Source organism: Melanotaenia boesemani, chromosome 17 (genome assembly GCF_017639745.1).
Source record: "Melanotaenia boesemani isolate fMelBoe1 chromosome 17, fMelBoe1.pri, whole genome shotgun sequence".
NCBI lineage: Eukaryota > Metazoa > Chordata > Actinopteri > Atheriniformes > Melanotaeniidae > Melanotaenia > Melanotaenia boesemani.
Genome location: NC_055698.1, coordinates 26,455,007 through 26,599,185, shown reverse-complemented (window position 1 = coordinate 26,599,185; position 144,179 = coordinate 26,455,007). Strand labels below are relative to the sequence as shown.

At 37.5% G+C, this 144,179-nt stretch overlaps 3 protein-coding genes and 1 long non-coding RNA gene across 5 annotated transcripts; 1 reads left to right on the top strand and 3 right to left on the bottom strand.

Annotated features, from left to right (window-relative positions):
* Positions 1–16,597: 16,597 nt before the first annotated feature.
* LOC121656686 (tumor necrosis factor receptor superfamily member 6B-like) lies at positions 16,598–19,226 on the bottom strand. Its single transcript, XM_042011806.1, has 4 exons — positions 19,162–19,226; positions 18,545–18,950; positions 17,815–17,991; positions 16,598–17,628 (listed from the first exon to the last, which is right to left on the bottom strand). The coding sequence occupies exons 1-4, from the start codon at positions 19,162–19,164 to the stop codon at positions 17,294–17,296; spliced, it is 921 nt and encodes a 306-aa protein (XP_041867740.1). The 5' UTR covers positions 19,165–19,226; the 3' UTR covers positions 16,598–17,293.
* A 19,846-nt stretch (positions 19,227–39,072) lies between these two features.
* LOC121656681 (venom phosphodiesterase) lies at positions 39,073–83,491 on the bottom strand. Its single transcript, XM_042011799.1, has 25 exons — positions 83,364–83,491; positions 81,226–81,313; positions 72,905–73,036; positions 72,370–72,495; positions 71,581–71,641; positions 71,142–71,239; positions 70,681–70,760; positions 69,386–69,505; positions 68,564–68,673; positions 64,423–64,488; positions 64,226–64,298; positions 59,889–59,997; positions 59,142–59,264; positions 56,645–56,676; positions 56,296–56,423; positions 55,148–55,217; positions 54,962–55,049; positions 54,372–54,544; positions 50,467–50,512; positions 49,327–49,481; positions 46,556–46,691; positions 45,762–45,839; positions 45,487–45,619; positions 41,581–41,737; positions 39,073–39,466 (listed from the first exon to the last, which is right to left on the bottom strand). Exons 1-25 carry the CDS (start codon positions 83,406–83,408, stop codon positions 39,293–39,295), a joined length of 2,601 nt encoding a protein of 866 aa, XP_041867733.1. The 5' UTR covers positions 83,409–83,491; the 3' UTR covers positions 39,073–39,292.
* Positions 69,976–71,766, top strand: LOC121656740. The gene is made up of 2 exons (XR_006013460.1): positions 69,976–70,133; positions 71,570–71,766. It is a non-coding gene; the product is annotated as an uncharacterized LOC121656740 (long non-coding RNA).
* A 12,541-nt stretch (positions 83,492–96,032) lies between the features above and the next one.
* Positions 96,033–143,630, bottom strand: LOC121656680 (ectonucleotide pyrophosphatase/phosphodiesterase family member 2). 2 transcript variants are annotated; one of them, XR_006013440.1, is made up of 26 exons: positions 143,389–143,630; positions 139,076–139,181; positions 135,300–135,449; positions 134,559–134,684; positions 134,401–134,461; positions 131,748–131,845; positions 131,487–131,566; positions 131,086–131,205; positions 129,892–129,947; positions 128,545–128,610; positions 127,645–127,717; positions 126,649–126,757; positions 126,278–126,403; positions 126,153–126,184; positions 125,877–126,004; positions 125,428–125,506; positions 125,184–125,271; positions 124,605–124,771; positions 124,447–124,507; positions 123,097–123,236; positions 119,881–120,022; positions 119,659–119,736; positions 117,806–117,938; positions 117,148–117,301; positions 98,427–99,447; positions 96,033–98,394 (listed from the first exon to the last, which is right to left on the bottom strand). XR_006013440.1 is itself a non-coding variant. In XM_042011798.1 (25 exons), exons 1-25 carry the CDS (start codon positions 143,581–143,583, stop codon positions 99,277–99,279), a joined length of 2,739 nt encoding a protein of 912 aa, XP_041867732.1. In that variant the 5' UTR covers positions 143,584–143,630; the 3' UTR covers positions 96,033–99,276. The 2 variants fall into 2 exon arrangements, 1 of the variants encoding a protein (XP_041867732.1); XM_042011798.1 differs by having other exon boundaries at positions 96,033–99,447.
* Between the last annotated feature and the right edge of the window lie 549 nt (positions 143,631–144,179).

Genomic DNA, 144,179 nt, shown 5'->3' with positions numbered 1-144,179 from the left:
TGCAGGTGGTGAGCCCAGGGGAGGGGAGGCCCATGTCACCCTTTCGGGCTGAGCCCTACTGGGCCCCATGGTTAAAGGCCAAACTCATGAGTCAGTAGCAGTTCTGGTTACAAGGTGTGTTTAAATGTAAGCCTTCCTGAAAGACTAAAACTGAAAGGATAAGAGAGCTTCATGATTTAAAGTAAACACTTCTATGTCATAATGAATGAAGTCAGCAAACTCATGTCTGCTTTCTCTAGTAAATGACTGGCAAGTAAATATTTCTTTAAATTTCCTCAATGCTTACAATGTCCCAGTACTTTGTATTTTCATTGTGTTTGAGTCACCGTGGGCATTACATGATGTATTAACAATATTCCCCTTCAGCCAGTGATGTTTCCAGGCATGAACTCCTACTTCTTTTTGTAAGGAAGAAGTGTGGTTGATGACTTTCAGTTAAAGCCACCAGCTCAGTCATTATACCACACATGAAACTGGCAAAACAACCTTTACCACAGTTTGTTTTTTGATGATCTTATCACTTTCATTTTCTAGCAGTTTGTTTTTATAGAGTCAGACAGGAAAAAAAACTAAACAAAAACAAAACAACTAGGAGCATCTTTACGGTTTCCAGGGCTGGACTGGGACAAAAAATTTGGCCCGGGTATTTTGAGCCAAGACTGGCCTACCAGGTATTGATGGAAAGATAACCACGCCTATGAAGGAAAAATAACTTTCTTATGAGACAGCCTATACACTGCCTTGTTGATTTATATCATAAACTTAAACCAACACCACCCTCCCTTCCATTTTAGGAATACAGCTTACAGTGAAACTAATAATAATAATAATAATAATCAATAATAATAATAAGTAAGGTTAAGAAACCTGTATTAATCCCTCAGTGTGGAACTTGCTTTGTTGCAACTTTACAGGTATAGTAGCAAAAGAAATGTAAAATGTCTTTAACTGGAACAAATATATAAATAAGGCAGCTTAGCCTCCTCAACTGCCCTGCTGGTGTTCTGCTGTGGGTGGTGATCTAAAATTGCCTGTAACATGGCGGCAAGCAAAGTGGTCTATGCCCCGGCTTCTCGCTCCTTTTCTTCTCTCTTGCTCTTCCATCTCTCTCTCTTGTTCTTCTATTTCTCTCATCTGCTCTTCCATGTCTCTCGCTTGCTCTTCAGTCTTTCTCTCCTGTTCTTCCATCTCCTGTCTTTCACACTCCTCCACTGTTGATGGTGGATCAACCTGGTGTACTATATTTAGATTTACACAATTCAACGTTTTTTTTTTCTAGAGCTCCCAAAAAGATATTTCTATTATATTCCTGCAGTTTAAAAGATTTCCCTATATGAAGTAGAAAATCTTTATTAGCCTGGTTGTAGTTACATGCATCCATAAGTAGATCTATTTTATCATGATTTAATTAAATAAAAATGGCACAGAATGTCCATTTTACAGTATTTTGAACGATTGTACTCTAAAAACAACCACTAATTAAAATTTTTTAAGGAATGCACCAGTGACAACCATCAACATTAAATGTTAAAGTAATCCCTGTAATGCTTTAGATGCTGTCAGATTATGTCTGAAGTGGAACGGAAGTATCTCACATGTAGCCTAATCATTGATATAGGCTTACGCCCTTGAACTTATGCCCAAGATGTTATTGTATGATGAAATTGTGATCTTGTATTTAAACAAATGACTTTTATAGAGAGGAAGGAAGAATAAAAAAGTACTGCCTCTAGCACTACATGGCAGCACCTGGGTCCAACTGGACTCACAGCAGTCTGACTACAACTTAATTATGATGTCCTCTGTTTGAATTCTTGCTTGTGTTGTTCTTACTCTCAGATGTTAGGTCCCTTAGGAGAAAAGTGTCTGCCAAATGACTGTAGAATAGAATAGAATAGAATAGAATAGAATACAATACAATACAATACAATACAATACAATACAATACAATACAATATAGGCTAGGATAACAACATTGTAGGCTCCTGTATGACTAGCAAGTACCCAAAGTTATTTATTTATAGATTATAAAACAATTGTTCATTTTTACTGTTAAAAGTAATTCCCAGGATCAATATGGCAGCGCCATTGACACACAAAGTGGGACCAATGCACCGTCTACATATGTCTATGACAGAAACCGTCCAGCAGTAGAGAAACACGTCACGCTAGCATGTATAGCTAGCTAAATTGTTAAATGGCCTACTCGTAACTCCTGACTGTTTTAAGCTGTATCAAGCAAAATGAAATTAAACTACACCCAGACTTGACTTATATCTGACCCAGTGTATCGGTCTTTGTCAGACACCTGACATAACTAGCCCACATGCCCTCCCACGCCATATTGATTGCAGCTCGGATTTAAACAAGCAACACAATGAGCAGTATTTTAGTTAGTAGTATGTTTTAAAATGTTTACACAGTTGCCAGTATGGATAAAAAAAAGAATGATGAGGATACTGTACAGGGACAAACATATCAAGGAGGCCGGTCAGCTGATCACCTTCTTCTCCAGCCATATAGCTGGTCAATAGCTGGCTGCTTTTTTCTCCAGCATCAGGTGCTCTCTTCATGGTCTGTAGCTCTTCAGAGTCTGCATCCTGGTGGGCCTCCATCTCTGCTGCTTTCAGTGTCTCTTTCCTCAGATGATCCCATCTACTTTGTCTTGCAGAGGGTGCAGCGTTTGTGGGTGTAAATGATGTGTGTCCTAGAAGTAGAGATGGTGCACAATCTGAGCCAACCTCCATCATTTCATAAGCTGGTTGACCTGCAGTCACATATTTGGTGTTATTAAAAACTAGTTAACACTGGATGCTTCCATCACATTTCACAATCTTAACCACGTAATCCAACCAGTAAACCATCCCTTCCCCCTGGTATTTACCTGTATCTTTAAAATCATTCACTCTGTGATGTTTTGATGATTAAATAAAATAAACACTGATTAAACACAAACAGATTAAGCCATTTCTATTTCCCTCCCTCTGCCTGTAGTTTACAAGTGAAGTTAGTCAATGTGAATATGTGAATATAGCAACTTTAGAAAGCTAAAAAAAAAAAAAAACTAAGAAAAAACCACGTTCATTAACATTACATTACAACAAACAATCAAAAACAATAACAACAAAAAACTCTCCTACTTGCCTTTATGAAAATGCTGAAACCAAACATGGAGGGAGATATGGTGTTAGAAGTGATGTCCTTTCATCCAACCTGCTGTCCATAGCCGCTTTTCCAAGTGGGAAACCGAAAAAAATCCAATGTTGTGGCCCACTTTTCTACCTTTTTTGTCGTGTGACTTAGTATGGCAATCTTTCACACAACACAAGACTTCCATTTTATCAAAGATTATAACGCAGGCAAAGACGATGCACAGTTGTTTACAACGAGGATGCAACTAACATGGTGATCGAGCCACAATACACTGTGGATATCTTGTGCGTTACGTCACCTGACAAAGACCGATACTACTGTTCATCACTTACCAGAAGTTCAGTTTCCCCACCACTGGCACCGGCGGCTGCCGCCAGTCTCTCCTCTTTCCTCCCCTTCCCCTCATTCACCTGCCGGCCACCTCCATCACCTGCAGGTGATTCTGATGCTGTTAAGGTAACTTTGCCACTAGCAGCAAAAATTTGTGTTATTTTAACACATTTAGAAACATCTGCCTGAAGGACTTGCCTCTTTCTGTCTCAAAGTTTTTCGGCACCTCCTTTATGTTTTCTGATCTACATCTTGTTCTGTCTCTCGTTGTATGATTCACTGACATGTCAATCATGGCCCAAGAAGGAGGGGGCATCGGCCATGACTAGTCGGTTAATCTATCAGATTTGTGTACCAATAGGCATCATACCTTTTATATTACCATTAGTAGCCTAAGAAAAGGCCCAGCCTAAAATCACTGTTGACTCGATGGCCAGTCCAGCACTGACTGGTTTCACATCACTAATTACTGCTTATGCTATGGTTAACCTCAAAGACCACAACATATTTCAAAAATAAATTGAGTGTTCAAGTGTTATTAAAAATATACATTTTCTTTTATTCTTATTTTCTTAAAATTCTACAAGATATTCACTGGAGAGAACATCAGGATTTCCTTGTTCACAAATACAAATTTGTTGAATGAATAACTGCCCCCCCCTGGAACTGAAAACTGACTGACCTTACAAACTGACACACAAGGGAAACTATATACACTTGCAGACCATTTTGACACCATTTTAAGGGGAAAAACATAACTAACTTAACAAACTTAACTAATTCACAACAGAACTCTTAACTCATTAGGGAATGAATGGGATGGCAGGGATGGATGAATCCGATTAGGCTGCAGCCTCGTCAAATGAGATCCACCTCAGCTGGGACTCTTAGCAGGCTTGGGCCTCCCACACATGCATATTAACTGAATGTAAACCAAATTAACAAGGTGACAAGAATCAGTCAACTAAAAGTGTGCACCTAATTAGTTAACCACCCCAGCCAAACCTGCTAATACAAATGTGAAATATAAAAGAAATGGTAAGTATTACAAATAAAGTGTGTACTGAATTAACTAAAATAAAGAAATTACCAGGTTACCAGACCGGGCTCAATGTCTGTCTAGGTGGCCATCACTGTGGTATATAATGTTTTTGGTATTGTATAGGGTTTAGACTCTTAGGTATTGGTGCTGCTTACTTTTCCTTTAGCTCTGAAGGTCAGGTTTGTGTGTTCATTTCTTTCGACTGGCTGTTTTTGGGTTGTTTAAGTTAATGTTTTATTTTTTTCATGCTGTTAAGCAGCATTTGTAACCCCAACTCCCCTAGTTCTGTTTTTCACTATTGTTTGTACCACATCCTCTGTTGTAATAACAAAATCAATATTGTTCCACCTTTTAAAACCCTGCCACAGTTCCCTTTTTCATTGCGGCTCATTTACACTAACAGAGTCTGATCATAACCGTAATGTATTTAACTTGTTGATTATTGCACAATGAGGCAGACATCCACGAGCCAGAAAAGAAGGTTATACACTCTGTGGTGGAAAGGCTGTGGTGAAGGCTTTGGATCACTGGGCAAATGGCAACAGTCATTCTGGCACTGGAGGAGTGCAAAGAGGCGACTTGTATTATGAAGTGCAGGTTCACCTGTAAGGCTACGTACTGTACATCATAGTGGCTCGCTGAGCACTGTCCAACTTTGAAGGTGCCTCCGAATCCACCCTACAAACCCGAACTCTGGCTACTACTGTTGGATCTTTTTTCTCTCAGAATTCATTCCGCACAAGATGACAGCAAATGAGCAACAAAGCTCCGAAGAGTATATTTTTAATTTATCTTCCTTTAGTAGAAATGTGGTAAAACCAAATACATTAAAGCATGTTTTTTAAATGGTGGCATTAAAATTGTGTAATATTTGATATTCGTGGATTTTGTCTACTGGCTGGAAAACAAACATCCTCTAGCCCCCCCCCACATTATTCAGTTAAAGTTAAATAGAGCCAACTTGGTAGGTGTTAACATTCACTAAAATCCTATGATATGCAAAACTTTTAGAGGTTTAAGTGATTCAAACCTTGTTTTTAGCAATAATTATGTTAATTTAATAAATTAATAAAATGGTATAATTATCAATTCAATTTAATATAATTATAATAAATTTATATAATTACAATAGTCTATAATATACCAATTTCATTATATAAATTTATATAGTTGTTAATAAGTGAATAATTTTACATTGTTAATAATAACATTAGCATTTATTTTTCTGTCAATGTCCTAAGTTGCTGCTATGGGAAATTCTTGGAGGCTAGGTAGGCTGTCTCATTTCACGACCGGTAAACTACATAGTCTGTGTACTCAGAAGTATGTAGACCCTGAGTTGGGTCACAGCTTTAAATACCAGGTGAAAGGCATTAGTGCAATTACCAGGCCCATGTGGACACAACCACGAGCCCGGCAAGCAGCACACCACTTAGATTTTAACAATTTTATATCACCAAAACTTTAGAATTTAAATGAAATTGGTTTGTTGTTTTAAGCTTTTAGTCAAAAGTCAAGTTGACTGTACTAAATAGGTTAGTCATACTATATCAGGATATTGACTCCATTATAAAGTCGTTGGAATAACTTGAAAACATGTATGCAAATTGTTGCCCTTATTTTTCAGTTTGAATCAATTCAATCTCTTTGTCGTCTTCTTTTTTTTTGTGGTATCTGTGACTCAGGAACATGTGCACTCATGCACTTGTGGGAGAACCTATGGTTCAGTCTGCCCACATGTCATTTTCTGTTACACTTGACATTGACGTCTGGCAGTAATTTACGCCTACTTGACAGAATTCAGAATAAATGGGTTAATGTGGTTTTGACTGGAAAGTTTGTTTGCTCTCAGACAAGTGCCACAATTGTTGCCCATGTAAAAAAAAAAAAGAGCTGGCCTCAAATCTATGAGACGGGGCGCACGCAGATCGACTTAACAAAAGAATTAATTTTACGACTAACTGAAACTGCTGCTCAGACAATCTCTCACATAACTGAGTGACTGAGGTAAGAATGATAAACAATGGTGACAAAAAATGAAAACTGATGAACAGACAGAGAAAATAGTTCAACAATGAAACAGGAATAATTTATAAATCTAACAAGAGCTCTAAGCTCAACAGAACCAAAAGTCCATTGCCCATGACAGCAACTGATCTTTAAATGTAGTTATTTCATGCACCATTGGGAATATTATTTTCATGCTATACATATGTATACTATGTACATTGTGGTATACCCACCTCTGAAAAGCTTTTGTTTCACTTAGTTGTTGCAGATGAAGTTACCATTACCATTGCAAGATTCTACTTAAATATACGCTCATGATATAATTTCACTGAAGCATCAACTTTTTACAAAATCACCCTAGTTTCAACCAAAAGTTGAATATCCCTTACTTTTTCTGAGTAGTGTAGACTAGTTGTGGTGTTTTCTAACATTCTTTCAATATTTAGTTGTAGTGTATTTATTTTAAACATTTGATATTAAGAGGAACCTAAATAATCAAATGTCACAGCACCTTCCTCCAACACTTCAACAGCTCTAAAATGTCAAATTTTAGAGAAGTGAAGGATTGCACTTTGACACATTATTACTTGTAAGTAAAAGTTCTTTGTTTGGAAAAAAATACTGTAACTGACATTTAGAGCAGCACATGACCAAATGTAGTCCCTTGAATTAGAAAAATGCAAACATAAGATTAATTTAACCTGTACTAAGCCTTTACACCACAGCCTTTAAACAGCTGACTGACCAAATAAAATATCACAGTGTGTTCTTTCCAGGAAATAAGCATTTTTGTGACTGCTTTGGTTGCTGCTGCTATGGATGTTAGTGAGCAGGGGCTGGGTTGTATTTGCAGTTCCAAGCTGCAGCACAGAGATTCCGTTGTGTTGCTGAAACTAGATAATACGCTTCCTTCCTAAACCAGCTACAGAAATGCCAGTGCTGTTACTCATCTTTCAGGAATGTATAACTGGGTTTTTCAAGCTAATATGATGAAAGAACGCCAACCGATATTTAAATGACGAAATCACCCAACTCCAGCAATTAAAATTTTTCTGGGATTGCGTAGCCCTTTTGAGGTAGTTGGAATTTGCTGAGAACAAAACTTTTTATTCCAAACTTGTCTTACTTCCTGAATCACTCATTGGCTCTATCTTTCAAGGACAAGTATTCCCACAATTTAAGTTCTCTGTCATAGTATTACAATCAATCAGAATTTATTTATATTTATTTATTTATTCATACAATTTTGTAAATCAAAATTTTTTTCAGACATAACAGAAGAACAAGAACGAACCCCAACTCTGTGTATGCTTCTCTCTCTCGCTTTCTCACACATACACAAACACACCTAAACACACACACATCATTTAAGTCCACAGTTTAAACTGAACTGATGTGCTGTCAGTAGGGAAAAACAAGAGATGAGGTACATAAAATAAAATTTAAATACATTAAAAATGACAATATAGGTTAAAAGAACATTATAACACCATAGAAAATGAAATAAAACAAATGAAAACTAAAGATTAAAAGATAAAATGTAGCTAAGTGAAACAAAGCATATAAAAATATTAATTTAAATACTTTAAATACTTTAAATTTAGCCATTAATTTGAGTCATGTGTGCTGAAGCAGGGAAACATTGTATGTCTGTAGGACAGTGGGCCTTGAGGACCAGAGTTGGGGATCCCTGATTTACTGTGTAAAAGCAAACGGACCATCCAGGAAACCAAAGAGAGAAAGTAAAGTTGACTGCATCATAGAGCAACATGACCGATAATTTGGACAGATTCTGGTAAAAATTGTATTGTATGCTTACTTGTGGTGAACTTTTTTGGTCCTGGCCAATCAATGGACTGCACTTTTTTCTTTTTTTCTTCTTGATCAGCAGTTATTTGGGGGAATATCACTCCTAGTCAGGAGTTAAACGAATGATGTTGTCCAGGTGGTTTGGCTTGCTCAACCAAAGTACAGTGTGAAAGTAAACTTAACCAAAGGAAGGTGCAAAGTTTTTCAGAATTTCCCGCCCAAACATCTCAAATTCCCTGGACTATCCTGATGTGAATGGCCCCTTAGTCATGCTTCAGGACTGATGTATGGGGAAAAAACAAAGAAACAAACAAAAACAAAAGACTTTAGGTCAGGGTTGTCGAACTCTGGTCCTTGATGGTCGCCATCCTGCAGGTTTTTGTTCTTTCCATGCTACAACACACTCAATTCAAATCAAATAGATCCAATTGTTTGTCAACTTCTTCACAATGATTCATTTGGCCATCATGTCCTCTACAATAAAAGATGTTTGATCCAAGACTTCTGTCAGTAGACATCATTTGTCTGCTGTTCCCAAGAAAATATTAAGGTACAAGTGCGGAAGACAGTATTTGTTGCCAGTCACTGTTTGTAAATTATAAACTACTTATAGCAAAGTTGTTATGATTCAGTGTTCTGCTGACTGATCCATTATACCTACCCGACTTTGCTTAAGACACAGCACATAAAATCACTAGTAGGTTTTGTCCCTGGACTGAATGACACAAATGAATTAAGGATTACCTCATCAATCCAGTTATTGCCAGATGTGAAGCATGAAATAAAAAATAGCTCTTATATTATATCATAGTTGGCCTACGTGGAGTCTCAGCATATGCACAAGCAATGCTGTAGCTCTTTGTTGGTGTATTCACAGACATGTCACATGGAGACATAAAGAACTGTACAATATATACTATAACTACATTATTATGTCCAAGACTGGCCAGCTTCTGTGGTTTATTAAACTACTGATTATATCACAGTCAGGTAAGGAAGGGAAGTCAAATTCCAACATGCACAGCAAATGCATGATCTAATCTTTATTACTTATCTTACATTCTTGTTCCTAAATGTAATATTTTTACAGGAAAATCAAAAGATTGCACTCATATCAATCAATCAATCAATCAAAACTTTATTTATAAAGCGCCTTTCGTACAAGATTGTGGCTCAAAGCGCCTTACATTTAAAAACATTCCCGTCCAATCACCCTCACCCCCCATACACGCACAAACACTCCTTCAAATTCAAAGTACATGATGCCAGGTGCAGATGGACAAATGAGGAAACCTCATCAGAAGGGGATCCATCTGCACCAAGGGTGGGACAGTATTCTGCTAAGTTTCTGCAACTGCAGGGACACAGGAGCACAGCGGCCCGGGGAGACCTGGCTGAAACACCAGCCCCCACCGCCAAGACGTACGTCCCACCGCATATGAGATCATGCTAATTGAAGAAGATCCAAAAAACTAATTTCCTGTTATACCATTCAAAATTTAGGAATTGGCTTGCCTTGAACCTTTGCAGCTAACAACATCTGATTAAAATGTGGCCTTGATGTACATGTGGAAAAAACCTTACACATCTAATTCTTCCCTTTTATTATGATGTAAGATTCCAATAAGCCAACATTTTTTATAAATTTGTCACAATCTACAACTTAGCAGGAGAGAAGGAAGGGAGAAGACACACATGCAGGACATGAGGTAGCTAATTAAAAGACAAACAAGTTTACTGTAATAAAACAGGTAACCAAAAAAAAAAAACACTGTTGAACAGGAAAACTTTTACATTAAAAAAAGGAACAAAAATTAAAAAAAGTCCAGAGCAAGGACTGGGCAGGGCAAAAAACAGATGTTTAACCATCATTTCCAGCCTTGCCCTGAAGTGTCCCTACCATTTTCCAAACCGCAGCAAGATCACTGCTCTCTGTGCTTCATCTGTAACAAGTGATAGCTGTTATATGTCCCACCTTATAACCCATTTTAACTAATATGCTTGGCTCTGCTCTTTTGGTTTTGGTAACATGATTGACTTTTCTTACTGTCACACACTCTGTTGAAAGAGCTAGAGCTACCTAGTGACAGTGTTGCTAATGCTGGTTCAGTCAGTATGTCAGGAGCAAAGAAAAAGGTGGACATGAGGAGTTATTTTGAAGTGAGTCAACATAAATGTTTGATTAATAAAAAAAACTTCTTTGCTCCTATTAGTCATTAATGACAGTGATTACAATAGTAACTAAGCAAGACAGAGAAGGAGATGCTAAGGCAGGTATAGAGGCAGCTGAGCTTGTACTTCAGAGTTGTGACTTTGGCTAAATAAACTGAAATTCAAATCAGAATGTGGTAGACTGAAGTGTTTACCTAGAATTCACATAATACTGTAAAGACTTAAAGAGACACTACTAGAATTTGGCTGATTTTCTCAATGAGGTGCCCCCATCGATGGTTAATTTGACATCCATATTTGATTCTAACTTAACTGTGAGTTCTCTCCAATCAGTAAAAGATCAATGTAGACTATTTTCCTTAGAGCTTTGTTTGTTTGCATTTCTTTGATTAATTGGCCATCATGCTTGTTAAAAATGGCCAGTGTGTTGATATCCAGTTACTAGTGTTTAAAGTGGAACTCAAGTGTAAAGTGACGCAGCGTCCTGGAAAAAAAACAAAACAAAAAAAAAAACTTGTGAAGTGTGGTTTCTCTGCCTCTGGTGGCACTTCAGGAATATTCACAATAAACATTACTTTGCCATCAAATTGAGTCAAACACATATTATGGTTAGAAATGTACAGAGCACAACCTTTAAAAAAATATATTCATTTAAAATGCTTCTGTTAAGATTTCATTAAATTATTGAATTTAGTGGATTTCTTGTACTGTGTGGTTAAGCAAGGCACGTTTATTTGTCTTTCTTTCTTGTCTGGAAATTACTGAAAAGAAACAAATATGCCAACAGTATTCAACCCACAATATTACAGAGAGAATTAATTAAAATAACCCCAAATTCAGTAAAGAAAGTTAACCTTGATGGAAATCCTTGTGTTGAATATTTTGGATTATAAACTTTTGCTTGTTTGGATGTTCTATGTTCTCTGAATCATGTCATATTGCAAATAAACATCTATCATAAATGAGGGGAAGAAAAAGTCAAGAAATATTAGAATTTTAAATTTTAAAATATGTGCTACTATTTTCATTGTCACTTTCCCCATTTAGTGCTGTGACAAAGGTTTTCCATTATGCCTCACAAGAAGAAGTGAAAACTGCTCCCAGTTCAGTCAAAATATCAATGTTGATAAAAAATCTAGTGTGGGTGAGCAGATATGCCTATCACTCAGCTATTCAACAAAAGATGCACGTAAGTACACAGAAAAATTTTCCATGACATCCGAGCTGGGTCCTCCTCAATTGTTTGAGAAGTTTTAAAGGTAACTTAACTTGATTGTGCTGCGTCATACTAAATTAAAGTTGATTTACCCGTGCTTTTGTGCTCTGACAAAGAGATGACAATAAGAGGCTTGCTCACTGGGCTACAGTTGAAGCTGCTCTCTGCCTGTGGGTGTAGGTGTAGGTTTGATTTTACATAAAAGTGATCCAGAGAGGCTCCTGGAAGACAAGTGTTTACTTGCACTTGTGATAGATGGTAAGTTGCAGTATCATGTAATTAAGTGGGTAGAACTTCTGAACAAGTAGAAGTTTAAAATTATATATATATATTATATATATATATATATATATATAATATATATATATATAGTATCTCACAAAAGTGAGTACATCCCTCACATTTCTGCAAATATTTAATTATATCTTTCCATGGGACAACACTGCAGAAATGACACTTTGATACAATGTAAAGTAGTCTGTGTACAGCTTGTTTAATGGAGTAAATCTGCTTTCCCCTCACAGCCATTAATTTCTAAACTGCTGGCAACAAAAGAGAGTACCCTCCTAAGTAAAATGTCCAAATTGGGCCCAAGTATCAATATTTTGTGGCCACCATTATTTTCCAGTTCTGATTTAACTCTCTTGGTGTGGAGTTCACCTGAGCTTCACAGACTGCCTCTGGAATCCTCTTCCACTCCTGTATGATATCACGAATATCAGCTCCTACTCAATAGGGTTTAGGTCTGGAGACATGCTTGGTCAGTCCATCGCCTTTACCCGCAGCTTCTTTAGCAAGGCAGTGGTTGTCTTGGAGGTGTGTTTGGGGTCGTCATGTTGGAATACTGCTCTGTGGCCCAGTCTCCGAAGGCAGGGAATCATGCATTGCTTCAGTATGTCATAGGACATGCTGGCATTCATGGATTCAATTATCTGTAGCTCCCCAGTGCTGATAGCACTCATGCAGCCCCAGACCATGACATTCCCACCACAATGCTTGACTGTAGGCAAGACACACTTGTCTTTGTATAGAAATAGAATAGAATAGAAATACTTTATTAATCCCTTTGGAGAGTCCTCAGGGGAATTTGGTTGCTTGGTTGCCGCCACACACGCTTGACACCATCTGAACCAAATAAGTTGATCTTTGTCTCATCAGACCATAAGACATGGTCCCAATAATCCATGTCCTTAGTCTGTTGTCTTTAGCAAAGTGTTTGTGGGCTTTCTTGTGAATCATCTTTAGAAGAGGCTTCCTTCTGAAATGACAGCCATGTAGACTAATTTGATGCAGTGTGTGGCAAATGGACTGAGTACTGACAGGCAGACCCCCCAATCCTTCAACCTCTGCAGCAATGCTGGCAGCACTTATACATCTATATTCCAAAAACAACCTCTGGATATGACGCTGAGCACTTGCATTCAATGTCTTCGGTCTACCATGGCAAGGCCGGTTCTGAGTGGAGCCTGTCCTATTAAACGCTCAGTTTCAGCGTGCTGGCAATCTTTGCCATGAGTTGCCATGTTGAACTTCCATTGACCAGTATGAAAAAGTCAGAGAGAGAAACCACCAAATTTAACACGCCTGCTTCCCATTTACACCTGAAAACTGGTAACACTAACAAGTCAGACACTGGGGAGGTAAATGGCTAATTGGGCCAAATTTGGACATTTTCACTGGGGATGTACTCACTTTTGTTGCCAGCAGTTTAGACATAAATTGATGTGTGTTGAGTTATTTTGAGGGGAAAGTAGATTTACTCTATTAAACAAGCTGTACACAGACTACTTTACATTGTATCAAAGCATCATTTCTGCAGTGTTGTCCCATGAAAAGATATAATTAAATATTTGCAGAAATGTGAGGGGTGTACTCAATTTTGTGAGATACTGTGTGTGTGCGTATATATGTATATGTGTGTATATATATATATATATATATATATATATATGTATATGTGTGTGTGTGTGTATGTGTATGTGTATATGTGTGTGTATATATATGTGTATATATATATGTATATTTATATAATATATAATGGTGAAGTTAAAAAAAAAGTTTGTGATTAAGTAAATTAATCACTTAACCTCCACAGCTGGAACATCCTCTCAGTTGCTGAATCCACACCAAACAATAAACAGTCATCAGCAATTGTGTGATTTTTCAGCTAAAAGAGCAACATGCCAAAATCCTGTACAGTCTCTTGTTGAAAGTAGTCCATTTTTGCCAGTGGGGTACCGACTTAAAACCATCATTTCCCTCCCAAAGCCACACTCGGCATAGCCAGACTGGAAGGATGACCTGGAAAGTTCTCCCTACAGCACTAACAGCCTGTGACCTGCTCAGTGTTGATTGACCAATATGCATGGATCTGCCACAAGGATATGCCTTGAAAAACTGCCCCCCTCATTTACATAAAGAGAAATGCATAGAGAAATGTAAAAAGGAGACGCAGAAATTATATGCTTGGAAAAATTAACAGAGAAAGAAAACTTAAAATTTAAGTAACTTTGGAAACTGATGATGGGATTTTTACACACAGCCATGTCTAGGATTTACACAGAATGGTCTAAAAAAAAAAAGGAAATATCCACTAAGCAGCCGTTGTCTGGACAAAATGCTTTTTTGGTGTCACAGGAGAATGGGCAGACTGGTTGGAGATGAGAGAAAGGAAACCGTTTGCTTGAACAATCTCTAATTACGATGGACAACATGTTAAACCTTGAAGCAGATTGGCTACAGCAACAGAAGACCACACCAGTGGACATTCCTATCAGCTCAGACCAGACAACTGAGGCTACAATTCACACAGTGTCAACAAAACTGAACAAACATTAAAAAGGAAGAAAGAAAAACCTCACCTGTGATGGTAGGGCTGGCATTTGGTGTAAACAACATAAAAGCAAGGTTCTACCCAGCTTTGTTTTATCAGTTCAGGCTGTTGGTGGTCAAATAATGTGAGGGATATTTTCTTGGCACACTTTGGGTCCCTTAATATGAAGCATTATTTAAACAGCCTGCCTGAATATTGTCACTGATCATGTCCATCCATTGATGGCCACGTTGTATCCAACTTCTGATGGCTACTTCCAGCAGGATAATGTAGCATGTCACAAAGGTCAAGTCATCTCAAAATGGTTTATTGAACATGACAATGAATTCACTGTACTCCAATGGCCTCCACAGTCAATCCAACAGAGCAGATTTAGGATGTGGTGGAACAGGAGATTCTTATCGTGGATGTGCTGCTGACAAATCTACAGCACCTGCGCGATGCTGTCATATCGATATGGAACAAAATCTCTGAGGAATGTTGCTTAATCTATACCACAAAAAAGTAAGGCCCTTCTCAAGGCATCAAACATGTTACTAGCAAGATGTACCTAATTATTCAGCGAGTATATTTGGTCCACTACCGTTTTTAATAAAACAAATGTTTGTCTACCACTGATGAAAACCTTTACTAAACCAATGAAATGTTATCATGTGAGTGACTGAGTTGGTGAAGAATGAGTAACACAAGTGGCTCCAAAAAGGATGGGTTTTGTTTACCCCAAAAATACTCAAACAAAACATCAGAGCCCTTCAAAAGAGGTCAAATGAACAAAACTAGACCCAAGCTATCTGAGTAATAATTGTTTAACAAGTAACACGAAAGAAACCAAACTAACCTTAGAACCAAATCTGAGGAACAGGAAACAAAGGGGAACCACTCTAAACACAAGAGGGTTATCAAATACTAACAACTACAAGAACCCAACAGTTAGTTTACTTACTGCTTAAACAAAAGAAACAAAAAGGAAAAAACTTCTCCAAAAAAACAAAAACAAAAACAAAACAAATTAAATATTGAAAGGATATGAACTAATGATTTCCCCTCTGGAGGGAGCTGTCTTTGAACAGGCCCATTGCGTTTGATGCCCTTTGGCATTGAACAAGTTGTGCTCACTCCTGCCCCCAAGCTTTCACAAGACTCCCCCAGCACCAGTAACAAAGACTAAGAAAAACAAGTTAAACAAATATGCAAAAAGTACAACAGAGTTGAAAATACAGCAGTGCCTTTAGGGTGGCCAGATGTCCCGCTTTGTGCAGGATTGTCCTGCATTTCCAGTACGTTTCACTAGGGCTGTCAAAAATAATGTGTTAATGGTGGTAGCTATATTATGTAATTAACTACGTTAATATTTTTAACTCAATTAACGCACGCACGGCATAACAAGCCCAATACGTCCGTCATTCTCCCTAATGATGGCGGGACATGGAGGTGTCTGGAGGTATGGATGGATTTGAGAATAAAAAGAACATTGGTGGAACAACACATGGGCATTGCCCCGTGGAGGCTGATGGCGTTTTACCACCCACACTTTTCATGTTGAGATGGTTCCAAACCTGCACTTTTTTTTCTTTCAATTCAATTCAATTCAATTCAATTTCTTTATTGTCCCCAAAGGGAAATTGATTTCGCAGCCAAAACACACACATAGGACAGACATCACATCACATTTCTGTTCCTGTGTTGCGCACGTGGCTGGTGTTGTGCACGTGGCTGGTCTAGAGGCTCTTTGGTCTTCTCTATGTCTGCTCCTCCTCTCCATCTCCTGTTCTGTGAAACATGATGACTGACGGCGATCAGCTGATCAGTTTTTCTGTTACTATTACAGTCTCTCTTGTAGTGTTTGTTTATCATTTCAGTGTGAAGGAGGAATTTAGCAGTTCATGGTTCAAACCAGCACATACTCTATTTACCCCCAAAGTAATATGGTTTTGATAGGACCCTTCTCAAACACCTTTTGAAATAAATATAGTATATTTTATATAAGTTCAATCAAATTTCTTACTGAAATAAAACTGATAATCACTGATTATATATTTTTATATTTTTTATTTGACAATAATAAAAGCAGCCAAGTCCAGCATTACATGCACAAATATTATTTTCATTTTTCATGTAAAAAAGTAAAGACTGATAAACAAAACTGTTCCACATTTTGTCTCACTGATGTCCCAACTTACTCTCTTCATATAAATTAATTAAAATAATAAATTAGCATAGCTCTGTATACACTGAGCTACAACAGAAATGAAAACTCTTAAACCTCTGAAACTATAGGCACAAACACATGCCACGTCTCTTTAAAGCAGGCATGGAAAGAGGTAGATAAAGTGTAGGCTGTTCTTGTCATCATTAAAGCAAATGTTTGTATTTTTCTGCAAGTTTTTACACTAAGTAATTAAACTGAACTGACCTCTGAGTAAAAACATACATTTTTATAGTTGTTTTATAACCTCCTCTAGAACAAGTGATGTGTATTTTAGAATTTATTAGTTTGTTACAGTTTTGGATTATTTGGTCCCTCAGGGATGAATATTAGGTGTGTACATAGAAAGTGAAGTAAAAGGGCCTACTGCAGCTTCTCAGTAGTGTCCTTGTCTCCATGTGCTAAAGCCTGTGCTAACAGTGCATTTTGAACAAAGCAGCAAGTCTGAAACTAAACAAAGAAAATCAAATTCAAAGAAATGGTTGACTGTTAATAATTTTCTATCTGATGTTACAATGAACTTCAATTCACCATATTAATGACTTCCAAACAACATTGTTCTGCTAGATTTCTATCAATATGTTTCAGCTTGTTTTGTAGTCTGTCAGCAATGCCGCTCGCTTTTGTTGGAGTGAGTACGGTTAAAAGCTGGCGAATCTGGCTCCCTGTGGCAGAGGCAGCCCAGGTGTTGATCTGCGCATGAAGGTCTGACAAGTCGAGTTCTTTTCCTGAATTTCTTTCCTGTTTTTTGCCATCCTCAGATGGGAGCTTGTACACGATTCGACGTAACCTTTGGATGTTCATAGGATGGTGAACAAAAAATGCTGGGATGATTTCTTTGAGGTATTCTGCTGCATCTGCAAAGTAGCAACTGGTAAATAATGAGATTACACACACACACACACACACACACACACACACACAAAAGACTTGGCCTAATCATGCAGCATTCACAGACTGGTGTTTCCACAGAGCCATGCCAGCTATTATTATCTGTGTAAAACTGGAAATAAAAAACTATAATTGAATGCTTTGGGTCTTACCTTTGACGTCTGTGCAGTTTGCACATAAACTGTCATGCCATGTGGATCCCTTCAGCACCATCTGCAACCCTGCATCACTACAATTCTTGTGCGTCATGCACTTTTGGTGAGCAGAAAAAGTGTCAGAGTAGGTGTTGTTGGAGCAAATGTGGCACACTGTGTCTTTCTCAGCTGTACCTGGTGGAGAATCATAGATATTGTTCTGATTAACAGCATAGAACATCTTGTACTCTGAAGTGACCCAAGACTAAGTACGTTTTGTATTTCACCTCAATAAAACTATTCTGTTGTTCTTTAAATTCACATAAATGTGTTTTATAATGACCATAAAAGCAGCAACAGTGCAGTTTAGGGACAACTCAGAGTTCAGTGCATAAAACTTCCAAGACTTAGTGAAATGGCCATCACGTTTCTGTTGCAGAAATGATACAGATCCAGAATTTGGCCAAAAAAAGAAGCATCATTTTGAGTTCTCTCTCTCTCTCTAGTGGTAATAAATTCAGCTTTCTTCAGCTGTCATCTAGACTTAAAAACATTTTTAATTCAAGCTATCAGAAGATATGTGTTTCAATGGGTTAAAGAAGTTCCCAGCATCAGCAGTCTCAGCCACCTGGCTCTAGGTATCACTGGCGGAATTCACAACTATCTATTGACAAGGAAGCTAATGGTTTATTTCTGATGTATTAAATATAAGAAGTTTCGAGCTCTGAACGTTTAATGCTTATTCTACCTTCGGTCAGTACTCCTTGCCCGGATGGACACACGCCGTGGCGGTCACACATGCCGTACCCCGGGTTGTAGAAGTACCCCTGTTTACACTCGCACTCGCAGTCATTGTGGGCTGTGCATTCCCTCTTTACCACTTCATTGCGATTACAGACTCCGCAACGCAGACACTTGTTAATGTGGTTCCACAGCTGCGTGAAGGACCCTTCTGGACACGGGGAGCATTCGGTGTTTTTCGTCGAGGAACAGCGAGCGCGCCGGAATGTTCCCGGGGGACAGCGCTCACACTGTATGGGCTTTCCGGTGATCGGATCCCTGTCTTCATAAGTCGGCGGAGAGGTGCGCACGAGAGCAATGTGCGCTGACAGCAGCAGCAGCAGCAGCGGCAGCGGCAAGCTCGACACATAGATCTGGAATGAGAAAAACAAAATAAGGCGTGGGCAGAGAAGCAAGTTAATATTAACTCAAACTATGTTACTCAAATATATATATATATAGCCTATATGAGAATAAACACAAATAAATTAATATCCGAGATGTTGCAGTCAAAAAAATCTGTGTTTGCAGTGAGAAATCCAGATGTCACAGCATGTCTCTGTCAGCTTTCATGTCTCCACCCACCATTGCGCTAGGGAGAATTCCGCCTGGAAGATGATGCTTTCACCATTTGCTCTGTGCTTTTATATAGATAGATCCGCCTCCAAAAATCCGTACAAAACATACTGGTACAAAGTGTGTACAAAGCACACACACACACACACGTATATAGTGTGACATATATAAGTTTGGGGTCACTTCCCTATTGAATCCCATGGCAAAGTGACCCCAAACTTTTGAACGGTAGTGTATATATGTATTTACGTGTGTCTGCGTTTGTACTCATACATGTGCAAGTTTATGAAAAATAAACTATTAAAATATAATAAAAACAAAGATAAAAAATCTTTAATCTGGTTTATGTTTAGACGTATTTGAATAAGTTTTTTATAAATATCTGTGTGTGTACATAATAATATCCACCATTATGTAAATGCATCTGGGTTTATTTCTGAATGAATTTGTTTAAATCAATATGGTTCTTTACGATAAGTGCACTAAATTAATGGAACGAGAGATGGGACACTTCTGCAACAGGGGGCGTTCTTTCCTCGATGACAAAAAAATGTTCAGAATACAGTATTTCTCGTCCACTCGCTGGTCTTCAGCAGATCTCTTAAAGGACGTGTATACACGTTTCCCTCTGAACCTGCTTGCAGCTTAATCTTAAGTCTTCCCCCTTTACCCCAGAGTCAGTTACAGCTATTATTATGTAATGTGGTCGCTTCTTTTATAAAAGGTGCTGATGACATCTTGTGGACAAACAATACATCTTTTATTCATAAATTTCTTATGGCGAGTAAGTCTGTCTTAAAGATCTAGTATCAACACATTTTAAATCTAAAAAATATATTTGCTATAATAATAATACACAAATCTTATTTTTTAAGCCAAAATTCACATTAACTGTAAGTGCCAATAAGAAATGTTAATCTCACTAATACAGTCATATTCATGATGTGTGTATACTTTTGTTATTATATACCTATTAAAAAAAAGAGTAGGTTTTTATTTTCTGTGCTACAGAAAACTTCACACACATGCGAGCGCACACACACATCGACACACACACAAAAGATTATAAGATGTTAGATTGATTTTGATAGATTACTTTGTCCAACTAAAAGAAAACATGTTCTTGATTTATTTGCCTGTTTCTTATATGTGTCAGTCTACAAATCTTAATCAGCTGTATATTGTATGATAAAATCTATTTGCAATTTCAAAGTGCTACAGCAATAAGAATAGCTAAAACAGGAAAATAACTAAAACAATAAGGAGAAGAAAAAAACAGCTAAGCAACCAGGTTTAAGACTAAATTAAGAACAGAAATTAAAAGGGTAAGCACTCAGGGACCATTGGGAATTTTCTGCAGAAGAAAGTTATGAGTTTAATATTGTTTCCAGGCTTTGTAATACCCTGAGGTGATTGGGGAGCGAATTGGATTCAGCTGTTGAGCATGAGTTTGCTTATTAATCTCAAACATATGAGAATATGTTCTATCTGCTTTAGCAGAATACATCTGGTCCATTTTTTTTTAAATTTAGGAACTTAAATTCTGTTTACTATTAGTATGATCTAGCAATATGGCAGGTTTAAGATAAGATATTTTATTACACCTCACCAGAAATCTTACTTTAAAGGCAATTCCCCAATCTACTGGAGAAACTGAGAATATAAATGTACACCATTAACATGTATTTTTGTTTTTTGGGGGGGGGGGGGGGGTCTTGTTATTAAAGATTACTAAATAGTAGGGATGCACGATATATTGGCATTAATATCAGTATCGGCCAATGTTAGTCATTTTTTAACATATTGGTATCTGTCCGATAAGCAAAACTAGGCCGATATTAACAGCCGATATTTATTTTTGTATAATTGCTGATTGTGTAACGTGTGTCGGAAGGTTTGGCCATGCAGCCATGTTTGGACATGTGACAGCGATGCAGCACTACATTGTGGGATGTAACTGAAGCAAAAAGCAATTTCAGCTGTGTGGTAATTTTTCACGGTGTAAAAAGAAAGTAAGCAATATGCAATATCTGCAAAGTCAAAGTAATGCGAGGAGGATGCCGTGTGAACTCGTTCAGCACCACAAATTTGATATGTCATTTGAAAAACTGACATCCAGAACCTCACAAACAATGGTGGGAAGCTAACACCCCTAATGTTTGCCTTATTTTCACTTTGTACAAAATTTGATAATCTTAAACCCTTTAAAACAAAATATATATATCAACATCGGTAAATATCAGTTACCGGCCATAACAACAATATTAATATTGGATATTGGTATTAAATTGGCCAAAATTTTCATATCGGTGCATCCCTACTAAATAGTAATGACAAACATTTGTTTAGCATCTTGCTGGTCCATCCATTCATCCATTTTCTGCTGCTTATTCGGAGTCTTGCGGGGGCAGCTGCCTAAGCAGAGAAACCCAGACTTCCTTCTCTCCGGCCACATTCACCAGCTCATCCGGAGGGATCCCGAGGCGTTCCCAGACTAGCCGAGAGATGTAGTCCGTCCAGCGTGTACTGGATCTTCCCTGGGGCCTCCTTCCGGTGGGATGTGCCCTGAAAACCTCACCAGGGAGGCTTCCAGGAGGCATCCTCACCAGATGCCCAAGCCACCTCATCTGGCTCCTCTCGATGCAGAGGAGCGATCACGCTACTCTGAGCCCCTCATGGATTTATTTATTTATTTATCTACTTATTTATTTATTTATTTATGTTTTTGTATGAATTTTTTTCTGAAAGAAAAAAGCTGATACCTTGAGAATGAACACATGTTAAATTATTTGTTGAAACCCAATAAAAAGGTGGATGAGAAAACAAGATAGTGTTGGCAACCTCTAAAGAGGCTTCCAACTGAACCTAAATGAATGTGTTTCAGTAAAACTAATTAAGTAGTTTAGTTCCTAAATGAAGTGTAAATATAAATGTAAGATGAAAATCAATAAGAAAATTCAGCTGAATGATTTCTTCTGAATGGAAGTCTGGTTTTGCATTTGCATAGGCAGAGCTAATGTAACACTATTCTCCTGTAATGGGTCTTTTACATTGTTTACTAAGCATCAGTGAGGGCATTTCTGGAGAAAAGAGCTTGTCTTAATCACTTCCCTGCATAGTAAATGCTTTTAATGAATCAAATAATTGCACAGAGCACTCACTCTTTCTATTTTAATCCTTTCATTTAACCGGCAGAGGGAAGAGTAGTAGGTAGTAATGAAATTCCTTGCTAAGTTCTTTTTAGTCACTGAAAGCAAATGGCCATTGGGGCTATCTTTTCCAGTAAAATGTCCTCCATATGCTAGTTATAAGTCCTTCCTGCTAAATAAATCATATAACTCAATTGCATTTCTTTTTTTAACAATGTTTACCCTGGTTTTAATTATTTAACTCAGTTTATTGAGCTGAGAAGAAAACATCAGCACTGAAAAAGCCACAGTGTTGTTCAAACGTTTTAAAGTGCACCTAAGTCTGATGAGGCAGTTGGAACTGAAAACAACAACAAAACTCATGTCTGGGTTTTGGCTTTGTGCCTCTTCTTCTTTTTGGAATTCTTTTTTCCCTAATTGTTGCCATTTGTTTTCCTCTTTGTTGCTGATTAAATATACTTAATAACAGAGTAGATGAACATCTGCAAAACAGCATCTGGAGTTCTTCATCTTTTTACTTTGTGTGCTGTGGCCTGATACCAGACCTGATGCATCTCATTATGGTGGACAGCATAAACTTTCCGAATAAATGAAAGGTGGAGGGATTTTTTTCTCCACTAACAACAACTGCTTGTACTGAGATGACAGTGATCCAGAATTTATTAAGTGCCTGACACAAGAGGAAAACATTCTGGACCACTACAGGCTGTCCCTGATGCTGCATTGTGCCACTCTGACCATGTCATGGCCCAGCTGATTCCTGCATTCAAGTAGAAATGACAGCCCTGTTGAGAGGTTATATCAGGAAGAGGTGGATTTGATCACTGTTTATTCTGCCTATTATATGGTCTCAATATGAATAAAGTCCTAACTGGGTTCAAATCAGAGCACTTCAGCTAAAACGTAGCCTGCTTTGCGTTTCTCTGTTTATGTTTGGAAATCCTTTTAGTGAACAGGGCACATTGGCAGATTCTAATTTCTGTTTTTGGACTTTAACTGTACTGCTCTGCAGCACTTTTTTCTCTGAAAGCCATTTCAGTTCTTATTTTATCTCTCTCTACCTACCACCTGCTTATTTAGTTACACCACATTCGGACACATGCAAGTAAAAAATCTTCCATGCTGGGGGATGGGACTGTAGTTAAAAAGCTTACACACAGCTGAAACAAAGGCACTCTATTCTGCAGGGCTTCTGGAAAACTACCCTTAGACACAGGTTGCAGTTCAATGATCCATAGAATTAAATCACATGGTAAACTTTTCTTATAAATTATGGAAAGAAAAAAAAGTAAAAAAGAAGAATTTACCACGACTGTTAGAGGAGCATACTGTCAAGGTATTTTGGAGATGGCCTACAAAGATGTATCCATGTCCTGTGCAGTCTTACCATTTTGTTTGATGTTCTCAGCTCTGTGGAAGTTAGGATTCCAGCAATTTTTGGAAAAGTGGTTCGAGTTAGTTTCTTGACACCAAAATCCAAAACTGGATGCAGAGCTACCTCGCTAAGCTACTAATCCTGCTTCATTTTACAAGCTACTCAATAGTCTCAAATTACGCCATGCAGTCGAAGCCCCCAATGTCTTTCAGATACAGAGAAGGTATCCTTTGACTGCAGCTATTGTTGCAGCAATATTAGACTTTTGCAAGTTGCACAGCAAACATACTGAGGTTTAGTACATGAACTTGGACGAAGTGTTTTCTTTATCTGTACCATGACCAACTTTGCCTTTGATCTGGGTTTGTACTGACTGCATACTCAATAGATTAGAATAGCCTTTGTTTTTGTCTTACATACAAACAATATGGGGTATTCTGTTTAGAAACAGTGTATAAAATCAAGAGTAAGTAATATAAATTGGATGTTTTTAAACTTAACATAATTGCCCAAGCCATAGTTTGGCCAAATTGTGATAAGCGCAATTTCCAAATGGTGCTCATTCACTCGTCATCATTTCGTCTAAAACCTTGAAATACAAAAAAGAAGAAGAAGAAGAAAAAAAAAAAAAAAAAAAATAAATAAAAAGATCACCACCTGGATTTAACAAAGCAAATAGTTAAGAGCTTCCCACTGGATAAATACTGCATGTATTATTATGTTTAAGCTGGCAACAAGTTATTCAATCCCAACTTATACAGTGAGCAGCTTCTCATACCTTAAGGAACCACGTCAGAAGACACATCCTGTGGTCAAAGAAAAGATGTTAGCCTTGCACTGGGGGGCCTCACGAGGAACGGGGGTGCCTAGTGCCGCCAGCAGCTCACCTTATGGAGGAAGTTTGCTTCCCTCTAGACTTACATTCCCAGACCCCTCTTCTTACCCAGTCACTCTCTTTCACACACACACACACACACACACACACACACTTACATGCATGTCACATGGGGTGGAGCGGACAGGGCCATCTAAGTGGCCTCCCTGGCTACACCCTGTGGTGACTTTCAGTTTTAATTATACTTAGACACCAAGGGTACCCCGTAATCGCAGAGGGCATATAAATGTACACCATTGACATGTTTTTTTTTTGGGGGGGGGGGGGTTGTCTCGTTATTAAAGATTACTAGAATAGTAATGACAAACATTTGTTTAGCATCTTGCTGGTCCATCCATTCATCCATTTTCTGCTGCTTATTCGGAGTCTTGGGGGGGCAGCTGCCTAAGCAGGGAAACCCAGACTTCCTTCTCTCCGGCCTCATTCACTAGCTCATCCGGAGGGATCCCGAGGCGTTCCCAGGCTAGCCGAGAGATGTAATCAGTCCAGCGTGTCCTGGATCTTCCCTGGGGCCTCCTTCCGGTGGGATGTGCCCTGAAAACCTCACCAGGGAGGCTTCCAGGAGGCATCCTCACCAGATGCCCAAGCCACCTCATCTGGCTCCTCTCGATGCAGAGGAGCGATCACGCTACTCTGAGCCCCTCCTGGATTTATTTATTTATTTATCTACTTATTTATTTATTTATTTATTTATGTTTTTGTATGAATTTTTTTCTGAAAGAAAAAAGCTGATACCTTGAGAATGAACACATGTTTAATTATTTGTTGAAACCCAATAAAAAGGTGGATGAGAAAACAAGATAGTGTTGGCAACCTCTAAAGAGGCTTCCAACTGAACCTAAATGAATGTGTTTCAGTAAAACTAATTAAGTAGTTTAGTTCCTAAATGAAGTGTAAATATAAATGTAAGACGAAAATCAATAAGAAAATTCAGCTGAATGATTTCTTCTGAATGGAAGTCTGGTTTTGCATTTGCATAGGCAGAACTAAATGTAACATTATTCTCCTTTAATGGGTCTTTTACATTGTTTACTGAGCATCAGTGAGGGCATTTCTGGAGAAAAGAGCTTGTCTTAATCACTTCCCTGCAAATGCTTTTAATGAATCAAATAATTGCACAGAGCACTCACTCTTTCTATTTTAATCCTTTCATTTAACCGGCAGAGGGAAGAGTAGTAGGTAGTAATGAAATTCCTTGCTAAGTTCTTTTTAGTCACTGAAAGCAAATGGCCATTGGGGCTATCTTTTCCAGTAAAATGTCCTCCATATGCTAGTTAAGAATCATAGTAATAAGTCCTTCTTGCTAAATAAATCATATAACTCAATTGCATTTCTTTTTTTAACAATGTTTACCCTGGTTTTAATTATTTAACTCAGTTTATTGAGTTGAGAAGAAAACATCAGCACTGAAAAAGCCACAGTGTTGTTCAAACGTTTTAAAGTGCACCTAAGTCTGATGAGGCAGTTGGAACTGAAAACAACAACAAAACTCATGTTTGGGTTTTGGTTTTGTGCCTCTTCTTCTTTTTGGAATTATGGTGGACATAAACAGCATAAACTTTCAGAATAAATGAAAGGTGGAGGGATTTTTTTCTCCACTAACAACAACTGCTTGTACTGAGATGACTGATCCAGAATTTATTAAGTGCCTGACACAAGAGGAAAACATTCTGGACCACTACAAGCTGTCCCTGATGCTGCATTGTGCCACTCTGACCATGTCATGGTCCAGCTGATTCCTGCATCCACATAGAAATGAAAGCCCTGTTGGGAGGTTATATCAGGAAGAGGTGGATTTGATTACTGTTTATTCTGCATTCAGCACTTTTTTCTCTGAAAGCCATTTCAGTTCTTATTTTATCTCTCTCTACCTACCACCTGCTTATTTAGTTACACCACATTCTGACACATGCAAGTAAAAAATCTTCCATGCTTGGGGATGGGACTGTAGTTAAAAAGCTTACACACAGCTGAAACAAAGACACTCTATTCTGCAGGGCTTCTGGAAAATTACCCTTAGACACAGGTTGCAGTTCAATGATCCATAGAATTAAATCACATGGTAAACTTTTCTTATAAATTATGGAAAGAAAAAAATATAAAGTAGAACTTACCACGACTGTTAGAGGAGCATACTGTCAAGGTATTTTGGAGATGGCCTACAAAGATGTATCCATGTCCTGTGCAGTCTTACCATTTTGTTTGATGTTCTCAGCTCTGTGGAAGTTAGGATTCCAGCAATTTTTGGAAAAGTGGTTCGAGTTAGTTTCTTGACACCAAAATCCAAAACTGGATGCAGAGCTACCTCGCTAAGCTACTAATCCTGCTTCATTTTACAAGCTACTCAATAGTCTCAAATTATGCCATGCAGTCAAAGCCCCCAATGTCTTTCAGATACAGAGAAGGTATCCTTTGACTGCAGCTATTGTTGCAGCAATATTAGACTTTTGCAGGCTGCACAGCAAACATACTGAGGTTTAGTACATGAACTTGGACGAAGTGTTTTCTTTATCTGTACCATGACCAAATTTGCCTTTGATCTGGGTTTGTACTGACTGCATACTCAATAGATTAGAATAGCCTTTGTTTTTGTCTTACATACAAAAAATTTGGGGTATTCTGTTTAAAAATAAACATAAATTTTAATAAAATCAAGAGTAAGTAATATAAATTGGACGTTTTTAAACTTAACATAATTGCCCAAGCCATAGTTTGGCCAAATTGTGATAAGCGCAATTTCCAAATAGTGCTAATTCACTCGTCATCATTTCGTCTAAAACCTTGAAATACAAAAAAGAAGAAGAAGAAGAAGGGGGAAAAAAAAAATAATAAAAAGATCACCACCTGGATTTAACAAAGCAAATAGTTAAAAGCTTCCCACTGGATAAATACTGCATGGATTATTATGTTTGAGCTGGCAACAAGTTATTCAATCCAAACTTATACAGTGAGCAGCTTCTCATACCTTAAGGAACCACATCAGAAGACACATCCTGTGGTCAAAGAAAAGATGTTAGCCTTGCCCTGGGGGGCCTCACGGGGGTGCCTAGTGCCGCCAGCAGCTCACCTTATGGAGGAAGTTTTCTTCCCTCTAGACTTACATTCCCAGACCCCTCTTCTTACCCAGTCACTCTCTTTCACACACACACACACACATACACACGCTTACATGCATGTCATATGGGGTGGAGCGGAGACGGCTATCTAAGTGGCCTCCTTGGCTACACCCTGTGGCGACTTGCCTTTCAGTTTTAATTATACTTAAACACCAAGTGTACCCCGTAATCGCAGAGGGGCTCTGGCTGGGGCTCTGAACTGAAGGGTTTGGGACTGAACATCTGTGTAGCCTTAAGAAAACCATTTATGACTGTGGATAATTGGAGAAAAAAGCTTCAGTTTGATAGAAAGCATAAAGACTGGACTCTGGCGCAATGGAAGAAGGTGGTCTGATGAGTATAGATTTACTCTTTTTCCTGTGTTGATTTATCCTAACACCATCCACTAAAAAGCTGGACTAAAACAAAAGATATATTTTTATTATGGTATTTTACTGGAATTTTACTATTTTTCCAATGTTTTTTTCCACAACATTTTTCAGGTGAAACAGCTACTAGAATATTATGAGTTTTTATTTTTTGTTAGTTTTTTCCTATAGTTCCAATTCCAGTTTGCTCTGTTTGTCTTTTCTAAACTTAAAAGGTGTTGATAGTCAACATATAGTTAAACTGCATTTCTGATTAACACACATAAGTTTGTTTTGTTAGATCAGCACAATTAATTCATGGATTTGTACCTTTTTAAAAAGTACTTGTAATGGCTAAATTAGCCACCTCATTTTACGCTTACAAATCTAGTTGGACTGAACCATGGTAATTCTCTAACAGCAAATTTACATATAGATCATTCAACAAAATTATTTCTTGAAGCATTCGATTTAGGTGGATTTTATTATATTAATCTAAATAGATTTTTTTGTGCATGTTTTGTTAAAACAGGATTTATATTTATATTTATCTAAGGAAAGGAACATGGTAAGCTTGACTCTTCTGAAGTCAATTATCAGTTATTCTCTCTTTCTTTCTTTTTGGTGCTTAGACTTAGATTTTTTTCTGAGCATCAGTAAGACCTTTTTTCTGCTTCGTGCCTGCAGGCAGCCTCATACGGAATGGTAAGAGTGCCACAGAAAATAATGAAAATGGAAAAGAGATGAGAAAATATGTAGACAAATGCAGAAAGCAATTAATAAATAAAGAAAATGAAGAAAGATAAATATGAATGTTTTAATTTTCATTTTCAAATAATTTTGTTATTTTATTTTATTGATTTATTTTTCCATATGCATTGCCTTATTCTTTTCCCTATACGATTCCCTATATATTTCCCCATAATTTTCCATAAATATATCCTTATTCATTTCCCTTCTCTTTTCCCATATATATTTCTTCATTCTTTTCTCTATTTATTTTCTTGTGTCCAAGCTGTCAATCATCTGCTTTGAGGAGTGGGGTTTCTTGTCCACACTGAGAAGTTGATCCTCACACAAATGATGACAGCTTGCTTTGCTCTGAGCCAGTTGGATTTCAGCATGAGTAGACTGCGTCCAATAATGGACTAACCCTTTATTTATTTAACTCTAATCGTCTACTAGTAGTGTAGTTGCTTAAGTGTCATTCACATTTGACCTATGATGCCTCGTTCGTCTGTAAGATGGTGCTCTACTGCTTTACGGTTGTCATAACATTGCTCAGCTGATGATTGCAAGTAGTTATGAATGTAAATTCTAATCTGATGTGCACTCTGTTCATGTAGACTGCAATTAAGAAAATCTTCCCCTGAAACGTGATTACCTTTTTTAGTTTGATTACGCAGAGATAAAAGCTTTATATTATTCAATTTGTTGACTCACTCAGTCTGAAGGGTTATAGCAAGCACATCCTCTGTGCTTCTTTTTTGCTGTATGTTCTGCATGTTTGCAGAACAGGTTGAAGAGCTCCAGGGAAGATCCCTGACAGCTAGTCTGCACATGCTTTGAGCACCTTCCTGGTGACCCCAGTCAGGTCCAGCGGCTTTCCTTTGGTTCACATTCCACAGCACACTTCTCACTTCATGTGAGTGTGTGAGGGAGCAGGAAGCTGTTGGATGTTGTGTTTCTGGGCTGAAAAGCAGCCAAAGAAACTGTTTAGCTCCTCTGCCAGTGCAGTTCTGCTTTTGGGGGTCACTGGGCTATGGCCTCTGTAGTTGGTTATAACTTGGATAACTTGCCACACATGCCATGAGTCATTATTTGAAAAGTGACCCTCAGTTTTCCTGTTTTCCTCTTTTGTATGTTACATGCCGTTTTTTTTTAAGTCAGACCTTGCAAAGTTGTACAGTGACATTTCATCTGAGTATAGGAATAAGGAGCAACAAGAGGGGGTCAAAGGTGTGGAGGAACCATCGCCCTGAAGGTATGCTTAATGTTAGAGTAAACTTTTTCAAGTGTATTTTCTCTTCTGTTAGGAAACAGGAAATCTTGCTCTGCACTACCACTTCCACTTTTTCTCTGCTGCCTACAATGGTGCCTACTGGGCATAAGGATCCACAGAGAGCCCAACATCCATCTTAGCTTGTGCAGGAAGTTGTGAGGTTGTGTGAAGCTCGATTTTTTTTAAAATTATTGAGATCATTATGAGATAATGTGCTCTGCTTGTCAGCGTTATTAACAGACTACCTCTAAACAAGAGACAACTCTGTTTCCTTAAACTTTTTGAGTTTCTTTCAGTTAGATACTTTGGGAGATTCTCTCATCTCAAAGTATATAGATGGGCTTATTATAGTTTGTCAGCTTTGCGCAAACACCTGCAGACTTTATGGTTGTTTAACCGGAAAGTCCATTTGGGTCTGCTTGACATACCCATTTTTCTCCAGAATCAGTTGGTTACTGTATTCAGGCTACATAGAGACACAGGAGACATTCAGGAGATTACTAAAAACAGGCTACTGGATTCCTGCAGAGTGCAGCTGAGATGGGATAAAAGCTGGAAAAGACTTTACTCCAGGAATCAGCAGAACTAAAACAACAAGCTATTAGAGAAAGATTTTGTTTTAATCAGGTGCTGCAGCAGGGAAACATCTAGGATAGCGGCCCTAGAAAACCGGAATTGCAGATCCCCACTAGTCATCCAGTATTCCCTCATTAATATAAGATCTTGGTGAGAAATGAATACAACTCTGGAAAGAGTTAAACGCTGTGCATTAAGCTGATCCAGATGCTATTACAGTGAATGTTTGCTCCATTCAGAACTCAGGGGCTGGAAAATCCTGTCTCAAGAGATTTCAATAAAATAAAACATTGAAAATGTTCCTTTTGGTGAAACATTTTGAAACATATTTCTTCCGGTTTACAGACCTTGAATTGAGACAGGCTGAATTTATCATTTGGGACTAAACTTAATAATGATTCCTTAATAATGGCGACAAAAGCAGTGGATATTATTTCATAAAAACACAGCAGTGTCTCGTTTTTATTAATGGTCTGTACTTATATAGAGCTTTTATCCAAAGCGCTTTACATGTACGTCACATTCACCCATTCACACACTGATGGCGGAAGCTACCATGCAAGGCGCTCAACCATGACCCATGAGGAGCAATTAGGGATTCGGTGTCTTGCTCAGGGACACCTCGACATGAGCTCTCCGGGCCGGGCTCGAACCGGCAACCCTTGGGTTGCAGGACGACCACTCTACCCACTGAGCCATGCCATAATCTTATTCATTCAGAAAAACAACTTTTTTAAAAAAGTGATTTAAAAATGCTTTTGTAAACGCTGCATCAAGGGAGAGTTTAATGTTCTACAACAGCACACAGAGACAGAAACTGTGATAAACATTTGGTGTGCAATGGAAAAAACAAACAAACAAAAAAATAACTTAAAGGTCACATTTAAAAGCTGACCTCATTTCCACATAAACACCATCAAGGTCAATATACACTTCAAAAGGAACAGAAAGTAAACATGTGGAGCTCTCTAATCTTTAAAAGTCATCTTTAAAAGCTACCTTCGACAAATGAACCTGTTTTTATCTTCTCCAAATAAACACCATTAAAGGTTATATGCACTTGACATCATTATGGGCACAGATTGCACTGGTTTACATCATGTTGAGCCTTTCGTTTGATGTTGTTTGACAAGCTTGGATGGGTTGACATGACCGAGGGCAATTAAAGAACATTAAAACATATGAGAATGTTATGTAACAGGTGGAAAACCTTTTCATTGTAAGTAAACAATGACTAAAATAACACACGAGTATTACGTGCGGGAGGGTATAAAGTAGTGATTTACAGTAGATTTAGAAAAAAAAAAGGAACATCACTGTGTGTGATGAAGGGGGGCAACATAAACAGCTTACAGTTCAGAAATTTCTGTTGGGACTTCTATCCCTTCACTATTATCAGAGGTGCAGCCCTTTCAGTAAGCTATCAATCCATCCATTTTCTATTGTTTATCCAAGATTGGGTTGTGGGGGCAGCAAGGAACCAGACTTCCATCTCCCCAGTCACTTCTTCAAGCTCATCCAGGTGGGGATCCTGCGATGTTCCCAGGCCACCCGTCTTCCATGTGGTCTCCTGTTAGTGGGACATGCCAAGAACACCTCACCAGGGAAGTGTCCAGGTGGCATCCTAGCAAAGCCCCCTCACCTGGCTTCTTTTGATGAAGAAGAGCAACAGTTCTATTTTGAGCCTACCTCTAAGGGAGTGCCCAGACACCCTGCAAAAGAAACTCATTTCAGCTGCTTTTATTTGTGATCTCTGTTTTTTCGGTCACCATCCAAGGCTCATCATCCTAGTTAGGATTAGGAACATAGATCATCATTAAATCAGGAGCAGCAGCTTCTTCTTTACTACAACAGACGGATGCAAAGTTTTCATCACTGTGGACGCTGCCCCAATCTATTTGTCAGTCTCCCGCTTCATTCTTCCCTCACTCAAGAATAAACCTTGAGATACTTGTACTTCTCCCATTGGGACCTCAATGGATAGGCACTATAACACATCAGCGACATCACCCTCAATACGGATTCTGGGGCATCCTTCTGCAACCAGGAAGGGGGGCTTGTTGGTGAGTGCCTGGTGGCCGAGCCTTGACACCTGGGGCTTGATCAAGCTAAGTCCAAAGAAGTTACAGGTCGCCTCCTCCATGTGGGCTCACTGGGCGATGCCAGAAATTTTTCTGTTGATACCTATAGTTTATGGTGTTCTTTCATCGTTATCAACACCGATACTTTTCACACCTCAAAGAAAAATCACATAAACACAGAATATGAAACGACAGGCAGGCTTTTTGTACGCAGCTGCCATGGTGAAGCCAGGTATTAAAGTTCCATTGATAGATTTTTAGTGCAGTTCATTTACGTGCATTACTAAAAACCCAGAGTTGCTCAATTCAAAGTAAGTCGACTCACAGTTCCTGATTAGACCGAGTTGTTGAACCTGCTTTCTGGAACGAGCTCATCGCGTCTGCTTTTTCTACAAAAATTACAACCAGCGATCTCAGTCCAGAGAGCTGGGTGGCTCTTTGTCAGAGAGCTATGGGAGGAAGTGTGCACTGCTCCTTTACCAGTTCCATATATTTGGCACTGGTGGAGAAGTTATTCATGGGCAAAACCTAAACACTCAACTCTGCTGCTCATTCCAAAATGCATTTTCTCTACAGATATAGCACTAACTGAAAACCAAAAAACAGGATCTCCATTGGTATAAGAGTTGTAAAACGCAACTCAACACACATTTACTTAAGTCAGCATAGTTGCAGCTAAAAAACGACTAAACAGTTAAACTGAAAATCTCAATCAAGCTTTAGTTTTGAAGCTTTAGTGTAGTTCATTCACACACACTGAAATATAGTGTGTACAGTGAACATTCTTTTTTTACAAGGAGTGTGAAAGGGTCAAAGCAGCTACTCAAAGCATATAATGGGGGCCAGTTTTCTATAGACAAAATGATAATTAACAAAATATGGAGTAGTGATTCTTTGCTTACAATAACATACAAATAAACATAACAGACACACATTAAATAATCCCAGCATTCTAAATATATTACATTAATAAATATGGCAGAGATATAATTTATGTAACAAGAGAAATCATTAGATTACTATGGAAAATAACACTGAGGTGTAAATTAACTCATCAAAAAGAATTCTGTTTATCTAGAATTAGCTTTGCAATAACAGGAGTTGCATTTTCAGCTTTTTCTTGAAGATGGAGATGGGATTTGACAATACTAAAGCAGGTACATTTTATTATTTGTTTTTTTTTCCCCAGTGCTTTTATTCTTGTTGGAATATATGCTATAAGTGTGCGTTGGTAGGTAGGATGAGCTCACACCATTTATGGTTATGTTTATGGACAATCTGGTACATTACACATGCATTCTGAGGGTAATTATACTCAGCAAGTCTTATTACAAGGAGATTGTAATAAGAAACAGATCTAGTGGGAGAATTACACTTAAGACCATGATGAGGCACACACTACTCTCTTTTGATGAATTTCCAACAGAACTATGTTACAGATAACACTGCAATAATGTAAATGAGACAAAAGTAAAATTTTATACATGGTGAGAAGTGCAGAGTTGAAGCTATCTGAACTTAAAAAAAGCTGTATATTTAGACAGTGTTTTAAAGATTCTGGCTAATTCTGTATCCGTCTTGCATCATACCTGTACTGAGATCTCTCTTCAGCCAGTAAAAGAGAGACTTATCTTGTTTTGTCTCATCTCTTGTTCTTTCTCCCTTTCCCTTTCCTTTATTCCTCCGATAAGGTCCTCTTGTGTTTCTTTGTTGAATCAGTCATGGTGCGTGATCAAAACAGCCGGTGTGTTTCCAGTCATATGCTAGCGTGTGACGCATGTGGTAAGTGAAACTTGGATGAAAAAAATTGTATCATGTGGTATCTAAGTCTCAGGTTGCACTGGGCAGCAGTGGTTCTAGAAATGCTCACAACAGATGTCACTGTGCTGTCAAACAAGTCTGGAATGCAGAGTTTTAAGGTTGGAAAGACATATACTGCGCCTTTCATCAGATAATCAATATGACGTTTAAAATTAAGAAATTAGTCGATAAGTACCCCCAGAAACTTTGTAGAGCTTACTCTTGATTTACTGTTCATTTATTTTAGCATTCATTTGTTTTGCATCAGGTTTTTTTTTATTACAATGTAAAACAAGCTAGTTTGTTTTTCTGACATTGGAAGTTCACTGCACTGAAAACAACTGTCTGTTTTTACAAGCTCACTATTTATGATTTGTTCAAGTTGAAATGGATTCTTGTAGGCAAAAAAAAGAAGTTTGTCATTGGCAAACAAGATTTTATGTAATTCTTAATTTTTAATATGTATGTAAAGTATGTAAATATATTGGTGTCTTTCAAACACTAAAATGTTGCAATTAATTGTGATGTCAAACCTAATGGTTATCAAATGCTTTCAATAAATCTAGAAAGATGCCAATACCATAGTTGCTTTGTTGAATTTTATCACTAGCTGCGTTTCCATTACAGTTTTTTGGAAAAATAAAATATTTTCCTTTAATTATTTGTAAAAAGATTTCTGTCTCCTCTTGCATCTACTCAGATTGTGCCATCTTTATTTGAAATGAACTGGTCACGTGACCCGCTACATCATGTCCGTAAATTTGGGAAAAGTGTTTCCATTACACTTTTGCGATACTTCCATATCTTTTAGCGATATTTGAGAGTTTTTTCAAAATGTAGGTGTTTCCATTACCAGTTTTTTATTGCGATATTTAGTGCAATTCTAGGGGTAATGGAAAGACACATATTATTCTTTTCAATTAGATCAAGTACTGCCATATATGTAGAATTTTTCTCTCAGAAGCCATATTGTGATGACTTGTAAAGGTAGCAGTTCAATGTTAACTACTCTTTCCAAAACCTTGAATACAGTAAGCAAAATGGAAAGTGGACAATGATTGCTTAAATCGTTCTTATCACCAAGTTTGAAGACAGCTGTGTTTCATTTCCTTGCTTCAAGATGTGTCTGAATGAAATGTTCACATGTTGCCAAGCTGGAACGGATTCACTGCAGCAGAAGACACAGCTTTGATTTATTTTTCAAAATGTGAAGTCATTCTTAATCTTACTCCATGAAACAAAACTGGAAGTATAGCAGACAGACTTCTTTTTTAAACTCTATTATATGACGATGTACATTATAGATGTCACCCATCAATCCAGGCTCTATTTTGTGTCTTGGTCCTGAATTTGTCTATAATGGACCGCCAGGTGGCAGCAATTTGTATCTGTATGTTATTATATATTTTTTATGTATTAACTTTTATGAAAATAATCAATTGTCACTCATTTTTTAAGGAGATTTTTTTCCACACTGGCTTGAAGGTTGTAATCTTTGACTGATTTTTTCCTCATCCATTGGACTGTTTTCCTACATGTTACAACCCAGAGTATCCATGGCAATGAACGAGTTGTATACCAGGGCAATAAACCGATTGAGCTCTTCTAAACTAAATAAATGAGCCAAATAACACACCAAATCCCATGAGTTGAAAAGGAAATTAAAGGAATCCAGGGAATGATCCAGAGGTAAAGCAGAGGAAATTACTTCCAGTCATTCATGAGGTTAATAACAACATTGCCAAAGCTTGAAGCACTAAAAAGGACACAAAAAGAAGCGAATGCAGCTTTGTGTAGCTGACCGAGACATGGCTGCAGGATCTTGGAGTTGTATGTGTTAGGTTAAATGGTCATTCTAAATTCTCAGTAGGAGTGAGTGTGATTATGAGTGGTTGTTTGTCGTACTGTGTTTTGTCCCCTGTGATGGACTAGCAACCTGTCCAGGGTGTCCTGCCTCTTGTCTGATGGGATAGCCTCCAGCTTCCCCACAACTCTGAATTGGAATAAGCAGTATAGAGAATGAATGACTGAATGAATGTTGGGGCAGCAGGATCAGATTTAGGAGACATTGTGTAAGAATTACTTCCATCTAACCTTGGAATCATGTATCACAATAGTGCATTCTAGCGCCTGACTTTCTCAAACACATATTGTAAAAATGGTACTGCGTCTCAAAGTCCTCGACAACACAATGAAAACATGTCATCCAATAGTTGATGGAGTGTCCACTCAGATGAAGAGGTTTGTGATTTAATAAATATTCCAAACTACGTCCCATCACAGTCAGATATTGTTCTCTTGTGTTTAGAAGGAAGCATGGTTCTCAAAGGGATAACTGACCTCAATGCGAAACTTGCCTCAACACAGCACTGACTTTTTGCCAAAGTTCATAAAGTCTTCCTACTGGCTTTTAGTCCAGCTGTACCATGACTGGAACCCGGTGTTTACCATGTCTGTGAAACGACCGAAACCACGTAAATGTACACTTCTGTACCAACGAGACTGATGTATTTTTGCAGAAACTACTGTTATGGTGCTTAAGGCAACGAGCAACACTGTCTAAGAAAACCAAATAAAAACAATGTTAGCTTTAGGCTAATTTAAGCAGTACCAGTGAGTTACTTGTTGAGGAGAAAGCTGGCAACTTCACCATCCCTTTTAAAATCTTTCTTCTTCTTGACCTCTTTCCACCTGTGGAAGGCTAAACCAAAGTTGATCCTCTTTTTTTTTTATTTTGTATTTTCTGGTCATGCTGCCTTTCCTGTCTTTTTTCTCTTTCTTGGTGATGGTGAAAACGGCTCCCGTGCTAGTGCTGCATATGCATGCTCCTGCATTTTTTGTCAATAACACTAACAGATTTTCCAACCTGCCAGGGCAGTAAGCCGCTCTCGTTTATCTTCTCCTTCCATGTCTCAATCCCTGTGCTCTAGCTCACAGGGATTCCGCATTAGTGCTATTTGTCCCTTGCCGGAGGCTGTAGTTTCAAGATGGCAGACTGTCATGGCACTTCCATACCAGCTTACCAGTCATATGTATAAACAAATCTAAAATTATTTGCTTACGAGAATGTGTCAGATCATTGGTGGAGGTCATAAGACACCAATAATAACACATATATACATGCAGAAAGAAGCTTTTTAAGAGTCACTAAAACGAAAGGAAAGGTAATGAAAGGTACAGGAAGTCATTCCTAACAGTGGCCATCACACTCTAAAAAAAACAAATGAATAATGTTTCATTTTCTTATTTAGATTTTAAAATTCAACCCTACTACATAAAAAATTCCCCTTGTGGATTAATAGTTCTTTTTCTTTTTTTATTCTTATTTTCAAAGTCCAAAGTTTACATCAAAGTGGAGGTTTAACAGGCAGAGGCAGTCTGTGTGGCAAATGCAAACATAAACAGATACTGATGAAATGATGCAAAGTCAATGGAATATACAAAGTGAAAAAAAAGAGGAACAATCAAAATATTACTAAGAAAGACAATTTGCTAAGAAACTGAGGTGTGTGCACAGATGTATGACACAGGGAAATAAACACAGCTCCAAATATTCTGTAGAGACTGAAGAAGGACTTTGTGATTATAATTAAATTATTAATTTACACACAGTCCAATTGCTTTCACTGTTCTGGCTCTGACACTGGCTTCATTCTGGAATCTCAGGACATGGTGTTTTCTGGAGAACTGGCCCACTTTCACAACAGTCTAACCAGAATACAGTGTCATAACTGAAGGGAAATTTATTACTCATAGAAAATATCGTGCACGTGCAATATTGTGACAGTCATATGACTTACAACCTTGTCATGAAGAAGAAGAACAACAACAACAAAAAAACAATTACTGTGCATAAGTATATATGACAGACTATATTACATATATAAATCATATCAGTCTACAGTAAAATATCTGATACTTTAAACAGTATCTTTAAATTTTATTGTGGTTGTTTTTCTATACTATCTTTTAGCAACTAATAATGTCAACTAATGATGCCCCAGAGAGACACATTTTTTTAAACCTGCCCTTTTTATTTAGTACAGTCACAAGGATGTTTTTTCTTTTTTTTTTTTTTTTTTTTTGTAAATAAATGCTTTTCATAGCAGTTTCATTAAACACTTTTCAGGTTTTATAAGCACTGACTCAGCACCAGACTTTGTCTGAGCAGAGTTTGTCTTAGCAGCAGGCCCCCCACTGCTCCCCAAGCATTGGAATGTGTCCTGGGTCAGTAATTGCTGTACTGTGCAAAGTCCCTGCAGTCCTATTGTTAGTTTTCAAAGGATGTTCTTGACTCCTTCTGCTACAAAATAAGCAAAGATTTTTGTCCCAAATCAGCCAGAAAGCCGTGTGACTTGCTCTTTATCTAGACATGCAGATTTTATGCTTTATGAGCACATCTGAAGTTTTCCCTGCCCCTATTCCAATAGAAGTGGATGAAATTTAATTCCAGTGGTGTACATGGTAAATGAATATTGTCATTGCATACTTTTATTCAATATTTTCTGACAAAAAATTGAAAAAAGTCAACAGTCAAAAGTCCAAAAAAAAAAAAAAAAAAGCATATCGGTGATCATGACTTTAATTTGCAATATCAGTTTAAATGGGAATAATCAGCTGGGAAATATTGTTACATCTAGAATAAGAATTTAAAGAAGACCTTGAAAGCTATATGAATACAATAAGATTAAGAAAAATTCAAATCCAAGAGGTAAATAAATATGCTGTCACTTGAATAACAAATTGATTAAACACTAATACATATTTTGCTTGTATCTTTGTTAATATAGATCAATATTTTATTGTTTTCTCTGAATAGCAGCTGTGGGGCGAGTCTTTACCATCAGCAGCTCTGATAGAGGTTGACTGCTGCCTTGATAAAAGTCCAGTCCCGTGATCCACTCAACATCTCTGACACGTGACTGGTGAAACCACATGTGATCTTCCACCCACTGAGATTCATCCTCTGTGCTCTGTTAAATGAAAACAAAGTCATTAAAATCTCAAATTCATGTAAGTTTGAAACCAATGCGTTTCTATTAACAATTTTATTACTTTTAATATTTAGAATCTGAGCCATTTTAATAATATGAGCTATAGATATTAAGGCTTAATCCCATTTCTCTTTTTGGGCCCTTCCCCTTGCTTTTCCCCACCTTTTGTCCCTTAAAACAAAGTGGTCAGAGGTTACCAGTGACAAAAAAATTCCCCTAGCAAATAAGACACCACTACTTTACCATTATATGCCATCAGAAGTCACTAGTTGATAAGTCAGACGAAGTGGCAAATATCTATGAAAATGAGTGGGAACAAACCGATGACAACAAACGAAGATCTCATCTAGAGCTGTTCATTTCCGAAATTATTGTTTCAATTTCCTGGACTATGGGCATATTTTTGCATTTGGTTTCAATAAGATGAAAAAAAAAAACCCGAAAGGAGATGTTATATTATAGGGATAACACCCTATTATACCTATTATACACACTGGGAAGACTGCCAACAAACAATACCAACATTAGCAAACTAGGTAATGTTAGAGTTAATGAACTTATTGATTAGTGGTTAGTGATAAGTTTGCGATTTGACAACAGTTCAATTTGCTAGGGAGCTTAAAATTGGACTCTGGAGCAATGGAAAGCCATATGTTCTAATGAGTCCAGATTTACCCTGTTCCAGAGTGATGGGTGCATCAAGGTAAGAAGAGAGGCATATGAGGTGATGCACCCATAATGCCTAGTGCCTACAGTACAAGCCTGTGGGGGAGGTGCTATGACCTGGGGTTGCTACAGTTGGTCATATATTGAATATATTGAATGAACAGGTTGTTTCATCAATGGATTTTTTTCTTCCCTGATGGAGCAACCATATTCCAAGATGAAAATGCCAGAATTCATGGGGCTCAGATTGAAAAAGAGTGGTTAAGGAAACATAAGACATCATTTTCACACATGGATAGGCCATCCAGAGTCCAGATTTGAACCTCACTGAGAATCTTTGGGATGTGCTGGAGAAGACTTTGTGCAGTGGTCAGACTCTCTCATTATCAACACAAGATCTTGGTTAAAAAAATGAATGCCACACTGGATGGAAATAAATGTTGTAAAATTGCAGAAGCTTATCGAGACAATGCCACAGCGAATGCTGCTGGAAACAAAGCTAAAGGGGGTCCAATGAAATATTGTGTGAGACCTTTTATGTTTGGTGGCAACTTTTGTTGTTGTTTCTTTTTTTTTTGGCCAAGCAATTTATATTTTATTTTACTCCATTAATGTTTAAATTGAGATTTACAGAAATAATTCAGCTGCTAATAAGTACAGCGAGTACTGCTGTTAAAAATCAGCTTTAGTGTTTCACAACCAAAAGTTAGGGATTTGCATCAGCGTAGGTGTCATTACATTTCCAGGGAAGCCTTCATGTTTGTTTTGATATGAACTAGCTTGACATAGTTTACATTAGTTACCACAAACACACCTCATAAAAACATGTTCAAACATTCCAAAACACCTTGTGTTTTTTTAAGCTCTCTGAAACTGCACTGAAACTACAAATGTTCAATAATTATTCTGTAAAAAGTATTTTAGATATTTAATCTAAAGTAAGCTGGTCATAATGGTGTACAGAGACAATAGGATGGTATGTTAAGATATAAGACATTTTTATTGGGAATATTTGGTAGTGAGAAAGAATAGAAGAGGGGACAAATCTCACTCCATTATGTCTATCCACCAGGGGTGTGACAACACATAGATTTACAAAAAACATTCTATTTTCACCCAGCTAATTTTTCCAATAAAAAATAACACAGAGGTAAGTTAGGCACCAGCAGAGTACACCTGTTTCAGTCTTACTCACAGAAAACTGACTAATCTTATTCTCAATAAGTAAGTGGTCGTCATAGCATGCAGGAAGAGGAGACACTATTGCTTTGTTCAGAACTAGCTGACTGGAAAAGTATTCCACTTGGAGGGAGTTTCACTCTGAGCCTGAGGTGTTTCAGCTAGTCTGCCTCATTACAGGGAAGGAAACTAAAACTAAAACTTGAACAAAGATGAATACACATTCAACAAGAACTTTGATGTCTTACTTGGCAGCTTTCAGAGGTGTCGGCTCTGTGAGGAAAAAGGAAGGACGCTGTCTGCAGCCCACCCTTGCAGGCCCCAACAGCTTCAGATGTGTCCTTGCAGCTTGTCAACACAACAAAGTAATGCGTTGGGATGGAGATGTTCGTGCTGGGCACAAATCTGGAGTTACACAAAAACAGCCACAGTCAGTAATTACAGGGGCTTTTATGTCATCATTCACTCATCTAGTTTCAGACTGAGTAAAAGACAGAAAACACTGGGCTTCCAGATAATCCCCCAAAAGAATCGTACGACAACAAAGCCCACCTGAATAACACACTTAATTTGTATTTATAGTCATCTTACGTGGCTGGAGTCATTTAAAAATTTGTTGCCAGATGTGCCAAGTCAGGCACATCTGGCAACATATCACAGCTGGAGTTGGTTTTATCCTGAAGATATCATTTTACTTCCAATATTTGGAAGTTTTACAAATATTACACTTGGATCCTTGAAAAATGATTCAATGAAAAAATTATTTCTTCCCAGGGAAGTCATTGTTCATCAGTTCTAGCCTTCTTTAGCTGAAGGAGATGGTGGAAAATTTCTTTTAAGCAGCTTGTAAAATCATTGATGTTTTTAGAGTCTACGACACTCACCACAAAACATGACTTTTTCTTATTTTATTTGAGTTATATAGGTGGAGATTTTATTATTTGCTGTTGCCATGTTTTTCTCTTTTTTTTTCAAAGGCATGTCTGTCAACAGAGTTTCCCCTTAGGGATACAAGACATAAATGTGAGTTGTGACTCCCCAGAGGTGTCATTGGAGTTACTACTGTTAGTCTCACCTGAGGTTAGGGGAGATTCACACCACGCTTTATGATTAGAATCCTAATCTGTTTGCTCGGACAGTCCGCTTCTTTTGGGGAATTGGGAATTCGCAAACTAACTCTGATTTGAATCAGAGAAATGGACTTTGTATGCATTTAAATGTGGGTCTCAGTCCACTTCAGGTTGACCAAATACAAAAGCGAACTACAAAGCAAAGTGTTTTGTGGGTAAACAAAACCAAAACACAAGCACATGTGAGACGATAGATGGCTCTAGACAAGAGAAATGACTCGCGGTTGGACACAGAAGAAGTTATGACACAAATATGATCAACCCAAACCACTAGGATCTGATGCAGCTCCATGTTCAAACCATTTGACTTCTCTGTCCAAGATTTCAAAACTGTGATCCTTAAATCTGTGTCTTTCATCAGTAAAATGACGTAAAAGTTATGAGTTCTGGTATGATAAATTGCAGTCATTGCAGTCTTCTCAGTGCTGAACTACACACCAGGTTGCTTTTTGAAAGTGTTGCATCAGCTCCTGAGGATGAATCCATTTCCATCTGATAGTTTGACTAAGATTGAAAAAAAACATGGCACAAGTTTCTCAAATGTTCCAACCACATAAGGGATGACTGTCTTTCTTTTTGTTTCTTCTCATTCTTCCAGTCAAAGGTATCCACAGTACAAATGTTTCTTTTCTTTCTTCTGGGTTTATGCGTCAGTGGGGATGTTGTCTGTCCTGTACTAAAGGTTTCTGATAACTTTCTGCTCATGTCCAAGGGGATGGTGCGACCTAAAAAAGAAAGTACTGGTCTGTGTGTGGGGGTTTCCTGTATAGTCACCTGAAGACAGTCTGCAACATTAGTGGTTTCACAGACAAAGTAAAATGTCCTACTATCTCTGTTAGAACTAAAGGAGTTTTTTCCAGACAAGAGTGACATATTATCCAGAAATTCAGCCAGATAAGGAAACTGAACAAAGACAAATTAGCAAGTCATACAGACTGTTATCTTACTTTTATTTTGTCTGCAAAGACTAATCAGAGCTGGATAAGCAAGAATCTGGCCATGAAGAAAGGAAAACAATTTGTACTTATAGGTGCTCGTCATAAAATCAGAATATCATGAAAAAGTTGATTCATTTCAGTAATTCCATTCAAAAAAGTGAAACTTGTATAATGTAGACATTCATTCCTCACAGACTGACATATTTCAAATGTTTATTTCTTTTAATTTTGATTATTATAACACAACTAATGAAAACCCTAAATTGAGTATCTCAGAAAATTAGAAGGTACAATATGGTGCCACACTCAAATCAGCTAATTAACTCAAAACACCTGCAAAGGCCTTTAAATGGTTTCTAAGTCTAGTTCTGTTGGCTACACAATCATGGGGAAGACTGCTCACCTGACAATTGTCCAAAAGATGACCATTGACACCTTGGACATGGAGAGGAAGACACAAAAGGTCGTTGCTAAAGAGGCTGGCTGTTCACAGAGCTCTGTGTCCAAGCACATTAATAGAGGCGAAGGGAAGGAAAAGATGTAGTAGAAAAAAAATGTACAAGCAATACAGATAACTGAACTCTGAGGAGGATTGTGAAATGAAACCCATTCAGAAATGTGGGGGAGATTCACAAAGAGTGGACTGCAGCAGGAGTCAGCACATCAGGAACGGCCACGCACAGACATATGGAAGATGAGTTTCATGTCATATTCCTTGTGTGAAGCCACTCTGGAACAAGAGACAGCGTGAGAAGCATCTTGACTGGGCTAAAGACAAAAAGGCCTGGACTGCTGCTGAATGGTCCAAAGTTATGTTCTCTGATGAAAGGAAATGTTGAATGTCCTTTGGAAATCAAGGTCCCAGAGTCTGGAGGACGAGGCACAGAATCCATGGTGCTTGAGGTCGAGTGTAAAGTTTCCACAGTCAGTGATGGTTTGGGGTGCCATGTCATCTGCTGGTGTTGGTCCACTGTGTTTTCTTAGGCCCACGGTCAATGCAGCCATTTACCAGGAAGTTTTAGAGCACTTCATGCTTCCTCCCACTGACCAACTTTATGGAGATGCAGATTTAATTTTCCAACAGGACTTGGCACCTGCACACAGTGCCAAAGCTACCAGAACCTGGTTTAAGGTCCATGGTATCCTGGTTCTTAAATGGCCAGCAAACAGGCCTGACCTTAACTCCATAGAAAATCTATGGGGTATTGTGAAGAGGAAGATGCGATTCGCCAGACCCAACAATGCAGAAGAGCTGAAGGCCACTATCAGAGCAACCTGGTCTCTCTTAACACCTGAGCAGTGCCACAGACTGATGGACCCCATGCAACGCCGCATTGCTGCAGTAATTCAGGCAATATGAAATATTGAGTGCTGTACATGCTCATACGTTTCATCTTCATACTTTTCAGTTGGCCAACATTTCTAGAAATCCTTTTTTGTATCGGTCTTAATATTCTAATTTTCTGGGATACTGAATTTAAGGTTTTCATTAGTTGTTAGTTATAATTATCAAAATGAAAAGAAATAAACTTTTGAAATATGTCAGTCTGTGAGGAATGAATGTCTACTTTATACAAGTTTCACTTTTTTGAATGGAATTATTGAAATGAATCAACTTTTTCAAGATATTGAAATTTTATGATGAGCACCTATATACTGAAGAAGGTAATGCTAAATATAGAGCAGGTTTGGCAATTTGGAACAGAAAATGGGTGTAAGACAGAAGCAGGAGGTAAACACAGCGTTATAAATTAGGTTGAAAGCTCTAAGAAACGGAAAGCAAGACTAACTATAAAAACTGGACTAAGGAATATAGAACACAGTAAATTACAAACCCAACCTGAACTCAACAAAACCCAAATGAAAACTACAGAACACACAACATGACTTAAAAGAAATCTATCAAGAAGTAAAACAAAACTAAAAGCCACAGATGACAAAAAAATCTTATTTCAGTATTTTTTAATGAAAGATAAAAACAATCTTTGTCAATATAATTTTGAATAAATCAAATTTCTTTTTTCTTGCATTTGGCAAAGCATTAAAACATGGTTGTGGCCTAATCCCATAAGACAATGAAACTTACTCTTGCATGTGTTCTGCAGTGTCATATCGGCCATCATAGTTGTAATCAAAGACAGGGCCGGTGACGACGTTAATCCCGTTATACACAAAGGCGTATTTCTTCAATAAAATGTTGTGGAAGTAATCCCAGATCTCTGAGAAAGAAGAGAAAAGACAAATATGTGGGAAAAACACAATATCACAGAGAGGTTTTCAATTCATAAGAATGCCTGCTTGCAACATCCAGTGATGTGATGCATTTGGCTGTTTTTGTAGTTGTATTAAACCTTAACTCACTTTTAAACGCTGGGTACATTGGCACCACATTACTCATCAGTAAAGCATCATATTGCTGGTCCACTGTAAAATTCAGATCTGTAGACAAGAAAAAGTATAATTAGTTAAGAAGAATTTTGCTGATGCTGCATTGGTTGAATGCCAAATCTGAAGTAATACTACTCTTTAAATAATTATAAACATTAAAAAAAAGTGCCACAATTCTACAGTTAAACCAGGAACTCTAATAGCATTAACTGGGCTTATTTGATCCTTTAAGTTGCTTAACTGTCTACTGTAAAACAAACAAGACTTTCTGAGAAGTAATTATGTGTTTTTCCAAAAATGGCTCAAATTGCATGTCCTGTATCAGCATGACATAGTTCTCATTTGAAAGAACAAAAAAGTAACAAGCAAAGTTCAAGCTCCAGTCAAGTTTTAATCTCCTTTTCAGATCTTTTCAGAATTTTAGACTTACAATTTTTGCGTCAGGCTTAAAAGAAATTATGGTTTCAGTGGAAAATAAGGTGAATGCTTTAAGTGGTTCAGAGAACATTCAGGTCTCCACATGCTCAGCGAAGTGGTTATTTTTAATGATCAGGCATGTCTCCAAAATCCCCAACAAATCCCTTCTCAAAAAAGGAAAAAAAGAAGTTTGTGTGTGCAGTTTGATGTTGAACTGTGACTTAAAACAACAACAAAAAATAAATAACGGAAGAGCAGAATGCTGTTCTGAAAAACACTTAAAAACTGTCTTTGTAATTGTGTGCCTAATTGTGTGACCCCAGAACCACCAGGTGGGTGCTGATACATACTGGGTGGATACAAGAAGGCGTAGGTCAGGTTCCCGGCAGTTTCATAATCATCACATCTTGGGCTTTGAGATGCTGCCAGTCTCACATCAGCTCTCAAACAGTCTGGTATTACTGGCAGCAATGGGTTTAGATCAGACTGTAACAATGGGATAAACGGTGTTTAAAAACATATCCAAAATAATTCTTGTCAGTCATTACCTATAATTTTGGTTTAACATGGCATAACAAGGACAGTCACATCTACTGACTAATAAAGTGACCATTCACTGTCTTGACTGCGGTTTACTTTTGTGGGACTGTATGGTGGCCAGATGCAAAACACATTCCTTTTATGCAAGGTTGGATCACAAACCAAAAAACATTTAGACCTCAAAGTGTTTTATATCTTTGGTCTAGCTGTTAGCCACTTAAATTGTAACACAACATGTAAGAAAACCAAGCAAACTTTTATGCAATAACACAAAACACGTCATGTTTTAGAGACTTGGTTTAAAACATATTCAAATGGAGGGGATTGTGTTTTGCTCTGTTAATTTTCTCTCGTGAGTTTTCTTTCTTTTTTATGGCAAAGGAAAATCACAAATGTGATGCAGAGTGATTGGGTATATAGAGGTGTCCCCACCCCTAATATTCAACTGTTAAAAAGGCCATCACCACTACTTTTAGCCTCAGGCTAGTAACTACATGGCTAATTGCTCTGCTTTCATTATGGAAATGAATTTTCCTTAGACCACAGAATTTGCACAGCTTGGGAAGTCTGCTGCAGAGCTACAATCAAGAAAGTAACCAGTCATTTTATGAGTGAAGGTGAAATGTGACAGAGCCAGCAGAAGTTTTAACACCATTATGACTACAGTGAAATTTTCCAGGGAGAAATTAACAGTCCATAGATCTTTGGATTCAACTACACTGGTTACAAAAAGGTAGGGATAATCTCAATCTTGGATGATGTCAGAATGTACCTAAAATGAACTATTTGTAAACTTAATTTACCTTCTGTAATTCTTTGGATGCTCATGTACAAGTGTTAAGTGTTTAAGCAGTCATTACTTATTACATAAGTAAAACAAAAGTAAAAATAAAAATGAACTATCAATCAACTACTAAATGTTCTGGTTCTGGTGACAGCTTGTTTTCAAACAGTTGTCGTCTTCATACTGTTGAGGAGTAATAGAAGTTAGTTTGGTACTCAGTCGTTAATAAGTTTCAATAAACTACAACAATACTACACAACTTTCCAACCTAATTGCACAATGCTTCTGACTTGTTTTGATGTTACACTGACTTTCACAGTGTAAATTCCTGGAATCATCACTGCACTGCTGTGCCCCAAGGCAACTTGTTTTTTTTCAGCCCAGGGCATCATGTGACAGTTGTTTTTTATTTTACAGCACTGTGTCACATGCCAGCAATTAGTAATCAACATATTGGCAGTTTCTAGCATGTGCCATGACTGACTCAGCAAAGAAATAAGGGGAAATTATCAGAGGAATTAAGGAAAAGGAAGAGAAAATGGCAGAGCAAATGATGGGAAAAGAGTCTCTGTTTGGCCTTTTGCTGGCTGGAGAGGGCCCAAAGAATTGACAGGATGCAAGATGGATGCCAAATTAGCCTTCGCTAGGGGATGCCAAATAGTATAAATCTGTCAAAGGGTAGGAGTGTTGCTTTACTGTGCAATGTCAAATATGGGGCTTGACCAAGAAGTAAATCTTGAAAGCCAATAACTAAGCACTCTTGTCAACCTTGAGGATCTTCATGTCTTTATCAGTAAATTTTGAATATGACTTAGACAGACAGAACAATGATCACTGAGTATGTCAATACCACTGTATGGTTTCACTTAAATGGCCCACATTCAGGGGTCTAACTTAACACCCGGCAACCTGCCAAATCTGGGTTAAAATTCAATTTGGTGGGATTCGGTAAAAACTTACTTGCCATTTCAGCAGGTGATAAATTGGTAAAGTTTCTTTGAAGCTAATAAGAGCCAACTCCTGTTGGAGAAAGCCAAATCTACAGCCACTGCTGTTCAGCAGACACACAATGCAGCCAATCACATGCTAGAAATAGTGGATTATACCATTAAGTAAGAGAATAAAGGGGCCTAGGCACTGCTAAGAGAGTGTAGTGGTACAGGCCTGGTTCACAGAGTGGCAGAGAAAGACTAGGTAGCTGCATTTAAATGAAAAAAAAAAAAAGATTTGTTATTGTGACTCTGTGTTCAGTTGTTCATTTAAAGGTTTGATTAAGCTATTAAACAATAGTGTAACACTATTTTATACAAATGCATACAAATAAGTTTTTTATTAAAACTAAATTTAAAAAATGCTTGCAACACACAAACATTATGATAGCTGAATTACGTATAAATATAAGCTCTGTGTGATACTAAATGAAGAACCATTACAGAGCTGAGAGAATCTGCTATTCTAAGAGAGCTGAATCTTTGAAAGGGCCAAACCTCCTGCCACAATGAATCAGGCTAATCACAACATTTTCCATGCACATTGTTCCATGAGATATCTTCCATTCATTGACTGTGTGCTTACTTTGTGTACCTGATGTTTTTTTTTTCTTTTTTAAGAGCTACTAAGTTCCCAGATTTAACCAACGTCACCAAACTGAGACATCTATTGATGACACATTCTTAATCATAACTTGGGAAACAATATTTACCTTAAAAGTTTGAGTCATAGCAATTGAAGAAAGAGGAAAATTTCTGAAATTTACCTCAAATATAAACCATTTTCCATCCCCAGTGTGACACTTACTGGCTTGTCGACAGTGAAGGAGCTCCACAAAGGCATGAGCATTTTATGGCTATAGGAGCTCACAAATCCTTCCTGGTGGAGGATACAATAACTCTGGTGAGGCTGCAGCATCTGCGGACGACCAAACAACATGTGCTTCCTCTCAGAAGCAGATGCTGAAAAAACAAGTGAACAAAAGAGACTAAGCTTTCCATCTTCACTCACAAATACCGAGGTATAACAGATGTGGTGACCAGTCATCTCTGATTCATGGTCTTTGTACAGTTAGAGGAACATTTTATTCTTGAAATAATGCTGCTGCTTGAGTAAAAGTTGATTGCGAAGACACCAAAAAGCTAAAGAGTCTTCCATTAATAAAAAGTAGTTATTCATATTTTTAGGCCCTTTTCAAGCTTGGCTCTTTCACCGAAGCCTAGGAGCTTCAAGGTCCTTCACTCTTAACATCTTTTCAATTTTCTACTTCATTCCTTGGTGTTTTACAAGCTCCTCATGTTCCTTCTTCTTGACGTTGCCGTTGTTTGGGATTGATACTCATCACTACTGCCTTCAAGATTACTACATCTGTTACAGGCAGGGCATATGGGCAAGTGTCTTGATGTCTTGGACTTTGGTTTTCCAACTGAGCTGACTCTAAAGAACCTGTCTTACTCCTTGTTGGTACTTCCTCATGGCTAGCTTCCTTGTGGCCTCTTCATGGATATCATTAGCCTGTGGTATCCCAAGGCATTTCTAGCTGCCCTGAACATTTGCGTTGCCTTCCAATGTCATCATCTTGCCTCTCTTGGCAAGGGACCACCCTTGTGTTAATCCATGATCTTCCATGACTTATCCCCCTGATCTAAAGTCTTGGCTCCTCGTTGCCATAGCATTTTTGTTGGTATTTGGTAATATACTTTACTAGTCAAACGCTTGGACACACGTTCCCATTATTTCCACTGATCTTGCATACTAATGCTAGTCTTCTTACTTTCCTGAAGGAGACAAAGCTGGTTGAACTTTGAGTTTTCAACATAAGTTTGATTTTACTAATTTATCTGTACAAAAGTAAAATAAAAATAAATTAAGTTTACATAAGAACTATTTACAATCAAGTTTTCAAAACTATATAACAAAAGGAAATTGCTTGAGAAAACTTCTCACCTTCCTCTGCAGTCAAGTTCAAACGGCTGTTGATGGCATTTCCAGGCTAAAGAAAAAGGATGTATTATGAAACAAACAACAAAATCCACCGTATGCTTGAGAGCTGGAAGTCTGAAATCACAACCAACTCATAAACATAACCCTGGCATTTATTTACATGAGTTCTCAGTGTTATTAACCTGCCGGCAGTCTTTACTTACACTGCATTTAAAAACTTTTTTTGCCAGCTCAACATATAAGTCACATAACATACAGACATGGGCGAAATTTTTGGGACCCCACTGTTAATAAAACAAACACCTGTTTTTCCCCTCATTTGACAAAAAGATAACACAGAGCTAACAATATAAAGGCCCAGGGGAAGCTGTACTTCCTTTGACAGCTCAAGAAATTTAACCTGCCACAGGAGATGCTGATCACCTTTTACACCACCATCATCCAGTCTGTACTCTGCACATCCATCACTGTTTGGTTTGGATCAGCCACCAAACTGGACAGGCACAGACTTTAAAGGATAATCAGGTCTGCAGAGAAGATACTTAGGGTCAACCCACCCCTCCACATAGGACTTGTACCTATCCAAGGTCAGATCCCTCACACCCTGCACACAAACTTTTTAAACTCCTCCGCCCTGGTAGGTGCTACAGAGAACTGTACGCCAAAACCACCGGACATATTTGCACAGAATTGCACATACCTGCACTACCTCAGCCTGTAAATGCTATGCAAATACTGTGTTATGTTTATATTTATATCTATACTGCTTCTATTTTCTATTTTTTATTTTCATTTGCTTGTATTTTTAATTATTCTTACTTTTTGTGCTGAAAGTACAATGTTTGTGTGTACAGACTTAGTGAAATAAATTATTCTAATTCTGACCATGATTCTAAATACATACATATAAACATACATGCATAGACTCATACTATTTCATAGAAGATTAACAATTGCTACTGTGACTTTAAAGTTTGTTTCAAAAGATTCCAAAAAGCAGAATCAATGTATTAAAGAGGGAAAATAAAAACATTGTTTCAAAAGTTAATTAAACAATGTCATGGGAGTGAGGAAAAAGAGATGAAAAAGAGAAGCAAAACATTCTCAAGGACCAAGAAATCTAGCTCTTATAATTAGGGAGTATGATGTATTCTCACACCTGCTAATTTTACAAAGACTTTAGCTTTGGTTGCAACAAGTTTCTACTTGTAGAGGAGTAAATTGCTGTATGTGCTGGGTAAATTGAGACTTTTCAGACCTTTGGGAAAATTCTATCATGAACAAGAGAAAAAGCAAATTATGGAGAAAAACAGGTATGAGTGTAAAAACAGAAATGAAATTATTTAGAAAGAAAAACAATTATTGTTGTAAGTCAGTTTGATTTTACAATGGAAATATTGTTTGGTGTTTTTGCTTTTCTTTTGTTTGAAAAGGTTCTAAACCTCTAAACCTTTTTATCTTTCTTATTGATTTTGCTTGTTTGCTATAGTTTCCTCTATCATGTCATCAACTGAAGCCTGATATGACGGTACAGAGATCTGATTACATTAATAATTGTCTGTATGAAAGATGGTGACCACTGAGAAACACATATGGATGAAAAGAAGCATTACAGCAAAATAATATGCATCAAGGATTTTCCCCTAAAATCCATGAGAAATATTTCCCATGACATAGCTTTAAGATATTCACCTCATACGTTTCTCTAGCCAGAATTTTTGGTTGCTTCCCATGGGCATGTCCTGCTTAATGTCAATACCTATGACGTGATTAAAGTCTGTGTTATTCAGATTCTTGTTCTAAGATGTTTATGTAATTTTCAGAGCCTAGGTATTATCCTTAACATTATCCAGTTCTGTTTCAAGGAATAAAAACAGCTATCATGACTCATTTTTGTACTGAAACAATCAGTGAATAAGCTAGATCAGGGCTACTCAATTCGGTCCTACGAGGGCCGCAATCCAGCAGGTTTTCCATGTATCCCTGCACCAACACACCCGAGTCAAATTAGGTGGCTCTAACAGCCAATCAGGTTCTACACAATGACTCGTTAATTTGACTCAGGTGTGTTGGTGCAGGGATACATGGAAAACCTGCTGGATTGCGGCCCTTGTAGTACTGAATTGAGTAGCCCTGAGCTAGATGGAAAATCACAAAAAAAATCACAAAAAAAAAAGAAAAAAAAAGGAAACTTTCAATCTGACATTCAGCAAATGTTTTTGTGGGCAGTTTGATATCAGAACTAAAAGTAAAATGGAGGGAAACACCAGTACCATGACTTAAGGTGAGAAGCTTAACCCTGTAGAGCCAAAATGATTGGCAAATTTGTAACTTTTAGTTTTGTGACTACTGGCATATGGCTAGTCTTAGGGGGTAACTGCAAAAGAAAGGCAAAGATGATATCCCATAATTATTGTTACTCACTTGACTATGGAGATTCACATGCAATGATAAGAGTTCCACTAAAATAGACAAAATAAAACAATGAAAGGGATGAAGTGCACTTGATGGATGAAAAATATCACTACTGTCACAAGAGTCCTTAAGCCTGGTGCACACATAAGGATTCTCTGGCTGTTTTTGTCCAGATTTTGCCTCTTCCCGACCAAGGACAGCAAATGCCTGATTATCTTGAGTCTTAAAAGATTTTTCTGTACAATTATCATTTGGTCTGTGTTACAACCTCACCTGGCCAGGGCTGGTAGGCCTCCGGCAGCTCATCTCAGATTCTTCACACCAGGTCTTGATCTGCTCATCATAATCAAGCCCAACCAGTCACACCTGTCTCCGGGTCCTCATATACACCAGCACCTCAGTCACTCCCTGTCGGATCTTAATCTATGCACCTCATGGACTCATCCCTTCTCTGTTCCTGGTTCCTGTCCCTCCAACCGACTTCTTCAGTTCTGTCTATGTAAGACCTTTACCTTGTGTTAATGGTGGATAATAAAGACTGGATAACCTGCCCTTGTCTCCATGGAGTCCCTACGTAACAGTCTGAGGTGTGTTACAAGCAGATTTGTCCCGATAATTGGCTCCGAAACGTGTCGTAGCAGAGAATCGGAAAAATTAAACATGTTTAATATTTACGACCTGATATCTTCATATGTGTGAGGAAAGCCGACGACTTGTGAATTGTAAAACTTTCTGCAGGGATAACTGAAATACCTTGTTGAGTAAGGGATCTGGACTTGTACAGTACAACAACACAACACACTGTTTTAGATATGGCTCTACACTTTTATTCTTTGCTTTCACTTGAAAGCAATCAGGGTAAAGGGTGGAATATATGCAAGTGGGAGTCATGAGTATGAAGAATATGGAATATCTAATCATTTCTAACTACTGACCATAACAGTCTGACATTTTGGACATATACCTACTATATTAGACATGTGCGGTTTGGACCAGATCAAAACACATCCAATTTCAGTCTCTTATAAAAACAAAACAATGTGAAGTCAAATATGATCCCTCTTTAACAAGGAATATCTGATTAATGTGGTTAACTCAGTGGAGAAGCTTGGCTATGGTTCACTGTGAGTCAAACTTGTAGACATGTACATACATGCAGGTGCAGATGTTCCAGCTCTACAAGATCAAGCTGCATTTTCTGATAAGCTCATCATAACACAGATGTTTCATTTAAAAGTAAATTTTTGCAGCTGTATTCAGCTTTAAAAATTGTACATTGGACCTTTAAAAATAGCTCTGAGCACTAGTTTTTCCCAGTCTGAGGCACATATGCACAAAGACACAAATTAATAATCTGACTTTCCTCCCACATTTATCCAAGTGTAAATAAACATTCAAACAAATAAACTGTTATGTTTTCCACTCACTTCTTGACTAGTTTCATTCTGATTTACGTATGGGATAGAAATATATATGCACATGATGATACATACCATGGCTGGACAGGAGCATCCCAGGTCATTTGGAGGGTCTAGACTGACCAGTGGGCACTGAGCTGGCATACTCTGCTCTGCAGGATGTGCTGGTGTATAGTAGGGCTTCCTTAGAGCGTGATTCATGCTGCCATGTGTTCCATTGTTGTCAGATGGAGGGATTTCCAACAAATCTACATAAAACAATTTAATTTTGTGGAATCACACCAAGGAATTACTCTGTCATTTCATTTAATGGTTTTACCTTACCCTTTTGCTGTGGTTAGGCTTAAATAAGACATAGTTTGACTATGAATGGATTTCTTTCAACTCCTGACTTGCAAAAGGCTACGCATACTTTTGTCTATTCTCACCTTTATTGTACTCAGGTAGTCAGTGCTCCGTCTCTCTGATGGCTTTTTACACTGTACATGTTTGTAAACTGAACTTTGAATCTAGGTTTCACATTTACAGGAGCATAGTGCTGCCACCCAAAGGGTTAAGTGGTAGCTTTACATTTCTGTACGGATTGGGGAAGGATAAGAAAAAAAATAAATAAAAAAGAAAGAGTGCATAGCATATAGCAGTAGTTTCCTGAATGATGTACTCACCACACATTAGATTGTACAGCTCAATGTTAGAAAAGGGTTCAATCTTGGTTTTGTAGTTAAACTTGGGTCCGTAACTGAGAAACAAGGCCTACAAGAAAAGATGATGAAAAAATATCAGCATTGCTACGGCGACTTGTCTGATAATGTGTAACAGAACGGAACACTACAAGAATCCGAAGCACTCACGTGCATGCTTTCAGCATCATTGTCATAGCCGTGATTCCCACCAGTGCAGAATGTGAGAGACCCTGGGGATCTGTAGGAAATTATTTTATTGCTTTTTCTATTGCTCTGATTAGGAAAAAGGATATGACTACAACATATTTTTGGTTTCAGTTAGTGCTGATGTCTCTTTTTGTATTTACCCTGTGGTGGTAACACATTTTAGGCCAGTGGAGGGAAATGAATAAATGCCAGAATGCAGAATGATGCATGTCAACTGGCATTCTTTCCCATAGCAAATGCCTGCAGTAATAGGGTGTCTTTATAAGCTTCAGATGCCCCAGTTATTACTCCCTTTGGTGCTACTGTTATTCATCCTTTGTTCATGCAGAGCTCATTCATCGTTTAGTTTTCTAGTTCTGAACTGGCCGACTGCATGGGACTTTATTCAGTTTGACTGGAACTTAACAGGTGGCTTTTGTGAGCTGGCCTTTTATTATAAACCAAATACAACCGAATATAAAAATAGAAAGGCTGCAAGGTTGTTATTAGCCTTAGCCAAACCACCATTTTCAAATGTTACTTCTTTATCATGAGGTGGGTAAAAAGAGAACCCAAACAGAGGTTAGAGGTACTTAAAAATGCACATAACTAATAAGGGACAAGAAATCCAAACACTTTCCTAACAAATATCTGTAACGTAAATCTAAATAAGGAGCTGACTAAACATAAATCTAAGCTGGGATGAAGATACAGAAAAGAAGCTAATTTAACCCTAAGCCTAACCGCTAACCCCTAAGACACAAATCTATGAAAGGACTGCATATTTTATACTAACACAATGCTGCTAAGTGGCAACCAGTAATCAAATACTATTATAATTAGGCAAACACAAAGCACTGAAGATAATCAACTGACTGTACATAAACAAAGTTAGTTTATTCTCTAAGAAACATGTTTCAGTGACTTTTATTGTGGGCTTGAGTGCACTTTTTTCAGCTTGCAAACTTTTGTAAAATGCATGTAAGAAAGTTTCAAAGGACTGATTCAGATGCAAGTTAAATACCCCATACAGGAAGTTAAATTCTAATCATTAGAAAACAGCTGACAAGGGCTGGACAAGCATTGCTTATTCTAACTGTGTACATTTTATTAATTCATTTTATAAATACCTCTCAAACAGCCATTTAGGTTCCACAAGGACATTGACATCTTCAATTCGACGACTGTTGGCATAGTGGAGGCGCTTTGGTAGGTTAGCCTTCAGGTATGGTTTGATCTTTTGGTCTGGCTTCTTACACTTAAATCACCAAAAACACAGACATTGTTTTTATTTCTTATTTACTGTGCATATTTACTAGAATTTAAGTGTTTTACATGAACCAAGTAGTGTGTGTATGTGTGTGTGTGAAATTTAAAAAAATTCAACTCAAATCTTATTTGTCAGATGGTGATGACCTGAAAAAACCTGCTTCATGGTGAAAACCTTATGTTGGTGTTTAAGAGAACAATAATACTTACTGTCATTTTAGCAACAAGTTCAGCTGAGTCCACTATTGAGAAGGAGAAAAAAAAAACATTTTAGTCATTTAACACCAAAATATAAACTGTCAACCACATGTAAGTCTCAAAACTAGAATACATTCAACAAAAAACAAAACAAATCAAAAACACCACTTATACAGCATACTTATGATTTTCCTTTTAAACTGTCAGCTGCTGTATTTTGGATTACTTTATATCACAATATAGCCTTGGGTTTTGTGTAATTTATTTTTTCTGTAAATATGTCAATTATAAAACACAGTGATATACTCTACAGTAAATTTACTGTATTTTTTTTAATAATTATTGTATTTTGTACAGTGAGAACACTTACTAAACTTTCTTATTATATTGGATATAAGAGCAGGGTTTTGAATTACACGTGGGCTTTCAGGGGAGTCTTATTTCTGAACATGCTGCAACTTCCGAAGTCAGGCGCACATACATTAGTGCACTGTCAAAGAAAAGTAAGTAAGTAAGTAAGTAAGTAAAGTTTATTTCTATAGCACCTTTCACAGACAATGAACATCACAAGGTGCTTTACATCAATACAAATAAATTAAACACAACAAGTAATAAAATACAGAAAAAGGTTTACATTCTGAATTCACGCTACTGTATGTACTTGATACAATCAGAAACATCTCATATAGGGATTGGAAGTTTTTTTAACCACAAAAAGTAGAAAATTGAGTGGTTGCGGCTCTGAAGGCTTATTTTACACAAACAATGCTGCTGTCCACGGTGCTGAAAGAAACAGAACAGATCACCTGCGTCGGTCCGAAAATTTATTGTATCAAATGATTAAACACACAACGGTGACAAATTATTGCTATTCTTTTAAGAAAGATCAGGAACCTTAAGGAAGATAGAATTAAAAATAACCAGAAAGTGGACTATTTTTTTAAAGCTCCTTGGTCTCTCAGGTGACTATTATTAGGGGAGCTCATGTGCTTTTCAGGGAAGGCAACTTCTCCTTAGCTCCACTGTAATTTGAACCATGTAGAACAACCAAGTCCAACATTTCCATTCATTACATCAACTGCTCTGTTTAGATTAATTGGAATCCATGTTTCAAGGAATATACCCACTTTCTCTAGAGACTTAATGAGACATAGCCATTGTTAAAACACTGACTGTTGATACATTTTGAAGCCTTGGATTTGCCAGTAGAATACTGCCATCTTAGCCTTTTAGAAATTAAATTGTATTAAATCTAGACAAGTTGATGGAACTGGAGCAAAAAACTTGGACAGAAGTAAAGCCTTTTTAGATCTAATATACGAGATATGAAATTAGTACAGTCTGACGTGATTATTAAAAGTATTTACTTGGTATTTTACTAGAAACAAATGTTTTAAGTGGAGTTGTAACCAGGGATGTTTTGGACCCATCACCTTGCAATTATCAGTGTTCATGCCAGTACAAGGTCTGCACAATTGCTCTTGAATAGAATGCTTTATTAGTTAGCTAGGTGCAGTTGAATGAGCAGGTTCTTGTTTCCTACCCAAGACAAAACATGAGTGTTAAATTACCAGGCCCAGACTGGCCCATGGCAGAAGTGGGCCTGGGTCTCAAGTGGCCTGACTGGACTGCTGTCAAAAAAGAAAAAAAAAAAGAAAAATCATGATGCTCATCGATGAGACTGAGAGGAAACGCACATACGGCTCCAGAGGAAATTATTTGTTGTTGTCAGTTGTCACCAATAGGCTGATGCCAATCAAGTAAAAGCAACAGACTGGTTAATACATGTGTGATACAGATGAGGCGGCTGGTAACAAGCTGCAGATTTATATCTGAACATGACTATATGACCACTAGTTGAGACTCTTCATAACCCTTTTTATGTAGCTGTAATAATGAACAATTTTGTGGGTCCTGCTGAATCAAACATCCGTCCACAGGTGGGTTGCTGCATGGAAAAGTTTGGAAAACCCTCCTAAAATTGAATAGTCTCTTATTTGTCTAAGTTGAGATGACTTTTTCATTTTCTAATGTTACAGAAATCATATCGTGTAAAGATGTTGTTGACCACTTCACGTTTTACTTTTGTAGTAGATATTGGTGTATACATACTAATTATGTGTACTACGATAAACTGACAAGCTTATACAATCATGTTGTTAATCCCAAAATAATACTATTGTTATGACTCCTGTTTTGACAGTTGCATTGAGCATTTTGATGAGGATAGAAAAGAGAAAAACACTTTACTGGCAGTTTGTAGTTTTTTGTGAATGTTGGTCTAGAATAATGAGCTTTAGTGATTACTTATTCCAAATGTGTGTGTATGAACTCTTGCAGGAGTTTGAACATATTATGCAGTGTATGAGTTGGGGTGTCCTGAGTGAGTGTATGACTCCCAGTGTGACTTTGTATCTCAGTCCGGCCCTGGTCATATCTATCATGAGGACTCTTAGTTGGTATAGTTTATAACATGACTTAAGAGTAGGTTGTGTGTATATTTACTCACAAACTGTATCTTTGTTTTGGGCTCTGATTCGTCCAAATGGACCCTCAGTGACGATGTAATTGCTGGTATCTCCCACCAGTTCCTGCATCACCTCCTTCCTGTTGCAGCTTATTTCTTCCATACCTGCAACAGCATTCAACCATAATTCAACTTAACAGTTTTGTTCTTTTGCATTATGTTGCGTAGGTCTGCAGATATTTTTTAAGGAACAAGCCAGTAATTTTGCATGATTTTGTCCCCATCACTTAAATTCTAATATAATTTATGGTCCCAGTACATATAGTTTTTCCTAAATGTTAACTTGATGCCCTTTATCAGGCTTTTACTACCAGGTACTCAAAAATCTGTATATGAAACTTCTTCATGAATCAGGGCTCTTCACTTTGATGGAACTCATTTTTTACAGTGAGTCATCATAAATCAGTGCTTTCAGCTCTGTTGGAACTTATTTATTTATTACAATGATTCATGCAGACTGCCAACTCAGACCAATATGTTTTGGCATGCAAATGACTATTCTTAGGGGTGCTAGCCCATGTTTCTGCATGAATCTGTTCTCATGAATGAACTGGTGTGCTAAGAACACAGTGTGGAAACGTGCCATGTAAACAGATGCAAGACTGACTGTAAAGTCCATGAATAACTTTATTCTTAGTTGTGGAATAAAGTTATCTGACAAAATAATTTTTTATGTTGTAGTATGTGTGTGTATATATAAAATTTATTGTAACAGACTATTAGAATTACCATGATCAGCTAAAATAATGATGTTCAGACAGCGATGTAAGCCAATTTGCTTGATGCCATTCATGAGCTGTCCAATGATCTTATCCACACCCTGGATTGATGAAATGATCTGGAGAATACAAGTCAAACAAGTAAAAACAGCTAGTAAAATCTTTCTTCAAAAAAGGTAAAAAAACAAACAAAAACAAATTAAATTAAAATATATCACTGGGTGGAACCGACACAGTAGATAGAAAATACAATTTCCAAGTCCAAGGTCAATAACAACGTTTTCTCTGTTTTCTTTGCTGAGTCATGCTGAACAAAACATGGTAATTGTCTCTTAGTTTGATAAATCCCCCCAACCCAATCCCACCAACTGCTTTTAATCATTAAAAAGCTTTTTTGCTATTAAAGTTTTGCAGATTATTGTTTATTTATTCATTTTTTTCTGCATTGGTTTAGTTTTGCAGGAACATTTTTATACATAATAAATTTTAATTCAAATATACCAGAATTAGCCAAGTGGCCATGTTTCATCTGCAATCTTTTTTAATGGAAATCAGCATGTCCTAAGTCATTTATGTAAAACACTGCCTTTATCCAGTAAATAAATGACATTTTCTATAGAGAAGCAGTTGGCAGTATCTAGATTTTTTTTTTTTTTTTAGCTCTAAAGTCAAATCGCATCAAGTAAAAGGGCTCATTGTAAATCTACTGTGAGCCATAAGACTGCCTTTACTTTGAACACCACATAGCAACAACCCTGTGAAATAAATGATGATGTATTGATTTATTTTGAGTAGTTTATGAAAATATACAGAATTGTAGAAAAGTGCTGCTGTAGTTTATATCTGACGTGAACTAGACAGAACTAGACTGGACAGGAAATGGATAAAATGAGAATGAAGAGAAGGGTAGAGATGAGAAACTAATCAAATATCAATGAAAGTGAATCTATCAAAAAGGTATCACAACAGATAACCAGTATTCATACAGAAATCCCATTTTTCATGTTGCTATTCCTGGACACTTATTTACCAGACAGCCCTGTGTTTAGTTTTACTTTTACCTTTCTTTCTGCTTGATTATTTACAGGATCTTTCTCGTGCAGTTGACAGCTCATCGGGGGTAACGTCCCTCATTAACATTGTTTTCTTTCTTAGTCATAAAGTACAAGTTACTGACAAACAGCAGCTCCAATCAGTACCACTGATATCTGAGGTTATCTTATGAAATGACTAACAGCTTCTTTATGGATCACTTGTTTGCATGTGATCCCCATAATTAAAAGAGGAAATTCATATGAGTCAGATGCAAAGCTGAAACTCATTAGCAGGTCAGGTTTCACCAGTTTTGCAGTATGTGTTCAGTTACAAAATGATCAATCACTGATTCACTTGACTGTTAGCAATCATTTTTATTACTTTAACAGCCACTGGTCTCACAGTTGCAACTGTTGTACAATTAACATTTTTAGAGTAAATTCCTTTCTGGTTACACTTCCCCTTTTCCTGCTGTTCCAGGTTGTAAATCACTTTATCATTTTTACACCTCTGGGTCTCGTGGAGACTTGTCCCTAGGTTTCAATTTCAGATACAATTAGCTGTTTCTGTATTACATGGGAAATTTTCCCATGAGTGTAAATGTCTGTTATACACCCTTAGCAAATATTTGTGACCATCTTCAATGGTTCACCTTATCTCTTCTTTCCCTGAGTTTGTCCTTGACTAGTTCTCTTCTTGACCATTTTTTTATATTTTCTCACAAGTCCAATGAGTGTGTGTCTGATAATTGCTAAAGGAGTATAATATTGAAGAAACAAAATATTTCATATGCTGATCTTCATGATAAAGCCTTCGAGATGTAAGAATGTGATATTTTCAGGATGGATGCAGTTTTGCTTATTAATTGCGGTTCAGGCATTTGTTGTCAAGTCCTCAAGAACTCATTTTATAATAATCCTTTATTAGACCCACACTGGTGAAATTCTTTCTCTGCATTTAGCCCATCCTAGCTGCTGGGAGCAGTGGGATGCCAGATTCCGGCGCCCAGGGAGCAGTTGGGGGTTAAGGGCTTTGCTAAGGGACCCAGTGGTTTTTTACCTTGGTTGCCAGCCCAGGGACTTGAACCCAGGTTCTCCAGACCCAAGCCCACCCCTATAAGCACTAGACTACCACTTCCCACATTTTTTAATATTATTTTTTTATAATAGTTCATTTATAGTTTATAAACGTCAGTAGCTTAACGTAACCACAAATTTTCCAATAAAGTAAAACAAAAGCCGTTTATATAGCTCCCTTTAGTCCTTGCACACTGGCAAGGTTCCATGCTGCTGGTTCCCACAGTTAATTTTGAACTGGCTGGCAAGTTCAGACCAAAACAATAAAAAGTTGGTTCAGAAGCTGAAAAGTCATTCAGCTCAAACCAATAGTGGTTTTTCATGAACATTCTGTAGGAAAAGGCTGGGTTCACCCAAATGCCAGATCAGTATGATGTCTGGCTGTCCATACTCATACAAGTGCTGTATTACATGTTACATGTGTTACATGTTATGTTTTCATGAAGTACCCCTTCCACATCTGGGTCTTCCACAAAATGGTTAAACACTGAAATAATTCATTTTGCATAAAACCTGAACAACCCTGCATTGCTTTGTTGCCTAGAAACCAATTTAAATTTTAGTAGGCTAGATTTATGTAACTTTGTGCTGACATCAAACATCTTAATTAGCTTGGTTTTCTACAGATATATTGATTATTGGAAAAAAATCATAGGTTATGTTTGGGCTGGATGACTTAACCATTAACTTTCATGATCACATCTCTAAGATCTTTATGTTTACTTCTGCAGAATAAATTCCTTCCTGGTGAAACTGGTATAATTGATGTGGACACAGGCCAGTTTGCAAGCAATGACCAGGATTCTGAGTTGGAAGAGCCAGAACAATATCAATCTGAAATTACTATTTCTCACACACACACACACCATCATCATCATCATCCCCTCTACTACATCTCAAAAGAACCAAACTGGTTTAGTGTTAGAGTACGCCACCTCAGAGGCAAAATTAAAGGCCTGTATGAACTGCAGCTATGAAAGAATTTAATCTTTTTTGTCACGCATGTTTAATTTAACCTAGCATGTTTAATTTGTCACTGCATCAATTCAGCATAGAATATCTATTTTATAAGGGTTCACCTGAAGTGCTTGGTTTAAAAACGTTTAAGTCAGTTCCCCCGAGTTTATAAAGTCTGATCTTGAAGGATTCGAGTACCATTAAAGTGTTAAATTAGCAGCTCTTAAAATAGATGTTAACAGCGGAACACCGGTGGTAGACATGACCTCACTGTTACTGTAAAATGACTCAAGTAATTGTACTTTTTCCTTCTGTGTTTTTGTCCAGGAATGAAAGAATGATCTCATTTTAGAATACCATTTGATCACCATCCAATCGAAACCCAGAAAGATGTTCGTAATCATTACCAGAGCATCTTCCCACACGCTATCAACACTTGAAAGGTGATCTTTGTCATTTGAACCTCTGTGTTGCACTTCAGCAAACTTAACAAATGACTAATCAGGCAAACATCTTCAAGACAAATATTTAATCCTTTTATCCATGTGCACCGAACAGGTGAAAATTGGAAAAGCTGTACTGTGTTAGCTGTAAAGATCCAGCATAGAACTAAGTTTGCAGTATTTGTACACTTTGTAAACTAATGTGCAGATGGTATTGGTAATCAGCCTGTCAGTTTGGTTTATAATTTGCAAAAGAACCCAACGCAGCGTCTACAAAACAGGAAATGTGTGCACATGTGCTTTCACTTTATTTGAAGGAAAACGTTGAAATTCTTTACCAATGCTATCATTAAGGTATCATTTGTTCTGCTGGCCCTTTAATGTTTAGTCACCTTCTCATTAAGATTTGCGGAAATTAATGGATTATAAGACTAGCTAGAATGTTGTTAGTAGAAATACCTGACATTTGCACTGGAAATGAGGGTAACAGATTTGTTTAAACACCAAATATTTGAAATGGAGAATTAGGTTGATGTTTAGAAAAAAAAGACTGATTATCAGATAAAGAAAATAGAACAGAAGACACCTTTGTTCTGATATGAAACACTCACTGATGTTAATTGAAAACAATGTATATTGTGGTTTGTGATGTGCTAAATATCCTGATGAAACGCTGTGAAAGATTGAAGATTTTACTTATTTTGGACAAAACAGGACTAGCTCAGTATACACTTTTCAAACATTGAAAGCTTTGATTTTGTGTGTTAAATGTTAACTTTTTTGTTTGAAATAAAATACAAATCCTTATTATATTGGCTTTAATCAGGTGGACTTACCCCTCCGCTTACAGGACCGAAGTTGTGTCCAGATTTATCAGGTTCCTCCAGATACAACGTGTAGAAATCTGGTCTGAAAGGGCCGATTTTTACACATTTCTACATGATCTACACTTCCATGTCATTAAATCTAATAAAGTAAAACATCTATCATTTCAATGTTTAAGATGATAATCTGATGGAAAACTGCAACCAACCTCTCATTTTCTGGAAGTTGCAGCCACTTTAGCACAGTGATTACTCTTTCTTCAAATGGCACATTCCTGGGAGAAATAGAAAAGTAATTGCAGTAGTAAATAGTGTCCTTACAAATATTTAAGCCAAGACAACAAAAAAAGATCTATGACAAGTTTGCTTGCTTGTCTTCTTGCATGTAACATAGTTTAAATTTAGACAACTTAAACTGATTCAGAAATACTTACTGCACAGATCAGATTTAGAGAAATTGGCAGAATCCTTTTATGTCTTTTTCTCATGGAGACGACAGTGTATTTAGAACAACCAGACAAAACTTGGTGAACATTATTATGGCTGCCTAATATAAAAAAAATAAGAGTCATAATTCTTATTTGACTTTTATAGAAATGCATCCTGATGTTTAGGCTATCAAACCTCAAAGACAATCGTATCGTAGCCTTTGTTTTCAAAATACACAGATCAGAGCAAGCAAAGCAAACAGAGCCATAACCCCTCTGAGGTCATAACAAATTTCCCCAAAAATTTCAGAGAGTTCTGAGTTCAGCCAGTTTCTGCTATGTCTTGAAAAGAGAGAGACAAAACCACACACATTGCTTTTATCTCAACTCCACACGTGTGCATGCATGTTCATCTAAAATTGTGCATGGATAAAGAAGAAAAGATAATAAAGCCAAAGTAAAATCACACATAAAATGTTAAGTGTGTATTTTGTCAGAGAATCCGATTAAAATAATTACAACTTACAAAAAAAAAAGAAAAAAAAAAAATGTTCAGAAATTGTAAATCATAGTACAGAAAACCCAGGGTTAACCCCGAAGTTACCTCAATAAGACAAAAATCCAGCTTTGTAGCACAGGCCTATGGTGGTTTATGTGAGCTAGTTAAATAGTGAATGAAAACCGTTTTAAATTTGCACTTTATTTAAAAAAAGTGTTAAGTTTAGCTTAAAAAAAAAAAAAAAAAAAAAAAATATTGGATGTTTTGGGTCACAGGGGATAGAAACCTGGATCTCCATGCTGAGTTATTTGGATGATTTTGGTCCAACCTCCAAATACAAGCTTTTTCACTTGTTAAAACTGATTTAATTTGTTCCATAACATATCTCACTACAACATATTCTAGCATTTTTTTTTTAAATAAAAGACTTATCGTTCTCAGGTTGCTAAACTAAGACGACCTGCTGTATCATATCAGTACTGCAGTTTCCATGCTGAGAGGGCACATCAATTCTGAGTAGGGTTAATATGTGCAAAGCATAGATCAGATTGTTTCAAATAAGACTTTTTCTACAGAAAATCCACCTTATTTGTATTATTTACAGTTACATCTGATTTAATCAGTTTAGTTGGGCAGAAGAGGGTGAGATTTAACAATGGCCTGTGTAGGATGTGGATGACTAAATCGTATCACATTGTACTATCAAAGGGTTAGTAACATGAGGCGCCAACTGCTTATAAATTATTTGTGTTGAAATGATTATGTCTGGAACCAGTAATCTCAAGAGCTTGAATAAATGAAACTGGGCTTCTATTTCTTGTTTCTCTGAGGCGTTTCACCTCATGTGAAAGGCTGCTTACTGGGAGTTTCAGCTTATAAGCATTAAAAGAACACTCATATGTTAAGTAGTTAAGGTTACGCAGCATCACTGAGACCCTGTTTAAAACATTTTCACATAAAGCCTAAACTTTTTATTCTGCATATTCAAAAAGAAAACAAAAAACAAAACAAAACACAAAACAAACAAACAAAAAAAAAAAACATTTATACAACAGTGGAATGAAAACTACATCTGTGCAGATAGAACTGGAAACAATATAGTGTGCAATTCAGGCACCTGCATGACCAAAATCAACTTATGTTGCCAGGATAGAGCTATGGTGTACTAAATTAAACCTCAAAGGTCTTTTATATGGGATTGTGTTTGGGGTGGTGTGTATGAGGAGAGGGAATGGGGCGACTAACCATGGTCGCCTAGGACACCAAAGTGGCATTAGCTCTGGCAGCTTCCCACCGCTTTGTGGTGGTCTGAAGTAGCCTACTAATCCCTTCAACACTGAAGCGGCAACATCAAAGTGGGAAAGCTGGTAAAGGGAAATAAAAATGTACTACAGATGCAGAAAACATCTGTCATGTCACTGGTAAATCATAAAATTTTTTTAAGTTTATTAGACTAATAGTTTCTTTTAATATTTTTATTTAAATATATAAAAATAAAGTTTAATTTACGTAATTTAATATGACCATTTTATTATTTGAATGTATTTAATTATTACATCATGTTATTGATCAAATTTCCACTTTTTCCGCAGTTATTTTTAAGTCCCTAAAAGTAAAAATCCAATTTTTTGTAGTTCTTCTGTTCAAGAAGCCTGACTTGAGCTTTTAGATTTCTCCTTGCAACAGCCTGATTTTATTTGACGAATTGTTAGCCTATTTGTCATCTTGTTGTATGTGCAGGTTCACGTAAACATAAATGTTTTTGTAAAGATCTTATTGTAACATGTCACTTATTTGACAAGATTTTAGCTTGTTAAACTGGCTCAATTTAAACAATACAGTGTTAATACTTGAACCCCGAGACCATTTTGTACTGGAAATGTTGGGCCCCAAGGTTTTTTTGAAAAAAAAAAAAAAAAAAGCTTTGTCATTGTCACCTGAAAACTTGTGACCAAAACTGTTTTGCTCACAAGTTCCACTGTGTGAATCATGAAACCTCTTGGGGAGGAGAGTCTCGGCTGCATTAAAGATGATACCTGATAACCTGAGGCTGCTTCAAATGGTTTTTCCAGTTTAACAGAAGGGTGTCTTGACACCTCTGTCAAATTATCTGTCTTCTCTGTCCAAAATATGTACATTACTATTCTTGCAAAGTCCTTGAGATGTGTTAGAAGTGGTAGCTCTTATTGTACAGCACTGCATATTTTAAGCCACTCAGCTTGTGTTTTGGTATTTTGAACTTTGGGTGAACCAGCTTCTTTTAATGGGTGGTGTTTGGTTTCAAATGTGACAGCAAGTCATAAGTTTCTCAGATACTCCTGCGACATGTATGGACATTTTTGTGCATACATACATACAGTCTCTGTATCAGGTTATCTGTGTTGTGTTTTCTTTTCTTCTAGATTTCCTAGCTAAATTTCCTAGATTTGGAAAACACCCAGATAAATGCCATACAGAGATAATAACTTTAAACACTGACACATTAACACAACACTCTTCATTAAAATTGTGCAGGCTTGTCTTATTTTTAAAAAAAGATCACTGCAATCAAGTTTAGTAACCATTTAATTTAAATTCTTTTAAGGCTCACTTTGAAGTAGCTTTGTAATCTTGGTTATGTCTTCTTTCATTTATATGGAAGATTAGCCCCTTATGCCAGACAACATTTATCATAAATGTAAATAGCTATTATTTTAGCAAGAAATTATTTAAAAACATGCTCTAATTCAGAGATTGCACAGCAAAGTTTTGGGAAAGAGCATCAGAAGTAAAGTGCTTCCCTAAGTCATGAGCTGATAAAAAACAGAACATGTCCCAGACCAGTTTATTGCAACAAACCAGCCCCATCAACTGATAATGAGCAAATCCACCTATTCTGGCTTCCAGCAAAGCTGAAAAGAAAGACCCTGTTATGATCTGAAATTATTTCCTATTATTACAGATCAACATGTGACAAGCTTCTCAGCTGCTCGGAAAAATACTTGAATACAATGCAGACTGATAGCGTAACATACCTTAAAAGGCAAAACCAAAGTATATCAATAGTATGTCGATTCTCACTCAAATAAAGAGTTAAATAATGATATCTAAATCAAATGACACTTTGAAAAAGTTAACACAAATTAGAAACTATCTTAAAAAAAAAAAAAAAAACGTCATGCCAGCAGACTCATACACATTACTAGATTGAGGTACCTCACAGAGGAATTTACATTTTTAAAAAATGCAAGTCTTTGCAAAAATGATTTTCCAGTCTTAGAGTAAAACTTTACCTAATCAATTTCTATCACTGATTTTCCTCTAAGTATTATGAAGGAATTTATTAAAAATAAGAGTAATATGATGGTTTAATACAGTAGCACTGCAAGGTTTGGTGTACTTGTTTTCAGCAGAACAGAACATTTTCACAACTGACAATCTTACCCATCATAAGGTTTGTAAATGTTGGGAAAACTTCCATTGATTTTGACATCTGATCCTGGCCAAAAGAAGGTTCCAGACCTCAGACCATGGTACATTGCTGTGTGCCAAACCTGCAGACAAACAGGACAATTTTTCCTCAGAAAAATGTTCTGTATGTGTTCAGACCGCTGAATGGTTCATGCTAGATGTCTGCTTTAGCCTAATTAGTCTTTGAAATGGAACAAGCTCCTCACAGACTTAAGCACGAGCAAAAAATTACTGTTTTTTTTCAGAGAAACAGCAAAAATGGATTTTAGAAATAAAACCTGACAGTGACTTTTATAATTATCTTAATGCTTCACTTTTAACACATTGTTGCATTATTTTATAATAAGTTATTTTTATTACCTATTTGCATATTTTTGTACTTTATGAAATGAGCTTTCTTGAAACTGTTTGCACTTTATGCCAAACAAAGGTTTGTTGTGCATTTAATGTTTCTAATGTTTAGTGTTTCTAATCCTTTTTACAGCAATTCTTTTGTTCTTTTTATTTCTTTCTAGCTTCTAAGCCTTTCAAAATCACTTCTTTTGCCAGATTCAGGGACTGCAGAAGAAAACTAGCAAGAAAGCTTTGTATGCTGGTGCTGTGTATCTTCACTCAGTCTGGTCTGTGTTTATGGTTTTTATGTGAATGGAACCTGACAAAAACTATAAAAATAAATAAAATCCAGTTAAATGTACTAAATCAAATTATAAATTTGTTTCTGAATGTTATGTCAAGCATCAGTGGATAATTAAAAGACCTCTAACACCTATAAACCAGTGATCTAACAGGACTTACTGGTTGTCCGAGGTACCACGCAGGGTTGTCTTTCTCAGGACTGGACAGACTGAAAGTGGCATTAAATACTGGGTCATACATAAGGTTGTCAATCAAACCATTTGACTCTGGATACAGACCCTGAAAGTGGAAAGTAAAGACGAAGTGACAAAAATTAGAACGTGCTCCAAATTTGGGGGAAAAAAAATAGATGAGTCACAACTGACTGATGATCAGGAAGACAAGAACAAGAGTCCTCCTTAAGTGGTGAGTCATTTTAAAGTGCATGCAAGCAAATGATTTCTATTCATTAGCATGAAGGAGCTCTCGCGTTTACTCACTGTACTTAAGTGAAAATAAGCAACACAGGGGATAATCCCTTGCAAAGAGGGATGATGTGTTTAACATTTCTGCTAAACTGAATGTTCTAGGAAGCGTCCAGGAATGCTCTGATGCACAGCTGAGATTACTGGCCAAGTCCACAAACAGAAAACAACCAATGAATAGTCTGGATAAGAAAGATTTGGTTAGTTTAAACTGGCCCAAAAAAGAAAGAAAAAAATCTGTGTTCTGCCCATCATTTTGTTGTAATATAAGTGTTTTATGTTAATTTAGTCTCAGTTCATTCAATACAGTCTTTTATTTCGAAGGTCAGTTTTGGGCCTGTGACAGGAAGTCAGCCATGTTGTTTTAGTTCTTAGTAAGCCACATGTGGGGATGTTCATCCACTGACATCTGCCTTCCGTTTATACCATCGACACCACAGTCAGTAAGTTTTTAATAATATTTAGGAGCAGTATTTTGTTTAAGCCTTATTTGTGGAGAATGTTTACTGTAAATGTGAATTTTGATTACTGTGACATGCCATTTGGTTTATATTGGTTTACTGGGGTACAGACATGTTCTGTGCGCAGTCCTGGAGAAAATCTCCACATGTTTGGTAACAAGATATATTATGGTTTTTCAAAAAGCACAGCTGACTAACACCATGGGTAGGGGATGGCCTGGTTTATCTCTGATGATTTAACTTTAAACTTATATTCATTTCTTTCTAATGATAGTGACACAAACAAAAATCTTATCAAAAATGCAGCTCAAATGACTGACATGAATTAGATTCAAAGAATGTAGGGCAAAACTCCGGGAAGTCTTTCTTGATATCTCTAACAAGATCTACAGTGCTGCAAGAGGTACTCTTCCTTTTCAGAAAACATTCCAGTACAGGAAAGTGCATTACCTTCAGAGCTGTAGAGTGGAATGTACAGATAAGAGCCATGTAACCAGAAGGTTTTCTGGGCAGTGGTGAGTGTATTTACCGTAACAATAGTATAATGATTAGGAAAAGTCTTGCTTGGAAATGCTGACTGCATATAAGGAGCCGATGTTCCACAGCTTCCTGTTAAAAGACAAAAATAGGTTTACTCTGAAACTCTACACTCTGGAAACTCTTAGAGCCATTAAGTCTTTCTCACAACAAGAGTGCGTGCATCACTGCACTGCCAGTGGGATGGGAAAGTTCATGCTGGCATGGTTTGGCAATTAAATATAAAGCAGGAATTGTATTTATTGAGGGAGCAAATCCAAGGAAGGTTGCATCTATAAAGGTCACTGACTGTTGCCTTTAAAAAGCTGTCAGCAAAATAGAAATATACCATTATAAGGAGTAGATGAGAAGTACTACATCTTGTAAAAGTGTTAGCACATGAGTTTTCTAATAGACGTTGTTTTGAAGTCAGTAGTAAATTAAGCCAACCACAAAACATGGTTTGACATTTACGGAGTTTGTCCAGAACTGGCATGAGTGTGTTCCATGTCTGCATGTACTCTGCCCTGAGTCCATCCAAAGAAACAAGAAGCAGGGGCTGTTTCTTAAAGCTATGAGGAAAAACAAAAACAAAATTCAGTCAGGAAAAGATCAGTTCATGAAATAAACTTGCATGAATGAAAATCAGTTGCTTTTAGTGGCTAGAAACAGAATGCACAAGTATATTAGTGTGTAGGTGAAATATATTCTAATGACACCACATTAAAATGTCCATGGCTTTCCATCTAATAGCAAAAACAATGCATATATAAAAAACTAACACCTGCAGGTTACTGTGACAATATCTTTGGCTGTGATCTAACAAACTTATTTTTTTAAGCAGGGTTCAGCCAAAGGTATAAATGTTTTCAGATGAATGATTGCAGTTCTTTTCCATACAGGTAGAACCTACCCTGCTGGACATGTGGGGGTTGACAGGTCCTCACAATCATCCTCCACCCACTCTCTCTCTCCTACACCAAAGTAGAAAATAAGAGCAATGGTGACATGATTTTTTCAGTATTGTGCATTAGGATGTTTTTGTATCTGTATTTCATCAGTAGGGAAAAAATTAAATAAAAATCTGTGTGCTCTGGCAGGTAGAGGTTAGATTCATAGATAAGTCTCACTTTAGCTCCCTAAAGATAAAGTGCTAAAAACTGTCCTGCAGGTTTTAGGTATTTCCTTGCTCATTCACATCAAATAGTTCTCTCCAGTATCTTGTTAAGGTTTGCACAAGCCTGGAGATAACCCATTAATCTGGGTCAGCGTGGAGCAGGGAAACATTCAAAACTAGTTCTGAACAATCAGAGCTGGAGATCCTGAAGTGTCTGGGTCTCAACCCCAACAGTTGTCTTCTTTCTATAAGTGTTACATTTGTGAAAAGTGATAAAAATCATCATTCTTAAACAGTACCATTGTCTCAAGATGGTTCTAATCTTCATAAAAAGGGGAAACAAATGAAAAATTATGGTTTTCAATCAAAAGAGGAACTTAAATTATGTCAGCAACTCAGAACAAAAATTATAGGCTTCTATCAGCAATGTAACACGATGAAAACTCAAAAGCATTCAACAGATGACTTGCATAGCCACTATGTTGCATGAGATTGATGTAGAGCATAGGACATGTCACCTTGATTTACTGTATTTTGGTTTGAAATAAACTCTGACATCATACAAGCTGTCAGGTTCAGTCTCACCGTGGCAGATGTGCTTGTAGTTTGTGCAGCAGTCTCCTGCAGACAGACAGTCTTCAGAGCAGTGACATTTGCTCTCTGTCAGCCTTTTCTCACCACACCGTAGCTTTGTACATTCCCACTGCTGGGCTAAAGGGTTAAAGTTTGTGAATAAAAAACATAGAAAGAGAAAATACACGTTGCAGATGTATCATTTGTGGGTTAAATTACAGCTAGATTCGATTGTAATTCTACATTTGCTTGATTTGTTGATGGTCTTCTGAAGTTAAGGTAGGAGGGCCAAGTGAGGACAGATTGAAAAGGAACATGATAATGGTTGAAAGGAAAATTGTAAGGGTTGGAGGAGGTGTAATGAGAGAGTTGCTAGAATATGCCAGACTTTTAGGAGTCAAAAGGACAATAATTCATTTACAGTTTCATTTAAGACTGCACAGCAGTAATACAGAAAAAAAAGCAAGAAAGTAAAAAACTATCCCTAAAATGTCTTATTAGACAAAAGAAAAAAAGAAAAGATACAACATTAAAAACAGAATCTCACTCGGAACGGTGCAGATATCATGATAGTCGTAGCAGCAGCTGTTGGTAGCAGCACAGTTCGTGTCACATCTGCAGTCATGTTCGGCATCGTAGGGCTCATAGCATCTGTTCCTGCACGATGTCTGAGGAGTGACTGAAAGACAGGGCAAGTGAATTTTTCTTTTCATGAACTAACTAGCTGAATATAAAAAGACAAAGCTTCAATAAATTATTCATTATATTTCATATTTAAAAAGTCACCTTACCATTCTGGGATTTTCTTTTTTTCCTATTCTACAGTCATTTAGCATATGCTTTTATCCAAAGCGACATACATTTGAGTGTAAGATGAGCAAGAATGTTTTGGTGGGATTTTTTGGGGATTTTCCTCTATTGAGTACACCGATCTGTTTTATTGCACACTCTTTTCATCTAATTGTTGTCCAGAATTAACTAAGATTTATAGATTGCATAACACAAGACAGAGTGCAAAACAATCTCCGGAAAATGAGTAGTTAACCCCGTGCACTGCTGCATGTTGGGATTTCTCAACAGTTGTTTTGTCTTTGTTGACATGTTTGCTGAAAAAAAGAACTTCCCTCAAGGTTTCCGTAATTATCAAAACACAGACACATGTCAGTGCTTTCTTAAAGTGACATATTTTATTTTTTTTTCTAAAGTCATTTTGGCTTTCTGCTCCTCTCTCTCCCCCACAATGCCTCTGGTTGGCTAACAGTAAAACTGGGATCAGCTGAGCCCTGTCCATACAGGCCTAGGGTATTTAAAGAGAGAGATAGAGAAAGAGAAAGCTAATCTAAAGAGATGGATGGAGAAAGATATAGAGACAGGGTTCCTTTTTGGTTACCATGGCTTGGCCTTTTATTAATGTCCCAGCAGAGGGTGCACGCTTAATTCAAATGGCATTCAGGCCACCAGCCCCATGGGTTTTCAGAGAGAGGACCCCCACCTGTAGCAGTGGTCTCAGATGTTGACATGGTAGCTACAGTGCAACATATTTAAATCTCAATACGTTTTGAACAAATACACTTCTTTAAAGGTTACCTCCCACTTTGAAATATGTTTCTGTACTTTATTTTCACCTGCTGCAAGGTACGCTTTGGCTGTAAAGATTGCTTCTGTTGACATGTAACGGTGCAGAATTAATGTAGGTCGCGCACACACAGTAATCACAAAGATGATGCATATTGATTATTTGGTTATTAATAAATTGAACAGCGCCGGTACATACAGAGACAATTCAGCATGCTTTGTGTAAACAGATTTATAAATGAGGACAGTGAAATCAACAATTGATAGCAGTGACATGTGGTCAGGAGAGGTGTCATGGTGAAGAAAAAGAAAAAAGTACATAAAATAATATTTTCCACTGATCTGTGTTTATAAAAAAAAAAAAAAAAAAAAAAAAAGCTTTGTCAGTATGACTCCACACACACACACACACAAATTACCGAATGAGGATTTCCCGATCAAATACAGGGCAGGAATCCTGGGTGAGGCGGTGGCGAGCTGTGCCTCTCCTCTGACTGCGTGATCCAGTGCAAACTGGGTTGCACTGCCCGTTTCTGTTCCTCAGCATATCACCAGTATGACCTTTATATAAATATTTGTTATACACCATGACTCTCCACAGTCTGTGTAATGTCTTTAATGTATTTGTGAGAGAATTATTCCTGATTATCATACAGTGCAGAGAAAAGTCAGCAGGTGAGACAGCCAGTACTCTGCCTCACCTCAAGGGGGCATAGTTGCATGCTGTTGGATGAATAATGAATAAGATGTTCTTTTCGGTTTTTACAATTGTAAATCTGACTGCAGAAAAGTCTTTGCCTCACCAGCCATGAACCCCACCACACGTCACTGATCTCCATTAGCATTCTTTGTACAACTGCTGAGAAAATGGCAGCTCTCGGCTTGCTCTCTTTTTCTGCCAGCTCATCTCTTCCACCATTCACTCGTCAGGGCTTCCTACATTCTTCAGGACCTCCCACATAGCCAGGCTATGCAAGCCTCGCTTGAATTACCCTCAAGTAGATGCAGATGAAATGGAATGGAACAGCTTGAGCCTTAATTTAGAGATGGTGTTAGTTCAAGCGACACTTTCCTGATACAGCCTGGCTTTCTTTAGCTACATTCATGGAATACACCCCTGGTCACAGGAGACACACCAACAACAACAACCTGCTCTTCCAGCTGATTGTTATGGACCGGTGGTAAAACGGGAGCTATTAGAATTTATTATTGCAGGTAGCAATGAGGAACGATACAAGCAGTGGTGAATCACACGTGCTTGGGTTAGCGAAGCTGCTTAAAGCAAAAATACAACACAACAGCTATTTTCTAACTCAAAACCAGCCAGCACAAAAAACAAAACCAAGAATAAATAACTTGGTGAACGAAAAACTGGCCTACTTATCTATGACAAAGTGAAGCAGCTCCAATAGCTATGTTTATTTAATCCAAACTACTATAAACAATTAGAAATCTAAAATCAAGCCCAACACATTGTACTTTTAACTATAAACCAACTAAATACAACAAAAAAAGAAGCCAAAAGGGCTTTATTTCTTTGGAAACAAAAGAAAAACAAGACAATTATTCATCAAATGAAGGACACAAAGACAAACAGTTTTAACACTGTTGGGGAAAAAACACTAATCTTACTAAACCACTCAAAGCATACCGTCACAGGAGATCCTGAGTCACAGGTTTATTGCAACTGGTGTTCTGTTTGCATTTCAGGCGTTGCTCCAGCTCACTCACCATTCATCTGGGTCAGGAGCAAAGTAGATGACTTTCAGAAAAATGTTGTTCCTACTTTTACCGATGAGCAGTGGATAGAGAATTTCCATATGTCCATGAGAGAAACATTTCAATACAGCTGAGGCCTGTACCGGAGAGAATGGACATAACTTATCTTCCTGCTGTACAGCTTGAAAAGAGATTTGCTTTTGGCCTGTGGAAACTCTCCACTAACTGAGTGCGGGAGCATAGCACACCTATTTAGAGTTGGTATTGCAACTGCCTTTGACATAGTTCTGCTCCTCTGAGAAAGAAATCTTGTTGCCTAAAGTCATTAGGATGCAAAATGCACAAAAACTAAAAACTGTCAATACTTTGAGCAGAGATGGGTGGTGCTACAGTGTGTTGGAGCTGTTGATGGCTCACACATTCCTATTTTAGCACTCCTGGAGTACCACATAGTTTTGCCACCAGGAGGGATGGTATTCTATTACTTTAAACGCAGTTGTTGGTGGAAGAGGTTTGTTTTGGAATGTGAACCCTGGGCAACCTGGCAGCTTGCATGATGTCAGAGTTTTAAGTTTGTCTGCACTGTGGGACCTGGCAGAGAGAGTGGATGTATTTTTACAGCAGAGTAGGAACACTGAAACATAGGGTGTTGGCTACTACATCATCGGAGACACTGTCTGTTAACAAGCTGGCTCATGAAGCCCTTCCCAGACAAGGCTACACCAACAAGAGAATCAACCTCAAAACAGTGTTGTTTTTGTTAGGCATCTCAGTTTTAGTTGTCATGAGAAAAATGCTTTAGTTTTAGTCATGTGTTAGTCATGTCTAAGTTTGATAGTTTTAGTCTAGGTTTAGTTGACAAAAACTCAAAAAGGTTTTAGTCTAGTTTTAGTCCAATAAAAAAAAGTATTAGTTTTTAACAAATTAATTTAGGTCAATAATACGTATTAAAAAGTGGAATCAAGGTTGACAGGTTATAACAAGTATTGCAATTCATAAAACAAGTTAACCTTAATGCTTTTGCATAATAACCAGATCCTTTACTAGACTGTTATCTTTACCTGAGACTTTCCCGTCAACAGGGATGCAATGCTGCCATGCTATCTTAATTGCTGTTGGGCAGAAACCTTTTATTTCTATATTTCAACTTTTTTTCATGAATTGATGCCCTACTTCATCATATAAAAATGTCACACAAGAAAATAGTATATTTATATAAGTTCAACATATAGCAACACTGTTACAGACCCCTTCTGGTCTAGGGGTGGAAGGGATGGAGTAACACAACAAGCTGAAAACAAAAATAAAATAAGCAAAAATTTATTTATAAAGTTTCTATTACTTACAAATGAATACAACGTAGAATGTCCTTTTCAGGTAAACCAAGTCAACAATAACAAACAAAGGGTGTCCTATAAAAGGAACTGCACTCCAACCGGCAACACAATATAACTCATTTACAATAAAACAAAGGAGACTTGACCAAAGAAAGCCTATAAAAAGAAATCCGAATCTATACAAAATCTATACAACAAATGGAAACCAGAATATCTAAAAAGGTTCCTAAAAAACAAAAGAGGGGAGCTTCTCCTAATGAGGAAGCTCCCTAATTACAATTAGTAAATCAACACACTACCTGTTGTTTTAGCAAACCGTCTGTTGAACAGCCAAGGACAGAAAACCACTCAAGGTAACAAAACCTCGTCAGAAAACAATCTAAGTGTCCACTGACACAAAGCTATACAAGAAGTCACAAAGCGTACTCGTAGCAAAACGGTTCACAACACCAATTGTTTTCTACTAACAACTGTTAGTGCAAATCAGCTAGTACACGCTCAGAGAACCAACCAAGAGGCAAACTGTCTTCTACTTCTTCTACACAGCTGCCATGATCAATGACAGGTCGCCCTATTTAGGGGGACCTGTCATTGATCATGATTTACAGCTGGGGAGTGCGGGAGCAGTGGCGACCAATCGGCGAGGCAGAGGGGAGGAACTGCAGCTGCTGGTCCTCAGCCAATCCCGAGGCAGCGCTGGCACAGCGACATTTGCATATCCCCGTGTAGAGTGACAGGCCGGAGGCCAATCCAGAAAGGCCAGGGGCCATAACAAACACATTGGAAGCTTGTGGTTTGGTATTTTCATCAATAATTACAAAATTGTAAAACAGCAAATACTGTATAAGAGCGGAGAAGTGGAGTAAAAAGTATGAACGAGGTCTTGTAATAAAGCCGTTTCTCAGTGCAACCGCTGCCTTCCTTTCATTTCACCCCGTTAACAAGTGTAGAGAGGAGCGTAGGAAGTTAACCCCGAAGCGAATGCTATTTCGGCCCTAGAGAAGAAGGATCTCCCCCGTGTCTTCCGACCATGCTCAGAGGAGGAAAACGGGAAAGGTTAACATATGAATGGATAAACTGCTTGTCTGTGTGTGCTGCACGTCTGGTGGTGGGCATGGCCAAGGTGCAGCAGCATTGCTGATTGCGCTCACGATAGGCAGAAATGTCGTGCATTTTTAATGTCGGACAATCAGCCCTTGAACATTTTCGTCTCGTCAACGAACTCTCACAAACGTCTCGTCATGTTTTCGTCATTAGAAAGCCATTTTTAGCTTGTCACCGTCTTGTTATAGTCATGAAAAAGAGGTTTAACAAAAGAAATTCATCATCGTCATCATTGACGAAAACACTACCTCAAAACAAGCAAAGCTAGGGTTGTGGTTGAAAATTCTTTTGGCAGACAAAAAGGAAGATGGTGATGCCAACAAAAGCGCAATGAATGCAGCCTTGAGAGAGTGAAGTCCATGGTGTTCACATGCTGTGTTGCTTCACAACCCCTGTGAGAGCCATGGTGAGAAGTATAGAGAAGAGTGGCGTAAAGACAACCCTTATCTACAGCCTGATATTCTAGGAGAACCACCTGCTGCACATACTGGAGTTGCGTGCAGCCTTGACCTGTTACCTCGTGCCTTTTAAATAATCCCAACATACCTTTTCATAATAAGTAGCATATTTGTGAAGTTCAGACAGAACATACAGGTATACATGAGCATACATAAAGAGAAAATGTTCCACAGAAAAATTGAGTGCATTTTTTTTATGTGCAAAATAAAGATCTTGTCAACTGCTTTTAAGCTTTGAGTGCATTATGAAATCAGTAGCAAGGCTTAAGGTAATCAATCACTGAAAGGGTTGTTTGCTTATGGTTTAAAAAAAAAAAAACTAAAGAGACAGTCATATAAAATTAGCAATATGTGAGGCTTAATGTAGAAAGGGGTGGTGAAATGTTTACAGGTGTGTACTTTTGTAGGAGTTCACAAGTATTTCAATGCCACACCTTTCTTAAACATGATCTACTTCATCCTGTTATGGTGTATTTTAAAAAAAAAAAAAAAAAAAAGTTCATAAACTGTAATATAATGCACACCTGAGAAAAAGCTTAAAATGCTGTGAGCAAAGATGGATTATTTAATAATCCATAGCTAATATTGCTTCATAGTTGTGGCCAAACCCCATTGAAATGACATCACTATCTTTAAGGACAAAAACTGAATACTCATGACTCTTTAAAAAGTCTTTTTTGTGTGTGTGTGTGTGTGTCAGCAGTGCAAAAATAACTATTTACATGTGTGTTATGGATATGATTATTATCACTTTGCCACTTCCTGCAGTCCTTTCCATTACACCCCAGAGACCCTTCATTAAAGATCTCTGCTGATGGCTCACTTGTGCCAGTTCTACCCATAGAGCCACATGCTCCTCTACTTCCATTAATGTCTGTTCCTGAAAAAACTGCAAGATGTTATTGAGCTGTGCACCACTTAGCCTCTGCTGTTCAGCATCTGACGTAAGCATGTCCTGAACAGTAGCTAGAAGAGTATCAGTCCTTTTTCTCTTTCCTGGAAAAAAAACATAGGGAGGGTGGAGACAAATACTTAACACACAGCAACTGTAAGACAATGCTACTGTAATACTCAAGAATCCCCCCCCACCCCCCATGGTCGATGCAGCAAGGTGTGCTGGTGTTAGCAGGTGGAGGAGGAGCAGGAGCACTAACCTTCAAACTCCTCAAAGGGTGCATCGTTTTCATCACGGATTATCGCCTTGAAAAGCCCCGCACAGGAGTCCGTTGTTGCGGCATTGCCTAAGTAGTCAGGTCAGTGGCTCAAGATGAGGTCCAAGGTGTTAAACTATTGGTTTGTCGGTTTGCCGCACTTTGAATGTTGTAGTCTTTAATTTTTTCGTAGTCTTGTGAAAATTTTTATATTCTGCTGAAAGCCTTCGAAACCTCTCTAAATGTCTTTGGTGGCGTAGAAGGTCAGTAGAGCTTTACCTTCATGTCGGTCCATTTGTCACATGCTCTGTCCGTGTTGTTGTCATCTGTAGCTGAAACCGTAGCCACAACAGTGATCTTTAGAAATGATGAGGCGAACTGAATAAGCCAAACTCCGGGAAAGGGTGTAGCTACCAATCAGCGAACACCTACATCATGTCCGAAAAGACCCTGCCTCAGAGTAGGAGCTAAAATGGTTGTAGGAGCTGATGGCTGTTACCCCTAGTTCCTATCTGCCCAAATGTACAAAAAACCTGCCTAGTTCCTGAAAAGGTTACAGGAACTTCAAAAAGTTCTTACATTGGGAAAGCACCTAATGACACCCCTGCATTAAGGGGTTGATGTAGCAATGTAAAACTTTATGACTTTAATGCTTAATGAATTCACTCATTTTATTGGCACAGTGACAGAGACTATACACATTTCTTGAGCCCTCATTGCCCAGCAGTGGGCCAAAGCATAATAGCATAATTGTCATGTCTGCCTGATTAAAATCTCACACAGAAGTTAACCAGCCAGCAGTGAGAGACAATAATACAGTTCTAACAGGATCTCAGATTTATCTGTAAAGCTCCAGGGAGATCTAAGCTTTTATCTTCTACTCACTGAAGGCTCTGTGATTCGCTTTGTGTCTTTGAGTGGCAAAGACAAAGTGAGGAAGATAGTGAAGGAGAGAACGTGAAAGATGATGTAATGTATGAAAAAAGGAGAGCAGATAAGATGGACAGAAAGATGGTTATAATGCTAGGTAGCTTCTGTTTCACCAACATTTACACCGGCAGAGTATATGTCTTATGCAGAGAAAAGATCCATTCATGTTCACATTTTTTAATAAATCTGGTTTCTTTACTTGATTTTTCAGTTTCAACAGAAGTTGTTTGGAGGAAGTAGTAGGCTTAGCAAAAAGAAGGGGATGAAACAAAGCATTGCCTATTTCATAAACACAGTAGGCCTTTAGTACAACAAAAATGTGACCTGGTAGGCTAAACACCAATGGAGCCCCATGTCTAGCAGTTGATGCAAAGTTAAAGTTGAAATTACCTGGATTTTTTTTTATGACACATCTACTTAAAGACCATAATACTTCTGATTTGTACCTATGAATGGTATAAGTATGTTTAAATATATGAGATGGATGGGACATTAATGACAAAACACTAATAAGTTAATGACAGGTTGTGTAACATCTGTGCAGAAACATGTATACATGCATTAGTATGTGTATGTGTGTGCATCTAGCAGTACCTTTGTTTTTACATCTCTGCAAGTCCAGTCCAAGGCCAAGTCCAAGACCAAGGATTAAGATCACAATTGTTGCCGCCAATATGCCCATCTGTCACACATACACCAGGGGATAAGAGAACAAATGTCCTTAGTTTGGCAAGTGAAAGATGGTTCTTCCAGAAAATCTTTACCTCACAATTTGTGGCACGTATTCCTCTTTGATTGGTTTTAAAAGAAGGCGCATACAAAAAAATGATATATATATATATATATATATATATATATATATATATATATATATATATATATATATATATATATATATATATATATATATATATATATATATATATATATATATATATATATATATATATTTATTTATTTATTTATTATGAAGGCTAGATGGACCAAAGTTTGGAACACAGTCAGCTCAGCAGTGGCAAAACGCCATTCACAACAACCCAGATCCATAAGTTGCACTTTTCAGTTAGGAAATGCAGAAAAACTAAAACAAGTGTTTAAGACTTACCGAATAAATGCAACTGGTGGAATGATACCAACATGGAAATGTTGGACAAACAATAAGCAAAGTTCTCGCTCACTAAAAACTAATGTGGTAATAAGGCACAGCTGAACTCAATGAAGGTAAAAGATAAAAGGAAGTAAAATTGCAGATAACACACAGGGACAATGATTCCCAAAATAAAACAGCCACTAAAGCAAAGAACTACTCCTCTTTCAATTCAACAGCAGAAAGTCTAAACCAGAATCAAAGAGATCTTACAAACAAAAACTTAAAAACAACAATAACAGCATTTTTACATATGAGACAACACCTAGATTTAGGCTGCATGTTGGTGTGGTCTTTAGTAATATCACCTCCCAGTGAGGCAGATGGCACCTAGGAAGGTGATGACCTGCCATGAGAGGCATTAGCAATCCTGAATTTGACTGAATGGGTTTGGAAAATGGCTGGATTTTTAATTTTTTTTTCCAAGAAAGCAAAGAACAGATTTCTTTTGAATCTGAAAGCCTTTAGGTAAAATAAGCACTTTCTTCATTATCTGTTTTTTGTATGAAGTAGCTAGAATCGCCCTGTGTGTGCGTGTGTGTGTTTTAGAGAAAGTAATAAAGGTCTGACCAAAGAGATCAATGCAGATGCTCATGATTGGATTAGTTGCCAATGCATCCAGAAACATGGCCTGTATTACAAAATGAGGAAGACACATCTCATTGTGCGGAAATCCAGTCATTTCTGTCAGCATTTTAGTTGGTATTAAAAAAAAAACAAAACAAAACAAAAAAAAAAAACATAAAACAAATGTTTTGCTGTCAAACGAGTCCATGTTTCAGTTGACACATGGATTTATAGCAAAGATGAAAAACACCATGCAGGTTGTCAGTAAAAAGTGCAGAAGCCAGCATCTGTGTTGGTTTGGGTGCATTGTTGTCCATGGCATGTGTATGTATGAAAGTATCACTGATGCAGAGGTGGACAATGGAATGTAACACCATCAATGTGGCATATTTCTGTAAAGGTCCACGGTTATTTCAACAGGATAATGGCAGACCTCATTCTGATTGGCTTTGAACCACTTGGCTTCATAGACACTGTCCTGCCTGCAGTCCAGATCTGGCTTGTACTAAACATGTATTGCATATTATGAAAAGGAGAATCAGACTAACAACTGGATAACTATGGATTATTGAAAAGCTAAAACTTTGTTTTCAGCCAGAAGGCACAGATTCCTCTTGCAAAACTCCTGCAAGTAGTATCCTCAGATGCAAAACAATTAAAGCTGAATTAAAATAAAGTCTGATGTAACACAATGGTAAACTGTCCCAACTTTTTGTTAATATGGTCCTGACATCAAATTTTAATTTATTCACATTTTTAAATACAATCAAGACTGTCAGTGAAGACACTGAAAAAATTAATGTTCAAAACAAAGGAACAAATTGCAGATTTCAGTTTGTGATTGCATTTCAGGAAAACCTCCAACTTTTCTGGACAGAGGGTATTTAGAAAATGCCGCTCTCAGCACAATACAGCTTCCCAAAAATAGCTCCCTTTCAGTAAAGTTCCAGGTGCACTCAACGTTAAAACCAAAACATAGAGGTTAGAGTATCATGACTGACCAAAAATCAATACTCACCATGATCTTCTTTTTGTTTTTCTGCAATTTCTTTACCCAGTCCATGGCTACCACGAATTATGTGCTTTCACACTCCCAACACACGAACAGAAGGAAAGATGGCACATACAGTAGATATGAAGGCAAATACAAAAGGAAGAAATAACTTTGGTGACCTCTGGACCAGGGGGAGGTGATATATAAGTAACTGATTGCCAGAACAAAGAGGTTAGTTTAGATTTCTGTGTTTAAGCTGTGTATAACGCCAGATAAATTGTTTACGTTTGACACCTTTAAATTTCATAAACTCAGCTGAGTGCAAAGGAGGAAAGGGGCTGAAATCAGTAAATAGCAACCTGTGAGCATCTAAAGCCTATGAAATCTGAAAGTGTTAACTTGTAATTTCCTTATTGATTGTAAAAGCACACAGATCAATTACAACGCAAATAGACCCGTAACCACAAATATCCTGTTGTTATTGAGACTATGTAAACTATTGTCTCCTATAGGAGGCAGGGAAGTATACTTTCCTGCCAGTAAGTGAGCCTGAGCTGTATAAATCTGATGGGATAATAGAAAGTGTTCAGTGTTGTAAACCTTGAGCTTGGAACTACGACAAAGAGCTTCATTTGATAAGCCTTGAAATTTGAAATGACGAAAAAATGAGCACCTTTGGACTTAAAAGACTCTTTGAAACAAACAATAAGATAAAGGTAAGTGCAGTAATACAGGTGCATTGCACCTGCGACCTGATACTATTAGTTATTAGGTATTGTTATGGTTGGTGGCAGTGCTATCCAACTGAGTCTCCAGAACCACTACCCTGAAGGTTTTAGATGGTTCTCTGGCTCAGATTGATGGGTCTATAACATTCTAATGCACAACTCGAGGAAAAGCTACTGAGGAGATCCCCTTTATTTTAACCAGGTGTACTGTACTGGTTTACTGGAAAGAAACCTTCAAAACAGAGCAGTGACCTTGGAAAAAACAAAGTTGGAGAAAACTGACATGGATTCTGTGTTAAGTTTGGTTCATGTGAAGTTCATTTCTATTTTTTTCTGCTTTAATGGTCTTGTTGTATTTAAGCCTGTACTTTCTTTTTAATAGTCTTGCTTTCTTCTCTTACCCATAGGCTTGGTTTCTATTTACTACGCCTCCTTTGCTTTAGTCATTACCCATCTTTGTATATAAGCAATTTTCCTTTGATCTTCACCAGATTGTCTTTTTTTCCTACATTGTATTATTTGGTTTCTTATGCCAAGTTAGTTTTCTTATTAGTCATGATCAGGTCTGCATTTTTTATTAGTTTTTATGATTTTATAGTTAAAGTACTCTTGTTTTAATAATTAGTATTTTATTTCTTACCTTCCTGCCTCCTGTCCCTGAGTTAGCAGTCCTCTCCACCCCTACTCTTACCCAGCACTGTGACAAGTTTTCAGTCTTTTAACATCAGTGTCAAGTGACCTTGACACTGTTTGATACTAGTAGTATTAAGTATTTTATCAACAATTAGTATGAAGTAAACGGAAAGCTGAACTTATAGGAAGACCATTCTTAAAGATGGAATCAATATATTCAATGTGAATCACTATGACCACCTGCCTAATATCATACTATTCAGGAAACTTATCTTCATGTTACACAAAAATGCACAGAGCTGTCAAAGCATTAAAGAAATAAAAATTAAAGAAAAAATAGATCATTTTAAAAAAAAGTGTCTGTCATCTGGAGTGTCTGGTACCAGCATATTTCTTTTCAAAAGGCTTTTGTCGCATGGATGTTATCAGATCTCATCACAATGATTGCTTGGCAGCTGAGCAGCTACCTCAGACTCTGAAATTTTCCTAAGCAGTTTCTGTGAATTGACAAGCGTCAATGTGATTTATGTGAATGGTTTTAATATTGTCAGATCACTGTATACCTTTAGAATTAACTATTTAAGAAAAGGGTTTTGGATTAAATGTTGAGTGTCTGTTCATGTACAGTTTTAGATATACTGTACTTTTCTCCCGACTTCTAAATCTACATATTGTACTTTCATGCTCATTTGACTTCTATTTTTTTTTTTCCTTCAGCACTCAGTTTACACAGTTTTGCTCATGTCAATAGTGTCTCTAAGATCTTGGATATTATTTGACCCATCTAAATAATTTTCTGCAACATGTTCAGACTGGAAGTACAATGAGTATGCTGGACCAATAGAGAAATAGGTGAGACATTTGTGTCAAAATGCTTTCTTTAATGACATTTTACATTCAAAGGACTGGATCAATGAGGAGTTTGTGGGTCCACTTCAAATCTATACATGATGAAGAGTCTGTTGTTCTTAATGCAACTCTAATAGCTTATGCTAGATATCATGAAGCCATCCCAATGTAATTAGGTCAAATAGGAAGATTTGGATTATCCCTTCCTGATTGAGTTGAGTGGATTTTGGTTTAAGTCATGGGTCAGCAAGGAAACAACCAAGACTTGATTATATTTGGACTATCAATTCTGTATAATTGTACGCATGTTGGATCTCAGGCCTTGGATAACAGGATTTCAGACAAGGTGCTCGCAGAGCAACAGAGTCATGGAACAGAAGCTTATGCAAACATCAGTTACAGAATCATGGACTAAGAAACAAACCTTTAACCTAACAAAGTAAGTACTTCTTTATGGAAGCAAAGCTTGGTTGTGTTTTTTTTTTTTTTTTTATAACTTTATCTCAAGACAGCAAGTACCTTGTTATCTGGAGATAACTAGACTTGTTTTCTCCAGATAACAGAATAATTTCTGTTGTTATAGCAAGATAACGGCTTGATCATTTTTTGAAAACTTCATTGGACATACAAAATGCGTCTGCATGTTAGTCTATGAAATCATAGAACCATACTTTCTCCACACCAATCACCAAAGATCAGGCTACATCCCAGATACTTCATTGAGATCAGTTTCCTGCACAAAAATTTGAGAAAACTGACTAATTACTTCTGAATAACTTTAATTATTAAAAAAAAAAAGAAAAACAAAAACGTATACAAGTTTTAATGTCTTGTAATATCCTCCAATATTATAATGACTCTATAGATAAAAAATTAAACTTCCAAATATTTCACTGAATGGCCGATAAAGAGTTAACTTACTCTTATAGATTCTGACCAATCGCATTATGTGCTGACTCATTATTGTCATCAACTTGATTATCCCAATATCACAAAAAAGCAAAGCTTGGTATCTTCTGATAAATAGTTTTCACAAGTAGTAAAGAAAACACAAATTTTTTGAGATAAGGACTAAATTTAACTTATCCAAAAAAGCTTTGTGATCTTCAGACATCAAAATAGTAATAATTACCAATCAAAGGAACGATGCTTCTCAGCTTCCACACTGTTTAACATGGGCATAAAATAGAGTAGGGACAGTAGGGATATGTCCTTATCAATGTCCAACAGGTCCTGAGTTGTCCCTACTATGTTCCACCACACAATCTGCTAAGAGATCAGTGCTTTCTGTCCTCCATCTGCAACAAGGTTGTACAGTAGTCAAAGTCAGTTTTATTGTCAATTCTGCAGCATGTGCAGGACAAACAAAGAATTGAAATGGTTTTCTCAAACCTTGGTGTGATGAAATACAATACATATTAGCCAACAAAGAAAATAAACAAAACAAGTACTTTCACTAAGTAAGTAAACACGATGATAAATAGACATGGCAAATTACAGTCAGTGCAATATATGTTTATGGTTATATTGTCAAAAAAGAAGATTGAGTTTAGCTTATAGTCTCGTAAAGTAATTAAAGTGGCTGTGTGCTTGAGTGTGTCAACCTGAGGGTGCAGAAAGTGCTAATGGGGAGTGTCAGAGTCCAATGTGTGTGTGTTGAAGGGGGCAGGAAAGGGAGAGTGTTCACCATCCTGACAGCCTGGTGGATAAAGCTGTCCCTCAGTCTGCTGGTCCTGGCCTGCAGGCTCTGCAGTCTCCTTCCTGATGGTAGAAGGCTAGAGAAGCTGTGTGACGGGTGGGTGGGGTGTCTCACGATGCAGAGAGCTTTACAGGTTAACCAATGAGGGACCCTCGTGTTCAGTGTGGTGATGCTGGATGTGTTCCTGCTGACCTGAACTGTCTGTGGTCTCCTGGTCAGGAAGTCCAGCAGCCAGTTGCACAGTGAGTTAAATCCCAGCTGGTCCAGTTTCAGCATGAGCTGTTGGGGGATGATTGTGTTCAATGGCAACTGAAGTTTATGAACAGGATTCTCACGTAAGAGTCTTTTGTGTCCAGATGTGTGGGGGTGGTGTGGAGGGCAGTGGAGATAGCATCGTCGGTGGAGTGGTTGGAGTGAAACTGGAAGGGGTCCAGGGAGGATTGGAGGACAGATTTTATGTGTTTCAACACTAGCCATTCGAAGCACTTTATAAGAATGGGAGTGAGGGCTACTGGATGACAGTCATTGAAACAGGAGGACAATGACTTCTTCAGGACAGGGATGATGGTGGTGAGTAAGAAGGTGTGCTGTGCAGGTGTGCTGTTGTGTGCCTAAAAACAAGCTAAGTCATTTAGGTCATTTAGCAGAGGTGGAGCTTACACGGAGTTCAGCTCTTTGATCATGAATGCACTTGGTGATGTAGGCAGTGACAACACCTCGACAAGACCTGGAGGTCTGTTATTGCAGGTGGCACCCTGTTTAAACACATTCCAGTCTGTGGTGTTAAAATAGTCCTTAAGTACCTCCAGACACGCCACACACATACCTCTTTGAGAACTGATTTGGTGACTTGAACCAGTGGTCTGATTGCTGGCATTAGCATGACAGCGATGTGGTCAGAGGCACTGAGTTGTGGGAAGGGAAGCTCCTCTCTGGGTGATGAAAGCCTGGTCCAGTGTGCTGTTTCCACATGTTGAAAAGTCTATTGTTTGTGTAGTTTTGGAAACACAAAAGATGAGAAAGACATCAGGGTGGGCTGTCTGCTATTCACAGATGTGCTGATACAGTTCATTTAATGCCTCACTCCTGTTTTCCACTAGCACTAGGAGGAAAGTAAACAGCAGCAAGCAATATAGCTGTAAACTCCCTCAGAAAGTAAAATGGTCAGCATTTAAGCACCATAAACCCCACTGACAGTGAGCAGTGTTTGCAGACCACAGCTGTGTCACACCAGGCATCGTTGATTTAAACACAGATCACCTGCCACGTGTCTCCCCTTCCTCAACGAGAGCTCTGTGTAGAAGCAGGTTAAACACTCGAGCTGAATGGCGTGATCCGTGACATTGTTACTGAGCCAAGTTTCTGTAAACACATAAAGAGGAAGAAAAACTGCATCCACAATTAAAGCATTGCCCTCTGCGGCACCCTGTCTTTGATTCCTTTCCTGTCAAGCAGTCAAATGAAAACAACCAGGGCACAAAAGGCCCTAAAAGAAGTTACAGTCTTGCCAAATTCTACTGATAGCTGTGCCTGCTCTCTGTGTCCAGGCCAGTCGGCACACAGAGAAACATGCACACACACACACTCACACACAGCACTTCTACTGTTATATACTATATATATATATATATATATATATATATATATATATATATATATATAAGTTTGCCGCCACAAAATTTATGATCAAGTTCAAAGCAAGAAGGCCAAGAAAAGCAAGATGGCTAAAAAGGTAAACTATAAAAGCATAAGCACCCATAGATAATAATTTATATATCATAATAATTTATATGTCATATATATTAAACAAATGTATAGCGTTATCATTGCAATGATTTTATTTGGGTGTTAAAAAGAACCCCAATCACATGTTTTTCCCACCATATTAGAGCTGGGTATTAGATTTCAAGAATCGATTCAATTCCGATTCTCTAGATTTAGAAACGATAATCACTAGGGCTGGTATCAATTCAAATTTCAAGAATTGATTCGATCCGATCTGTTCTGATCCGATATCGATTTGGGTCAGTGTTTTTACAAGTTTTTTTTTAGCTATTACCTCAATTACATTACTTTTTATATATGCAACATATTAATACTAGTATTATATTGACATTCAACCCCAATTTAATTAAGTATTCATAGTTAAAGTTGGCAGTATGGACCAATCCCCCTCCTAGACTGTTGACACAATTGCTTTCACAAACATGTTGTGGTGTCTTCTGTTGGCTACCCTGGATCTGTTCAGTAATTCTGCCCTACAACATGTTTGTGCATTATTAAGAATATGATATTAAGAATGCATCCAAAAGCTGTTGATGTTTAATACAAATGCAATTTTATTTCAAAATAGGGCTGGGTATTGTCACTAATTTCCTGAATTGATTCAATATTGATTCATTTACAGCTAATTATGCAACACCCCATATTTTTTGAATAGTAAAAATGTTTTCAGATAACTTTTTTTTTTAAATATATAAAACACTGAGTACATTAACCTGACAATCAAAATATGTAATAATCTGTTCTGACACATCTACATTCTTAATTTCTGAAGTACCATAACAGTGTTTCCCCAGATTCAGAGCCAGAAATGATGTTATGGGGAAAGAAAAAAAAAATACACAGGACAGAAAACAGGGTTAAACTTTTTAAATGTCCAGATTAAACCGTTTTGAGTCGCTCTAAGTATTCTTTAAGTTCAGATCTCTGATATCATGTTGTTAATACAACTCACAAAGAATATTGGATCCATTTAAACTCGTAATACGACTTCTTAAGTTGTACAAAATTCCTTCAGTGACGGTAAATTCAGCTTGATCAGCTGTGTGTTCCCGTGACAACCATGACACTATCAGCTGAGCAGGTGACTCCATATGCTCCTCACTGGAGCAAGATGCCTCCATCTCCACCTGCCTAAGAGAATCTAGAAAACTCTCATATGTCTGTCTGATTTCCAGCTGGTATGACGTGTTTACTGACACGTGCACTCTGTCCTCTGACAGAAACTTGTGTGTGTGTGTGTGTGTGTGGGTGAATGGGTGGGTGTGACATGTAGTACAAAAGTGCTTAGTGTGGTCAACATATGACTACAAAATGCAGTTTTTTTTTTTTTACCATAAAATTTATGGGGTTTTTCTGTATTTCATCAACTGCCAAATGCAAAAGAAATCAGAAATATTTCAAGGACACCATAAAATGAAATATAGCTCAGCTTTTATTCACCTTTGCTAAATGGGGAGAGTTTATAAATATAGAGGCTTTGCTGAGAACATTTCTGGAGCCTTAAAATACAAACATGAAAAGTCATTTCACATGTTTGGGTGTAATTCAGTTGGGAGTGGTGACACTAATATGAAAAGCAAAGTGCTTTAAAGTGCTTTAAATTTATTTCATTTCTTAGTAGGAGCACATGAAGATCGGAAAATCTGATAAACAAACCCAAAAATAATTTTCTAACTTTGTATTATTGTGTTTGAACTACAACTATTATAGGTCTCAAAATCAACCTGTTAAAGAAAAACATGAGACCATAAGACAAAAAAAAAAAAAAAGAAAAAGACAAAAATGTTTGTGTTCCTGCAGATGGACACAAATTCTGCGTTTAAACTTATGGCACCCAGCACAAAATGAAAACTGATGTGTTTTGGTAGGATGTCTGTTTATCGCTCCACAAGTTTTGGGAAGAAGTGTGAGAGTCATTGTTCAGTTTTATACAGACAGAATGAGTGGATTCATTAAGTTAATTATAGGTAACCTTTACCACATGTTTTTTCATTTATGTAAAACTGTCAAAACAAATAGATGAACTGCAGTTATATTTTTTAAATGTCAGTGGTTCGGATGGGTGTCAAAAGTAGATTTTCAGTTTGACAGTTGTGTATAGTTTAGTCAGAAGACAGAGAGCGAGAAAGGGAGAGGGGGACAGAGAGAGAAATCCCCTATGCTTTGAAGGCAGACTTTTTCACTTGTTAAATGTGATAAATGGTCTTTTTGTCCTACATTGTCTTCTGACTTTACACCTTTATGCAGATTTTTTTATGTTCATTAGCATATAAAAAGAAAGACAATACATTCGACACAATACAGACGACACAAATCTAGAAAGAAAAAAAAACTTGAGTTATGTAATGTTAGTGTACGTCTATATAAAACTACCCCCAAAAGTTGCTCTATAAGTGCTCATGAAAACAAACACAGAGAGACTCAAGAGGAGCTTCCTCCCTCTTGCAGTCAGAACTGTGAACTCTGTCCTGCAGTGACACTGGCCAGTGTCCTACTTTCTGCTGCAAAACATAGTCATTTAATCATGTCACTGTAGCTTGCAGTAATCAAAGGTTTCTATATTGCAAACTGTTTACATGGTATATAATTTATGTATATCCTCCTCCCGTGGGCTGACCACCTGCAAGAGGGGCCATAGGGGTCGGGTGCATTGTGAGCTGGGCGGCTGCCAGAGGCGGGGACCCTGGCGGTCTGATCCTCGGCTGCAAAAGCTAGCTCTAGGGACGTGGAATGTCACCTCTCTGGCGGGGAAGGAGCCTGAGCTGGTGCGTGAGGTTGAGCGGTTCCGGCTAGATATAGTTGGACTCACCTCAACCCACGGCTTGGGCTCTGGAACCACTGTCCTTGAAAGGGGCTGGACCCTCTTCCATTCTGGAGTTGCTCCCGTTGAGAGGCGTAGAGCAGGTGTGGGTATGCTCATTGCCCCCCGACTTGGCGCCTGTATGTTGGGGTTTACCTCGGTGGACGAAAGGGTAGCCTCCCTCCGCCTTCGGGTGGGGGGATGGTCCTGACTGTTGCTTGTGCTTATGCACCAAATAGCAGTTCAGAGTACCCACCCTTTTTGGAGTCCTTGGAGGAGGTGTTGGAGAGCACTCCTTCCAGGGACTCCCTCGTTCTGCTGGGGGACTTCAATGCTCACGTGGGCAATGACAGCGAGACCTGGAGGGGCGTGATTGGGAGGAACAGCCCCCCTAATCTAAATCTGAGTGGTGCTTTGTTGTTGGACTTCTGTGCTCGTCATGGACTGTCCATAACGAACACCTTGTTCAGACATAAGAGTGTCCACATGTGCACTTTGCACCAGGACACACTAGGTCGCAGTTTGGATGATCGACTTTGTAGTCGTGTCGTTGGACTTGCGGCCGCATGTCCTGGACACTCGGGTGAGGAGAGGGGTGGAGCTGTCAGCTGATCACCACCTGGAGGTGAGTTGGCTCAGATGGTGGTGGAGGATGCCGGTCAGGCCTGGCAGACCCAAGCGTGTTGTGAGGTTCTGCTGGGAACGTCTGGCAGAGTCCCCTGTCAGAAAGAGTTTCAACTCCCATCTCCGGCAGAGCTTCAACCATGTCCCGGGTGAGGCGGGGGACATTGAGTCCGAATGGGCTGTGTTCCGTGCCTCTATTGTCGAGGCGGCCAGCCACTGCTGAGGCCGTAAGGTCGTCGGTGCCTGTTGTGGCGATAACCCCCGAACTCGTTGGTGGACACCGGCAGTAAGGGATGCTGTCAAGCTGAAGAAGGAGTCCGGGCCTTTTAGGCCTGTGGGACTCCAGAAGCAGCTGATGGGTATTGGCGGGCTAAGCAGAGCGCAGCTTCGTCGGTCGCAAAGGCAAAAACTCGGGCATGGGAGGAGTTTGGAGAGGCCATGGAGAATGACTTCCGGACGGCTTCGAGGAGATTCTGGTCCACCATCCGGCAGCTCAGGAGGGCAAAGCAGTGCTCTGTCAACACTGTGTACAGTGGGGATGGGGGGCTGCTGACCTTGACTCGGGTCGTTGTGAGGCGGTGGAGGGAATACTTCGAAGACCTTCTCAATCCCACCAACACGTCTTCTGATGAGGAAGCAGAGTCTGGGGTAGCTGGTGCTGGCTCTCCTATCTCTGGGGCTGAGGTCGCTGAGGTGGTTAAAAAGCTCCTCGGTGGCAAGGCCCCAGGGTGGATGAGGTCTGCCCAGAGTTCCTTAAGGCTCTGGATGCTGTAGGGCTGTCTTGGTTGACACGCCTCTGCAGCATCGTGTGGACATCGGGGACAGTTCCCCTGGACTGGCAGACTGGGGTGGTGGTCCCCCTCTTCAAAAAGGGGGACCGGAGGGTGTGCTCCAACTACGGGGGGATCACACTCCTCAGTCTCCCCGGTAAGGTCTATCCAGGGGTGCTTGAGAGGAGGGTCCGTCGGATAGTCGAACCTCGGATTGAGGAGGAGCAGTGTGGTTTTCGTCCTGGTCATGGAACAGTGGACCAGCTCTACACCCTTTTCGGGGTCTTTGAGGGGGTATGGGAGTTTGCCCAACCAATCTACATGTGCTTTGTGGACTTGGAGAAGGCATTCGACCGTGTTCCCTGGGGACTCCGGGAGTATGGAGTGCCGGACTCGCTTGTACGAGCTGTCCGGTCCCTGTACGACTGGTGTCAGAGCTTGTTCCGCATTGCCGGCAGTAAATCAGAATCGTTTCCAGTGCGAGTTGGACTCCGCCAAGGCTGCCCTCTGTCACCGATTCTGTTCATAACCTTTATGGACAGAATTTCTAGGCGCAGCCAAGGTGTTGGGGAGTTCCGGTTCGGTGGCCTTAGGATTGGGTCTCTGCTCTTTGCGGATGATGTGGTTCACGAGTGAGGGAAGGATGGAGCGGGAGATCGACAGGAGGATCGGTGCGGCATCTGCAGTGATGCGGACTATGCATCAGTCTGTCGTGGTGAAGAGGGAGCTGAGCCAAAAGGCAAAGCTCTTGATTTACCGGTCGATCTACGTTCCTACCCTCACCTATGGTCATGAGCTGTGGGTAGTGACCGAAAGAACGAGATCACGAATACAAGCGGCCAAAATGAGTTTCCTCCGCAGGGTGGCCGGGCTCTCCCTTAGAGATAGGGTGAGAAGGGAGGGGTTCAGAGTAGAGCCTCATGAGAGGAGCCACATGAGGTGGCTCGGGCATCTGGTTAGGATGCCTCTTGGATGCCTCTTGGACGCCTCCCTGGTGAGGTGTTCCAAGCATGTCCCACCGGAAAAGAGGCCCCGGGGAAGACCTAGGACACGCTGGATGGACTACATCTCGCGGCTGGCCTGGGAACTCCTCGGGATCCCTCCGGATGAGCTGGTGAATGTGTCCGGGGAGAGGGAAGTCTGGGTTTCTCTGCTTAGGCAGCTGCCCCCACAACCCGACTCCAGAGAAGCGACAGAAAATGGATGGATAGATGGATGATTAATGTATATATATTGCCAGTCTGTGTATAACATGCACATTACTGCACAATCATTGCACTGTGGCTTTTTTATTTTCATATTCATTATGTCTTTTAAGTTTGTTTAGTTTGTTTTTTACTAGTGTTAAATGTGTGCACAGCCTCGGAAGCATGTACGACTGCATTTCACTGTCATCTTGTATGTGCATGTGACAAATTAAAAAATTAGAAAACTTGAAAAACTTGCCTTGTTGGATTTGCTAAAGATGGGTGTCAAACTGATGAGTCAAGGTCATTTAAACTTTTGAATGCATCAGTTTTTGTACTAGTAAAGGCTATTGCCCGAAAAATATTTTTTTATTTTGTGCACTGAACTTTAACCTTCCCTGAACCTTAGCCTTTCAAACCATGATTTGTTCCATTAAACTTAGTGTCACAGAGACTACTGCTATTTTTTTCACACAGCTCCAGCTAAGACTTGCTGTCATTTTGTAAAAGAATAAACACAACTTGGAAAGTTTGGTTTAACCGAAGCAGACTAAACTACTGTTTTTTAATTGAGTAAGATTACCTTAATAAAGAGCTGATTCAGCAAGCCGTGTAAAATGTATATTGAGCTACACAGAGTTTCATAGACTGTACCTTTCTCCTACACTGAATATTAAAGATGACATCAACTGGAAAATTTCACCTGATGTCATTATGGTCAGGGGGTTTTTGTTCTGCTTTTGGTTTTATTCATGTTTATTTTTACTAACCTTGTTTTAGTTCCTTACTCTGTCCTTTCCTGTTTTCTGTTACACCTGGATGTCAGCTGCTAATAGTTACACTTCTGATTCATCATTAGTCCCTTCTTGTTTATGCTCCAAGTTTTCCTTTGATTAGTGTGAGATCATAGTTCTGTTGTTTGTTATTCAGGTCCTTGGTGCATTGTGTTTTTGCCACTTTTTAGCTTTTCCAATCTCTTTCTTTTTATGTAAGCAAAATTTAACTGGTGAGGTTCACCTAAGTGTTAATACTAACTCCAATAATGGGAATCTTGGTAGTAACCACAGTCTGTTGTAAAAGTTCTGCTCTTTGCTGAGAATTTGCAGATTCAGCTGCAGCATATGAGCAATTTAATGATCACTTATAGATTTACTTGTATAGTAAAGCAGTCAAATTATTTTCAATGTTGCATGCAACATAAGAAATTACACATCAAACCAACACAACGTCCGTTCATCCATCCCTCCATCCATCCATCCATCCATCCATCATTCAAAGTGATTAGAAAAGAATAAATGATGTGGATCCTAAGTGTGTGGTGATGTGGATACTAATTGTAGGGCAGCAGAAAAGGGAAACATTTCACCACATTAAGAAACAATTCAGTGTAAGTTTTCCTCATGTATATGTCTTTTATTTAAAAGACTACAGGAACAAACATGACTTCATCTACAACTTGACACGCTCCTAAGTCATTAAATTGACTTTTCATTGATTATTTTCTGTCTTCTACTGATCATCATAGTTATCTATGTTAACTCATAAAAGTAATGTTATGGAGGTAAATACCAAACACGCAAAAACAGACAAGTTTTGGCAGTTTTTTACCTATGCAGAGTTGAGTGTGAATGCATTGAGTTTTATTGGAAAAGGCAGTAGTGACAAACACAAAAAGACACCAGTGTTGTTTAGGATACTGAACTAAACTGAATTAGAATAAACTGTTTTTATCATTTGTCATTTTGCTGAAAACATGATTGATTCTGCAGGACAATGCAGATGCACGATAAAATGAATTCTACTAATATGAAATATCTCCCATTTATGTAATGTGGTAACTTGCAATTGACCAGCTTGCACATGATGTATGCACTATTCATTGCAAAAAGCAAACTCACCACAGTTTCTAATTTTCTTTAGTTGGATCGGATAAAGCTGCAAACATACTGCTTTTGACATGCACAAGGAAAGACTTTGCAAGGAAAAACACTGAGGCTTAATGAACATGAATCATCAGGGTTATTTTCTTTAAAAAAGGAGCAAATGTAAAGGCTCTACATTAGTATTTTCTTTATTTCTAAATCAATACTATGACACTAGATGATATTATTAAGAAGCTATATAATAAATATGAGAAATTGTATAAAAATATAAACTAAGAATTTTCTGTGATAAAACTAGGGAAAGAGATTTAGGTACATGTGAAAACTGTTGCACTTTGTGAATGCCTATGGCTATGTTCAGACTGTATTACATTTAGTTAAATTTCAGGCTTTGTTGCCACAAATTTGATTCTCTTATTTTAGAATATACTGTAAAAAATAATATATATATATATAGCAAATAGTAGATTGATATTTTGGAAACTATATTTACAGGTTTAATTGAGATTTTGATGTCATCTGTGTTGAATATGAATATAAAGACAAGAGCTTGTTGGGATAGGATAACACAAAGACTATATTGGTTTGTCCTTTGTCCAATTCACAATGTAGTATTCATTTTAAGGAAGACTTGCAGGGATGCCCATTTCTAGGGCCACTTCCCTGCAGGTTTTAGGTGTTTCCTGTTTCAAAACACCTATATCAAATGGGTCATTAACAAGCTGGGTTAAAAAATAGCAACAAGTTGAGATCCAGTTCATTTGAATTAGGTATATACACCAGGGAAACATCTAAAACCTACGGGACGGCAGCCTGGCGTGTCAGGGCATCCAGCTGCTGATGCATGTTGGACACAATTTGAATTAATTATGTACTTGCAGAGCTACATTTAAACTTAACTCAAATGTCTACGCAACATATTTTGCTAATAACTTTAAAAATTACGTGACTAAAGCCTGGCACACACAGAGATTATTGGGCTGTTTTTGTCCCATTTTTACCCCTTTCCCACCAAGGATGGCCGATTATCTTGAGTCTTATAAGATGTTCCTATAAAAATTATCATTTCATCTGATGTGTTAAGAGCAGATTCATCCTGATAATCGTCTTTGAAACAGGTTGTGGCAAACAATCGAAAACATTAAACATGTTCAATATTTATGACCAAAACTCTTACGCGTGTGAGGAAAGCCAATGACTCCTGAATTGTGACTCTGTGAATTGTGACGTGGATAAGAAGTCTGTGTTCACATTGTCTCCAGTCTGTTATTTTTTTCAGTTCTGACCACCATCATTCCCTTGTTTTGTATATCCTCTTCCATGCTGAGTACTGCTATGTTTCTTCTTCTTCATTTTTTTTCCGGTTGTTGCTATGGTTCTTCTTCTACGTTTTTGTTAGATCATGTTTAGTCACGTGAGATTTCCGGCAAGGAGGACTATATTCCAGATTGGTTGCAGGACAGCATCGTTATGTGTGTCTTGCTCTGTGATTAAATTATTGGACCACTCCGCACACAGTGTGATCAAAACTGTTATATGCCTGATTTTTTAACTATATATGTGTGAGACTGAACAGATAAACAATCTTGTCAGCTAAAAAAAAACCTTATGTGTGTACCAGGCAGGAAAAAAAGCATCTTTGTTGAGATGTCTAAGGAGTATCATTTGCCGATCAAACATTCCAAATACAAAATCTTAATAACAAGCTAAAAATGTCAGCAGTAGCTAGTGCTAACACTACTTAGCTTAATTAGCACAGTTTGTCTGCTCCTTCGATGATAGGTTACATTGCACACCCATGTTTACAGATGTACTGTTCAAGCTTCTGTACACTACTTTCTGTGCATGCGACAGGTTTGTATTGCACTACATTGTTAATGAAACATTTTAAATTTTGCACAGCACTACAAACCGGCAGAGTCTCTACATAACAGACAGTAAAAGGGTCGCAAATTTGAACACAGCCATAAGACTTAAAACCCAAGGTGCAGTTAGCTGAGCTGTGCCGATTCTAAAGATAGTTTGATTTTCTTGGTAAAAACAAAAGGTAGCTGTCTGTCTATGTTACCAGTATTTCTGTTATAATGAACCAACCATCTCTTTCCTATTGGCTTTTATTAACATATTACCTTGACACTTAATGATACCTATATCTTTGCTAAGCTTACAGTCTATTGGCTCCAGTTTCTTATTTGACATTATACTCAAGTATATTTCTCTATTAATTTAGTAAATTTTTAGCCTGTTGACTACAAACAATACTCTAATTCAGAATTTTATATTTTTAAAATAATTTTCTAATACTTTTAAACATAATTTTAATACATTTGCTCACATGCAACTGTACATTATTTTCAAAGCTAAATAACACATTTAATTTTATTATTAAATTTGACTTCATATATTTGATGGTCAGCACTAATATTATGTATAGTTCAGTAATACTTACAGAGCTGAAACACAGACACAGTCTCTACGCTGGTGAATGCAGCTTTATTTATAGGTGTGTAGCAACAGTAAGTTTCCCCCTCTGCATCATTATTGCTCTAGGTCAGTGGTTACCAGCTCTGGTCCTTGAGATCTACCATTCTGCAGGTTTTGGTGTTTTCCTGGTACAACAAACCTGATTCAAATAAAAAGGTTCTTCACAACTTATTGTCAACTTCTGCGACACTCTGCTAAGAAGACATTGATATGAGTCAGGTGTGTTGCAGTAGGGAGACTCTAAAACCTGCAAGACTGTAGATCTTGAGGACCGGTGTTGGCAACCACTGCTGTATGTTAAATATTTCAAGGTTTTGTTGAAACTTGTTTTCTTTATTATTTTAATTTTCAAAAATGTATTTCCCTTTCAAAGTCTTGGGAAGTTGCTAGGAAGTGGAACAGCTATGAACCGTCTGTCCAGCAAGCATGCAGTAAAAAAAAAAAAAGGTCTTTGACAAATGGCAACATCCTGTGTATTTGTTTGTCCTTGTTCATCTAGTCGTCACTCTCAAAGGTGTGCAGGTAGGTTTTGAGTCTTAGGGTGCTGACATAGGTGAGGTTGGTGGATCTGTAAAGGTCCAGGCCTGTCAGAATCTCCACATCTCGAACTCTGGCTGTGTGGAGCTTCAGCAGGTCTTCAACCCACTGTGACTCATCCTCTGCATTCTGCAAAGACAGTGAAAAGTGGTTATTCATTGTGGATTCAATGGTGTACTGAAAACGAGCACATAGGTGGGGTTTTTTGGTACCACCAGATTTCTCTGCCTGTTTAAACTTTTTACTGGAGGGAAATTTTTACACTGAAACCTCAAGGTCTTGATGTGCTCTGGCGTGCTTCTCTGTCTCCGGATCCAAACTACTTAGTTTCTTCATTAACTTGCATCTGTTTAGTCAACTCTATCTGACACACTAATGTGTAAATATCCAGTCATGATTCCAGCACAGGGTGTGTTTCCAATAACAACAACACTATGCCAGACAGAAGAGCAAACATCAGGCTTCCCAAAAGATAGATTATAGCATGCCAAGAGTCCATCAACTTAGAGAGAGAGCATTGGGTTTTCCTTCCTTTGTATAAAATAACCTGGTGTTGAATGACTTTTGGCTCTTAGAAGCAGCATAAAGCAAAATTCCTTGCAGCTGTTGGAGGGGAGAGAAGAACAGCAAAGGGCAGAGGAAGGAAGTGGGCCAAATGAATATGTTTACAATTCATAGATCACTGAATTAATTATTAAATCAAATCACAGACAAATTATAGCATGAGTGTATTGTTTTCATAAAGAGAAAAATATCTATGAATTCTAATTCACAGAAAAAGCTGAGACTGACACTAAAAGTCACGCCATCTGATTCATTACTTTATATTCATGTAAATAAAACGTGAATGTCCATTAAACAGTCATTTGCTGGAGAAACAATGATCATCCACTCATTTCAATCAGTCTAAGCAAGACAAGAATTCATATATTTGTGCAGAGACTTTTCCAGATAACTATAGCTGTCATTAATGTATTTTTTTCAGTAAAAACTTGTTCCATGGAATCCTCTTATTGCATCCTCTGCAAATGAAACGGGAAAGGAAGAGGAAGCAGTGTGAGGTCTTTCCTGTTGTTCTATGTTAAAAAATAACATATGGGTTTTCTGCAGTTTAAATACTTCAAAAGATTTTTCTACTAAGGTCTGCAGAGATTAAAAGAAATAATAAATGCAATGAATATACACCAAAGACCAAAATTTGCAACAGCATGCATTACATTTATCCAACTTTGTGCCTACAGCGTTTTGAGTTTGGGTCTGCACGAAGACTGCTAAACACACTGTGGCAGTAACAAAATCATAGGTCATTCATTCTCATTGAGAAGGAGCAGGGCATGACAGGATAACAAGGAGGGACAGACAGATAGGTCATAGAGGGGATTGTTTAATTACATTAACCGCCAAGAATAATCTGGTGGGATCACATCACACAGCCCCATATGTTTGTAACTATAACAGAATCAGACATAAACATGTGGTTCAGTGTAAACTTGACCAAAATTCAGTTCTGACCATTTCTTTGATGTAATTTTGAACATGTATTTGTGGTGGTGTGTGTGTACCGATATGATTAATTCTAAACAACACCTTGATTTTATCCTTTCCACTGAGTCTATATTAAAGTTTGTTTTGAAACCGAACAAACAAAAATGCTCCTAATCAACGCAATGAGCAGTCTGTGCTGGGAAACTTCCATTTCTTGGTACTTTATCACTGTGGCTTTGCAATTTAAACATTTTCAAACTCTCTTTGTGGAGTTTCTTAAATACTATGGTATGTCATATAAATATTTAACCCTTATTCTAATGACACAATCTCTCCACTGCTGAGTCTGACAGTTTTTCATGCTTTACTTATTCTTGGCTTCCAAGGAGGCATAGTTATACACACTGAATATAGATTAATGACTCAGCACACTTCCTTCTTAACATTTCAGTAAAGTCAAAGTACAAATGTTGCTACATTTCATTTCTAATAAGTAAATCAATGGTCAGATATTTATTTCAGGTTATGACTCAAGTGAAAGTAATGTTAAACAGTTGTCTAAATAATAGAAACAAAGTGTCAAGACACTGTTTACTCTCAATGATTGGGCTTTCTCTTTACTGCAGTAACTTTTTTTTCTCTTTATTTTTTGCAGTTTCCTGTTTTGGGATGTAACCAGGGGGATTGTAAGTATATTTGGGCGGAAAACATCTTCATAAGATCACACACATCAAGCTTAATTTTCTACCCTGAAAATATTGTATTTTTTTTTCTTCTGTTTCTTTTTGAGAAGCAGTGTCTAAATCATCTGTTCATAACTTATTATGTGACCCACAGGGGCACCCTCTTATTACCCAGAAATCCTGGTAATCGGTCTGCTTTGCTTTTGCAGAAAATTTATTCTAATGGATGGGACAACTTGTTGGTACAGTGGTCGGATCCAAACAGAGCAGTACCACTAGAAACCACAGGGGCAGCGTTGAGCAGTATAAGTGGTGTGCAACTAGTTAAAAATTAACAAAGAAGAAGCTGCAACGTATTTAATGGCCACATAGACCAGTATCGTACTGCCTCTTTTTACATCTTTCTGAGAATGTAGGTTATATTATCATCCACCATCCCATGGTGAATTAAAAAAGTCCTGCCCTTTACTAAGTGCTAATCTTTTTTCCAAGAAAGTTTAGGACTGAAGGAACATTTATTTACCCAGGTAATGTTGGGAGAAATGTGCCAAGACTTTTTTTAAAATCCCAGGTAAGAGAAAAAGTTCTTGCGGTGGAAAAGGAGCTAATGCCAAGGGAATCATAGGCTCCCCTCTTCCCTCACTCAAGGACACTTGTTACTAGAGATGGGCTTTTATGGGGACCCGATCCAAACCTGACATCTGAAATTGGGATATTGGCCAATATCGATATTTTTCAGTACTAAATGTGTTTATGTGAACATTATTGTGATTATTGTCATTATTTTTGTTATTATTGTGTAAGCTTTCATTAGGTTGGAGTAAACCACACATCCCTTCTTAATAAGACAACAACTGGTACACTAAATTAATCCAGTTGAAATATTTTCCAAAATTTATATACAAAACACCTTCTAAAGTAAATTAAAGACAATGTCTGTAGCTGCTTCATATTCTTAATAAAAAGAAAGGTGGTTATAATTTAACAGTAACAACTGCTTTTTAATATTAAGGTCCAAGAGAAAGCATTGATGGGGAAGCAGGTTGTATCTGTATAATCTGGGAACACTAGGTAGATCGGTTTGTGCTAAGAAGACTTCTGATCATAAAAGCTGCTGTTTAGTCTTACAGGAATATGTTCATGCAGCCAATTTGCAAGAACTTGCTTGAGGATCTTACAAATGGGACTGTGCTAGTTGTGAATATTTAAAATGTTCCACAGGTTTACATGCATTAGTGAAAGCATTGTTAATGGTGCACCGTCAAATAAGCCCGTCATGCTCAACAAGCTGCAGTATATGAGCAAAACAACCCAAGCTGGAGGTTCCCGCATCTTTCTTCATGTGAATCACATTGCCACGTAGGATTACAGCATTTTAGCTACCAGGTTTTTCCAGAATGTTCCTTAACAAATAGAGACTGACTGACCAGAATGACAAATTGGTGCATCTTCTCTGTGGGCTAATCCCTTCAGTGTTTGTTGTCTGCTGGAAATTTACCACTCTGCGTGACTGCTTCATGAATGTCTGCAGCACTTTTTTCTCCTTCCTTCTAAACCAAACAATGTTTTATCCTGGAAACCTTGGCTGCTGTTTTGTTTTATGTTTCTAAACTAAAATATAACCAAATGAGCTCATTCCCCATCAGATTAGTCAGAGCAGGTGTTCGGTAATGCTGCATCTAAACTAGAAACTCAGAGTAAAAAACTAAATCATATGTACCTATTTATAAGTTTATAATAAGAATACTTGGTTAGAGATAGAAAAAAGAAATCATGTTTAGAGCAGAAATTGATCTTAAAACTGATTGAGTTTTACAACTCCACTGTCCCATAATAATTGCTTTTGTCCTGGTTACCTTGTTGACCTATTAACAAAACATGTTATTGTGACACCTTTTTTCCTGATAGTTGGATTTAGGCAATAACATCACTTCCTTTGGGTTAAAAATCAAGCTACATAGTTATGACTAAAATGCATTTTTGCACTTTGCCACTGCCAACTTAATGGTTTAACATATCAGCTGCTTCCATTACCACTAGAGTCCGTCCATTCTATCAACTTATACAGTAGAACTCTATTGTTTGCATGCATCAAAAAAGGCTTTAACACTAATTTTGTCCCTTATCATAATGTTTAAACTAATAAATTAATAAGAAAAAAAATTAATGCATTTAATCACAGTTTTAATTCTGAATAATGCAGAACATTTGCTAGTATACAAGTTTCTAGTACACCAAATACACTGGTACGCACGTCAGAGCCTCTCCAACAATTTAGCAACTCTAGCTTTTTATTTAGTGAGTTTTCAGACCACTCTAGCAACTCTATTTCAAATAAGTGCGTAGCGACAAATCAAGGGACCTTTTTCTGGCGTTAGACTTTTGGAGACTGATGTTAAAGCACGTATAGTTTACTTTTTCTCAATGAGGAATGGCTACTGCACAGGCTCGTCCCACGTCCAAAAGCACACACAAGAGACTTGGGCTGTGTCCGAATGTGCACCCTACTCCCTACATAGTGCCCTATATAGGGGTCACGCCATTTTGTAGGGGTGTCCGAATGTCCAGAAAGAAAAAAGTAGGGCACTCAAAATTACCCACAATGCATCTTGAAAAGTAGTGAGCATCGATGGTCACTAGACGGGCTAATATAGACAACAATGCATTGCGAGCAGAAGCTCAACATGGCGCAAGGAGGCGAAAAAAACGAGCGGCGCGAAATGACCTATAAGCAAACAAACAAAAAATAAAATACAGCATAAGGAATAAAAAATAAAAATATTTACACACAACTTTGGATTGGATTTGGAATGACATCTTGACGCTGGTTGTGGTTGCCGTGGTGACGGCAGTAGTCACGTGATTTGCGGCGACGAAGAAAATAGGCAGCTCCGTGTCCGAATCGCCAAGAGAATGAGTCACTATGTAGTGTGCTATATAGTGCAGCCCTATGTAGTGAACGAGGGGTTAGGGAGTAGGGTGGACATTCGGACACAGCCTTGGTCTTTATGCAGCTGTCCTAGCTGGAGCAGATGTCGTCTTATCAGTCTGGTCATGGGCCTCTGCTCCATGAAAGTGAAACATGCACAGTTACCACTGGCTAATCCCGCTGTGGCTTACAGTCAGATATTAATGCCTAATAATAAAGAGTGTGGATGAAAACATTTAAAAAGTTAAAACTACTGTGGCATGTTATAAACTCTTAATAAGAGAACAGCTAGAGCTGTTAGTTGAAATATGTAAAATTATACTTTAACTTTAGATCTGTTTAATTTTGGCCAGGGATATTTTCTGTCTTTTTCTACTGTTTTAAATTGAAATGCAATTGAATGCATATTTCCAGACATTACTAGAGCTTGACTTAACAACCTGTTAAGTCTGTGTCTATTACTTGATTCAGTTGACCATTAAAATCCATAAAAAAAGAAGGTTGCTTTTTTAAGCAAATGGTTTGCGACTAAATCTCGGCTTTGTAATTACAAAGCTGCTAATTAACTAGATTCATTTTTTTTAATCGGGTTCCACCCGTACTTAAAACATCTGAACATCTTAAACTTCCCTAATCTATGACTCACTGAGATAGCAATAGCAAGGCTTAAGAATGATTTCCATTTCACAAAAACTTCTTTCCAGTAATCAATTGAGAGCATCATGTTAGGAAATCAGCTGTTTGACTTCTGAGTAACCTGTCTAGCATCTTTCCCAAAAACTGAAATCTACCGGGAAAATTTTTCTTTCCCTTTATGTTTTTCCTGTTTGAAAGAAAGTATTTTGTGAGTGTTCTTCTGAACTGTTTGAGGATCAGGAAGTTTTTTTTCACAGAATGTACTATTACCCTTGAAGGAAGCCAAGAGAAACTTCCTTGTAATAGGACGTTATCTCTTAAGTGGCACATTTCTCTCTTCTATATGATGCAACAATGTGACACCACACAGCCACTGAACTTCCTTTTAAAAAAGGACTTCTTATCATATTATATAGGAGTGAGTAAGTTTCTTTTGAAATTCATATCAGATTCTCAGTCAGCTGTAAAAAAAAAAAAAGCTCCCTCACACATTTCAAATGCCATGTTTTAAGGGCACGGACCAGTTCATGTCCCAGATCGATGATACAGCATTTCTGCATTTAACATTTGGTGAACTGTGTGGGAATGAGAAAAGAGCCAGTGAATGAGATTTTGAATATTTTTCTTTGTCTTTCAGTTGCATAGTTACATTTCTATTCATCATATTGGATGTATTTGAGGAGAGATGATTTTAAGTTGGTCATCCAAAAGTATAAAAAAGAGGGGCAGTGATTTTTATTGGTCATATTATTATTATTATTATTATTAAATACATTGTTGCATGAATATTGTTACTATTATTGATGATGACATTATCATTTGTTCTACCCATTAACCTTCACACTTCGTGTTCAGGGACTGTTACGGTCCCTGAATGAAGCAAGTCTCAAAATAAAGGAACCACAACATGCGAGACCACCACCAAGCAGCGACGTTTAAAAGAACTTGAATATAATCAAAAATAAAAGAAAAGGGGGACCCGGCTGCTGCTCTGACCATAGTCCAAAACTAACCTACAAGAAACCAAAAGAACTGAAAACAGGACTACTGGTGACTCCCAACTCAACTCATAAGCAACAAAACCGAGTCGCAACAGTCAGTCCTGGCATTGGTGGTGGTAGCCCCCTCATGGCTTTATACCCTAATGGGAGTTCCTCTAGCCAGTTACTGAAGAGGCAAACAGAACAAGTTAATAATCCCACACACACACACATATAGAGAACATGCTGACAGTCTTTGGTACAAAATTGTTTTTAATAAAGCACATAATGCCCGTCAAGCATAGAGGATGAGGGAATAGGGATTCCATTTCAACTGAACATATGGCTCAAACAACGGCAGAGTGGAGCCAAAACGGATTAACAAAATGTTAGATTTGATTTTGAAAAAGATCATTTCAGATGAGCTTCTGAAGATGGGTCTCCAATATTTTCCCAAGCTTGCTGTTATTGTGATGCTGTGGATTAGTAATGCTTGACCTGTCCAACAGTTATAACCAGCCAGGAAATTAAATCCTGAATGTTACCAGTATGATATTTCAATACTCTGATGGAATGCATTTTATCTTAAGGGAGGCATGCTCAGTGCCCGTCAGATAGTCACAGATAGTAATTAAATTTTAAAAATTTAATGTGGGGTGTGTTTGTTTTTTTTTATAGCTGGTGCCTTCAGAAAATTTGGCATCTGGGAGTCAAAATGAAGAAGAAGCACATTCAGTGAGCTGAAATTTGCAGGATGTTTTTCAAATGCAGCAAAATAGTTATGGAAAGATCTGAAATGCTACATCCATTCTGTCAACTCATGATGAAAAGTGAATTCACTGTGTTTTTCCATAAATGAGCATGGCACAAGCCTCAACCTATTGCAAAACAAATGTTTTGAATGACATTTGACAACAGGGCAACCCCTCTGATGACTCATTTGAGATGAGTCATTGTGATGAGATGTGCTATGTCATGTCTTGTATAACACATGAGCCTCACGAAAATGTCAAGCTGCCAATATAAAGAATTTAAGTCCACCACAGCAAAGCCTCCTAATTTACAATGTAAGCACTGGGTTTTTCTTTTTTTCTTTGACATTAAAAGGTGCTGAATGACTTTCTCACAGGAGCACATAAAACAAGCTGCAGGAGGGAAGGAGAGCAGCTGTGGGCACAAATGTCTTTTTTGTGATGGTGTGACTTAATCTCTGAGCTGTGATTGTGTTTATGATCTGGTGATTATTCACTGGCCTAATTTGTCTTTGCTTTTTTGTTTGTTTGTTTACACTTTATGTATTGATTCTTTGCGTATCTGTTCACCTCAAATTGTTTTGTTTTATATTATGAAAGCTGGATCACAGAGTCATGGTGTGGGCTTCTTCCAGATAACTGAATAAACACCTTTTCCATAAAATAGCTTTGTTGGGATATGGAAATGGGACAGGAAAGGAACTGTAAACTGAATGAACAGACTGTTATGTGCATGATGAATGATATCCTGATTTCCAGTTAAGTTAAACAGTACCTTAAATCAGGATACTGGAGTTTGACTAAGGCAAAATACTGATTATTTCACATTTTTTAAAGTGTATTCACATGAGGCAACAATTTCCATGACATGTATGGTTTATTCTGTAATCAGTTTTCATCTGAGCTGGTGTGATTATCTGAAACTACGTCAACCCAAAGCTACGTCAGTTCATTATAATAATTGAAGAGCCAAGAAAAAAGTTTCTCAATGTTAAACATTTTTTTTTAGTTTTCCCACACATCTGCACACCTCACACCCATTGTGGTATGTGGTCTCCACCACATGATGATCACAGGAAACTTATACAACCTTTTTACGTCACAAAAGTGCCACTTTATCAAGAATGTTTGATGTATCAGATTCATTCCCAGCATGGATGTTGGTTTAGTGTTTGTTTTCCAGCCATTGTCTGACTAGCAGGATGTGGCCTGATGTGCTGCAGCTCATACAATCAATATTGAAATCTTTTCAATAAAAAGTCTGGAACAACATGGCGTGATGTTATGTAACTACTTTTCACTTGTATTGTTAGGCTAGACTTGTGACTTGTGTGGGAAACTGATGACGAGATACTAGATGTGAATAGGATAAAATTTATAACTAACTGCACTGCAAGTCTTCTTCAATTTTATGTTTAAAGATTAAAATTAGCCCAAAAACTGCTAATTTGCATATATTTCTAAGGAAAAAAAAAGCTGAACACTTGATTAAGCCAGGTTCGAAGTTATTTTTGAATTTTGTTGACAGATTTAAAGGTTTTTGCACAGGGGATTTTGAATATCGCTATCATTTTACAATTTAGAAAATATTGTCAATAACTTAAAAACTCAATTTCTGTCATTTTTAAAAATGAAATGTTCTATAAATCTGTGAGAAACTGAGATTTGTGAAAGAGAGATAAAAAATCCTTGAGCAAAAACTTTGAAAATACAGACATGAGCATTAAATTTGGTGTCTGTAAGAGTGGCTGAAGTGGATATTTACGACCCAGAGTATGAGGAAAAACAAATTTTGAGAAAATGGTCTTTAAAGTTTTGGATTGAAAATTCAACACATTTTTGTTCTCAAACAACACACATTTTCATTCAATCTGGGAAAAACCAATCACAATATATATATATATATATATATATATATAACACAGAAGCTGATGAAGCTTCATCTGGACACAATGTGAGCTATAAATGCGCACTCCGTCACCACGCTTCTCCTTTGATTGGCAGCTTCAAGTTATTGAATTTGCAGATATTTTATCAGTTGATCTCAGTTTTTGTGCCATCCTGTTGTCTCTTATAGATCAACTTTACTGTTGTCTCCTCTGACAAATTTAAGATGACTTTCTCTCAATATTTTGACTGTATAAATCCAGAAAAAAGCCAGGAATGTGCCAGAATGTGTCACCTAACCAACATGAACCACTGACATTGTACAAAATTGAGACCTGTGAATGACAATCTGCACCACCTCCTTAAATTTATAACTGCAACAAAATGGGATTTTAAAGGCACAACCTCTGCATTTCTAAGCCTACCTGTCTGTCATGCATTACTTAATCTTGGCTTCCAGCGACATGTATTTAAACATGTTGGGTAAAAGTTAGGAAACCACCACACACACATATAAACACACACACATATTAAATTGTTGCAAAATTTTGTAGGGACGCCTTTTCTCAAGAGTAGATGGATGGCAAAAAATTATTTCATTATGACTCAAATGAAAATAATGTTAAACAGTTGTCTGAATAACAGAAACAAAATGTCAAGATACTGTTTACTTGCAGTGATTTGCCATTTCCTTTCCTGCTTCAGTTTTTTTTTTTTCTCATTATTATTTGATTTGACGATGAGATTATCTGTTGTGAGTAACACAGTTCAGTTGACTGCACTTCTGTTTTTCTTCACTGTGTGAGTGTGTGTGTCTATCTCTCTCTGGCAGGTCACTTGAAAGACATGTTTCTCACCAGTTCAGAAGCCTGCAGTATATTGGTCTTGGTCTTTCCATCAATCAGTGCAAGTGATGGTAAGATGAGACACAGATGCTTTCCAGCAAATTTCTTCAGAAAAAGGTTTATTTCTCGAGGAATTGTGTGCATGCGAAACCATCTGCTTCGATCTTAACGGTGTTGTCTGTGATATATTTTATTTTGTGTCAGTGACAGCAGTCTGACACAAAAAAGTGCACAACAGAATAAGCTCCAGCTTCCCCGCAATCCTTAATGGAAAATGTAGTATAGATAATGGGTGGATGTATTATTTTCTAGTGAGTATATTATCATTCATTCATTTTCTATACCATTTATTCCAGTTCATGGTTGCGGGGTAGCTTAAGCCTAGCAGTTAGCAGGCGAGATGAGTTAAACATAGCTATATGATTTCACATGAGATTAGATTAGCTAGGTTTTGCTATCTAGATCAGTGCATGCTCAAATAAAATAGGTTATTTGCAGCGTATAACCAATCGCAGTCATGGAAAAACCCTGCAGAGCAGCATGCTTTACCATGGAGGAGAAGACAATTATTCTTAAGAAATATGAAGAATTTAAACACATCATCCATGCCAAAAGCAGCTCTACTGCTGCAGCAAAAGCCAGAAAGGAGTGCTGGCAGAAAACTGCCAACTCTGTTAAAGCATAAATTTGTGAGTTTATACAATATTAGTTCATAAGACAATACGAACCGACAACACAGTGATCACTCAATTTTACTTTAATATGGCAAAGACCATCCGGGCAGAGAGCTTTCTCAGTGCCCTTCCTTTATATTTTCCATTTATATTTTTTAAGCTCAGCACCTCAAGTGAGCATATTTTGTGTTAAATATTAATTCCTCAACGTGAAGGCACAAGTGCATCACATAAAGTCATGATTCTGCAGTTCTGCCATATGTAACCATTATTATTAACCTCATTATTTCAGATGTAACCATACTGGAGCTAAATGGATTGGGAACAAATCAAAAACAAGTACAAAAACATGCTTCAAAGCAGTTAGTGACAGGGCTTTATTTCTTTATCAAAAGGATGCATTTATCCCTAAAAGCTCTTTCTCTCCTAAGCGTTCCTCTCATGATTCATGCACCAACTTAGCTGTTAAACGTAAGTTCCTATGATGATTGACAACGGTAAGAAGTAAACCAGCTTCATAGTACAGAAAACCCAGGGTTAACGCTAAAGTTACCTGGATAAAAAAAACATACAGCGTCATTGTACAGGCCTCTGGTTTCCTTTTGTACCATGTTAGAAAAAAAAAAACTTGTCAAACCAGAACCAAGTCTGTGTTGTTGCTGTGACAGGTAAACCCCCTGAAGTAGCAACACTGCTACAGTGATATATAGTGAAGGGAAGGATTTATTCATTTTTTATTGAGAAATGAAGTTTATATTATAAACTCTTATATTTTTTATTTTCAAGAATTTCCCCAGCCTTCAAAAACAGCTATAAGCCCTAATATACACATATACTCTCTGAATTACTCAACACACATTTCAAAACCTCGTCACATCAGTAATTCGTGCCAGATCATTATGCAACTGTCCTTGACAAGAAACTATCTCAGGATCACCAACCACTGAGCCATGCCCACACCCACAGAATTCCTGAGGCCATCCAGGGAATCTTCAGTTAAATTAGTGTCATTATAAAAGCACTAATGATAATGACAGTTCAGTTAAAAAAAAACAAAAAAAAAACTGACTTGCAATTTGAAGGCCTATTATAGCATTTCAATAGGTAGTCAAAAAAGAAAAAGAAAAAAAAAAAAGGGAGACTGGATGAAAATAAGTGTCTTTTAAAATTCTACAAAAGATAATTTCTGATCGGGTTGCCATCTAACTGGACAATGAAAACAGACCCAAGATGCAATGAGCCTAACTGTTAATTTGGCCAGGAGCTGCTTAGCTGCATAGATATCTTCATAGTACGTCATGAGTCGCTGCATGAAACCAAATCAAAGATGGGTGCAGCCAGGATAAGTGGAACATTCCTGCTTAATCTTTTTTGTGAAACAACCCTCAAGTAAAATCCAAAAAAGGGTTACCACAGTAACAGGCATAACCAGATAAACAACAACAAAACAGCAGTAGGTGGCGTAATTTTGGAGTCAGTGCAGCTGAGCAAATATGAACAAGCTGTAAAATCTTAATCTGACAAAGCAAGACCACTGAGGACACCTGCTGTATTAGGCTAGCAAACAATGCCAAACCAGAAACCAAAAGATAAGGCTCAGAGTCAAGGATAACAACGAAAAACACAAATGAATTGAATATTTACTGAATATTACATTTCTCATTTAAGTATTTAATTAAGACATTCATTTTGTATATTTTTAAAATAAAAAAAACTGTCTTTGTAATAAGAGACTTGTCAAAAATTGATTAAACGTTATTTGTTGAAAAAATATGCTTGTATAGTTTTATCTAGTCTGATGTCATGGGTCGCGTGACCGGTCTTTACTTAACAGCATGATGTGGAATGATGGGTCCAATATGGACACTGGGTAGAGACACAAAACTTCTAATAATCTAAATCTAGGTCTCTCCGACCAAACCATTGGCTAGCTTTGACTTTGGGCCAAATGAAATGGCAGTGACTAAGGCAGTAGGGCAAGTTGTCCAATAACTGGAAGGATGGCTGAAATCCTGCTTCATCCCAGTAAATTTCTCATTGTGCCCTTGGGCAAGACCTTTGATCCTTTTTGCCTTCATTGTCAGCATCAAAGGTGTATGAATGTGAGAAGTCATTGGCGTGGATGTGGGGGACCCACAGGCATGTTGGGCATATTGAGATGGGTGGTGCATGGTGGCCTGTAAACATTTAGCATTCACTTCCCCCTCTTTGTTCTAAAAATGTGTTTTTGTTAAAATGTTCATCTTCAGGGTATGTTAAATTTGATTTTATCTATTTAGATCTAGTAGACAATATGTACACTCAAAGTAATAGCAGTGGTTTTCTGGGAAGTAAAGTAAAAGAGTGAGTAAATTCACACAGGCACCTTGGGCAGCTTAGGGGTCCTTGAAGCTGAAAAACAGGGAAGTGTCATCCAGTAAGCCCCAGTAGTCTGCAGTGTGCAGCCACATGTTCATGTGCTTGTGTTTCTGTGTTGCAGGTAAGCAAAAGCAATGGGAAAATGTGAAAAGGGCAGCATTACAGGTGTTTAATAGGTTTGCTAAAGTGTCAGACTTAAAAAACACATTTATGACGTTTATGTGAAAGTTTGCAAGTTAAAATGCCGAATGTTGAACTTGACAGTGCTTTACCCGGCCAGTAGCTCACCAGAAAAACTAGGTTGTAATCACCGTGGCCTGCCAGAATACCATAGTTGTGTGAGTGTATATAATATTGTCGTGTGAATGTGATGATTAGGTTAAAATGTGCATGTGTATTCAGTAAGCCCCAGTAGTCTGCAGTGTGCAGCCACATGTTCATGTGCTTGTGTTTCTGTGTTGCAGAAATAAAAGAATAAGAATGTTTATCACACCCACGCACGCTTGGGAGTAAATTTCTTTGTCCAAGTGTGCAACATGGATTCGCTGCCACGTTTCCGTCAGTCTGTCCCAGGGCAGTTGTGGCTACACATGTAACTAACCACCACCAGGTTTGATTGGATTAATTCTAAAGCAATTTGGGTGCCTTTAAATGCTCTATTGAAGTCTAATCCATTTTTACTATTGGCTCTAAAAATTTTGTCTCCAATTGTGAATAATATGTATTGGTCAGAATTCTTCCGACTTTCATAAAACTGATAAATGCCACAGGGTTTAGTTTTAGGACCCAATCTTTTATTGATTTAAGTCAACAGTTTAGATCAAAATATAAATACATCCGTGCATCTTTATGCAGATAATACTATCCTCTGTTGCTGTGCTAGCACTGTTGCCCTAGTATTTAAGTTCATGCAGTCAGAATTTGGCATCATTCAGTCTCAACTGACCTGCCTTAGACTAGTGCTAAATGCTGAAAAAACAAGATAATATTGTTTTCTAGCAAAATAAATATGCAAGCAGTTCTTCACTTGTGGCATCATAAATACCTAGGCATCACAACTTATGAAAGTCTTCCTTTTAGACAGCCACAATAAATAACTCAACTCAACTTTATTAATATAGCCCTTTAAAACAACCACAGCTGAAACAAAGTGCTGTACATAAATGGACAAAAAAATAAATACATTTTTTAAATTTAAATTGGGTTTCTTCCTCAAAAACAAATATTGCTTCACTTTTATGCAAGGAAACAGCTTCTTACTGCCACCTTCTTACCTCTCCTCTATTGTGGGGACATTGTTTACATGAATTATTCTGCTCAATTTCTTAATTTGTTGGCTGTTGTAGATCATGAAGTAATAAGATTTATTACAAGTTGTAAACCCCTTACACAATTGCACCTTGTACTCTGGTATGCTGGACATTGCTTTGGTATAATTTAATGTAGCCAACTGATATAATAGAAAGCTCAAAACATCAATGTTGAGCAATAAAATATGGTTTCCTGTGGTTGGAAAACAGAAGCAGTTTTCCAGCAAAACAAACCCAGAGATTTCCATGAAAACATGGAAAGTAAACAGTTTATGCAAACAACACATTCAGTGGCAGAGAACTAATTTCTGGGTGATGCAATGGACAGTTATGCTGTTTTTCACCAGTTTTCTGAACAGGATGGTTAGGGTAGGTCTTTCATAAAACATCTATGACCCTAGGGGGATCTCACCCCACCACCTGACATTGTTATACACCCACTAAGGTGCAGCTTGCTAACTGTTCTGGTTTCATCGTTGGTACACACATTTGCTCTGGAGGTCAGAATTTTCTTAATTTGGTCTGTCTTCTGTGCCGTACATTGCTTTTAATTTTGTAAAGAGTGAAGGTGAATTCAACAAATACTGCAAACCTGAAAACTCAACAGCAGAGCAGCACACTGAATAAAAAAGATTTAGTTGTATTAATGATCATTGGATATTCAGTGGAGTGAAAAAATAGCTGCCAAAAAAAGCTTTTATTATCACTTGGAGGTAGCAGGAGCAGTGAATGGACCAATTTGACCATAAGGAAGGTCTGAGGATCGACTGCAATTGGTTTTAGAGTTCCATATAAAGGTAAATGCCACAATAATTGAGACAACAGAACAAGTAGCAGTACAAGCACCATGGCATGAAAAATAATCCACTTAAATCCATACAAAATATGAAGTGAAATGCATGGGAATTGTGTACATTTGTGTGAATACACCAGTGTGAATGGTATGTTTATTGCACTAAAACATGTGTGGTGTTTGCAGAGCCAATTAAAGTCGTGTGCAAATAGAAACTGGTTAGAGAGTTGCTTATTCTGTCAAAAAAAAAAAAAAAAAAAAAAAAAATCACCAAAATTAAGATAAATATTTTTCTTAGGACTCACACCTTTCACTCAGGAATGGAGAACACGTCGCAGGATATTTTTGAAAAGTTATTTAAAAGAAATTACTATTATTATATGTTTAAAAGTTCACATGCATCCTGTTGTAAAGATTGCTGTTCGATGAAGCATATTTAAAATAATAAATGATAGGGGGAAGGAGTGAAAAACATTAAAGGTCAACAGTGAATAAAATGGCAGCATTTGCTCGGAATTGCTTTGTGGTTATTCGTACTACTACAAGAATTTAAATCGACATAAAAAGTAGAGATGATATCTGACGCGTGGGTTTGTAGTTGACTATTATTCACTAAGACTGATTTGTTTCAGTAAGCTAGAGATGTTGCTCATGCACTTAGAGTGCAGCCGGCCTTAATTAGACTGAACTTTTGAACTAATATCTTGAGGTTTTTGTTTGGCCTTTCTGCACAAAGTATGTATGCACATCTCTCCCTTAGCTGTGTAGGTTTTAAGCTGATGTTCCTTTCCACAGCAGGTAGCCATTCAAAATATTTTGAAGCAACTATCAAAGAATAAATGAAAAAAGGCACAAATGAAAAAAAAAATCAGGCTCATCTAAAAAAGCCCAAACACTTTCAGGAGGAAAATTAATGTCCATTTGAAACAATGCAGTTGTAGGTCTAAATCTCTATGAAATCATAGCACAATACGCAAACATTATCTCTGCAAGGGCCTCGGTAATAGTAAAGAGGTACAAAATTAGAGAGGTTTTAGTACAGACAGTAGAGGTAAGGTTTTCAAAATGGCCATTTTGTACAGTTTGGCCATCTGTTCTCAATGCCCACCTTCCTTACTGGGGAACCGCAAGTTTTAGAAGGTTAAGAAAACTGATTCACTGAAGCTGCTCTGATGTGTAACAGTGATGTTTCCATTTGATGTTTTTGTGGTCTACTGTTGTCTGTTTATGAGTCCACATGACACAGAGTCAGTTCCTGTTATAAAGAATAACATGACACTGAGGAACAATTACTTTTATACGTACAGTGATCTGAAAAAGCATAAACTGTTTAATATTTTTTTTTTTTTCTGGGGTGGCTGTAGCTCAGGAGGAAGAGCAGTCGTCTTCCAACCGGAAGGTCGGTGGATTGATTCTAGGGCTTCCACTGACTACATGTCGAAGTGTCCTAACCCCATGTTGCCTCCGGATGTGTCTTTCAGGGTGTGTGTGTGTGTGTGTGAGTGAATGGCTGAATGTGGTATGTAGTGTAAAGCGCACTGAGGGGTCAAACTGACTGGAAAAGTGCTATATAAGTCCATTTACCATTTTAAACAAAAGCTGTGACCTTACACCTTTTCTTAGATAGCAAAAATAACATGCATTGTTTGTGCTTACATCACGTCAAAGTTCCCCTTTGTCCTTGTAGGAATTATACATTTTTCTGCAATGTGCAGAGGTCAGCTCCTAACCAGGTCAGAGTTTAACAGTGGCTAAGACACATGTTCCCTATGACGCATAGCAGATTTCAACATTGGATTGTTGTTTAAACTCAATGTTTTCAATGTTTCGTCATATAATGCAGAGAGAAAACAATGCGTGAATGAGGTGAATCTGAATTTCCATTATTTTATCCACTTTTGGATTTGATTTTATAATAATTCTCTTGATTAATCTATGTATTGAGTGTTAGCTGCATTTAAATACTGGAAGTGCTAAAAATATTATGGTTATGCTAGATTTACCTATATATTTCTCTCATAGTTTGTGTGTTTTATTATATACTTTTTATTGGCTTGTTTTTTCTGGGAAGCACTTTGTGACCAGTTTCTGTGTAAGGTTCTATATACATAGACATTACTAACTTACCAGAAGAAAAAAGAAAAGAAACAGTTTGGAATAATCAATTGTCAAAAGAGTTAATGCTAAAAAGTAATTAATCAGAATTTAAAAATTTAGCCTAGTTTTTTCAGAACAATCTTAAAACTAATAGCCTTTAATTAAATTTGAACTGTAAAGATCAGAAACATGGTGAAATAGAAGCATAAATATATAAAAATGACACATCAAAGCAAATATGTTGCGTATATATTGCTGTACCTTCAGTGTACCTGTACAACCCCAGAATCCTGCTAGCTCAGTACCCATCATACTGTGCTTCTTTTAAATGTTTCGGTTTAAAAAACTGAACTGAAAGCTGTGACTGTGCTGCCCCCTGCTGGGGTTGCTTTGTACTCACATTGCAGGCTTCACTGTTGTCTGGCTTGTTTGGAAGAACGAAGGAAAAGACCCCGAGCTCTCCATCACAGTCCTCCACCGTCTGGTTCAGCTCCTGGCAGCTCGTCAAAATGGTGTAGAAGTGGGTGGGTACAGGAGGGCCATCGACTGTGAACCTGGACATGTAACTCCAGGTCAGAAACATGCAAGCGGAAAGCCACAGTTTTTTATGAAGGTTGTAGTTTCTGGTGGTTTGCTCTGCTCGGCAAGTATTGTGGAAAACATTGATTTTCATGTAAATAAACAACTATGATTTTTAGCTCAGTGAGCTCCGGAGCTTGTTTTCTTCTGTAGCTACCATCATTACAAAGAAACAATAACATTAACAGAATATTTTTTTAACCAATTATGCACATAATTTTTAAGAAGCACTACATAAAAAGTTCTTCTTTAAATTTATTTAATTTTCTAATGTTTCATTTGTACTTTTACTCAAGTAAACTTTCTGAATATTCACTCTATCAGTGTGTTACAAGGGAGAATGCAGTCGTTAACTCTTCAATCATGGTGTAGCTTTCACCACGACCACACCAGGCTCGCTGGGACAGAAAATTTCAAACACAGGTTGTATGATCATCCAAATATTAATTAATCTTCACAAGGGTTTGCAGGGAACTTACTCCTTAATCTTTTCTGTGGTGTCTCGAAGGCCGTCGTAGTTGTGGTCAAAGATAGGTCCCACAAGAACACTGATACCATTATTTTCCTCTGCATAACGCCTCAGCAGCGTCCCTTGCAGGTAACTCCATATTCCTGAATGTGTACACAAATACAAGCTATTTAAAAACACAAATATTCCTTTTTTAATGTAAGTTTGATCAGTGTTGAGAATCCTTCCTAAATTCAACAATTCCCAGTTTACATGTCATGGAGACTGGTCTACATAAGGGCACTAAATTGTAACAGGTTTCTAACAGAAGCCGAGAGCAGAGCTTGTCTGTCTGAATAAATTTGTCCTTTAGGACCAGCAGCATGCATAAGACAAAGTTCTATCATGAAGACAATAAAAGACAATAAAAGTCCTCTAATAAAGATAAATGAACATTGTAACAAACTAATTTCTTGCATGTATAATGAGGAGTGAATGCTTCTAGAACGCGATGCAGTCTGATGAGATCACATCCCAGTCTGGTGCAAATGTAATCAAAGGCAAACGTAAACATTAGATGCTTGTTCCTGAAATATGAGTCTTTGATTCTCTTTTTTTTTCTACCTTGAGAAGACATGGCATTTATATCAGAAAGATAAATTTCGTATTTGACTAATATTTGCTCTGTCAGTTCAAAATGAAGAGCATGTTTAGCATCAACTGTGCCTGACCAAACAAAGTTACAGAAAAATAGGGAAGATGACCATTAATTGATAATTTGTCAAAGACAACACAACCTCAATAAAAAGATGAAGCATACTGTCATTCTTTTCAAACATCAAACATCTCTTTGCTAAAACAAATAGGCTTATTAGTAAGTTTTAAATATACTTCCTCTGCATAAGAATCATGTACAAACCAAATGAAATTTAGTAAGACTTCTAACTTTTTAAAATGCTTCATATATATCAGATCCTTACTGGAACAATCAAATATTTTCATAAACTTGATGGTTGTATTATCTTACAATAGGTACAGCTGCAGAAAAACAAAATCAGTCCAAAGATATGGATGTATCAAATTTTATTACTAAATGTTACAATAACAACCTTAAAATCTCAACAGTACTAAAAGAACAAGCACTTTGTGTCTTAACTTGTGAAATTAAATATCCTGTACTGCAGCTCAAACTGTTTTGTATCCAGGCGTCTGCCTTCACTCCTGTTCCTTCTACATAATCCTGAACTATCAAAACCATTTTAAAACCTTAATACAACAACAATAAATTGTCCAGACCTTCACACACACAAGAACAATGATACATTATCTGTCTTTGCATGAACCAGTGGTTCAGAGAGAGTCTGTTTTGTCCTGATAAGTCCTCTTCCCACATAAACAATAGGTATCAGGCTGTCCTCGCTCTGACCTGACATCACCACTTTACTGTTCATTGTTTCATGTGACACCGCTCTATCCCATTCATCTAAAGGAAGCAAGAATGGACAAATCTACCAGTTAAATAAAATAAAACTACTTTCAGAAAATACCACATTTGTTTAGATGTCAGTCTTATCACTTCAGTGTGATGAAGGTTATCGTTGTAGATTCAGTTATCCATTCTGTACAGCAGCAACAGGGTACTAAATGTTTCATCTGGCCCTCTGAAGTCACTCTTGAAGCAGCTTTATTCACTCAATTTCCCTATCAGTGAAAGAAAAGCCCAAACCGAAAGCTGTCTCACTTCTTTCTTTGTAATTTGTGAAGGAAAACGTTTTATTCAACATGGAATTGACAAAACGTTCACACTGCAGGTCCTGTTAAGGTGAAAGGGCCAAATTTTGAGCTACAATATTTTTTTTCTTGCACTTTGATGAAAGGACTCACTTTTGAAGGCGGGGTACATGGGAACGGTGTTGGTGATGAGAGAAGCATTATATCTGGACTCTGGAGAGGTTGCCAGCTCTGTCAATATAAAGATTTAAAATAAGCTCTGACATGCAGTATATATGTTTGAGTCTTTGCAGTGTGTATCATCCAACTTTACAAACCTAAACAGAATTAAATCTCCTATACAGATCATGCTGCAACTCATGCCTGCAACTTTACCTGGAGGGAAGAGGAAGCCGTAGGTGAGGTGGCTGTTTTGGTTGTAGGTGGTGCAGCTCTGACTGTGATCTGCTGGAACTCTGGGGTCAACTCGGATGCATTTAACACTGGGGGAAAAATCTGGGGCAGGAGTTGTGTCCTCCTGTAAGATGAAAACAACAAGACAGAGATAAAGGTGGACAGTCTGCAACTTTTTGTTCTTCTTAACCCATCAGAGCCCAACATGACATATATGTTACATACAGCTTCTGAGACATTTTGCTTCAATTTATGGTATAAACTTTGCTCAAAATTCTGTTGAATACAATCTGATACTTGCCTTCTGTCCCCTAATAGATACCCAGAAGCAGAAAACCATATTATAATATTTTTAATATATCGCATGGTAATAAACGGTAGATATCCCCCTCCAAAAAAACATTATTTTTTTGTTACATTTTGTAAAAGGGCCAAATAAAGACCTCATATTTTAAAAATTTGACTTTTCTTACCATTTTTTTATGGGTTAACGGGTTAAAACAACGTTTTTTCAACAAAACCTTTTAAAAAATCAGTCCGTTTATTAAAATACCAGTTATATACATACCAATTTGGTTGACCTCATATCTGCTTTAAAACACATCAACAAACTTAAATCTTAGAACATTTGAATAGTAAAAAGGGCTAAATAAGAGTAAAAAGGAGATACTGTCTTCTAATTAGCGCAACGTTCACACTCATGCCTGTATGTGTTTGTACTGGGATTTATATACAGTACAAAAGTCTTATGCATGAGCGGCTGTGTCTTGTAGACCTGCTAAATGTTCCTGTAAACATCAGACAAACATGCATGTTCATAGAAAGTCTGCAGTTTTCATGTTTCTGCTCTGGCTCAAACACACAGTCACTCACTGGGAACAGCAGCATAGTGTGTTGTCAGCATTGCCTTCGTTAACTTTTCACAACCTCACACCCATTTAAATAAATGAAAGGGTGAGAGTCAGGAGCTGGACAAGGAAGTCTGAAAAACTGTGTGAGTGACTCCACCCTTGTATCTACATTTACAGGTGCCCCCCTTCACTTAGGTTATGGTTTGTAATAGAAAATTGGGCTTTAGGGACACTCAACCCTGCAAAACACCTTTGGTTGAACAACTGTATGTATTTCTATCTCCTTATCTGTGCCTGCCTAAACTTGCCATCTTTTTAGCTTTGCTCAGAGATCCTGCCTGCCTGCCAGCCCATCTGTTTGCCTGATCGCCCTAACGCCTCCCCCTTCCAGTGGATTCCATAAATAAATTTTTTATTCATCTTATTCCCAGTGTCTGCACTTGGATTCTATCCTCCACCCAGTAACCGTAACACACATTACTGAGAAAAGATACCAAAGTTCTGTAGTGTGTCTTTAATGCAGCAGAATACAGATTTTTATCAGTTGGTGTTAATAATTCACATCTTGATTCCACTATGCTGAAAAAAAATCTAAATTTTAAAATTTGTGTCACAGCAGTGGCTGTCCTGCTCACAAACAATGCATGGTGACGAAGAGAAGCCACTAAGTTCATCTGACAACATGGTGATGGGGTTTTATATTTTTTGCTATTTAGTTAAATATCCTGATAGCATTTATGATGGCATCCCTGACTTCTTTTTAAACACTGAAGTCATTGGCACGTTTGTAAAAAGTTGTATGGTTATTATTTCTAACTAGTTTTGACTTTCTTTTTTGTTGTTTTTGCAGTTTGTTAAGGCATTGGCAGGTTCCAGTTTTCCTTTTAATTCCACACTTTGGCATTTTAACAGTCTATTAACAATTAATAGCTCTGTTGTAATTAAAGCAAAAGAAAAACACTCATATAATGCACACATAACACACTTAAATTGGTAGATCAAGTTTTTTTAGGGCTGTCAAAAATAACACGTAAATGGCAGTAACTAATTTATGTAAATAATTGCGTTAATATTTTTATGGCAATTAATGCATGCACGGCAAGACAAGCCCCCAAAATCCGTCATTTCTCTGTTATGATGGTGCGATGTGGAGAGGTGAGAGGAATCCACACCCGCACTTTTTCCTGTATTTTTATATTTATTTATTTTTTTAACTTATCCTGCCTTTTGTACAAACATGTCTGCCTAGGGACTCTCTTGTTGTCTCTGTGTTTGTGCAGCAGCTGCTTCCTGCCTCATTTTTCATGTTGTTCCGTGCATCATGATGGCTGTCAGATCAGCTGATCGGCTTTTCTCTCTTGTTGCAGTTGTTTATCTTTCAGCTGAGAAGGAGGAAACTAGCGGTTCATGGGTCAGACCACCACATATTTACCCAAAAGTATTGTTTTTGGCAGGACCCTTCTCTAACACAGTAGTTGGCTGGTGGTAGACAGGATTTATACTTGAGGTATGCAGGGGCGGGTCTAGAAATGTTCTGATGGGGGACCAGGCAGGAGCAATGACCAAAAAAAGGGGGGAACAAATGAGACATTTTTAAGTCCAGATTTTATGAAATATTGAACTAATTATTACAACTAAAGTGGTGGTCTAATGTAAAAAAGCAAAGAAAAACTTGTACAACAAACAGCCAATGATCTATTTTATCAACAGGTATTTACTTTGGGTGATGCTGCTGTAGGACATTCATCACTGCTGCACAAACACACTTCAGTGATAAAAGGAAAAACATAGTTTTAGCAAGATCACCAGTTTTATCAGAGTTTCTTCATCAATGTTGGCTGTTTAACTTCAGTCGTCACATCTGCAGGTTTTAATACAGAAATTTTCACCATGGAGACGGTTGGTAAGATGATGATATATGAACGGTAGAGATGGTAGAGATGATTTAAAACAACATATGAATATATTTAACAATATATTTACATTTAACAACATATGAACATATTTAAAACAATGTACATTAAATGCTGCATTTACTGACCCTTGGACATTGACATTTATCCAACAGAAGGTCAGTTAATACTGAATATAAGCATAGGCTGTTTTTGTTGATACAATACAGTAAAAACAGGGCAATTTCAGGCATAGTTGCAAATGGTGATTAATCATGATTAATTTGTAAGCTATGATTAATCGTGATTAATTAATTTGAAGGCTGTGATTAATCTGATTGAAAATTATAATCATTTCACATCCCTTGTTTTCTTATTTACAATTTATATAAAGAAATTAAACTGATGTAATTTTTAACAAGCTTTCACCATGCGTGTGTGTGCCTGTGTCCTACCTGTCGAGGCAGTGTGTATGCTGTCCATAGTGGCATAGCCAGCTCTTTGCTGTATCCACTGATGAAATCCACATGATGAAGAAGATTGTACTGAGTTTCAAACATCACTGCTGGTCGACCAAATGGTAGATGTGTGCTGTCTGCAAACACACACAGTTAGCTATTGTAAACTTCATTTTCTTTCTGAATAATATTTCTATAAAGAAGCCAACACACTTCTCAAGAAATCCAGATACAAGATTAGTTTTACTCTTGTGTTTAGCATCATTCCGTTATCTGTAATAAGATGTGGTAGCTGTGAAGGCAGTGACCTACAAAACTGTCACACTCATCAAACCTTGTTACTTATGGTGGGTCACTCTCATCTCCCATCAGGATAGAAATGTTGATAATACAAGATCAAGGTGAGCATTCAGAACTGAATAGTTTAATTGAAATTGAAAAGTTGGAAGTATAATTGAGAGATAGCTGTGATTGAAACCTCCAGAGATAGACATAAATGGATTGGTAACACAACAGTGTCCAGTGTGTCCAGACAACTTTTCACAGTAAAATGTCCAGGATTACACCTTCTGTTGTGAATATGGATTTCAATACCCCCACCTTTACAGTTGCACAAAAAATGAAAGAAATTTGTTTTTGGTTGATTATTTATCCCCTTTCATAATACCAGTTGGTGTTGTATTATGCATCACTACAAAACCTGATTAGTCACCTTTACAATGAAGTATAAAGGGAATGAAATAAGGTTCATGCTTTTGTTTAATTGGAAACACAGCTAAACGTTTCAGTAGTGCCTCCAGTGAAAACCAACAATTCTTCTGTTGCTATTAACTCTTGTTTTGAGATTCAAGTGCTGCCAGATGTGTGCCAGTTACAGATGTATGACTGGTACCTAATTTATAGACAGACATATCAGAATGAGAATGTGGAGCCTGTGGCAATCCCTTGTCTGCAGAATCTGGGACCTAACTTCATCCTCCAGCAGGATAACACTTTCCTCCGCAGAGTTGAGGATCAGTACCAGAATTTGGAAGTGGAGATGATGAAATTACCTGCTTGCTGTACGTGCCAGAGTGCATACAGGGGATTTTGGCAAATTTTTTGAGAAACTATCTAAACACTTAACTCTATTGCTCATTTCTTAAAAACATTATTTTTACAAATTATATCTCATTTTAAAGGTGACTAATAAAGCTTTCCAGCGATGTATAATACACCAGTTGGTAGTATTAAAGAAGAGCAACCTTTGACCAAACACAAATTTCTTTACTTTTTTTATTAATTTTATATTCTTCACCACATTCAAGCTGTGTTTTTATCCTTAAAAAACATATAGTAAAAACTTACTGTAATTGTAGACTCCATCAGGTACAGGATTAAAATCTTCAATGATCTCCTCCACTTCATTCTGAAACAGGAGAAAGACGTAGAACATTACAGCCAGATGAAATCTATGTGATGTCAGAAATAATCGTTTTTATGGTATTACTGCCCTCTGCTCTGACCTCATTATCACAGCTGCAGCCCAGATCGTGGGTTACTGTGTCGTCGGATGCAGGTGATGGAGGCATGACTTCCTCCGGCATGGTGGGATGGAACGGTGGGTCTTTCAGCATGTCATTCAAGCTGCCGTATGTCCCATTGTTTGGTGCTGGCTTTAACCCCAACAAGTCTGACGTGAAAACAAACAGCAGACAGAGAAAGGTTTGTTGCAAGGCTCAGATACATCATTTGAATTTGCTTTGCCATTTTGAGAAATTTAAGAAACCTTGCAAAGCATCAGTACTTATATATACTGTAAGGATTTTAATAAAAAAAATGTTTTGCATATTGAAGCAGATACCAATGCAAAACTATGAGATGCCAAATTTCTTCTATTAAATAGTATGCATTCTTAACTGTGACTGAGATCATGAAAAGCTCTTCAGGACAGTACAGTACGGCTGAGACTTCATTAGCAATTCCTACTTCCTTTTAACTAATCAGAACTTATGAGAAGAACAATCTTGAATCTTCAACACTTTTCTAAACTCATAAGTGCTGCACTGTTTCTCATTATCAAGGAAAAACAAGATAATTCTCACCACACATGATGTTGTATAACTCTATATTCTCAAATTCTGGCACACTTTTATGAAATTTGAAGCTTGGCCCATGGCCCATGAAGATAGTCTACAGGAAAAATGAGAAAACATATACAAAGATGGAGAAAAGCAGAGCTCAAATATATGAAGTCAAATTAGATTTTTTAAAATTGCTTTATATATATATATATATATATATATACACACACACACAGAGGACATAGTAGGACACTTGAAACAGTACCCTCATGCTGGTTAGTTTGTTGTCAAAGCCATGGTCACCAAAGAAACCACATCGAGTCCTCAGTTTTTCTGGCATTTTTCTGAAACATAATTTTCCAGCAATTAAATTTCTGTAGTGTTTGAGCAGAATTGGCTGAAGTGAAACCTTTTTTATGTTACACAAAATATAGAGACTGAATTATTTTAATTGCAGAGCCAAAGTGTGAACAAAACGTAACTGCCATCATCCTAAAACATTTTTTGACTAGACCACAACCTAACATGAACTTATAAGTATATTTAGATCCTGATTCGGACAAGTTTAAGTTCTTATATCCAACAAAAGACAGAAGGAATAAGAGTTTGTGGTAGTCTTATTTCTTTATCTACGTCTCAATTTTAACAAGACAGGGCTTTATTTAGATTTTAACACCATCTGTACCAGATCTCGATCAGGATGTCTCAGGTTACCTGGCAATGTGCCACTTCCTCTCCATCAGCAGATGGACATCTTCGATCCTGTGGTTGTTGGCATAGTGAAGTCTCTTTGGTAAATGCTGCTTTAGGTATGGCTTGAAGTGCTGAGTTGGCATTTTACACTGAAACAGCAAATATAAAGTTGAATGACCTGACCCTTCCCTCTGCTTGCCCCACAAACAGTGAAAAGACCACTGGACAGTTTGTGAAAAAAATAGCAGATAAGTTTGGTGATGTATGTATTGAGATCTCTGATATTGTGTTACTCACAGTGAGGTTTGCAACCACAACTTTTGGGTCATCTGAAAAAAGGAAATTGAGAAATGTGGAACTCATTTTATATTCTAAACAGGTCTGACACAGTCAACAGTTAAAACCAGTCACTCTTATCATACATGTTGTGGATTTTGGGTCGCGTGGACGTATTCTGCCCAGTGAGCCAGGAATCAGTAAGATCTCGTCTATGTTGAGAGGATAGCTGCTAAGAAACTCTGTCCTGTCACAGTGGGCCTCTTCCATACCTGTTAAAAAATAAAGCCACCTTTAATCCATGATTCTATAATTTTTTAACAAAATAAGCTTTTTATTGTTTAGAGCATCAACTATATTAATTCCTTCCAGCATCTTCATGTCGAGATGGAGACCAAAATTGTAAAGCTCATAACTAAGACATCCTATCTAACCAAAACTATCTGCATCTGTTACATGTAATTTAGATGAAATAGAATAAAAAAAAACTCTGAAGATATCACAGATCATACAGTACCATGGTCTCCTACAATAATGACATTGACACATCGGTGCAGGTTCATCTGCTTCAGGCCATTCATCAGCTGTCCAATGATGTTATCAATCTCCCTCAGCGGGTTGTCCAACTAAGAACAAAAAAAAAAAAAGTTAAAAATCGAGGCAAATTTATGACACAATAACTTAAGACTCCTGTCTGCCGTGACTCTCTGCTTTTTGCAGATGATGTGGTTCTTTTTGCTTAATCAGGCTGTGATCTTTAGCTCTCACTGGAGAGGTTCTCAGCCAAGTGTGAAGCGACTGGGATGAGGATCAGTACTTCTTAATCTAAGATCACGGTCCTCAACTGGCAAAGGATAGAGTGCCCTCTGGGTTGGAAATGAGATTTTGTCCCCAGTGGAGCAGTTCAAGTATCTTGGATTCTTGCTACGAGTGGCCGAAATGAGATTCCTCAGCAGGGTGTCTGGCCACTTTCTTAGAGGTAGGGTAGGATGCTCGGCTATCCAGGAGGGGCTCAGAGTAGAGGAGCCACTCCCCCGCATCAAAATGAGTCAGATAAGGTGGGTTTAGCATCTGGCTATGATGCCTCCTGAATACCTCCCCGGTGAGGTGTTACAGGTATGTCTCACCAGGAGGAGGCCCCAAAACACAATCTGCCTGATGGCTGGCCTGGGAACACTCAGAGATTCCCCAGAAGCACTGGAAGAAGTGGATGAGGAAAGGGAGATCTTGGCTTTTTTTTGCTATTTATGTTACACTGCTATTCAACTCAGTGGGGATGTGTTCCTTCACTGATTTGTTTTACTCATTATTGTTATTTTCTTTTTTTTCTTGATCTTATTTTCTTATCTTGCCATATGCTGTTGTGCTGTACAGTTGTTATACCAGAACTAAAGACAATTTCTCAGAATGAAATGGATTATAATGTTGTCTGAGTCTTAGTTTTAAGTGGCTGTCCCCACGACCCATCTTTAGATAAGCAGCAGAAGACAATATGTTCAGGTCCTGCCCTTACCTCATTGCTAAATGGTCCCAGGCGATGCCCGAAGGTGTCGGGCTGCTCTGAGTGGACAGCATAAACATAAGGCCTGGAGAGAGTTAACAACAGCAATATAACTATTAACTCTGGTTCAAAATCATTTTGCTGTCAGTGCATTATGTGGGCAGTACATTGACTTAGTGTGTGCTTTTTCAGAAGTCACGTTCAGCTCAGAAACTAGTTTGCCTGTTGATGCAAGTATCTAACAACACCTTTCCCCTTCAGGCCCCTTCACTAAACCAACAGTGGTGCAACATTCAATGCAGTCCTCAACTTCAACAGAGATAATCTCAACTAATTGTAAAACAAACAGAACCTCATTCATACCAACTGAACACATCTTATTTTTGTTGGATCTGACATTTTAAAGCATACTGGTACATGTTTTCAGCACAAATTGCATAGAAAAACAGCTTGTCCTTGCAGCTGCTCATTCAAGCTCACCAGACACTCCAATTTTCACACACTTGACCAGAAGGAATGTATGAGTTCACTGATAAAAGAACTGCCCTGATCACGAAATGGGTATGAAAAAGTGCTGGAAGAATTACACCAAAAAGTTTCTAATAATCTGTTTTATTTAAAGGTGGGATTTTATATGTTAACCATTAATTTCTGTTATAATGACACAAGTTTAGGAAGAGAGCAATGGTCACTTTCAGTGTCTGAGGACTGGATTAATTAACACAAAAATGACTGAAAATTAAACAAATGATCAATTTAGAATGATCTACTTTAACTATTTTAAGAATTACTGGACAAATATCCAGACAATTGTTGTAAATACCATGGTAACTATAGGTGTACGTTTGATATAATTCCTTCTGTTAAAAACCAAATTCATGTCAACATTATCTGAAGCAGAGATTAACTCACCTTTCTTCATCAGGCAGATGCAGCCAACGCAGGATGGTCAAAATCCTCCTTTCAAGAGGAATCACCCTGAAAAAAAATATACATTAAAGAATTTTTTTAAGGTTTACCAATAAAAATTCCTCAATATGGCTGATTTTATGGGACAATTGATTGGTAGATGTGTATATTTTTTTATTTGTGTTGATAAATCTAAAAACATATGATGACTTGCATGGGGACTTGCCTATTTAAAACAATAAATAATAGCTAAATTACAGTTGACATTATTGATATTGCTATCATTTTACATGCCATCTGCCATTTTTTAACTTGCCTTCTTTTCTTCTTTGAATCAGTTCACTGAGGCTCTTGGTTGCAAATCTCAAATCGTTAGTGGTTTCTGTTGTGACTGGGTGTTTGGGGGTATTGTCCTGCATGTGTTTTCATCTTTGTTGGTCAGTCTTTCCCTGCCCTTGTGATCATTACATCATGCAAGTGTGTATGTTTCCTGAAAGGAATCTGTCAGGATGGTGAGTATGTCAGTTGTGTAAGTACCACCCCGTAAGTGTTTTCATTTGTCTGCTATAAGTTCTACTACATTTCCATTTACAGTAATTGTTTTGAAAACTATTAAGACAAAATAGAGGCCCAAAATGTTGCTTTTAACTTTGATATTCTTAGGTTCATCATTTTAATTTTGCACTTGTATAATTACACCTTCCTATCGTAACAACGTTCACTCTTACTAATTTTGTTCTAATACCAAACATGCAGGGCTATTTAGCTCTAGCCCCCTGGGGCCACTGTCCTTCCTTAGCTAAATGGATCCAACTGCTTGTTGTCAGGTTCTGCACAATGACCCATTAATCTGAGTCATGTGTGTTGAAGCAGGGAACAATTAAAACAGGACAGTGCAGCACAGTGGCCCTTGAGAGCCAGAGTAGGATATTACATTTTTTCGTATGTTTGAAGTTTTTAGATTTACAAATATTACTTATGTTTCATCTCAAAACAAACTATATGAAAATTTAATAACATTATTTGTCCTCTCAAAAACCTGTATTTTTAATCTTCAAGATCAGATACTAGTTGTAGTCCTTTTTAAAGACAAAATGAACAGTACACATTACCATGTAAAGGGCCTTTACATCTGTTTTTTTCTAAAAAGCTTGCAGAGTGTTTTTTTCATCAGCTGGTGGTATCAGGGATGGTTGTGTTGCTTTAGCAAGTTGTGACTGAAGTAGCCCAGAAAAGGTCATAGACATATTCTAGTTTGGAAAAGAAATATTTCCTACTGTGACTTTTTAGACCTAAATACAGTCAAATGTCTAAAACTACTGAAAAATATTCCAGTACTAACTTAAGTACCAAGGCCAGAAGAAAGAAGCTGCTTTCACTCCTTGTTTCTCCGCTGTGATCCAGATCTGCAGAACAGAAGAAAGACAGTGATCAAAATCTAGTTTCTGATGGCTAATCTGTATTTTCCATGTGCTATATGCTAACTATTTTGTTCAGTCTTAAATAAAACTAATTACCATACTATTAAAACAATTAACTAATGCAGCAGGAAATGGTGCTATAATTTCAGGCAACACAAAATTCTTTCAAATGTGCTTAGTTATCGACTTTCATGATGAATTAGTTCAGTGTTCCTCAGTACTGGTCCTAAGGTCCTACTGCCCAGCATGGTTTAGATCTTTCCCAACTCCAACACATGTGATTCAGATTAACTGGATTGCCCATCAAGTTCTTTGCAGGCCTGTTGATCAACCATTTTTTTAGACTGGTGTGTTAAGTATCTAAATAAATATCTAAAGCATGCAGGGTAGTGGCACCTGAGGACCAGAATGGAGAAACACTTATAATTTACAATGTCTAAATCAGGAATCACCAACTCAGAACCTCAAAGAAAAATGTCTTGAAGGTTTTAGATGGTTCCCTGCTGAAACACACCTGATATAACTGAAATAGTTTTTTTTTTTCTGCAGTCTGAAATGCATTAACCATTCAAGTTTGTTGAATGTTTGGACATGTGCATAAAGTTATGTGGACAGCAGACAATTCCTGCCAAAATGCCTTCACATAACCACATCTGATGAAAACAAAATGCTTTTAGGATTTTATGTGCATTCAAACAGTAACCAGTGTGTGGAGCTGGAAGTTGTGGTCTATTAATCATTTATTGAGTTATCTGCTGAATGCATTTGAAACCAAGAAAAATTGGCAATTGCCCTTGGAGACACATTAGTTACAGTCACACAGTCATTAGCTATAGTCACAGTGCTGTGGCTAACAACTAGTGGTGTTTGGCATAGCTTAGTATTGAGACTGCAACCACATGAAGTTGATTAGTTTAAGTTCCTTCTAAACACAACCGGGTTGTTGTATGTTTCCTATACTTTATTCTAAGCTCGGCTGCTCATGTGAAACCATTGAGGGGTAATGAAGTAACTGCTAACCAGTATAACCACAGCACACTTTCACTATGGTTCATGTTGCTAGCCTGAGAGTTTGAAGTGATTTCAGTCAATAACAATCCATCCCAATCTGGAGAATACAGACCGGCTGTCCACCCCACCAGCGGTGATTCAGTTTCTCTCTTGTCCGTAAGCTGAAGGTGGCATTGAAAAACGGGTCATGCATGGTGTTTCCCACAATCCCATGAGACTCTGGGTAAAGACCCTGTAAAATATTAAGCATTTGTAATTATAATAGCAAACTTATGATTATTAAAAAAAACATACCATTTAAACTTAAAACATCAATAAAGAATCAGTTCTGCAGCAGTGTCACAACAAGAACAGACTACAAGGGCAAATTTAACATGGCCATTAGCAAACATTTGTGTTTACTTAGCTTTAAACATATGAGTACTCATTAACAGGCTTGCTGTACTGTAACTTCTCGTCTTGCCAAACAAAAACTCTACATTACTCTACTCTACATTATGACAATTTACTTACTGTGGCTAAGGTGTATAAATTTGGAAAGGTCTTTGATGGGTATACTGGTCGCATGTATGGTGCTGATGTACCACAAGTTCCTGAAAGGAGACAAGTGTAAACTCTTAAGCACAAACCAAAATCCCTCACTAGACACATGCATCTAGACTAATTATTTTCAAATATTAAAAATGTACAAGATCTTTCCTCACAGAATCAGCCACCCCACAATCACCATGACTCCATTGTGAGGCAGAGGAATAATAAGGAAAAACGGCATACTGAGTTTGTGAAGGTTGGGAATGACAGATTTGCTCTTCTTCAGGTAGGAGGCTCTGAACCCATCGACAGATAGCATGATGAGAGGAGGACGGATGAAACTGGGGAGCAAAGAAATTATACGAATATTTGCAGTTATTTTAATGATGAATGGGGGAGTAAAATACTCATGTTGAGAACATTAGAGGAGAACGGCTGACAAATGAATGGGAACAAGCCCAAACGTTACCAGAGGCAGATTCAGAAAAGGGTCTCCGAGGCCCAACCAACTTTGAATTAAGACAGAGCAGTGACACTGTTAAGGGTTTGCAATAACAACGACCAGTAGTGAACTTCCTAAAGGGGCCCCACCTCCACCTCTCGTCCTTCCACTAGTAGTTGTGAATCTTATGTAAACAAAAAAGAGGTTTATAAAAATTAGAAGTTTTCAATCGGGCAGTGACAAAAGAAGGATTAAAACAAACTACTAAAGAGAAGACCAAAATAGTGATGAGTAGTGCAGATAATTCAGAAGCTAAATGACTACCTGGGTGTCAGGAGACTGAAAATAAAAACAGATCATTTTGATAATATCACATTAAAGCTGTGTAGTTCGGCTTAACTGTAAATCTAGGAATGTTAAGTTATCTGATATGTACTACTTAAGTTCATGGATGATAGCTGTATACAAGTGGTGTTCATATTTTATTTTCCATGTCCGTTAGGCTTTATATTTCTAAAAACTACTCATGTATGTACTGTATTAGCTGTGAATGTAATCCCGAAGGGTCATAATGCAGGTCTCAGCATATAGTTTTATATTCTGTATTGAAACTACATTAAATCCTATTGCCCCTGTTTAATTAAAGGATAATAGTAAAAGAAGTAAAAGTAGAAAAAGTGAAAGTCATCAAAGCCATTTAAAATTTGCAACCGTAGAATTTAACAACATATTTAACAATAATATTATTAAAATGTTATTGTCCTTATTATAAGTATACATTATCATAATAAAAGGGCAATGAACACTGGTTGGAGGGGCCCCTGTGAAATTTTCCTTGGGGCCCCCCGAGACTCAAGAATCACCTCTGAAAATGACATCCCCCACTGGTTTTAGGACTGCTTATTTTACTTTGGTTTTACCTTGTGGCTATTACCATCTTGGATTTTTTAAAACATTTTTACTTAAACTGGAACCATCAACACACTAAAAGAATACTTTAATAACACTCAACCCGTATATAGCCTCTTCAATAGCCCATAAAAGTTGCCATCTTTCATAAAAGTGGCCAGTTTTGACTAAGATCATATTAATCCCTTTGTGGGAGTCCTAAATTTGTTTTATTTGCAGGAAGCTGCAAAGAAAGCTATAACTTTGTCACATTGGAAAAAATTAGCAAGTGTGTTTTTGCATGTGGTGATCTCATGATAACAAGTTGAAGACTATCAATAGTCTGTCATATTCACTTAGCAAGTATTTCTTTGGTATTTTGTTAAGATTTAAATTATGTATAAGAACTTTGGGAACGTTCCCAGTTTATTCATTTTAAGGCCTTGAAGCTATATAAATCTTTTATATACAATTAGATTATTCTGGACTGCACTTAATGATCCTTATTTGCTTATAATTTATCCACTTGGAATTACTTGAATAAAAAGGAATTAAGGGGAATTCTGCATTAGTGCACACATAAGTCAGATTACCAGTAAATGAGTAAAAGACAGCCTTTTTTTAATCACAAAACATCTAACATGTAAGACATTTTAACCTTTTAATAAAAACGTTTAACTCATCTAATGGTTAATACTAAATTATTTTAAACACAATGATGTAAGCATCTCAAAAATCTGGCATGGGACCACAAAAAGATCAAGGGATAGTATGAAAGAAAACAAGAGGAACATTGGGTTACATGGCAACAGGTCAATAACATGTTTGGAGATTAAAACAAAGAGCACCTTAAAAGGCAGAGTTTTGGAAAACAGCAAAATAATGTGTGTACAAATTGTGGAATCTAGAGAACACAATTTTGTCAAAAGATTGGGGCAAAGTGAAGGAATGTTCTGTCAGAATAAACACATTCTTTTTGGAAATCATGGATGCTGCATTCTCTAAACTAAAAAATGGACCATCGAGCTTCCTATCAGCAGCCACTTTAGAACCCTGTACCAAACAAGATCCAGGACTGTTGAGCAACTAGAATAATATATGAGACATGAATGGGACAACTTTCTTCTCCCAAATGTTTAATACCTGACTCCTTCCTTTCCCAGACGTTGATGCTACTTAGCTTGTCTGAGACATGCTGCTACCACCAAATTAAAGATGAGCTAATATCTAATATGAAATGATAAAAAAAAGGTATTACTTACAATTGGGTTGTAATTAAAGATCATTTTAGGTGCGCTATGTGAAGCTTTTTTGTGTGTGTATGCTTCTTGCAAGTCCTTCAACTCTGTAATAGTTATGTCATAGTGTACACACATTGAAGTGCACACAAACATCACTGTACTTATTGATTTTGTCTAAAATGTGGGTCTGTTAAATTGAGATTCATCTTGGCTGTAAAATACTTGCTATTGATTATGATAATTATTCCACTTTAAACTAGAAGACAGCATGATTTGTACCATTACTGTATCTACTAAATCTACTGAATATTATTAACAGTCTTACCCTGCAGGGCATTCAGCAGTCTTGATCTCTTCACAGTCTTCATGTAGCCATGAAGTCTCACCTCATAAAGAAATGAGAAGATGCAGTCATCACCCATATTAAATCTGATTTCAAATAAATTTCTACATTTTATTGTGAAAATGCCTAATGACAAGTACCTTTGCAGAGGGACTTGTAGTTGGAGCAGCAGTCTCCTTTCTCCAAACAGTCCTCTGAGCAGTGGCAGGCATGGTTGTGATTCCTCTCCTCCCCACAGCGATCCTGCGTGCACTCGAAACCTCCGCCTGAAACACAAGAGTAAGGCACTTCATTACAGAAATTTCACTGCTATTGGTTCCACAACATATATATATATATATATATATATATATATATATATATATATATATATATATCTTTATCTTGGTTTTGGAAAATGTCCTTCTGCTGCCTAAATATTTTCAAGATGAACTGTGGTTACTTTTGGCTCCTCCAGCCATGGTCTAAATTAGAATAAGATGAGAAATATGGTTTTGTACAAGCTTATTTTGTAGCAGTTATGTAATAAGCGCAGTAATAGTAACCTTTATAAATAGACATGTGCATAAGAGTGATGCTTGTAACATGCACATATTTTTGTCTGCACACATTAAGATAACTATGACTATTTTCCTGTATATATATATATATATATATATATATATATATATATATATATATGTATATGTATAGAACATAAGAAATAGACTTTGTATGACAGTCACAAACAGGACAGGGAAATCAGAGAAAACTTAGAACACTAAAATGAAAAACAATCAAATCTTTACTTATTGGCTTTTCTATAAAACAAAAAAACAGAAAAAGAAAGAAAGTTAAGAAAAAAAAAAAGATCATGAGAAGTGATATTGTGCAAAACTGACCTGTTTTCAGACAGTGCTCATCAAAGTCAGAGCAGCAGCTGTAGTAGGTTTTACACAGATTGTCACATCTGCATCCCGGAGGATCGGCCACCTCCAGCTCAAAGCACCTCCCCTTACAGGTGCCTGCTGTGCTGACCCACGCTGAGTCAACTGTAGGGAGCAAGGGGCTACAGTCAGACACAACTGATGCAAACATTTCCCAGTTTTAATTCAGATATGAAATCTCATCCTTTCCCTTTAGAGTAGAAGAAATTGTTTGAAAACCATGTGTTTGAGTTTACACTTTCACTCTTGTGACTTGTTTAGTTCAGTTTGACTCATGAGTTTGTTCATTAAGAAACTGATAGAATTTTTTTTCCCAACTGATACTCTATGGCCTTCACCTTTTTAGTGTGAAAAACATGTACAACAAACATTTTTATTAAGTGAATTATTTATATTGCATGTAGAATTTTGGTCAACTTGACCCAGGAGTTGACCAAATTATGGGGATAATTGGTGCAATTTGTCACCATAGTAATAATTAAATGAAGAGATTTGCTTTATAACTCAACTGTGTCCATGCAGTTGGTGAGTGTGTGTTTCTTTAAAAGCCAAAGCAAATCTCTGGACAATTTTAAAACATTGTCAAATATCTTAACCAAAATGCTTTAATTTAGTGAGAGAGACTTTTGATGACTGAACTAAATGTATACTCTATATGTTGGGTCAATTTGATGCATTTGGGTAACTCTTTGTTAATTATCATGGTTCAGTCCAATCAGATTTGTAAGAGTAAATGTAACATATTAACCAAGGAGCTGGCTGATTTTTCTTGTCCCCTTTTAACTTAAATGACAGGAGTGTGAGGTATTTAATTTAATAGGGTAGTTAGAGCTAGGCACTCCAGGCACCAGAACACAGGAACAGGTTGGGCAATTGAATTCAAGTGAAGTTTGAATTCATAAGGGGCCAAATTCTAGATTAACTAGAAGGAGTCAGAGCACTTACTGCCTCCAGGCAATTCTACTTTTTATTTATGTATTTATTACTTTTTTTTTTTTTTCAAATGACTGCATTATTTTTGAGTTAGAAGCTCTAATAGCAAAATTATCACTATCTCTGCATAGTAAAGAATCCTTTAAAAAAATTCCTGGATCCAGACGTTGATATGTATCACCCCCAAAATCTAATCAATTGTTCCTTATTCCATTTCTAAGATTTCCTGAATAAAGACAGACAAACCAATGATGCCAAATACATGACCTCCTCCCTGGTGGACGTAATAATTTAATATTTCACCCATTTAGAAGCAGATTAGGTATAGAATACATTTTCCTCTACTATTAAAAAAAAAAGTTTTGTGGACACATAGCCTAAAATTGAATCCAGCTGATGTCAGTTGTGACCGATAGATAACAGAAAATTTTGGTTTTCATTTATGGATAGCAAAGTCAGTCTAGTAATCTCAACGAATAATCAGACTCCAGTCCTCAGGGCCCACCGTCCTGCAGACTTCAGATGTTTTCCCTGCTTTAACACACATGATTCAAATTATTGCCTCAATAGCAGACTTGTGCAGAGCTGGTCAGAGATCCATTAAATGTGAATCAGATGCGTTGCAGCAGAGAAACCTCTGCAGGATACCTGCAGGATAGCGGGCCTTGAGAACCAGGGTTGGGAATCACTGAATCAAACTATCTAAACAGTGAAATTATGAGAGAAACATTCAGCTCCACGGATCACAGCTAGGTTTGAAAATAGTTTAATTTCATGTATAAATGATGACAATCCAACAAAACGAAGTTAAGCATCATCAGAAATACAAATTAATTATATATTTACCCCCAACTGGAGCAGCTCTAGCTTCAGTGGACATGTATAATTAAACTTAAATTCTCATTTGTTTTGTCAATTGGCATGAATAAGCTATTAGAATGGCTCATTCATGCTTTCTGAAATATTCCATATTAAAACACTTTTGCATTTGAAAGCAATTAATATCAATATAGAAGAGAAAACCAGTGTTGTGAATGAACCAGACCAGCGAGCAATGAATGACTAGCAAAAAAACCATGGCTACACAAATTTTGGTAAATTTAGCAACCAACTCGCCAGGTGTTAGCAGTGTTAACCTGGGCAAATGACAAAAACAGCTGTCTATGAAGTTTTACTGGACCTTGCCTCATAAATGAACTTTGCTGGATAAAGATTGATTAAATTTTTTTTTTGTTGTTGTTTTTGAGTACATCAGAAGAGCTGACATTACATGAAATGCACACCAATATGAATATCAGAGAGGTGGGAAAGCAAGAGTGGAGCAATGTCTGTGGTGTTTGTGAAGCATCTGCTTTTCAATCCCTGTGGAGGAGTTCCATCTTCAGTCATCCTCTTTTCAAGTTAAACATGTTATAGCAAAGCTGAGGGGGGCGGTGACTTTCACTAAAGACTGTTTCATTGTGCAACTTATGGGCCTGTTGAAATACAAGTCTATGTCGTTAAATTGTGAAGCAACTGTGGTTCAATTTAGCTATGTTTGAACTTTGTTCTGAATTTTAGGATTTGAATGACTGAAAACAGTGTCATAGTTAAACAAAAGAAAAGAGTATGGTTAGCTCTTAGATTATTAACATATGTATATGAGTGACAGCAGTTGAGTCTTACATCTGCCATGGCTCTTGGCTGGGAGTTACAGTTGAGTAATTGCTAAGAGAGCTCATTCCATAGTGGTATATAAAAACCCAGCAGGACAGAGGGCTAGTACAACAGATGGCTGTGGACTCCTTGTCCACAACTATCTGTGAACAAGAGGGGTCAAGGGGACGTGTGAGCTCAACAAAGTCAACAAAGATATCAAATGAATCATAGGATTTGGAGAGCACCCAGTTCCGACTTTTTACGCTGTTGCCTTTGCTCTGAATGTTGTCTAGGAAAGCTGTAAACTTGCTTTATTTCCCCTGCTGTCTTTCAACTGTAAACTGAGGCCAAAAGCAGCAACATGTGGCAAGGAATCAATGACTTTCAGGCTGACCAGTAAAAACTGTACCATTTTTAAAGTGAATTCTGCAGAACTGCAACATTTCACAAAATCATTGAAGCAGAAATTGTAATGCAGATAAAGTTTGGCAAAATGTGTGACAATTATTATTATTAAGGTTATTATATTATATTATTGGAGCTCCTTGACTAAGGTAAGGAGAAATGGAAACCTTAAATTGGCCTTAACCTCTTGAGTGCCTATTTTTTTTAAAGCCGCAGCTTGAAAATTGCATACACATAATGACATAAGCATATCTCTCTAACCACTAAAGCTATCTGAATAGTTTTGATATCATAGTAAAGGTAATGCTTGTGAGATTTGTTAATATGTGCAAATGTGTTACTAGTAAAGACTAAATGAAGATAGCACACAAATAAAAACATTTTGAGACCGACTTAAAAAAAACGAGGCACATGAGGCCATTGACAATATAATATCTTTAATTCCTGGAATTAGGTAAAAGCTCAAAGTTTGTGTTATATCACATATTTAATTTCAAAAGACTGCTGTAAACTCCCAATCAGAGCCAGCTTCCTCTGTGCTTGTTGGTAATACCTCTTGACATTAAAATCACTTCATACTATTAATTCTGTGGCACCAAAAGACTGTAAAATGCAATAACATCTTTATGAAATAACATGATTTTTTTTAAAAGTTTGTGTTAAAAACTAAAATATCATACTAACAGTTATAAAAGAATATGATAATTAAATTAAAGAAAATCATGTCAAAAGCAATGATCAAAATCTTTCCTCACCTTTAGTCTGAGGTGGTGCGCTGTCTCCTCCCTCTAAAGGCCGGCTCGCTTGAAACACGTAAGCTCTGCTGACATCTGTACCCCACAGGCAAAATACAACCACTACCTGCACAAAACCAAAGACAACATTTTTTTTTATTATTATTTATTTATTTAGTCTTTTTTTTTCCACTGCTCACTGTTGATGTTAAACATTTGGCTCAGCGGCAGCTCACAAGTGAGCAGAGCATTAACGTCCTACTGAAAAACAATTTAAAATGGGAAAGTGGTCACTTGGATATTTTTCTGTCTAAACTGGGAATGCTTGTTTTGTCCCTTTTCTCACTTCTGAGTTCCTCTCATGTTCATGTTCATGGCCAGGGAAAGAGCTGAAGTTGGTTTTTGGTTCTACTGCTCTTTTAGGTCAATGAGTTCAACCCAACATTGATAAAGATTCATTTAACAGTCCAGTTACAATTAGCAGAGTGCTGCATTCATTACTATATACTGCAATCACAAAATGAACAAAAATTACACCAAAGTTCTTGTTTAACCTCAAGGATAAGCCTTTAGATTCGTGTCAAGTGCAGAATTGGGACCACTTTTCTTTTGCAGGATGATTAAAATGCTAAAAACAGAAATCATTGATGTTTTCAAGAAGAAGACCTTAAATCTTTTAAGCTCGTCTGAACATGTATGTAACATTAAAAGCATAATAGATTAGACTTGTTTCCAAGATTCCTTCAGGTAAGGTAGTTAAACACTAGGAAATGGTTGAACCTCCTTGGTTCAAGTGATTAAATTAAGTTTATTCAAGTTCAGTTTATTTAACTTAATAGTTTTAAGTTATACTTACTCAACTTATTTAGTTTCTTTCTAATAAATAATATGAATGACTGACACAATTTCATGGAAAATAAACTTAATAGATTCAAGTTAAATGATTAATTCTAAAGCAATAAATGTGAAATTAATGTAACTGTGCAAACATGTTATTTTAGTTTCTAAATTGGGAGTATATTACTACACCAAGAAATATTGAAAGAAAACAACCGATAACAGTGAGCAGCTTTATTTCTAAACACAGCTACCAGTGGTGTGTGTCTTTTTAACATTCAAACAGAACATTCCCACAATATTCCCAAATGTAAACATAACACAGGCAGTAAAGAGCATAGATCAAATTTACAACAATCACAAAAGCTTAAATTCTAGCTGAATATGTATTTCCCATGAGTCTTTGCTGTCTTGCCACAATTGGTACTAAATCATAATAGATTAACTTGGATAAGCTCTGTTCAATCATTCAATGCAAATTGAAGCAATTTATTGGCTCCTGATTTCAACTTAACTGACTCACCAAAAGTAAGATATCAAAACTAGTAATTGGGATTCATGTAAAAAAATATATATATATATATATTTGTGCTTCAGATCAGCTACAGCACTCGTTTAGAGTGAGCCCCAAATTATGGGCCATTATGGGACAGCAGACCCTTTGAATAGCTCACAGAAATGCATAAAATGAACATAACATTATGTCACATTATTAATTCATTGCTAATAACTATTTTTTAGAGACACCAGCACACATTGCATTTTACCGCTATGTACTATGTTGTTACAGAGATCATATTTATTTGCTATATCACTGTGAGATGAGACTGCTTTGAAGATTACCAAAATATAAATTAATAATGTCGTATTTTGTATTTTACACAAAAATATATAGCATAGTGATTGACTGGCGACTTGTCCAGGGTGTACCTGCCATTCACCTGCTAATTGCTTTGATAAGCCCCAGCTTCCCGAATGAATGAATGAATGAATGAATGAATGAATGAATATTATTAATATTTTTTGAACATTTTAAGTCTGAATTTGAGATCCTTGAATAAACCTTATAAATTAACTAAAATGTGAAACTATTTACTGAACATGGTTGCTTTTCGCTTTGCTCTGACAGTTACAGAGACATATATTGAAGCTGTCATATAAAAGGGAAAATAAATACATTTATTACATGGACTAATTTTAGGTAACAAATCACCACTAATCACCACACATGGGACATATGGGTACCTCACCAGGTTTTTGTTGCTGTGCCAAACTGTAACCAAAACAAATTTAAGAAATTCAGCTGTGGTTGGGACTAAAAAGATTTATTTCAAGTCATGTTACCTCTATGTTCCACTGAATGCGGAAGTGGCATGGAAGTGCAAAGTTTTACCGTTGATCGCAGCAACTTTAGTCAGTCAGAGTGCCTCCACCAGTTGCTCCGCACAGCGTTTCTAAAAAGCCTCTGAAGCACCGTGATGCTCAGCTTCTCTAAAAATATGCAACTGTTCTATTTTTGCGCCTTACTTCCTGGAAACCACATCAATCTAGAGCATAGTGGATCTTTTAGGCAATAAAGTCAGTTGATGAAAAGCAAAGTGGATGTGGTCGATTTAAAAAATAAACCACTATGTGCAGGCTTTTGGTTTCAGCATAACTGACAGCACAGGCACCAAGCCATCAGGTGAGAGAGGGTCTCACTTCGCACTTGACACCATGGACGACGAGACGCTTGGAGGTGGAAAATCACATCATTTTGTATGACACCAAACATCCCTACTTTATAAAGAGCAAGTTTATAGCTCTTTTTAAATGCCCATAAGTACCAACGCTCAGAGTACAGAGTAGCCATGATTACATGCTAGCCCAATTTGAAAGATTCATTAAAGGAGAAAATGATTTTTATGATAAGGGCATCTTTTTTTTATTATTATTATTTTTAGTAAATAGAAGTAAAAAACGTTTGAACTTGTCAGTTTTGGAGTTCAAAACTGACAAGCCTACAAAAATAAAGTTTTTATGAGCTTTTTTTTTTTTTAATCTAGGCCTGGTTTGATGTGGGCAAAAACAGATAACTGGGCTGTTAAATAGTTCTTTTTATTTTTATTTTTATTTTTATTTTTTTAGCTTAAACACAAAATGCACTTTTAAAACAGCAGTTATTTCAACTTTCTTTTTGTAAAAAAAAATGGTAAAATTTGACAAGATAGAGGAAAAATTAGGCAGACATTTCTTCAGGACTCACTTCAGCTTCCCTTCTGTTCATAGATATGCCAAGATTATTTGCCAAGTTCATATTGTTTTCTTTCAACCACCATCACAGTCACCATTCCATCACAGGACTCTTTTGTGTGTGTGTGTCAGAATTAGAACTATATAAACAAATGAAAAGGTCAGCCTATATCAGTAATGTTTATATAGGGTCCCATAAAAGAAGTGACAATGTTGAAAGTGGGCCATCATCTTTCAATTGCTTCAATCATCAGAACTAACAAGTATCTTTCTGCCCAGAGATCCCCAAACTCCTTCATTTAAAAAACTCACAAAAAGACATGGGCCTACAATAAAAGATTCAGCTTTAGTCTGATATTATTCTGATGTTTTCTTCTTGGCTTTGCATTCATCTTTTTAGAAATAGATATGGGCCACATTTTCCAATATTAGTGTCAGGAGGTTTTTGTTTGTGGTTTATTGTGGCATATTTCATCATCAGGTCCTTAGAAATGGGCCCTTTTGTTCTTGAAAAGAAAAGAAAATATATTTTTTTATTTTATTTTATTTTATTTTATTTTATTTTATTTTATTTATTTATTCATTTATTTGACATTCGGTAACTGTCCGTGAATTAAAATAGATCAGATGGTTTAATAAGAAAAAGAAAGTAAAACAACTAGGTTTACTTCTTTTATTTTAAGTGTTAAACGTAACATTTTCTGTCAAGAATTAGCCTATATGATTTAAACAGGATGAAGCATTTCATTGGAAATTAATAATACAGACTTCTCAGGTGACTGACAACTAAATCTTCAGTTATTGTGATCATGATGCAGCTTAAATCCACACCGTGACGGACGGAAACGAAGGCAATCCACGGTGTAACCATTAACCTACAGCTTTTGCTTACATTTGCCTCCCCCAGGTAAACAAACCTGTGTTACTGTTGACATTGAGCTGTTCTGGGCAATCCATCATCATCATGCATCTTGCGCAGCGTTTGTCAGACCAACCGCAGCCATAGCTGCTCCATATTTCATATCCCTCTTAAGAGTTATGTAATGTCCACTTTCTTGAGGTAAAAGCCAAAATTTTAGTGCCGACGCTGATGCGAGGCAAAGAAATCTGTCACTGTCAGGTCGATATATCAATTCTGCAACAATGCTATCTCTTTTTTTTCGGGGCAGAGGTGGGGAGCTGGGAAACACTTCGGCTATCCGAATGAAAGCTAAAACAAAGCGACACCAGAGCCACACAACAACACTGTGACAGTCTTACCGTACCAAATTTTCCAGTTGCATGTTCCAAACGGCTAATCCACCTTTAGTATTCCCAAAGACCCAAAGCTCGGAAATCTGTGGTCCGAAATAGGCACTTCTGCAGATCGATGGAGCAGAGCGCAGGGGTCCAGCTCTTTCTCTCTCACTCTTGTTTGCCTTTGCTCTGCCTGCTTCTCTCGGTCTTGGGCCAATGAGCATGAAGTAACGGTGACAGCTGCGCTCTGGTACAAGAGTGCGTCAGGTCGGGGTGACGCTCCGGAGTCCAACACAGTCAGCAGCACTGAGCTGACCGCGCGCGCTCGCGCGCTCGCACACACACACACATACGAAGAGCAAGAGAGAGGAGGTGAGTGGATAAGACACAAGAGGAGGCGCACAAGGGGAAGGGAACGGTTTGGATAATCTCCCCACATGAGCCTGGACAACTGATTAGGCTAGATTTTAGACCATCAAAATGTTTCCGGTTGATTTGGGGGTTAGGGCTGGGGGGGTCATAATGACACTTCATAGATAAGTTAAAACAAATAAACAACTTTAGTTTGCTTGCTAAGTATTAAAACCAATGTTGTAATTAGGTCTTTGAAAATGAACGCAAGAACAAAGAAATTATTCTTTGGAATTACAGTGTAATTTTTTTAATGCATTAACGCACAAACAAGAAATAATGTGACATCATCTCATTGAGAAAAGCTGATGTAGGTGCCATGTCACAGAGGTGAACCAAATACACACACACAACTGACAGTTTTCAAGCCTTACATTCAAAGGATGGCTGCAGGATGAGCCATTTGATA

Coding starts and splice junctions, on each gene's coding strand:
- LOC121656680 (XM_042011798.1), bottom strand. CDS start 143,583: ATGCTCATTGGCCCAAGACCGAGAGAAGCAGGCAGAGCAAAGGCAAAC. Junction 129,948..131,085: donor GCTGGTGGGGTGGACAGCCG/GTCTGTATTCTC, acceptor TCTGTTCTGCAG/ATCTGGATCACAGCGGAGAA. Junction 127,718..128,544: donor CATCTGCCTGATGAAGAAAG/GTGAGTTAATCT, acceptor AACTCTCTCCAG/GCCTTATGTTTATGCTGTCC.
- LOC121656686 (XM_042011806.1), bottom strand. Junction 17,992..18,544: donor GCAAGGAGTACTGACCGAAG/GTAGAATAAGCA, acceptor ATTCTCCACCAG/GTACAGCTGAGAAAGACACA. Junction 17,629..17,814: donor AAACTGCACAGACGTCAAAG/GTAAGACCCAAA, acceptor GCTACTTTGCAG/ATGCAGCAGAATACCTCAAA.
- LOC121656681 (XM_042011799.1), bottom strand. CDS start 83,408: ATGGACTGGGTAAAGAAATTGCAGAAAAACAAAAAGAAGATCATG. Junction 64,299..64,422: donor CAACTTCCAGAAAATGAGAG/GTTGGTTGCAGT, acceptor CGGCCCTTTCAG/ACCAGATTTCTACACGTTGT. Junction 46,692..49,326: donor CCTTCACTGTCGACAAGCCA/GTAAGTGTCACA, acceptor CCATTGTTACAG/TCTGATCTAAACCCATTGCT.